The sequence below is a fragment of the Gopherus evgoodei genome, chromosome 9 (assembly GCF_007399415.2).
Source record: "Gopherus evgoodei ecotype Sinaloan lineage chromosome 9, rGopEvg1_v1.p, whole genome shotgun sequence".
Lineage (NCBI taxonomy): Eukaryota > Metazoa > Chordata > Testudines > Testudinidae > Gopherus > Gopherus evgoodei.
The window spans coordinates 85,711,275-85,855,453 of NC_044330.1; the positions used below are offsets into that span (position 1 = coordinate 85,711,275).

General features: G+C 45.0%; 2 protein-coding genes across 2 annotated transcripts in view; one reads left to right on the plus strand and one right to left on the minus strand.

Annotated features, from left to right (window-relative positions):
- The first annotated feature begins 42,874 nt into the window (after positions 1–42,874).
- Positions 42,875–110,047, plus strand: LOC115657943 (rho GTPase-activating protein 20-like). The gene is made up of 15 exons (XM_030576313.1): positions 42,875–43,201; positions 75,732–75,814; positions 81,359–81,529; positions 82,146–82,295; positions 84,236–84,277; positions 91,136–91,220; positions 92,605–92,682; positions 94,188–94,254; positions 99,852–100,040; positions 102,400–102,575; positions 102,934–103,095; positions 104,382–104,491; positions 105,488–105,677; positions 106,325–106,442; positions 107,443–110,047. The coding sequence occupies exons 1-15, from the start codon at positions 43,121–43,123 to the stop codon at positions 109,179–109,181; spliced, it is 3,441 nt and encodes a 1,146-aa protein (XP_030432173.1). The 5' UTR covers positions 42,875–43,120; the 3' UTR covers positions 109,182–110,047.
- Positions 110,048–130,986: 20,939 nt separating this feature from the next.
- LOC115657898 (adrenodoxin-like) overlaps positions 130,987–144,179 on the minus strand; it is a 14,678-nt gene continuing 1,485 nt past the window's right edge. Inside the window, exons 2-4 of the mRNA XM_030576243.1 lie at positions 132,933–133,057; positions 132,111–132,240; positions 130,987–131,791 (exon numbers count right to left, since the gene is read on the minus strand). Coding sequence (XP_030432103.1) covers positions 131,674–131,791; positions 132,111–132,240; positions 132,933–133,057 — 373 coding nt within the window. The 3' untranslated portion in view covers positions 130,987–131,673. The remainder of the gene's footprint in view (positions 131,792–132,110; positions 132,241–132,932; positions 133,058–144,179) is intronic.

Consider the following 144,179-nt stretch of genomic DNA (forward strand, 5'->3'; position numbering starts at 1 on the left):
TGCTCATTAAATGTTAAATATGCAAAGATCAAGTAACAGGATGGAATTACCATATGTCCATGCAAGAGACAAACCCAGCTGGATTTCTAAAGTTGGGGTGTTTAGCAGCCTTCAAATGGGATGCCTGGAGAGTGTCAGTGCCTGGCTAACTGGATGCCACTGGCTATCTGCTCTGGGAACAGCTGTCTGTATGCTATGGGCATCCCTGAAAACCTGCTCTGTGCATTGCTGCGTACTCACTTTGCGCACTAATGCCTGGGTCCATTGCCTGTCTTCTCGGGGTCTCACGGGGACCTTTATCTTCATTCCCAGAAGTGCTGCTTTTAGGGAAGTACTGTGAAGGCAAGTGTCACATCACCTTGTTTGTAGAACCCCAGAAATATTTATTGGAGCACATTAAATGGGCACCGTATATTTCAAATCCTTCTTTGGTTAGCATTGGCTCTCACAGCACTGTTCACTCAGAGCTATACAACGAACGATTCCAAACAGCACCTCCCCACTTCTTTTGTGGCCTTGCTACTATGCATGTTTTGCAGCCCTATCAGAAATCACAGCCCCTGTGGCCAGTGCACTTTTCATCCATTTCAACATATGCTTGCACCATACCATGGCTCCAGATGTTCTCCTCACTGACAAATTTCATAAAAGTGAAGCCAGCACTGGGCCTTTCCCATATGTGCAAAATCCACCTGCATCAAGCCTACAAAATACCACAGATGGCCTAAATATCTTCAGCAGAAAGAATCGGTCAGCTGTGCACCCCAGTGTCCCAGACACCAGAATAAATAACCTTCTAACTCCTCTTCCAAGACTGATGGTTATAGGAATACTTTGCCCTTCTATAGGTAGGTGAGTATAATTATCTCCGTTTTACAGCTGGGGAAACTGATGTATAGAGAGGTGATTTCCCCAAGATTAAACAACAAATCATAGGCAGAGTCAAGAATAGAGCCTGAGAGTCCTGGCTTGCAGTACTTCTGCTCTAATTACTAGGAATTCAATGGGATATGCACACTATGGTAAGCCCTTGGTGTCTTCACTACTTGATGACTTATTATAATATTGTCACACATAGATGTAACATCATTGTGCCCACAATAAACTGGGGAAACTGATACCTCCCACAGACTGGGCTTGAAAGCTGGACCTTTGAAAATCAAGCTTGTCCCACATATTTGATAGCTGCTTTCAACTACCTGAAAGGGGGGTCCAAAGAGGATGGCTCTAGACTGTTCTCAGTGGTACCTGATGGCAGAACAAGGAGTAATGGTCTCAAGTTGCAGTGGGGGAGGTTTAGGTTGGATATTAGGACAAACTTTTTCACTAGGAGGGTGGTGAAGCACTGGAATGGGTTACCTTGGGAGGTGGTGGAATCTCCTTCCTTAGAGGTTTTTAAAGTCAGGCTTGACAAAACCCTGGCTGGGATGATTTAGTGGGGATTGGTCCTGGTTTGAGCAGGGGGGTGGACTAGATGACCTCCTGAGGTGCCTTCCAGTCCTGATATTCTATACCTCAGCGGGTTTCAAAGAGACTCTCATTTCATCTCACTCCCCAAACAAGGGGTGAAATGCCATCTTATGTTAATGCTGCCAGTGAGGCTTGGATCAGCTTTGGTTGCCTATGAGAAGAGTTGAGCCCAGCTCTCACCCTCCAGCCTTTCCTTCCTGTTGTCAGAATTGGGGGGTGGGTCTACAGATGAGAAGCCCCAGACTGGGAGGTGCTGAGCACCTCCTGCAAAGTGCTGATGGGACCTCAATGACCTGGAAGAGTCAAGGGCACTCAGTGCCTCACAGGATTGGGCCTTTGATTTGCTTCTCTCTTCTCTCCCTTCCACCTTAATTCATCATTCTGTTGGTGGAGAGAGGCAGAGGGGAGCATGTCATGGGGGCTCCTAATTCAGTGCCCTGGGATCACAAACAGCTATTCATTTTCTCCAAATGAGTGGTAGGGTAATGTGTTACTCAACTATGAGTTGACACCACCTCCTTATGCTCTTAATGCCATACAATTACCAGTCTGATGGGAATACTATGTCCTTCACCCATATGAATACTGGAACATTGTCTCTATAGGATGATGTTTTTAATCTGCCCAACGAGTGTGTGTAAGATCCCAGCATGGAGTGATGCTTTTAACTGTTTGTAGGGGATGGTGTATCCCAACAAACTTGACCTGGTCAGGCTTTGCAGTCAGTGTGGAAAATGTTTCTGGAGATTGCTCCAGTATCCAAAGCTCTAGTAGTCGAGAACACAAATAATATGTGTGGGGGTAGCAGGGACAGATCTTTCGGTTCTTGTAATATATTTGTAAAAAGTGAAGTTAGAAGAGAGTTTGCAGATTGTTGGGAGAAGTTCAAGATTTTGTATAAACATTTATAGTTTATGTAAGGAAATTTTACTGCCCCAGTAAAAGATTTCCCCAGGGCAGTAATGGATCAAGGAAAGCATTCTGATTGCTTCTCAGACCATCCAGCCCTCATGAGGTTTGTAGGGGCTGTCAGCAGCCTTGCAGAATACCTCTGTCCTGTAAAAGCTGCTGTGACTGACTATCCTGCATGCAACTCACTTTCCCAGAAGTGGCAACCTGAGGCTGCAGGCATTGGCCAAACCTTTCAACATGAAAACTGAACAGGACTAAATGATGTCTTTAGTGTAACCAGGGTGAGTTAGTGCAGTGTGGGAGAAGGAAGGTTAATATCAATGTGATTGTGTGCCTAGGAATTCCAGTGTCACTTAGTAATTATTTGTAATAATTCAAAGTAACAGTTTCCATATGCAGAAACCCAAACACAAGATTTGCAAGTGGGAAGATGCCTTCTCAGACTTGTTAGATGAAAGCAGGATTACTATCTAAAACTAAATTTTGTCTATTTCTATCCTATCCTATTCCATTCCCCACTACTCCAGCAAAAGTAAAATAATTTGAAGACAGATATCAGGAGGAAGCTTTTTTTCTTACAGGCCACTAACCCTCTGAAGATGGTGGCCATATGTTAGAGACATAAAGGCCTTGACAGGTTCAGATTTTAACATCAGTTGAGTTAAGCAGCTAAATTATCTCCAAGCTACTTGTGTCTGTTAAATGAGGCTCAACAGTTTATGACAGCAGCCTCTTGATATCTTAGATTTTCCAGTCCTGGACAGAACCGAACAGGAAAGTTCAGGGGCAGAAGTGAAAATGAAAAATAGTCTTGAGGATAGTGATGGAGAGTAGAGGGGTGGGCTTCACCAACTATGATGTAGGAGTTGGTTCTTGTGATGGGGGTGTATAACCCCCACCCTGTCAGTGACAGGGTTAAGAGCAACTAGGGAGCCCAATTCTGTGGCACATGGAGGGAAGACAGGTAATTAAAAATTAGACCCAGCCAGGGATAACCCGCCTGGGTAGTTCTTATAAAGGAAGGTCTGTAGGGACAACAGAGGAGAACCAAGAGAGGAGAGGTGCAGCTTGGAATGTGTACCTTAGGACTGGCCCTGAAAGGAAAGGGCAGAGTGCCAAGGGCTTCCAGGCAGCTGCTGGGGAGGCTGGGTCGTGCCAAGAAGAGGCTCCTCAGCAACAGACTGGCAAGAACTGTGCAAGGAATCAGACTTCCCGACAGAGTAGGCTGGAGATATAGTCCGGGCAAAGGTACCCGTGGACAGGTGGAGGTGAGAAGCAGCCAAGGGAAGCAGAAAGGCTTTATCAGTAGCAGGTCTTAGCTGCTTAAATAGAGTGTCCCTGGGCTGGAACCTAGAGGAGAGGGTGACCTAGGTTCTGTGACCATGCCTAGGAAAAGGAGATAAAAAAGCCTCCCTGAGGAAGAGAGGACAAGCACGCTAGAGCCCAGGCTGGGACTGATGAGCCAATACTGATCAAGGGACTTTTGGCCAGTTGGACTCTTTATTACCTCAGAAGGCATGAGATTAAGAATGACCTGGCTGGAGGGCTAGCATTGTGAGAAGAGACAGAGTGTCTCAGCACCAATTAGTTGTCTGGTGGGAGGAAACAGGTGGAGCTGCTACAAGGCCATGAGGGGACACATTGGCCAGTAAGTTAGCTCGATTACAGTTCTTTCTAACCATCCCTAATGTTTGTCCCTTAAATCATTCCTTTGGCTGGCTGGCAAATGCCAGTATATCAAGGGTTAAAACAGACAAGATTGCTTAGCTGAATGCTATCATCTCCCCCCCCCCATCATTCTGAAGCGAGGATAAAAAAATTCCTTACACGATGGGACATGGGATGGGGTCTAGGCAGGAGCCCTGTGTGGCAGAGCCACCCTTCCTCCACCACAATCATCCCCCAGGCCACACCAAGCGTCAGGCCAGTGGGTGCAGAGAGACACACAAATACTCCTCTGTTCCTAAGCCCAGAGCATCATCTTGGCTGCATCGTGTACGAACCCCCTGACCCTGGGCCAGCTGTATTTTTTTCTCTGTCTCGCTCTGTGCCAAAGCAAATTGAGTTCTGACACCTTCCTTTATGTTTTCATCCTTTAAAGGGTGGAAGGCTGAAAGCTCAGCTTTGCAATATTCCCTGGCACACTTTCTTTCCCCGCCCCGACCGCTGAGCCAATACGGCAATTAGTTAGGCTCCCACAGTACATTGAGCTGCTCTGTTCAGCCAGAGTCATTTGGCTGCCAGCTTCCCCACCCAGCAATAAAATACGCTCTTCCAGACAGAATTAGGGGCATGGATTATTAGTTCTCCAGGGCTTGCAGGCAGAGAGGGTTGTATGATTGTATGTGTGTGTATGCATCCAGGCAAATATGCATGTATATGTTTGCTCACTTGTGGGGGTACTTGCAGTGTGGGCTGGAGGATAGGATACTGGACTAGGACTCAGGAGACCTGGAATCTATTCCTGACTCTGCCACCGGCCTGCTGAATGACCTTGGGCAAGTCATTTCACCACTCTGTGCCACAGTTTTCCTCATTTGTAAAATGGAACAAATGATACTGACTTTCTTTTTAAAGCACTTTGAGATCTACAGATAAAAAGTACTATATTAAAATGAGGTGTTATCAATTAGTTTCAATTGCTTATAATTTACTTTTCTGAGAGACTCCAATGCCCCCCAGGAGCACAAAGGACCTCTAAGGAGAATCCATTAATCACAGTGAACTGGCACAAGAATCAAATCAATCTTCCTCTTTGCTTTTAAGTAATTCTGATCACCCCCCACATGCTTCCTTCTTTGTTTATTCTTCTTAAATGTTGGGATGCTTGGATCTGTGGTTTGGGTTCAGGCACATCCTTGCAGCATTAATTCAGCCATTCTCCCAGTCAGGTCGGTAAGGGCTGCAGCATACAGCAACACTACACAACAATGTACTCCTGAAAGTGAAGAATTATTCTGAATTCAGTTGAAACTTCAGGGGAAATTTTAGGTAGTCCAACTGTATCTACCTGAGTTGGTGAGACCTCATTTCTTGCAAAAAGTTACACAAGATCTGTAATGACCACCTGGTCTTGGTTCCATACAGTCAAATGACAAGGGTTAGTGTGGTGTGCTGTAACAAATGCCTGCAGGCAGAGGGGCTTTTTGCCTTCATGCCGCTAGGACCTGTTAGAACTCTTTTCATGCACCAACTAATGACCGTTACAATATTGCTCCTTTGCATGCCAGCCCAGGTGCCATTTCACCCTTTCCTTTCACCCCACACTTCTCCTGTAATGTGATCTCGTACAATTCAAAGGTCTAAATGAATCCAAAGGATGCTTTTGATTCCTGCTGTAATTAGCCTCTGTTTCACCAGGGAAATTGTTTGGCACGTGTGAAATGATTTTCTGAGTGGCTCTCATTCCAAGAGCTCTCCAGTCACAGCTTGGAATTAAATTGCAGGCTGCTTAGTGTAAGAGGATCAGGAAGCCCAGCCCAGTTCCGAATCTAAAAAAAACCCAGCCACCATGTCACATACCTCGAATGTTGAGACATTTCCTGATGCCCCCCTGATATTTAACACATTGTCCCAGTGTTTCCTTTCCTGGAACATGAATCAGGGTGTAGGGAAGTTCATGCGCAAGGAGAAGGAATTTACAGAATCCCACCACTCACTGCCATATGCATCTCAAGTGAACTCTGACCTTACTTCAAATGAAAAAGGGAGTCATGCATTACCCACAGATTGTGTTTTCCAAATATTAGTGGAGCAGTATTTCCTGTCCCTCACTCAATACACAGATTTGTCACACACTTTAACTGCCATAGGAACCACTATGATAAGCATGCTCAGGCCAGACCACAGAAGTTCTCCCAGAAGCTGGATTAACATGTCTTTCAGAAAGATAGCTAATCTTGTTTTAAAAACTTCAAGCAAAGGGTGAGTCCACCACCAACCCTGCTTAACTGTTCCAATGGTAAATTACCCATTGCAGCTAGGAAATTGCACCTTATTTCAATGTTGAATTTGTCTAACTTTAACCTCCAGTCATTGGACCTTATGTCTTTGTCTGCAAGGTTGAAAAAACCCTTCTCTTCTCTCCCTGCCCCCCAACTCTCAGCTGTCTCTTCCATCTGTAAGTATCTACACACAGTGATCACATCACCTCTCAACCTTCTCTTTGACAAGCTGAATAGATTGAGCTCCTTAAGCCTCACATGACCTCCATTCCTGGATCATTTCTGTGGCCCTTCTTTGAGCTGTCGCCAGTATTTCTTCATCCTTTTTGAAGTGCAAACTCCAAAACTGGACACAGTGTTCTAGTAGTGGTCTTACTAGTGCTGTGTACAAAGGCAAGATCACTTCTCTACTTCTACTTGACATTCCCCTTTTTATGCATCCAAGGTTCACATCAGCCCTTTTAGTCATGGTATTTCACAGAGAGCTCATGCTGAGACAATTATCTATCTGCTTTCCAAGACAGTCTTCCATCCACTAGGTATAACCTGCTGTGATGGGAGGTCTGCCCCACACTGGCAGAGAAGGGTTTAATAGAGCTCTAGGGAGACTGTGCGAGAAGCAGCCAATAGGAGAGGGGCTGTGAGGAACAGCCAATCAGGGCCCCGCAGGCCCATATAAAAATGCTTCAGGGCAGAGTAGGGTCAGTTGCTCTTGAGAGCTCAAGGAGTGAAGATTGTACAGTATCTCTAGAAGGCTGAGAGACTTGTGGCACCTTAGACAGAGCTACTTCTGGCAGGGAGCAAGAGGAGCTCCTGGCTGGCTGCTGGGATTGAATAGTTGCATCCTGAGGATGGGCGAAGAAAGTGCCAGGGCTATGGGCAAGTGGGCTAGAGAGACATAGCAGCAGTGAGAGGAATTTGAGGTGCAGCAGGAGGCTGTGATCCACAGGGTCCCTGGGTGGGCTGGGACCCAGAGTAGTGAGCAGGCCCAGGTCCCCCCTCACTCTCCACTGAGGAAGTGGTAGGACAATTGACTGCAGTCACCACTAGGGAAGTGGCTGAACTATTGAGGAGCTATTCCTCCCCTGGAAAGGCGGGGGGGGGGGGCACAGACAGTGACATGGCTGAAGGATTGAGCCACAAAAAGGATGCTGCGATTCCTGATGCAGCGAGAGGTGCTGCAGCCGGCCTGTGGAGAAGCAGTGATGATGTGCAGACCAGGGATGGCAGCGTCAACCTTGAGCTAATTCCCAGAGAAACCTGGAGGAAGAGCCAATCTGGTGGTGGGGACATGCTCTGTGACACTTGCATTCTTTGTTCCCAAATGCGTAACCTTGGTCACACATTTTGTTGGGCTGTGATCATTTAAACAGGCAATTCAAATCAGTCTGTAACAGCAACCCATCTTTCTTAGTATTTATTGCCTCACCAACCTTTGTGTTATCTGTAAGTTTTGCTATCAAAGAGTTTACATCACAGTCTAATTATTGATAAAAATATTAAATAGCACTGGACTAAAAACCAACCCTGGGGAACTTGCTAGTAGCAGCTGCATTCATTGATATCTCACCATTAACAGCTGCATTTTGTGATCTCTCAGTGAGCCAGCTTTCAATCCATCTAATATGTACTCTGTTAATTCCATATAATGCAAACTTTAAATCATGTGGTCCTATGTTAATTGCCTTGGAGATATCCCAATATGTTGTATCAATCAGACCTGTAATTTTTTTTTTAAGTTTGCATGACAAGATCTACCTTGCATGAAACCATGTTGACCATCATTACTTATATTTTACCCTTTATTTCTTCTTTGATAGAGCCCTGCATTACCACGCCATTATTTTATCCTGGATTGATGCCAGGCTAACTGGGCTATAGTTTCTTGGGTCACCCCTTTCTAAATATTGAATTGTATTGGCAGGCCTCCAGGCCTTTGCCCAGTTTTCTAAGTCCTATTAAAAATGAACATTAGTGGTTCAGAGAGCACCCCAGCTTCTTCCTTTAAAACTCTTGGGTGTAAATCATTCTGGCCTGTTGATTTGAAAATACTTAATTTTAGCAGATGCTGCCACCTCACATCCTCCTCTGTTAACAATGATGAACTTTCCAATCCTTCTACATTGTCATATGGGATGGAGACATCCTCCTGCTTTGTTCCAAATGCAGAACAGAAATAGCTATTGAAGATTTCTGTCCACATTCTGAAGCAAAGGCTCAAAACCAGACTCCCCCTAGGTCTGAATGCCAGCTCCCCTGTGTAGGTATGGGGAAAGACTCCTGTGGCTCTACAGTCTGCAGGTAGGCATGCATGTGTCCAAGCCAGGGGAATGGGATCTGGGTCAGAACTCTGCCCAAGTTCAGGGATGTTCAAGTCCAAGCTTCCAGATTAGACCCATTAGGGAGATACTTTATAACCACAAACTTAAGAACGAGGGCCAAACATCCTCCCCAAGTGCAGGTTGTCTCAATCCAGGGTGCCATTTTCAGCCATCTCCATCTAAACTCAGCTATGAGCTCTTCAGAGCAGGGACTGCCTCTCCCTAGCTGTTTGTAGAGTGCCCAGCACAACAGGCACTGGTTATTACCAGTAGGAAAAAACATCATCCCTCTATTGTGAGTGTCTCTTGTTCCTCCCCAACTCCCTCAGTCACTTTTTATGCTTATCCAGATCAGGCTGAGTTCTGTGGCAACTCCAAGTACATGAACTTTCAATTTTAATTTCCCATTTTTATTCAATTACTTGATTTGGGGAATGAATAAATAAACCGGTTCCTTTTTTTTGCCAAGACTTAGAATGTGGTTTTTGTTTTTTTTTCTTTTTCCTCTCTTGAAAGCAAAATGCCCATATTCTGCTGCAACCATCTGGAGAAGGCACAGCGGCATCTGTCTGTTGCCCATGGTCACTCTAGTCACCGGAAATGATCAAGTCATTGTTTGGCTGTCTTGTTTCTGTTTGCTGGAAGCCCAGTTACCATTTCTGGCCTCATTGCCCTGTAGTGCAGCTGCAAGTTGCTGGGTGATATTGCTTGGTAAATGGAAATCAGAAGGCCAAGCACTGCAATACTGTGGGTCCTCAGCAACATACCTGGGTTAAAGGAGTCCTGAATGAGGGAAGGGAAAGAATAGAACTTGCAAAGATGTTGCATTCATGAACGGTGAAGTCATATCAGGATGCATCATTGCAATCTCATCTCATAGTGACATGGCACTGTGGGGTCCTGAGGCACTGAGATGCTGCCATACTGAACAATCTAATGGGAGCCTGCATGCCTCTGTACTTGAGGGCCCAATACTATAGCTGTTAAATTGGCTGCTCAGGGTGCAGAACTAACTAGATTATTTTGGATCCATTTGAAAGCTTTGAGCTATGGCTCACAGTCTCCAGCTGTGCTGCCTCCCGCTCCTAAGAACTGTCTGAGAATACCTGGGCCATGTACCAAAATGGAGATGGTAAGAGCTGGTATGGACAGGCTGGCAGCCCTGAGTTAAATGGTTCATTCTTTTCCTGCATACATGCTCTTGGAAGCCTGAGGAGCCTACATGGCTTGGAACAGAATTGCAGCCCTCAGTCCAGCAGCAGGCATCACTTTGATGATTACACAGTGATGGGAGCAAGCTTTGGGCAAGGCCCCACGTACCCCCATGGGAAGCTGGATATACAGTTTGCAGCCAGACCTTCTGAGTTCTCTGGCACTTCAGATTGAGTTCTGTGGCAGCTCCAAATAAATGAAGTAGTTTTTTCACTAAATTAGCAATAAACCTGAGTTATAGAATTAGTACTCTATTCCTTGTGACTGAATTTGAGACAAAACTCAATTTAGTTTATGCTGGACCAAAATTTTCAGTCTTTATTGGTGAAGTGGGGTATACCAACCCCACACTGAGCCAGCAAGGGCTAACGAGCTGTTGTGGGCCCACTCAGCCCCACCCTACTACACCTGCCCTCACTCTCAGGTAATGAGGGGAAGTTAAAAAGGGAAGAGGAGAACTACATAGCCAGGAAAGAGACTAGAGCTCTGGTTTTGTGAGAAATGAACTAGCCTAGAACCTCTGCAGACTACTAGAGCCCTCTGGAAGAAGGTAGGCCTGGTATGGGACTACTGAGTTTGTTTTCCTCATGGGACACTTCCTTTCTTTTATTCTAAAGAGACTACTGGGCAGGTTCTACCAGCTGGGAGAGGCCTGATGAGCCTAATAAGACTTGCAGGGGATCCTCTGCCCAGGGTATGTGGGGAACTGCCCCAATCAATGCTGTGAACTCTTGTATCCTACTTGAGTTTTCCCTGCTGTCTGTCTTGGACCATGCAGAGTGTGATACAATTGTATTCTAGATTTATGTATTCACATGATTAGCTACACTGTCAGAGTTCAGGGCAACTACACCTGTATTCCTTGTTGTTGGTCCCTCAAGGGCACCCACTCTAAGCTCCTGGCTCCTTGGTTGCCCTCTCATGTGGGGATAGGCCTCCATCTCTTTTTCTCTCTCTCTCTCTCTCTTCCCACCCCCCACCCCTTCTGATTGGGGTTTACCCAGGCTCCATAGTTCCTAGCCGATGCTGGGTTATTTCCAGCAAACCAGACTGCCTAAAAAAGCTAGTTCCTGCATGCTGCTTTCTCTTTGAGGTCTGTGAACAAGGCAACTGCCAACAATTAAGTTACCACACAGCCCATTATAAACAAGGATGCTTTTGCTTAAGATACAAGCATTACAGAGAAACTCAAAGTTATTATATGTATCCTAAACCCTTACCAGTCACCCATCCTTTTTATGGGGCCTTAATAGGCTGAAGTCCTTCCAACCGTCCCCAGGAAGGATTGGGTGCATGGGAGGCTTAACAAAAGGCCTCATCTCCTTGCTGGATAAGAAAGAAAACCTTGAGTCAATTTAAACTCCAGCTATTTATCCAAAAGTCCTTTCTTTGGCTGTTGGCCTATGAAGACTCCAGTTTGAACTAGTATATGAGAGCCCCCCCAGGTGGTGTTACAGCCTAATTACCCACACACACACTGTTCTTATCTCCTGGAGGAGCTGGGTTCACCTTCCTGTATGGACTTGTATACAATCCCTGGCCCACAATAATACGCACACCATTCCATTAATACAACGGACCCCAAACATACTTAAATGTAATTCAATAAGGTCTTCTAAGGATACTGGAGGAAACAGCCATATTGAACCATAAACAGAAGGTGTCTGGGGGAAGGTTTTGGCAAGTGGGTAGGGAAGTGGGGCTTTGAGGCCTTACGAAGGCATGGGAGGTTGCTGAGGCATTTGACAGTGGAGAGGGGAAACATCTTTATCTCTCCATAGGTCAGAGTGGCTTGAAACTTGCTGCAGACCTTGAACCCCTAGTCAATCTCCCCCTTGCAACTAACAACTGTACTACTGCTTACGTCAAAATCTACCACTGCATTCAGCAATGACAGATGAACACATTGGCTGGTTAAATAGTTAACAGTGCTGGCACTTATTCTGTCATCACTAGATTTCAGGTTTAACATGCATTTTAGGTGAAATGGGCACTTCATTTCTCTGTCAGAACCATTCTTCCATCTGCATCAAGAAAGATTCAAGGCAGCACTGCAGCAGCTGACTCTTTAAGTGCGAACTGAATGTATCTTTCCAGTCCCAGGAGATAGAAATGTAAGACCTGATTCTGATACACTTTGCTTAAAAGAGAACTTAAATTTTGCTGAACGGTAAAATCTGCAGCACATTCTACTGTCACAGAATCTCTGAATATACCGTGCACAGGTTTCTGGATTTGAGTTCAATGTAGCTCTCTGGCTGGGACTTGTCTACCCAAGACAACTGCATCTATATCACTAAAGGACTGAATTGAAACTGACTTAGTTACCAATGCAAACAGCTTTTGTGGACACTCCTGGGGCCCCAATCCTGCAACACTTACGCACATGTTTCAATTGTCTACCATGAGTAGCTCCATTGATTTCAATAGAGCAGCTCACAGCAGTGGAATTAATCACATATTTAAGTGTTTGAAGGATTTTGGCCTTATTTCATATTTAGAGTGGTTTATTTCAGGTTAGCCTTGGGAACAATTAGGCTACAGCCTTAATTATACTGAAATAACCCACTCCTATACTGAAACGTCCACACATCCTCTTGCACTGATCAAACTGTATCTGTTAAAAAGCCAGTTCAAGCTATACAGGTGCAACTTTCTCATGCAGCGATTTTAGAGGTGCTTCTGGCATTGAGTAGGCCATCATTCTGCTGTTTGCCCCCCTTCTTGAGGAGTTATGAAAAAAGCTTAAAAGAGAGTGCAAGAGTGTAACAGTTCAAAGCTTTCTTTTCTTGGGATGTGTTGAGCAACTGAAATGCAGATGTCTCTAGTATAGTAAACAGCAGTTTCAAACCTTGCCTTTCAGCCATAGCCACAACCAATAAATGACTCCTAAGATCTCTTCAAAAGGTCAAGGTAGGGATTGGGTTCTTCCCAATACCCACTATCTCGCTCCTGTGGAGAGTGCTGGATCAAAGCTCTATCCAGGAATGGACAACACATTCAAGGGCCATATTCTTCTCTGGTGTAACCAGCAAAGTTGTAATGAGCCCTCTGAGTGGTAAAGTCAACAGAGGGCACGTGGCAAATCTTCTCTGGATGAACCTGCTGCTTCTCTTTTTTCCACTGCAGGGAAATGATGGATGGTCAGTGGGGGCAGATTCTGTTGAAGTTGGAAGCCAGAGGGGGAACAGTGGGTCACACAGGCTGTGTTTGGGCTATGGGGACAGAGCAGTGTTTGAAGGCAGTTGGGGAATGCATATTGGGGGTCCCCCAAGGTGCTAGCAGCTGAAGCATTTACAGTGTTTGCCTCTGCCGTGGTGCACCTGCTTTGCCAGCAGAGATTATTCCTAGATGAGATTTGGTGTCCCAGTTCTCCTGAACCTCCTAGAAGACCTACAGTTATTGTGCTGTTGTCTCTACTAGGGAGGAATTTGGCCTATCACACCTACCTTTTGAAAACTGTCCAACAACATGCTGAGAAGTTTACTGGGTTCTGATGGAGCAGCTAAGCCAGCAACATGCTGCTTAGGAGAAATAAATAACACCTATTAAGTAACTGTCACTTAATACTAAACTTGTTTGGTTTCCAGGACAACTTGCTTGTAACAGTTTGACTAGCAAACAAGTGTTGTGAATCACTATGAGAAGGGGCCTTTGCCAAAACATTTAGACTTTCAACATCTCTAACCATTTTTTGACTGCCTTACGTGTGTGTGTGTGTGTGTGCGTGTGCACGTGTGTGTGTACACTCCTAACAATGTGATTTAGTATATAATGCAAAAACTCAGGGAAAAAGAGATTGAGTTAACTTGTAAACACGTGACAGGCATGGGCATGACCATTGATTTTAATGAGGTATAGAGTTGTTCCATGCTATACATTTCAAGTGATCTTCATCAACTGTATTCTTCTTGCGTATCCCCTGCTCTCTTTTAACCTTAGCCATGGCATCTGTCCTGTAAAGTGTTCTGCACCCTTTGGAACACTAAAACCCAATACGTACGTAACACAGCAAACATCCTTTCAACTTTGGGCATGCAGCTCGCTTGCATTTCTTGATTGCATGCAGATTTCAAACTACCTGAGTTGCCTGTAAAGGCCAGGGTGAACTCCACTGAAAATGTGGCCCTTATTTATTGTGGATGTAGAACTTGGCACTGTTTATCAAATTTTAACAAATCAGAAAAGTGACTTGCTATGTAAATTATGGTTTTAAAACTGTCCACTTCTGATGAAGCTGGTCTCCTGTGTCAGTACTGATCCTCTCATAGGAATTGTTATACTGGATGAAACCAAGGGCCTATCTAGCCTGATAGACCAGGGTAGACACTTGAGAGGGAAGTGTCTGGTTCTGTCAAACTTAGCCTGAGATGTAGTGTGGTGCTGCCACAGCATGAGTGCTGTTTTTCTAGCATCATTACCTTTTTTGACTGAAACTAGATGGGATAGTGTGTCTCTCCCAGGTTTCACCCTAGTGGGAGAAATGTCAGTTAGTCAGAGGACAGAAACTAGCAGTGGACAAGCCCACTCTGAGATACCTGGCAGTCATAGCCCAAGTGGTGGCTAAAAGGGATCTAATCCTCTTTCACCCTGGGCCTCAAATGTGTCTTGTCTTCATTAAAACAAAACCTATTTAAAAGGACATCTTAGTCATCTAAGACTTGACCTTACACTGACAAGCAAAAGTCGATGTAATGTAAATACAATTCCTCCTCTTGTTAATCCACTTTAATTGAAATCAACCCTTCTCTTCTTCGAATTGGTCAGCCAGACAAATATTGACTGGTACATTGTGGTTGTAAAAGAGCCTTAAGTTAGAGAATGGTCTTGCTCCTCAAAGCTCTCTTAAAACCCACTTCTCTCTACACTGATCCTCCTGCTGACTGTACTGCCATGCCACTTGTCATGGTCATTAAGGCTTTCTGACTCATTAAATACACTGAACTAAGCTAGCTTTATCTGTTCTCATGTGCATTATGCGTGTCTGAATTAGATGAAGTTTTGGGCAGGGGGATGGAGCTTTTATTTTTTTGCCCTGTAAAGTTCTGTGCCTTTTATTAACCATCATCATGGTGGGTCCCATCTTGCAGCCCTTCATGTGCATCATCCCACTGCTTTCAATGGAATTACTTGGGTGAGTATAGGCTGCAAGGTCTGGCCATAAGGCACCCAAGGAGACTTTTTCCCCCAGTGAATTCCAGGTCTGGGAGGAGCCTTTTAGCCTGGCCGTGCCTTGGCTAGCTTCAGCCTGAAGCTGGGAAAATTCATAAAAGATTGTGTGAGCTTTGATCATATGCGCAGCATTATATAAAAACATATATAAAACTGGAGTCAATATCACAAAAATTCTAGTGTTGCTCTTACATTCATCTTTTCAATAACATTGCTGTTAGGTGCACTGCTGCAGTCTATTTGGTTATGTCAATGCCCCCTCACTGAAGTCAGCACAACTCACATGAGTAAGAGTTGCAGTATAACACCATTGCTTACGTTCTCAGTCATGCAAAATATGTAGCACTTTAACTGGGTGGGAAGGGGAGAGGAATACCAGTACAGGGAGTATATGGCCTCAAAGCTCCCTGAGAACTTCTGCCAACAAATTCAGCCAACCTGTGTAGCGTCCAGAAGCAAGTTGACCCTCCCATCCATATTGGGCAGCAGTTAACAGACATATAACCCAATGCACTCTGAATCTAAATTAACAAATCTACTAGCTCTGTCAGCAGAGGACACTGATGTACATATGAGCAGGTCTAACATCTTCTGTCCAGGTGGATGGCAGAGGTGGAGCAGGTCTAACACCTTCTGTCCGGGTAGATGGCAGAGGTGCATAGATAGTCACTGTCACAAGTTGCGGGGGGCGGGGGGGGGGAGGGAAAGCCCCTCATAGGAGTCTGCTTTTTATTTGGTTCCTCATACAGCCATTCCTAGTACCCTAGTGGAACCTACTTCAATATTCCCATCCCCTACTAGCTCACATCCATGGAGAAAGAGGTCAAGCTTACATGCTGCATGCCTCTATGGCATGAACAGAACAAGCGCTTAACAGGTTCAGGGACTAGCTCGGTAAGGCAGAGTACCACACAATGTCAGGATTTGCCATCTAGTTTTGGAACTGGGGATCAAGCTGCTCACCAATAGACAAAGACCTCATTGTGGCCCTGGAATCTTATTCAAAACACACCTGAATTCAAACAAATGTGGAGAGGAATATTTTCCTTCCTAAAGACTTTTTTTTGGTGGTTCAAGAAGAAAATCAGTTGAACAATAAGACTCATGTGTCTGCTGCTGAAGGAAGTCTGGAGCCTAACATGCCAGAAAAATAACTTGAGGGCAGTTCATCATCCTTATGGTAAGATTGGTAGAGTCAGGGAATCAAACAAATGAACTTGATACTTCAAACTCATCCCATAAAAAATATCAAATCACTTTGCATGTATTAATTGAGCCTAAAAATATTCTCCAGTGAGATAAGGAAGGGTTACTAAAGTGATCATTTCTCCCACTGTAGTGGGATCCACAAGCTCTCAAGTAACAATATGTAAGAGTGGAGCATACTACTGTATCTACATGAAAAGGGAGTAGGGTTGTCAATTAATCACAGTTAACTCATGCGATGAACTCAAAAATTAGCTGCAAGGAAAAAAATTAATCAGTCTTAATCACACTGTTAAACAATAGAATACCAAGTGAAATGTATTAAATATTTGTGGATGTTTTTCTACATTTTTCAAATATGTTGATTTCTATTACAACACAATACAAAGTGTACAGTGCTCACTTTATTTTTATTACAAATATTTGCACTGTAAAAATTATAAACAAAAGAAATAGTATCTTTTAGTTCATCTCATACAAGTACTGTAGTGCAATCTCTTTATTGTGAAAGTGTAACTTGCAAATGTATGTATTTTTATGTAAAAGAATAAATGGACACAAATCGGACATCAGGGATGGTAACATACAAAAGCCAGAAGGTGAACACTTCAATCTCCCTGGATATTCTATAGCAGATTTAAAAGTAGCTATTCCTGAACAAAAAAAAACTTCAGAAACAGACTTCAAAGAGAAACAGCAGAACTAAAATTCATTTGCAAATTTAACACCATTAATTTGGGCTTGAATAGGGACTGGAAGTGGCTGGCTCATTACAAAAGCAGCTTTGCCTCTCCTGGAATTGACACCTCCTCATCTGTTATTGGGAGTGGATTACATCCACCCTGACTGAACTGGCCCTATCAATACTGGTTCTCCATTTGTGAGGTAACTCCCTTTTCTTCGTGTGTCATTATATAATGCCTGCATCTGTAACTTTCACTCTATGCATCTGAAGAAGTAAGGTTTTTTTCACTCACAAAAGCTTATGCCCAAATAAATCTGTTAGTCTTGAAGGTGCCACCGGACTCCTAAGAGATACTTCTGACTGCTTCTTATTTACAATGTCACCTGAAAGTGAGAACAGGCATTCACATGGCACTTTTGTAAACAGTGTTGCAGACAGGATGTTAGGAATCATTAAAAAGGGGATAGAGAATAAGACTGAGAATATATTATTGCCCTTATATAAATCCATGGTACGCCCACATCTCGAATACTGTGTACAGATGTGGTCTCCTCACAACAAAAAAGATATACTGGCACTAGAAAAGGTTCAGAAAAGGGCAACTAAAATGATTAGGAGTTTGGAGAGGGTCCCATATGAGGAAAGATTAAAGAGGCTAGGCCTCTTCAGCTTGGAAAAGAGGAGACTGAGGGGGGATATGATAGAGGTATATAAAATCATGAGTGATGTGGAGAAAGTGGATAAGGAAAAGTTATTTACTTATTCCCATAATACAAGAACTAGGGGTCATCAAATGAAATTAATGGGCAGCAGGTTTAAAACAAATAAAAGGAAGTTCTTCTTCAAGGAGCGCACAGTCAACTTGTGGAACTTACCTGAGGAGGTTGTGAAGGCTAGGACGATAACAGCGTTTAAAAGAGAACTGGATAAATTCATGGTGGTTAAGTCCATAAATGGCTATTAGCCAGGATGGGTAAGGAATGGTGTCCCTAGCCTCTGTTTGCCAGAGGATGGAGATGGATGGCAGGAGAGTGATCACTTGATCATTGCCTGTTAGGTTCACTCCCTGTGGGGCACCTGCCATTGGTCACTGTCAGTAGACAGATACTGGGCTAGATGGACCTTTGGTCTGACTCGGTACGGCCGTTCTTATGTTATGTATGTTCTTAAGGTATTTACGGGCCTGTCATAACTTTAGTCCCAGATTTGGACCTTAGTGTCCAAAATATGGGGGTTAGCATGAAAACCTCCAAGCTTAGTTACCAGCTTGGACCTGGTACTTGCTGCCACCACCCAAAAAATTAGAGTGTTTTGGGGCACTCTGGTCCCCCTGAAAAACCTTCCCTGGGGACCCCAAGACCCAAATCCCTTGAGTCTCACAACAAAGGGAAATAATCCTTTTTCCCTTCCCCCCTCCAGGTGCTCCTGGAGAGATACACAGACACAAGCTCTGTGAATCCAAACAGAGTGACTCCCCCTCTCCGTTTCCAGTCCTGGAAACAAAAGCACTTTCCTCTTCACCCAGAGGGAATGCAAAATCAGGCTAGCAAATCCAACACACACAGATCTCCCCCTGATTTCTTCCTCCCACCAATTCCCTGGTGAGTACAGACTCAATTTCCCTGAAATTTCCCAGAAAAGAAAACTCCAACAGGTCTCAAAAAGAAAGCTTTATATAAAAAGAACGAAAATACATACAAATGGTCTCTCTCTATTAAGGTGACAAAATACAGGGTCAATTGCTTAAAAGAATATTGAATAAACAGCCTTATTCAAAAAGAATACAAATCAAAGCACTCCAGCACTTATATTCATGCAAATACCAAAGAAAAGAAACCATATAACTTACTATCTGATCTCTTTGTCCTTACACTTAGAAACAGAAGAGTAGAAAGCAGAAACTACTTCTCCAAAGCTCAGAGAAAGCAGGCAGACAGAAAACAAAGACCTCAGACACAAAATTCCCTCCACTCAAAGTTGAAAATATCTGGTTTCCTTATTGGTCCTCTGGTCAGGTGCTTCAGGTGAAAGAGACATTAACCCTTAGCTATCTGTTTATGACAGGGCCAGATATGCTAAACATTTGTATGTCTCTTCATGCTTCAGCCACCACTCCAGAGGACATGCTTCCATGCTGAGGACGCTCATTTAAAAAAAATGCATTAATTAACTCTGACTGAACTTCTTGGGGGAGAATTGTATGTCTCCTGTTATATTTTACCCATGTTCTGCCATATATTTTTTGTTATAGCAATCATGGATGATGACCCAGCACATGTTCAATTTAAGAACACTTTCACAGCAGATTTGACAAAACACAAAGGATGTACCAACGTGAGATTTCCAAGGATAGATACAGCACTCGACCCAAGGTGTAGGAATCTGAGGTGCCATCCAAAATCTGAGAGGCACAAGGTGTGGAGCATGCTTTCAGATGTCTTGAAAGAGCAGTACTCTGATGCGGAAACTACAGAACCCGAACAACAAAAGAAAATCAACCTTCTACTAGTGGCATCTGATTCAGATGATGAAAATGAACATGCGTCGGTCTGCTTTGCTTTGGATAGTTATCGAGCAGAACCAGTCATCTGGGGCCCTATGCAGGCCCCCCTCAGGGGGAGGACTGTGGGGCCCCAGGCCTCCACGGGGGGGAGGCGGGCTGGCTTGGGGAGCAGGGGTGAACTGCCCCCCAGCACACACCGGTGGCACGGCTGAGGCCGGGTCCTTGCACTTCCCACAGCCAGTGACTGCAGTCCTGGCCCTGCTGCAGTCCTCAGGGGCAGGGCTGGGGTGGAGCAGGAGCGGGAAGAGGCAATGGGCCTGGGGAAGAGGTAGGGCAGGGGCTGGAGCAGCACAGTTTCCTGGTGCTCTATGCAGCTGTGTACTTTGTGTATGGGTAAGGACGGCCCTGGTCATCAGCATGGACGCATGTCTTCTGGAATGGTGGTTGAAGCATGAAGGGTATCTGAATCTTTAGCGCATCTGGCATGTAAATATCTTGCGATGCCGGCTACTACAGTGCCATGTGAACACCTGTTCTCACTTTCAGATAACATAGTAAACAAGACGTGGGCAGCATTATCGCCTGCAAATTACAACCAAACTTATTTGTCTGAGCAATTGGTTGAAGTAGGACTGACTGGACTTGTGGGTTCTAAAGTTTTACACTGTTTTATTTTTGAATGCAATTTTTTGTACATAATTCTACATTTGTAAGTTCAACTTTCATTATAAAGAGATTGCACTACAGTTCTTGTATTAGGTAAATTGAAATATACCATTTCTTTTGTTTTTTACAGTGCAAATATTTGTAATAAATATAAAGTGAGCACTGCACATTTCGTATTCTGTGTTGTAATTGAAATTAATATATTAATCCAAACATACAAAAATACTTAAATGGTATTCTATTTTTTAACAATGCCATTAATTGCAATTAATTGTTTTTAATCGCTTGACGGCCCTAAAAGGGAGTTTTTGATGCGCTGAATTAGGCTAAGTGGGAATTTTTTCAAGAGGACACTGGGGTTAACACCTGCCTATATTTGTGGAAAGTGCTACGCTGTCTTTAATTATAACAAATGTTTAATACCACAATTTTACACCTAATAAGAAAATGGCATCTCCAGCACCATAGTGCACAGTAGCACCACACTCGAACATTGCTATGACACTAACTCAGAGGAAATGAGCCAACTACAGAATTGCCAACTTTTCTTCTAAATGGTTCTTGGAAATCTCCCGTCCAAGTACCAACCTAGCTTAACTTGGATCCCAATCCAACAAATCAATGAAAGCACTTGTATGTGTAAGACTTGCTCATGTGAGTAAGGTTCCCCAGATTGAACCATTATTAAGCTTCTGAGATCACAAGGTGATTTGACTACGGGATGTAAAAAACAAGATATATTGGTGATGGACAGCAATGAGCTGAGAGGGGTGCGTATACTGTACATGTGCTATTTTGCTTACCTAGGATGGAGTGGAAGCATGAAGGATCTTAAATATTGAAAAAGTAAAACTGAATCTGAAACTGCAAACTCTGAACCTGAGGCAGAGTATCAGGTAAATCTGGAGTCAAAATCCTAGTTACTGTTTCCCAATTAGTGATCCTGGAGTCAAAGCTCAGCATTGTTGTCCTGTCCCTCAGCAGGTAAATGCATAAACATTTCATTCAGCCCTTTCCCAGCACGGGCTTCGCAGCAATAACAAACACAGGAAAAGGACTGCACCTGCTAAAATATTGTTCAAAGGTGACCGAATGAGAGGCCCCAAGCCGGAGGCAGAAAGGAACAGCATTCTTAGAAAACCTGATTGCTGCTGGGACATCTGCTTGCCCAAAGCACACCCTGTAAATGAATTTCTAGTTTGTTTATCTTTGTTGCCTCAGTCTATGCTCTACATTTTTTTTAATCAGTATTTTATCACTTTTTGCTGACTGAGTTATTCTCAAGGTAACCCGAGAAGCTATTTTTCAAGTGAAGTTTTTAAACTGCCTTGGGAAAGCCAGGAGCGAGAGAAACTCATGTGGTCACACAAATTGCACCCACACGTATACAATCCCAATGCGCAAACTTTCAAAAGGCTGGATATGGGGTTCAACTCTGATACTCTGATCAGAACTAGAGAGACACCCAAGGGGCAGGATTCTGGGTTGTGATCTGGATTCCAATGTTTCCACAGTTCAGCGAGGTTTGCTTCACACCCATCTCTAATCCAAACTTATTTGAAAGAATTGGAGTCTGAAGAACTGGGCTGAGAATCCTATGAGAAGCAGATCTGTCCTGAGAGTCCTGATATTTCCTTCTTCCTACAAGGCAGGAAATCCTGTGAGAATAACTCTTCATAGCATTTTCTCTGCACAAGGTCAGAACTTGGAGCTATATACACCTTTCTGAATAATTGAATTGGTCTGGAAAATTATCCTAATGTCACATTTCCAAGTGTGAGTGATGGGGACACATGGAAATTATATAATGCTAGCCCAGAAACTTTACTTCAAAACTGTTTTTGTATAGGAAAACTGGAAACACCCCAAAATTGGGGGTGGGGAGGTGATGACAGACTGACGCAAAAAAAGAAATTTTAAATTCTGTAATACTACTTCAGTGCTTCATAAGACTTGTAGTTCAGAGACCTCATGCCTCCATTTTCCTCTATATGTAAGGATTGTTATCTGGATGACATATCCTATGATGCAGCTTAGCAAGTACAGGGAGATGGTGCATCATGAGAATAGTAGTCCAGGCAAGAAGTCTGACCCATAGAGGACAATGAAGGTACAAGCTCCTGAACTACATCTCCCATGAGACACTATGGTGACATTTTCAAATCAAAAATTTCTGGCCCAAATGGGTTCTTGGATGAAATGTTGGGCATTTTTGGCTATTAAAAAATTGATCTTCAGTATTTTTCCCCCACTCTAGTTTTATAGATTACACAGGTTCATTTTATTATATTACTATTGAATTACCAAATGATCTGTTTAGATCTCTAGGTATGAACAGACTAGAGCAGGACCCCTTGTCCTGGGTCCCAAAACAAACTTTGCTGAATCTCTTTAGTGTGAATTTGGAGCAAAGGTTTAGCTTTATTTTCTGAACAGAGCTTCCCTAGGGCACAGCCACATGGGAAACAGAAAGAACCTTGTTTTCACTTTGTTTCCATCAACAATACTGAGCAAGACAGAGAACACAAGGAGCCCGATTCACAAAGCTATTTAGGCACCTAACTATGTAGATATGCACCTAGTGGGATTCATAATGTTCCAGAGTTCAGTGCTTCAATCCCATTAAATTTCATTTGAGTTTAGATGCCTAACCTGTTTAGTTACTCTTCTAAAGCCCGGCCTCTCTGCATCTTTAGGTACCTAAATACGTTTGTAAATGTAATCCTGGTTGTTTAAACAGTTAGACTAGAAGAACGTACGTACGTGTGTGTGTGTGTGTGTAGGTACGCTCGCGCTTTCTTGAAGACCCTGAGTCAAGCCTCTTGAAATCAGTGGGAAAACTTTCATTTGACAGCAATGGGCTCTGGCTCAGTCTCTAAGACAGTCAGACCAACACTCCTACATATTATTGCTTTGTGTATGTGTTTCTGCCCACATGAACAATCAAAGAGATCCCATCTAATGGCTAGGGAAATTAACGATTATCCCTGCAGTTATCCAAATGCTTCCTGTATGGTAGGTCTCTCTTTGTTGATGCACATGTGCTCCAGCAGGCAGCTAGCGATACAGATTAATATGTTCATTTCAGCCTTCAGGCCGCAGGCTGTCCTAAAGATGCCTGCAGGGTAATCTGGCACAACAATTTCTTATTCTGTTGCATGTGTTTGCACCCATTTCCCTCACCCCACTCCCCCAACACACACACTCATCTCAGTGCAGCTGCTCCAGCAGGCTCGCTTGTGAAAGACGTTTGTGAAGAAGTTTATTTAGTTCCTCCTGCCACAGAAGCTAATCCCAAATGTCTTCCATAGACTAGAATAGTCCAGGGTGTCCCAGGAATCAGAATCTGCACTACTTGGAGGCGTATGTTTGGCCCCAACAACACCTTTACCTGACAGATTGTGGTGAGCAATAGCTATCAAATGGATTGGAATTTCAATCTATTAAGTACAGGAGAGAGGACATTTCCCAGACAGAGAAATGTCCTGGCTGTGAGACATAGATCCCGTACTATAAGCAGCCAGTGGAGATTCTCCATCAGCTCCCAGGGGAGGAGCTTGTGATTTTAGAGCTGTAGGATGAGAGTCTTTTTCCTGCTGTTGCTGTCAAGTATTAAGAAGCCCCTGTGTGCAGCACAGTGACAGAAATGGAATTGATAAGTCATTGGAGCAGTGTCAACTGACACCAGCTAGGGATCTGGCCCAATGTGTTAGAACACAAATACTGTCCAAAAAGTGTCTCTGGCACAGACACAGTGTCCCCTCAAGGAATTTAATGTGTTCAGCATGTTCCTGTTTATCAAGCAGTGGGTGTATGGGTGGGTAGTTGTTTAGTTATTTGTATTTAGTGCCTAGGAACCCATCATAGACCAGAACCTGACTGTGCTAATCACTGTTCAAAAACAGTTCAATTCCCTCTTTTGGGGTAGGAATTTGGAAGTGCCCTGGCATGGCAGGATGTCAGCAGCTAGTGTATGGATGGATGTTGGGTTCATGAAAGATCTATGGGCTTTGTGGCTGTTTCTGCGTGCAGTGTTTAAGAAAAGCAGCGGTCTGCCATTTCCAGGGAATAGCTTCAAGAATCTCTGTGGCCTTCAACTCATTATAAAACATTCCTGCTTCCTTCTGCCCCCATCCCTGTTTCAGGACATAGACATCTCAAAGAGATGTTCATGTGCAGGAAGTGATGGTGATGCCAAGTTTGTCTATTAAAACTATTCCCGGGTGACAATCAGCTTTGCCATGTGCATTTTGTTTTCGCTGCTTTTGTATGGTTTCGGCCTGATTTTTATTCCATTTCTCCTGCCACTACTGCCACCTCAAAGTTCAGGAAGGAGCTGTAAACAATAGACTGAGGGAAGAGGATTTCATTTCTTCTTATCTCAGCTGGGCGTTGATCCCCTGCAGAATGTATCAAACAAAACAGATAAAGAGGAGAGGAGGGTGGCAAGGTAAAGACATGTCTCAGCCTTGAGATTCTGTTCCTTCTTCAACCATCTGCACTCCTCCACAGTATGCCTCAGGGGAGCAGGTATGGGACTGAGAGTCAGGAGAAGTGGGTCCTGTCACTGATCTGGTGCGTGATCTTGGGCAAACCACTCCACCTATGTGTGCTTCTCTTTCCCTCACCACCCTCCCTCTGCATTGCCAATCTAGTCTGTAAGGTCTTGGGGGCAGGCATAGTCTCTCACTATATGTTTGTACAGCACCTAGCACAATGGGGGCCCCATTCTTGGTTGGGGCCTGTAGGCATTGCTATCATCTACATAATGACTTCTTCTGACTTTGGCTGTCATTGGGACCTATACTGGGGGAGATCAAATAGAACTCGGAGAAAACTAGAAATAGTTCTGCTCTAGTTTCCAGGGAAGAACTGTTTTGACACCACTGTCCTAGAACTGTTCAGAGAAAGTTGTAGTAAACACTGCTACACTGCTTCCTAACAGTTTAGGAAAACAGTATGCACTGTGGAACTTTATTTTCAGAGAGGAAGGAGAATTTACTTAAGAAAATGTGTAGTCTCACAATGATTTGAGAGCATCGGAACGTAGAGATGGTGTGTCCCATCATGATGACCCGAGAGTGTTAGAACGTATGGGTGATATGTGCCCCATCATAATGATCTGAGAACAACTTTCTGCAGAGTGGCTTTCATCCCAAAGTATATGCTTTTTAAAAGGAGATTCTAGGTCATATCCTCAGTGGTGTAAATTGCTGTAGCTCTATTGACCTACATACACTGGCTGAGGATCCAGCCCTTGGTTGCCATTTGGTGGCCTACGTGAAATGAGTTGGTGGGCTTGGAGCAGTTTACAGTCACCACAGTCAGTGCTCACTGCCCCCCTTGGCCCTTTTGTTGAGAGTGACAAATGTTGTGTGCTCCACGGAGAGTGAACTCCTCACCCTCAAGCATGGTCCCTTTAGGTCACAGAGGAGGTCATTGTCAGGGAGTCATGGGTGACTGGGAGAAGCTTTTCTTGCTGCTGTCTGTGCTATACCTGCCTGGGGATAAAGAAAGACTTTCAATCTGCAGACCTCTGGCAAGGGAGAGACCCTACCAACACCTCAATCCCTCACTGTGCCCTTCTGAGCATGTTTCATTCTCTGGAGTGGTAGAGAAGTCCATGGTCCACAGTTTGGAAATCAGAAGACTTGTTCTGTAGGGCTATCAATGGGGTGCCCCTCAGCAGGACTACTCAACGTGTTGTTGTAACAAATAAACAGGAGATGGGTGGAGCTTACAATGATTGTATGGACAATCAAAGGAAATTCCTTTCTTTGCATATGCTCTAGAGAGAGGGAGGGGTACATATGTGTGAGAGTAGGGGATGGGCGTGTGTGTGTCTGTGTGAAAGGCAGGGTGTTGTGTGAGGGGGAGGCACGTATGTGTATTTGTGGAGGGGAGGATGGGAGAAGATCGTGGGGAAGGGTAAGAGAGGGAGGGGGTAGATGCCCCATGCTGACTAATGGGATACCCCACACTCACGTTGTGTCTTCTAGCTGAGAGCTTTTGGGTCACAATATTATTTACCAGTTAACTGTGCATATGAATTTGGCATCATCATCTGAAGCAGAAAAGTCATTTTGATCCAGGCGAGGGAGGGTGACAGAGTTCAGCCAGTACTGGCTTTCCTTTCAAACAAATAAACATTGCATCTTTGGAAAGCTCTCTGGAGGCAGCAGAGCTGTAGAGCTGCTGTTGTGCCTGGTGGTTTGAGGAGTGTTAAAAGAAAATAAAAATATAAATCTGCCAGCTGGTATCTCTCTCTTTAATGTAAAAGGTTTTATCAAATTCATTCAAAGTTTCCTGTTTATCATAGAGAAAACAATGTTTCCTGCATCATCATAACATGACACTGGCCATTCTTTTCCATATTACTTTAACCCTTTGTGGGTTTGTGCTTCTCTCCCTCTGATTTCAAAGAAGATGAGTTGAATCTGAAATGACCCCAAGGTACACAGCTTGGACTCGGATCCGCACTTCCTCAAAGCTTTCAAGGTGCTGAAATCTGGGCTTTTGGACTGGATCCATCTCTAAATCAGGTTCTTTCTCACCATGCTTCAAGTGTGGTATAAAAATGTTAGTAGATAGAATCCAATTAGAATGAAGAGAGAGAACCCTCAGGCCTGATGTGTTATTTGCATCCTGTAGAGGGAAAACCAGCTGCCTGGTGACTTGTTATACTCTGTCCGAATAAAGTATTCCACTGATTCCTCACCAGAATTTAGCTGGGCAGCAGTGTCTTCCATTAATTTCAGTGGGTGTTGAACCCTTCTCGAACTCACACTCTACTGATGACACTCCATCTCAGAAGCCCCTGAATGCGATTTGTGTGCCCAGCTGTTATAATCCAGGTTAGCAGAGGGTTTTTTCTTCCTTTGGTGGAGTCTAATTGGCCTGGAGCAGGATCAAATAAGAGACAAAATGTTAAAACATCATGTTCAAAGGTCTTGTACATTTTGCCTGAATGGTGATCTAATGGCAAAAGTGACATCAGAGGTGTGTTGGACTTGCTTCAAACTCACAGAGCTGCCTCCAGCCAAAGATATTTTGAGTGGGCCAAAAAATCTGAACATACTGTGATAGACCCAGTCCAGCTGGGAACAGCAAAGTAGTCGAAGGGAGATGTACTGACCACTGGACAAGCAGTTTTCTGTTCCCTGAGTGACCAGAGCAGGGACTGCTCCAGGCTAATGAGAACACCTGACTCCAATTAACCTGCTAAGAGTCAGGTGAGGCTGTTAAGCACCTGACTCTAATTAAGGCCCCTCTGATGCTATAAAAGGGCTCACTCCAGTCAGGCCAAAAGGAACCAGAGGAGAGGAAGTGCGTGTGAGGAACTGGGAGCAAGAGGCATACAAGAAGCTGAGAGTGAGAGGGTGTATTGCTGGAGAATTGAGAAGTACAAGCGTTATCAGACATCAGAAGGAAGGTGGTGAGGACAAAGAAGGTGCTGGGAGGAGGCTAAGGGGAAGTAGTCCAGGGAGTTATAGCTGTCGCTCAACTGTACCAGGAGGCACTCTAGACAGCTACAGTCCACAGGGCCCTGGGCTGGAACCTGGAGTAGAGGGCAGGCCTGGGTTCCTCCCAAACCTCCCAGCTCCTGATCAAACACAGGAGGAATAGACCTGGACTGTGGCTTCTACCAGAGCGGAAGGTCTCTGGGCTGTTTCCCGACCCATAGGGTGGATCTGTGAGGCAAGCAAACCCACCAATAAGTGCAGGACCCACCATGGTAGAGGAGGAACTTTGTCACAATACATAACACACCATGCATCACGAATGGGTGCACAAACAAACATCACACACACTCCCCTGATGAAGACTGTGTCCAAACATATATTTGAATATTTTAGTGTTTGGAGCCATTCATTACCCAGCTCAGGAATGCTGACAAGGTGTGGGTTATGAACAACTCATTCTCTATAAAATAATGTTAACTAGTTCACAAATTTTGGCCTGTCAGCCTATAACATGCTGTTCAATGCAGTTACCTTGTGGGTGGGTGTGACTCATGTGGCCAGATCTCCTACTGGAGTACAATAGCAGCAATAGTGTAGTTGAGGGTAAATGCAGATAAACAGAGTGTACCCACTTCTATGGGGACTATATAGGTTAGTTTATGTGCCTTTTTTTTTTTAACCACTAAACTGTTGATTGTTAGTTTCCACTTCTGTTACTCTAGGTCACATTCACCCTGCTGTAAGAAATCACAACTTCTCTAAACTCTGAAGAGTTGCATCTCAGCTCATGGCAGAGCTGAGTTTGTCCCATTTTATTCATTGGAGCTGCATCATTCCTTTTACACTAATTTTTCTCCATCTTTTATGTAGTAAATCAATACAATGACTTTGTTGCTTCAGGATCTTTGTAATAGGAGTAATTGCAGAGTTATACAGGAGGAGTTTGGGGCAGTTCATGGAAAGAAATCTAATTTTTCATCCCTTACTCTTACCATTAAAAAGAGACATGGGCATCCACAAATATCTTCCATGTGGAGTTGCTGAGTTCAGTCCTCCACTTTTATGAAAACTGGTACAAGTAACTCCATTGACCTAGTAGAATTATTCCTGCTTAAAGTGAGAGGAGAATCAGGACCTGAATTATTTCCTGTTATACCAGTTTATACTAATAACTCCTTCTGCTCCCTCTGTTTTCCAGAGCAACTCCATTTAAATCATATTATACTTGATTTACACTGGTTTCATCAAAAGCAGAACCTGGCCCCTAGTAACTCACATGACTTTAGTCTGCATCCTATAGCATTTACTATTACATGTGATTTTATTTTATAAAATAAAATCTGGTGTAAGAGGATAATGTGTAATCTCAAATAAGAATCCCAGTATGCCTGTTAAACCAGGTTTATGGATGCACTACATCACCAAAGTAGCTGAATCTGCCCCTATATCTGAATCAAACATGATTCACATTAAAAGCAGAGGCCCATGTGAAACAGACCTTCTGGTAAGGGTTGTTTATATACATGCTGGTCCAAATTCTGATCTCAGGTTACTCTATTACTGTCCCTCTGATTTCAAAGGAGTTGTACAGAAGTAAATGAGGCTAGGATTTGACTCCCTGATTATATATTTGTGCACAAAACACAGTTTGTTCCCTTATACCATTTCCACTAGCCAGATTCAATCAGGCCAGCTGAGAAGGTTTTTAGGTCCAAGAGCAGTCTCAGCAGAGGGCTATGAGAAACCTGGGCATGTGATTGTAGCTGGAACTTTGCATAATAATGAAGGATTTATCTCACTTTTCAGGGGCAATCCCAGCAAGACTTTAATCTTGGGATGTTTGTGATTCAAGTAGGTGTCCCCAGCAGAGGAATTATGGATCTGAAGCTCTTAGATTCAGGAGGGAGTCTGCTGAGGCTTCTAGGAAGCACTCTGCCTCTCTTGTCCTAGAAGAGGAAGTGAGCAGGCAGTCTAGTTAGTTATGTTAGGGCTTGTGTGCACTTGAGTTCTTTGTCCGTGTCAGTGCAGAGACTTATTGCAGCTCTGACCTCGATAACATGAAGGACAGCACATTTCTGCACTCACGCATGCATCCCCTCCTGCCTGCCCTGCCCTTAGCGCAACAATGAGACTTTCTTGGTTTGGGAAATAACTGTTTTTGTGCCAGCCAGTCCAGCTTGCAGATTGCCTTTCCCCGCTGGCAGTGGCTAATTCTGCCCACAGTTCCTGAAGCACTTACCAGGCTGGTCTTGCTATATGATAGTCAGTCAGCTGTTCACATAGGCAGGCAGACAGATTAGATTAGAGTGCGGTGGAAGATAGGGTAGATACTGACATGACAGATGAATAAAACAGAGGAAGAGAGAACATCCCAGCGAAGGTGACAATGCAAAAGACATCTAACAAAATGAATAATGCAAGAAAATCACAACTCCCCTAAAATGCAGGTGTGCTGGGAATGCAAACGTACTGCTTCCCAGCACAAAAGGTGTCACGAATCAGGGTTATGAATCATGTATTAATCACTCTTTCATGAGAAAACTGTCAAAACCCTCACAGCAGAGTCATGGAAGAAGGAAGTTCTCCTGTGTCACACAGGATCTAGGAAGCCATCACTGCCACCCATCCATTTCCCCAGCAAATAATTCCTCACCTTAAAAGGTTCACGTCATAAAAATCAGGAAAGTGACACAGAATAAACATGCAAAGGGCAACAGCAAGTATCCCACAGCAATGTTGTTATACTGCCACTGCAGCTCACTGTTAGAAAGCTTACCCCCCATTTCTCGCAGGCGAGGGGATGAAAGGATCAGAAAACCTGCTTGAATGCCCACAGGTCTATGGTGGGAGGGGCCCAGCTCTTAAGAAACATCATGGCCCCTCCCTGAAGCTCTAGGGAAGACCGTCTGCCTGGCTGGCCCATCAGGTTTTAGATTGGGGTGAACAAAAGCCAGCTGGGATTGGAAGGGCTCCAGCGAAAGCCCTGCTGCCACCAATTGAGTTGTCTGCCCTGCCTGTGTCAGTTGCTCTTGCATGCTAATGTCCTTTTAGGCAAGGCCATTCTGAGGCTGTCCACAGGGAAGGCCTGATATAGCAAGAGGAAGGGAAGTGTTATGCTATTTTCAGCTTGTTTCACAACTAGATAAATATTTCACATACAATTGCACTTTTGGGAGGAAGATGAGGTGGGTCCGGGGTCACAGACCATCAGTACAACTTGAGACACTAGTTCTACTTTGTCATGGCTTCTGCTGCTCTCCCATTCTGCTGCCATTTCATGCTTCTGTCTGAGCCACACTCCCTTTTCTTGGCCCACCCTTTGTGGCTCTTATGCTATGTTCCCAGTATTGCATTGTCCGCACAACGTAGGGAAGCCCACAATAAATTCCTGAAGCTAGACATTTGTGCCCTAAATGGTGACTGCTCTTGAGTTCTGCCCGCAGCCATGTTAGAGACAAATAGACCGTGAAATGAAATGGTTATTTTCTCCTTTAAGACGTCTCAGACAGAAATGGCCTTTCCTACTGATATTGTTGCTTAGTATTTATATTAGAGAGGTATCCACAGATCCCATTCAGGATGGGGACTCTATGTGCCCTGTTGACAGGGTGAGGGGTATACTGTCCCCTCAAGGATACCTGTGGAAGTTGTGGTCATAGAAGGTATGGTCCTTACCCTAAACCCCAGCTTACAAACATCCCCAAACTTTGGGAAGTTGAAATTCAATCTCACATCTTTATTTCACAGCCAACCCCACTCTCTGTAATGGCTGAACAAAATCCAAATACACACAAACTTTGAGGTTCAAAATCCAGTAGAGAGTGGATCCATCTCTAACTGAACATAAATAGGGGCAGCTGTAGGAAAGGGTGAATCTAGAAAGATTCAGTGCTCAGCAGAACCCAGCCTTGTGGATGATTAATGGAAACCTATTAAGCCTGCCAATTCAACCAGAAATATTGAGAGGCTATCATGGTATACTGTATTAGTTCTGGCCTATGCTGGCCAGAATCTGTAATTGCATGAAAATGACTAGCAAGGGGTTGGAGGATGTTCAGAGTCTCAGGAGACTTTGATCCTAGAAATGGACAAAGGTTTGAAGGGAGAAAGGAATTCATGATTTTTCTGACCCTTCGTTCCTCCCAGCCACCTGCTCTTCAGAGCTGGCTGCTCTGAGTCAGTCCCAGCAGGACCTACAAAGAAAGCAGGTCGATCCCAGAAGGAGCCTTCTAAGCCACACCTGCTTCACGTTTCTGGTGCACAATACATGAGCTAACTCATTTTCATGAACCTCCATCAATTACTCCCAGGGTACCCAAAGGATGCAGTTGTCACTTTTTTTTTTCTCATTATAAATGCTAAATTATGTTTAGGAGGCAGCGGTGGGGAACTGCCAATGGGGACAGCGCAGGGCGTATGGGCTGTGTCCTGGTGTAGTAAAAGTACTCTCAAAAGCACATACTTTCCCATTGATGGCCAGTCATTGAGACCTATCTGGAACCAATAAGGGCATGTGGGGAGCCCTCAGGAGGCAGCCGCATTGGCTGATGAGATGTTCAAACAGCCAGATAAAAATTGAGGTAAGTTTTTAGCTGCTGGCATGAGTTGGGGGGCACTCTAGAGGGGCACCTCATTAGCAGCTGGGGCTTGAGACACTCCAGCTGCCTTTGAAATGCCTCTAGTGACACTGGGGGGACAGACACCATGCAGCTGCTGCTGCCGCCCCCTTTGTTTCTGCCTGTGCCAGCCCTAGCAGTCAGACCAGTGTGCAAGGAAGTGGGGCTATGGATCCAACCCCAACCTGCTTCAGGAAGGTTAGAACAACGGGTGTCACTGTGATTCCTTCCCAGCCAGGCTGTGCATGCAGAAGGACCAGGATGGTTCCATGCGCTCTCTCCCTTCACATTGTGCATTTTTACAGGGCCAGACAGTGTCCACTCATTGTTTGTAAAAAACACCTTCATCTTACCCATGGTATGACACTCAGCAACGTGGATAACAAGTGCCCTGACATTACACATGGTCCGAGAACAAAGTCTGGAAGTAAGCACACTTCTGATTCACTCATGCTTAGAAAAGTATGTGCTTGCTCTGGGAAAACACAGCAGTCACACATCTGATTTCCCTCTAATCATTTTGTTTATTAATTTATACTAACGTTATACACACACAACCTTGGAGCAATTAACATGTGGCAGATAATGGTATAATGTATTATCAGGATATGCATATGATGTGAATATATTCTTCCTCTATTCCATTCACCTCTCAGATGTAGGACCTGATTCCCCAGTTCCTTGCATCCTCATTCGCACCTGTGCCAAGTGGGTTGTAAAAAACAAGTATTCTGATCTGATGGCATTTTTACACTCACTTGGCACAGATGTAAATGATGACATAAGCTGCAAGGAACTGGGGAATCAGTCATTTAAGCTTTGAAACCTGGTCCAAATCCTTCTCATTTAATAATAACTAGTTCTTGTGTAACATTTTTCATCAGTAGATCTCAAAGCACTTCACAAAGAAGATAAGTATCATTATCCCCATTTTACAGATGGGGAAACCATTTGCAAGGTTAGCGTCTGGAATACAATGAACAGGGGCTGGCACATGAGTAATGCCTTTGATTTCAGTGGGACAGGAACTACAGACATGCTTAAAGTTAAGCACGTGTTTAAATGCTTTGCTGAATTGGAGCCTAACCCAGCACTGACACTGCAGTTAGTCACAAAAAGGCTGGAAGTGCAAAAGTCAAAGTCCCAAAAGCCACACCAATTTGGCCACATAGTGCCCATGTAGTATTTTCTAATCCTGTTTGCCTGGTTAACAGTGTAGCTTACTATATTAGGGCTTGTCTACATGGGGATGTTAGTGCACAGTAAGCTATAATCTGAATTTAAAGCACACTAGCTCCTCCGCACACTTTGATTAGTACATTTCCAAAGCGCATTAAGCTACGGTTCACAAACGTGTTTTTAGTGTGGAATAAGGCCTGGTCTATACTGGGGGGGTGGGGGGTGGGAATCGATCTAAGATACGCAACTTCAGCTGCAAGAATAGTGTAACTGAAATCGATGCATCTTAGATCAACATAGAATCACTTAGGGTACGTCTACACTACCCGCCAAATCAGTGGGCAGCGATCAATCAATCGGGGAATTGATTTATCGCGTGTACTGTAGACGCGATAAATCAATCCCCGATCACTCTCCCGTCCACTGCTGAACTCCAGCTTGGTGAGAGGCGGAAGTAAAGTTGATGGGGGAGCGGAGGCCATCGATTCAGTGCCACGAGGATGCAAAGTAAGTGATTCTGAGTTGATCTAAGATACATCAACTTCAGCCACGCTATTCTCATAGCTGAAGTTGCCTATCTTAGATCGATCCCCCCACAGTGTAGACCAGGCCTTGCAGTACAGGATCGACAGCGACCACTCCCCTGTCGACTTTGCTTCTGCCTCTCGCCAAGCTGGAGTTCAGCAGTCAATGGGAGAGTGATTGAGGATCAATTTAATTACACTACACACAATAAATCCATCTCCGATAGATCGATCACTACCCACCGATCCGGCAAGTGTTCACTCGGGGAGTTAGTGCAGAAAAGCTAGTGCACACCAGCTACTGAGGCATTTTCCCAAATGTAGACAAGCCCTTACATTGAACAGCATGTGCAACTCAGACATAGTAAGATGGTTGTTTTTGTTTTGCAGTCTGATTTTTTTTGTCGTCATTGTTTTATATGTACAATTTGAACACCATAATCATTGCGGATAGGTTGTTTGTATGGGGAAGGGGATAGAAGGGTTGCATTTAATACAGAAAACATAGCTTCTCCCCCCCTGCCCCCACATGATGGCCATGGACTATATGTGTAACCCTCTATTATGTTCTTTGGTATGATGACCAGAGAAGCAGTGAGGGAGGCTATTGCTATTTGTGCTTTGATTCTTTTTGTGTTTATCAGCCTGTCTTCATCAAGTGCTGTGTGCATTTAGCATCCTTCCCATTGGCCTCTGCAAAGCAGATTGTGCAATACACTCACTTGTCAATCACAGTATTCCAGCCCTCCTAGCTTTATATTGTGCCCATACTGTACTTCAGAACCCCAGATGTATGCCCACTATCTACATTTGTTAGTTGGGTGTGCCAGGATATGTGTACATTTCAGATTGTTTGATAAAGTCTTGTGCTGCACTTTCTTCCTGGTCCCATCATAAAGAGTGAAGCCGCCTGACGGTCAGCCCAAGAACATGATTGCACATGTATGCTATCTCAGACACACACATACACATGCCCACACAGATACCCCCATACACATGGCAAAATGCATGCATAAATATATACCTTATGAGCTCACAGCAAACCTCTTCTATGGCAGCATGCTCATCTCTGTGACAATGTGGTTTGAGGTAACAGATCAAGACTAAGGCCTGGTCTACACTGGGGAGAGGATCGATCTAAGATACTCAACTTCAGCTATGAGAATAGCTTAGCTGAAGTCAACATATCTTAGATCGACTTAGAATCACTTACTTTGCGTCCTCACAGCGCGGGATCGATGGCCGCCGCTCCTCCGTCGACTTTGCTTCCACCTCTCACTGAGCTGGAGTTCAGCAGTCGACGGAAGAGCGATTGGGGATCGATTTATCATGTCTACACTACATGCGATAAATCGATCCCCAATAGATCGACAGCTACCCACCGATCTGGCGAGTAGTGTAAACATACCCTAAGAAAAATCAGTTACTGAAAACTGCATGGAAAATATGTAACTAGAATGTTGGTTCAGAGATTACAGACTGGCAAGAAAAACTGGCTCTTTGGAGTGAGGGAGGAAATCAAAGGGAATGTTTGCCATAGGGAAAGATACTGCCTTGTGATGACTTTAGTGACCTTAAGACATGTTAGACTCAGAGAAATCCCTATAGTCTTTGCCCTGAGTTCAGCTCTGCCTCAGAGAACAACCAGGCAAACAGGATGCTAGTGTGTTCTACTTGATTTATATCGTGTTTCCTCCAGCAGATTATACAACGCATATAGGATGTATTATTTCTGTAGCAGAAACTGACTGGACATTTAGCTAGAGAATCATATTTAGCCACAGTCACCAAGTCTCTATATTCTATAAGCAGCATTGACCAGGAAGGATGCAGCATTGTGAACCTCTAGGTATCAAAGATCAGATCCAGTGTATTGGATGAATTTAAGTCATAGGAAGATAGAGAAGTCTACCCCAGCTCAGGTCAGTAGTCTATCTAATCCAGTTTCCTGCCTCCAGGAGTAACCTATTACTTCAGGGTTCAGGAGCAGGCAAAAATCCCACATAGTGGAGTTAGCTAGTTGTGAAAGTGAAGCTAAGCTAGTAGTGAAGTGCCATAAATGGAGGGAAACATTGCTGTCTGACCCCTGTGTATGCTCACACCTGACTGGAACTTCTGGGCAGTGACAGCATAATACAAACAGTAAATAATGATAAGAGTTGTCTTCTAGCTTAGCCTGCAAAATGGAAAATGCAATTATTAGTCTTAAAGGCTTCCATAAAGGGACAGTAGGGATAGCTACAGTATTTGACTCCTTGGCACAGTAGGGACCTTATTGAAACTGGTCAAATTATCATTTACATTGGTAGAATCGATTGAAATACATTCTTCACGCAGGCAAATAATGACCACACAACTTAATTCATGAATAAAAATACATATACCTGCCAAGCAACCCTCCTTTGTTCAGCATTCATCAGTTTGCTATTGAGTCACTCGTATCAAATAGAGGACACAGCTACACTGCAAACACAACTGGGTCAAGAAGACCTGGTTACAGCAGTGTTGTCTCGATATCCAATTACAAAATTATTCTAATCTATAGAGTAAATGGGATCTCAATTGTGTTCCGTAATCAAGGTAAACGTCCAAAGTTTTACCCTGGCAACAGAATATGGTTCAGTCCAATCTAGGTGACAACTCGCAACAGTGCTGTAACCAGTAGAGAGGAGAACTGTATTGTAACTAGGTCCTTTGGCTGACTGTATTTGTAGTATAGCAAGGCCCAGAGGGTAGAAGCACATTAATATCAGCTGCCTTCAATCTGACACTACACGGTGTGTGTCTTTGGAATAGGCATTGTCAGACAATTTGTTTTAATGTCCTAATGAGACAGAACGTTAAACAATTTCCAAGTCATTTTTGCAGGACTCTGTAAAAACTTGTATGGAAAAAGACAATTTGAATGAGTTGGTTTTGAGCTTTCACGGACAGGCAGTTTCAACTGAGCACTGACATTTAATGTCCCTTTGAAAGACACCAAAGGCCTGGGGACCATAGATGCTGTCAGGTTTCCAAGACTGAAAATTCCTCCATGTAATATCCAGGCTTGAAGCCAATATGGCTGGCTTGAAGCACTCGTATCTTTAAAAAAATGTTTTTTAAGTGTTCATATTTCGGGTGAACACAGCATGAAAAAACATTGTGGAGTGATTCAGAAAGACAGGCAGATGATGGACTGCATCAACAAAGTCATGAGCAAAGACAATCCATGAAGAAATAACCTTCTTAAATTCCATGGCACCAGTTCTACTCTGAAGCAGTTGTGCCCCAGCCTTTGTACTCTAGCCCTTCACATGATTCATCTGTTTCCTTTCCTCATATTTGATTCTAAAAACAGCTGCTTTGACACTATAAAATAAACTTCTCTGAGAAAATGCTCTTCTATTTCTGAACCCTCTACCATGAGTATCGTCAGCCTGGACATGTAAAACCATAATTTGTGAGCTTTTCTAGGAGGCTTCTTTGGGTAGATGTTTATGAGAACAGGCAGTCAGGGAGCTGATACTCTTTCGTTAATCTGCAAGACAATGCTAAACCTGGTACCCCACCCCTCGTAAATTAATGTCAGGTAACATAGTAAAGAACTGAACTCTACAAGACTATTATTGGGGTTGTAGTAAATAAACGGTACCTACAGCTTTTGGGCCCAGATCCTCAAAGATATTTATGTGCTTAACTCCGGTTGATTTCAATGAGAGTTAGGTGCTTAAATACCTTTGAGGATCTGGGCCTTGATAATTAATGTAAAGGTTGTTGTCAAACTCTGATAGCTTGAAGAACTTAATGTTAGAAAAAGAGCATTCTCTGCCCATCAGGCTAGGAGAGAGGTAGCAGGAGATTTAAATTTTAACTGGAGAGTTCCTCAGGGAGTTGTAAAGTCACTTTATTCACAAAACTTATTCCTATTATTAATTATTAATATTGTAGTAGTGCTCAGAGGTTGGACTGGAACCCCCAGCGCAAGAGATGATGAGGTAGGCGAAAGATAACATAGAAATGTACAATAGAAACAGAAGTGAAAGCTGTCAAAGTGACATGGGCAGAAACTAAGACTGCAGCAGGGTATCGGCAAAGTTGGAAGACAATGGTGAAGTCCCTATATTTTATATGGAATAAAGAGGCATAAGAGAGAGAGAGAAGAGTGCCTGGAGGCCCCTAGCAGGATTGGGGATCTATTGCACCAGGCACTGCACAAACACACACAAAAACACAGGATGTCATCTACCTAGGTGTCATTAATCCATGTCATATCAATCAACTCTGTCATTGTCTTGGATCCTAAATACATCTGGCCTGTTTTTCCTGTTTGCCTTATTGCAAACACTGCCTAGAACTTAATATTCATAAATATTGTCCAACAATAAATAATAAAATTAGAGCTGTTTGAAATATGTTGATTGTATGTTTTTTATTTTTAATTTTCCATTTTGCCAGGGGGGGGAATGAGGTAGTTTTGCTTTGTCTGTCTTATGAAAAACTGAAACTAAAATCTGTGGAAAAAATTGTTTTTCTGTTTTCACAAAACATGTTTTTTAAGGGTTTGGAGGTTTTGCTGAAAAGATTTCAGGCAAAATGGAGATTTTTCCTTAAAGAAAAGGCTGATTTTTGTTTTAAAAAAAATGGTTTTGAATAAAACTTGCCACCTAGCTCTAATGAAAACATATCTTGCTATGAGACAGCCATTTTCATTCTACTACATGCAAATTCAGCAAAATAAGTAAAAGCCAGACCTGCAAACAGTTACTACTATGTGTAACTTAGCTCCCATGCAGGACTTAATGAGGCTACGTATTGCAATACAAATATTTATGATGACAACCAATGTTGCTAACTCTTGAGATTTTATTGCAAGTCTTATTATATTTGATATGCTTCTTAAGGCCTCAGTTCCTGGAGATAAATAGGGGAACTTGATAACAGTCTTCAAATATGATAAGGTCTGTTATAAAGAGGACTGTGATCAATTGTTCTCCATGTCCACTGAAGGTAGGACAAGAAGTAATGGGCTTAATCTGCAGCAAGGGAGATTTAGGTTAGATATTACGAAAAAACTTTATAAGGATAGTTAATGCTCTGGAATAGGCTTCCAAGGGAGGTTGTGGAATCCCCATAACTGGAGGTTTGTAAGAACAGGTTGGACAAACAGCTCTCAGAGAAGGTCTAGGTTTACATGGTCCTGCCTCAGTACAAGGGGCTGGACTAAATGACATCTGGCAGTCCCTTCCAGCCCTACATTTTTATGATACTATGTTTATGTGAGACTGTCAACTTCCATTTTAAAAGTAAATTTCTAATTCCCATGGTTTGGGAGAAAAGCTTGAAAACATAACTAGGATGTACCAGAAGGCAAATAAAAAGAACCCAAAATGTACTATTATTTTTTAAATCTCACGATTTGGGGGCAGGGGGGAGGAAGCTGACCCATGATTTTTGAATGCTTGAGATTGGCAAGGATTAAGCTTTTCATTTGGAAGATATCTGAGTATATTATAGTTCAGGTTCTAGTCTATTTTCAATCACAGTCTAGGTCTAGTAGATGTTTTATAGTATTGAAATCCATCTAAGTGATGGAAATGTGAAAGTATCCCAGCCTTGGTATTTGTTTTCTTTGGAAGATATTTTCTCAAGTGGCATCTTTAATGACTCAAAAAGGGACATCCACACACAGGTGAGGTTTCCCTGTAGTGCAAATTTCAAAAGGAAACTTCACATGAGATACAAACTTTTCAAAATAAATAAACTTGGATCCAATTAGTTCTCATGTCCTTTTCATAAGGAATTATTTGGGATAAATATTATAGCCAGTGCTGTACAGGAGGTCAGACTAGATGATCACAGTGGTCCCTTCTGGCCTTAGAATCTATGAAACTACTCTGCCCTGTCAGACAGCAACTTTGAACCTTAGAGACCATTGGTAAAAGAGGTATGCAAGCAGTTTGGGCCAGTCTCAGATGGAACTGACATAATACCTTACACCCCCATGTTCATCCTTATAAAATGATTGTGTGGTATCCAATGCAAAGTTTGTCATGTCGGGAGTCTTCAGAAGGTTCATGATGCACTAAGCATTGTTGTTATAGTGATGTTATAGTAATTGTTGTTATAGTAATATTATAGATTGTAATTTCATGTATATAGTTATGAGGCTGAAAATGTGTCCTCATGGCTTAAAACAAGCCCAAGCAAAAACTCTCCAAGAGCAGAGGGGCAGTTCACACCTCATCAGGGCATCTATGGGATCACTGGTCCAGATAACACTAGGGGAACGTCACACATATCCCTTAGCTACATATATGGGGCAAGAAACTGTTTTGATGGGGGGTACATTAGAAAACCAGGCTGGTATTTTAAAGTAGTGCCTGAGGATTTTAGCCTGCCACTGACTTTCAATGGGATTTGTGCACCTATCTCCCTTAGGGTCTTTTGAAAACCCCAGCCTCCTATATTTTGATAGTACTAATAAATAATCACTTCATGACAATGCCCACAAACACAATTGACATTAACTGGCTTCCTTGTTGGCAGGCTCCAAAAGAGGCCAAGGGCTGAACAGACCAAGGAGACTGACTGACTCTCTCACATACAGAGATGGTTCCTCCACTCCAGGGCTCAGTCTCCAAGGGTGTCTAGCTGGCACCTTCCACCAGTGCAGAGTTCACTGTTTTTTGGTTTTTTTGGTTTTTTTGGTTTTAAAGAAAGGAGGAAAAAAGTGGTGAGTTACTCAAGTGACACAATGTTCCTGTCAAATATCCAATTGTAGAAAAGAGTAGATACCCAGAGAGAACAATACTGGCCTCACCAGTATGTCTTGGCATCCAAACAGGCTGGAAAGACATTGGCCTGGCAAAGACCAGTGCCGAGCCACAGCTTCCCAAAAATGTTTGCCTAATAAAAACAAGGAGCAAAGCAATAGACACCCATAGAGATCTTTTCAAAAGCAAGGATCTGCATTTTAAATGCACTCACTTTCCCATTAATCTGCTCTTTATGATCCACTGTGTTTATCATTCGTCAATTCTCTCACACAGTGTTACTAACAAGACACATACCTATGTTTAGCCTCAAGGAGAGGGTCAGTGGATTGTAAATTCTCCATGAAAGGAACAGAAAAGTGGAAAATTGGGTGTCTCCCATGGCAGGTTGTTTCAGATCCATGCAGTGTGCTGTAATTATGACTTTTATTGACATGGGGGAAGGAATTATGGAAATAGTCCCAGGGAAGAATGTCTGTCATCACTGCATGGATTTATGCTCTCAAAAGAATTTCTGTAGCGCTCTCACCATAGTGTTTTAAGGAATGAATGTGTGGCCAGCACGTGCATCCATGCATATCTATCTATTTATTTGCATAGTATTGTGGTAGAACTTAGAAGTTGCAGTCAGGATTGAGGTTACATTGTGCTAGGTGCTGCACAAATTTAGAGGAAGATATGGTATCTTCTCTCAAATTAGATAGCAAACTCTTTTTGGAGAAGACTCAACAAACACATGTGACAAGGTAAAGTGAACCTAGAGTTGGTAGTGAAGGGTACCAGGATAACAGCCTCAGAGACTGTAGTCTTCTATTCCAGAATGGGAACAGCATGGGCAGTAGCAGGGCAATGCCACCATGATTCACCCCTGACATGGAGGGGCCTCTTCTCAGAGTGGGGGCATTGTTCATTATCTCTGGCCCATTCAGTCCCTGGCCTCACAGTTGAGTCTGCTCAGAAAAGGTACCTGTTAGCACCAACTCTGGGATGATGCAGATGCAGATAGCTGTCCACTGGCTGCTAGACCAAGTCACGAATGGTACCAATTCTGGGTTTGTGAATTTTTATTCTGCAAAAACTGAGATTCTGCACTATGGGGCAAGAATTTGGTCAATGCGACTAATGCTTTAAAATGTGTGGTGGATTTTTTGTTTTATTTGGTTTTGTTTGGTTGTTTTTGTCAAAGAAAGATATGTGCAGCTTCTACTCTGGAACAAATGGCAGATTTTACCCTGTGTGGAAATGTCCATATTCGACAGATAGTCTGCTTTTTCCCCAGTAAACTACCTTCCTTTTTATTATTATTTTTTATTTAGTTTTTTGCCACATGGAGAAAAATGTGAGGTGAAAACATGAAGGTTTGTTTGTCTCACACACTCAACCCTGAAACATGACATTCCTCCTGGTTTCATCAGTGGTGTGAATTTTTCCACTCTGCTTTCACATCTTGAGTTTATCTGGAAAGAATACAGAATGGGAAATGCCTGGCTGATTTGCTAGGGGAAGGGCTTGCTGTTCTAATAAAGACCAGGTTGTTTCCTAATATCTGGAATGTGCAGAAGGATTCAGCAGGCGAAAAAGAGGTACTGCTAGAGCCTTCCCATACCTCCTCAACTTTTGAGGGGTTTGCAAAACTTTCTGAGTTCATACAAGCCTGATCCAAAGCCCACTGAAGCCAGGAGGAGTTTTTTTCCATTTTCTTTGGTGGGCTTTGGATTAGACTCTAAATAAAATGGAGGATATAATTCAAATCATTGCTTTTCAAAGAAGGTGGAATAACGAACATGTATTTTTAAGTCACTGGAAGCCTGTGCTGTGTAAACAAGAAAACTTTCTGTTTGAAAGTCATTCTTACCCAGCCTTGGCAGCAATCAAGGCAGTGCAGTGTTCCTTTTTTTAAAAAAAGCAGGAAGCAGCCCAGAGCTATGTTTTGTCAGAACCAGAACCTCAGGAGTGTCGTATTCTGTTCTGAATCGATATTATTCAGTCCTCAAGGGGTTCTGCATTTGGCAAAGCAAGGACTCCTGCCCCTTATTTCAAGAATGAAGGATCTCCTTGTGATCTCAGACTCCGAGTTCAGGTTCCTTTTCTATGCTCACTTTGTGCAGCATTTTAGTTAAAGAGCAAGATTGCTGTTAGCACTAAGTGCTTTCAGAAAGGAGCACCGTGTAGCCAACTGTGAGTCAGTGTCCTTATTTAGGCAGTGCAAGTAGGAGGAACTTAGCTGGATTCCCTCTCAGCTGATCAGAAAAAGCAAGCAGGCAATGTTACTTGCTCTAGTCACTCGCTCCTGTGCTCTGGAGCTGGCAGAACCTAACGGAATCCAAGGATTATCTGATTGATACTTCAACAATTGGGACTTGTAAAATAGACCCAGTAACAACTCCCCCCTCTTGGGATTTTTCCCTCTCCCCTCTAACTGTGGCAATAGACAAACATGTGAGGTTGGGAATAAATCATGTACTCAGAAGGACCAACACCCAGCCAGGAGGATGACTCCTCAACAGAAGGCTAATCTGCCCAAGGGAGAGAGCGAAGAAGACCCAAGAGTGTGGATGCAGGAGTGGGGGAAGGCAAGTACAAAGCTGGCATGTTAAAGGGGAGATGAAAGCACAGCTGAGTTGTGTTTGGGGCTCCCGTATGTGCTTTAATTTGTCTGCAGAAACTGTGTGTTTCCATGCTAGGAACCAGTAAGCAAATCCCTTGGTCTTTTTCACATTCCTTCTACCCACTTCATTGTTTTCTTTATTTGCTTAACTTTCCACCACTTCTGTTTACTAAGCCCATGTTTATTCCCACTTAGAATCCGTCTGAAAACTGTTGTCTTTTTTCCCGGGTGTCCACAAGTTGCAGTGCCTCCATCTAAGTTGTTAGGTATTATTTTGTCTCCCATGGTAGGTTTAACTTCTCAAGCCATTCAGCTGGCCTGTATCCTGCCTGTCATTCTCTCCATTAGAAAGCTGTAATAGGAGGTCATACAAATATCTCCCTACTCCATCTCACTGTGCACTAATATTCAACAATGAATCTCCATCAGCCCTTGGGCTATTTTATGGCTAAAAATAAAAGATGTGAGTTATCCCTAAAATCTGGAAAGGAGCAGATGCAGTTTCTGTTGGTGTCACACTGATCTTAATAGTTTATTTCTATACAAATGATGGCATGATATAATTTAATCAGTACTATGTAATATAAACAATCCGGTATTTGGCGTCAAAGGGAGAAGTGTAGATGCCACTAGATTCAGAGTAACATCAACAGTCTTTGAAATGCTTAACTCACCACTCTATGCTTTTCACTTGGGATTTTTGGTAAAGATATTAGCCCGGGTCTCCGGATAACCAAAATTCTGCCTTGGATTATTACAAACCCAAATCCCCCCTGCAGGTTCACTTGGCTACAAATTTCTTCTTCCTTTCTGAAACTGTTCTGTGGTGTACCTGTTTATTGTGAAACAACTGATGTGTTCCACTCCAGAGGTGGTTGCATTTCAGTGGTAGGGGAAGTGTTTCCTATGTTAAGTATTGTTTGGGATCCTTTGGGATGTAAAGTACTAGATAAATATCACATGACAATGTTTCAAATGCTGGTTGATTCAGTTCTCCATCCATAAATAGCAGGTTAAGCTTCACATCTATTGTGCTAGCAGGACAGCTGCAGTGGGCCAATGGGAGCTCTTTATGCTAGCAGCTGGGGGTGGACGGTACTATGTTCTCTGCCATATCTCTTAACATTGAAAAATAACAAACTATTTTTTTTGGCAGGGGGAGAGGGGGAATTTCAACGCAAAAAAATGGCTACCCTAATCTAAACCTATTATGAACTCTGAGCTAAGAGAGGTATGTCAGAGCTCTGCAGCTTCCTGTTTGCAATGCAATCCTAGTGATAGCTATGTTTTCAATGGCCTGATTATCGGTTTTGCCCCATGTATCTGGGATCTCAAAATCAAGGCACTGAGACTCTACAGCTTTGCAGAACTAAAAATGTTATTAATTATTGCTGCCCTGCCTGTATATCCACACAGCACTAATGATACCTCCCTAGTCCTGTTTCACTATGCACTAGGCGCAGTGGGTTCTCTGGGGCCAGTCTCTTCTATAGTTGTTACAAAGTGCTGGAGGGGATATCATCAGAACTGAAGTTCAACTTCTGGTCTCCGTTTCTCTGTGTCCAGGCCAGAACTGATCTTTTCTCCTACCCTTTCATATTGGGGCATCACTACCTTTTCATCCTCCATAGCAGCACCTTTCCTCTATCATTCTGACAGCAAATCCAGCCAGCAAAGGCAAGTAGGAGGGAATATTAATATGTGTATCTCCTTGCCCCTGGAATTTCAGGATTAGGGATGGGCAAATTGATTCAAACAAAATAACCTTCCAGAACTTTTGTTCAAAACTTGAACATTTTCTAAAATTGAAAGAAAAGCTGGGTTAATTTTGTAATGTCTTTATTAGTTTTAAAATAATACATCATCATTGTCTGGAATGTGACAAGAAAAATAATTAAACTGTAAAAAAAAAAAAATCAGAGGCCTGATCTGATATGCCACCTCACTTCACAACACTGTGTCATGTAATGTTGGCCTCACATAATGTTTTTGTTGGCTTGACTGGGTATATATTGCAGGCAGTGGCCCTGCAGATAATAAAGAATTCACTTGAGAGACACAATAAAACAGCAAGGAGCTTCACTAGTAATATGCACAGCTTCTCAAAAGAACTATATCCTAACTAACAAAACACATTTCTCCAAGATCTAATTGTCCATACAGTCAGTCAAATGGATCTTGAAAGAAAATTTGTAATAGCATATTTTAGTGACTCCCAGTAATTTACACGTGCCTTATAGAAGAGAAGAGAAAATCTATCACGTTTACTCTTAAAAAAAACTTTTAATTTGCTGAAATCAACTTTTTCAGGGTATTACTATTTAGCTTTGAGTCATGTTATTCAAATATGAATTACATAGCAAACATTTAGAAATGAAATCTCTTGGTTGTTTTTAGAACATGGCCAGCATGGGAGATATAGTGACTGGCAGTGTCTTCTGGCTCCTCTGTGTTCTAGCAACTAAATACAAAGGGTTGTCAAAGGCTTTGTAAAGTTCTGCTGGTGAACAAAATTGTATATGGCTTATCTTTTTCTTCAAGTTATTTTTGAGCATCTCTGTATCTGAGTTCCAACTGGGACCAGAACCAAAATAAGTATAGAAAATATCAGGTTCTCCTGAAATTTCCAATTGCATGAAGCTGAGGTCAATGTTTGAATGTGGAGTGCTTCTCCAATCTGCCCCTCTTCATTGAGCCTTAGCTGCACAGATCTTGGAAAGGAGAAAGTCCTGGGACTACCCCCGCACTGCACACAAATCTCCTATGTGGTAACGTGTTACACTGCTACCGGGACTTCAATGGATGTGAGCCAAGAGCTTCTATTCTAAACAAACACTAGTCAGACTGCATCTTCTGATTACATATATCAGATGATGAACACATCAGTGTTTATTAAAAAAATTTTTAGCCACCAGTCTGAAGACCTAGTGGACATTCACTCTAATTAGCCAAGAGATGCTAAGTCCCCTTATTCATAATCTATGTAGGATTCTGACTTATTTTTTAAAATATGTGCATTTTTAAAAAAAAAATCCATAGTAGCAAACTAGCCCTTTTCCACCCCAGGATCCTTAGGGGAAGCATTGGGTCTAACCGCTGATTGTTGTGCTGCGTGTAGAATTGTTTAGTTCTATACAAATTGCATCTTGGTATGAGAAATAAGGAAGGAAACTGCTTAGCTGATTTGCTGTTCTCAGACAACTATGCATGTTACAGCCGCTCACACCTAGACACAGCCACAAGAGTATCTGATATCAGCACACCTATATGACAACTGCCTCCATAGCCTCCTTGATTTCATCTGTACTGTCATCTTCAGACATCAACATGACACCAATTCACATGTACACTCATAAACACCTACATTACATCTGCACACATTCCTACATTACACCAGTGCACTTACTCAGACCAATTACACACTCCTTCACGGATACCTATGCTACCATTCCAGAAACCCACATGCTGATATTACACTACTAAATCTACATACACATTCAAATCTGTACTCTTCTGTAGTACAGTCAGAAACATCCACTTCTATTTACACTCACATTGTACTAGTACACACTTACACGCATTCACACAGCCCCCAATCTTACACTCATTCACTCACTCCCATGCTACCCTCACTTGCAGTCATCACACCCACTGTGCTCCAGTACTTTATTCCAGAACTACCATCTCTAAATAGAAATAGAATTTTGTAGGTGTGGTCTTTCAGAGATGGTCCCTAAAGAATGGCCTGATCTGCACATCATTCATTGCCCATGGATGAAAATTGGAGATTTGCAAGTCGGCAAATACCCCTCCTTCTGTAGGTGCCCCTGGTTAGAGCTTTAATGTATATATAGTCTCAGGGGTACCCTCATCACCGTGGTACAAGAGGGTATCATCAACCCCATTACACAGGCGCTGGCCTGCCATGTGTGTTTTAGCAGGAATATATATCACTGCCAGGGGCCCAGATTTACCAGTAAATGTTTCAGTCACTGGGATCAGAAAATGATGCTGTTTCCTATTTCCCCTCTCACTGAGGTTGTCAGAGACTACACATGAAAGTGCTGGGGGAGGGGGAGCCATTCTCTCTCACCCCATTCTCTTCCCCTTCTACACCTCTCATCCTCCACCCCATAGTGAACAAACAGGCTGTTCAGATAAGAATTGGAAAAGTGACTGAGAAAGTTTCCAAAACCCAGTGCCCATAATCAGTCTCTCTGAAAACAGGCAGGGTGGGGTGTAGCCTATAGTGAGAGAGAGAGAGAGAATCTGAAGGAAAACAGGATGTTTTTGTGATAACTTATTTTTCATAATTCTTATTGAAATGTTTGCTTTGTTCTGTTTTTGGAGTTGCCTGCAGCCTTTATTGGAGATGTGACAAGTCAAAGAACTTTGTGGATTTGTGTGTGGGGGGTGTATGTTGTGGGGAAATACTGCCAGGACTGGTAGATAGCAGATAGGAGTAATTTAATGACTACTAGCATATCACAGAGCATAGTCCCTCTCTATATGTCTGGTACAAATGCAACTAGGATGTTGTATTGAGGTTCTCAGTACTGAATACCAGACAGATTTTGACAAGTTGCAAAGAATTCAGAGAAATGCAACAAAAACACTCAAGACACTGGAGGGATTGATAAAGCGTAGAGCTGTGTGGAAATCTGGGGGTAGTCAGTACACTTCTTTAGGGTTTGTTCCCATCATTCCTGGGTCTTCTGCACCTGGTAATGTACCATGGCACTGTTCCCAATTTCACCTGACTCTGTTTTCACAAGAATGCCCCCAGTGATCAAACAAAACTAAACAAAACAAACAGATAAAGCAGAAGACAGAAAATAATATATGAAAAATTGCAGAATCATCTTGAAATAAAACATTTCTCAATGTTTCCCATTGCCCATTGACAGTTCTTTAATGCTGCACTAGAAATAGAGACATAAGAATTGATATATCAAAACAGCCCGATGGCCTGCAATCTATCATCTCAAGCTGCTAACCTGAGTTGCCGAGTCTTCAATGCTATTTTAACTTGATTTAGCTAACCTTAGTTAAGAACACACCTTTTGTTGTAGTGTAGACACAGTTAGAGAGTGACCAGTTGTGGGTGCTCTAGAAGAAAGTGTTACCTCCCCATTCACAATGCCACTCTTTTATACAAGTTCATCCTATGGAAAAAAATGTCTTCCTGAGATAAGCCTATTGAGAATTAGCAGTACTATATACTCTCAGATCTCTTTGTCTCTCTCTAATCTCTCCTTCACCACCTCCGTGGGCAACTCCTCCTTCACCTCATTAAGTTAGCTTCTCCCATTATCTGTTCTCAGCCCTCTCACTGCTCTTTTACTCCATGTTCCTTGCACAAATTCAAATAATACCTTTATGCTGATCACTCCCAAACCTCTGTCTCCACCCTAGTCTTTCACCACCTGTTCAGTGATATGTCTCCAACTGCCTCTCTTACAATTCCACCCATGTCTTGCTGCCCTCTCAAAAACTAGCAAAAATAAAAGGCACTTATTTGGCCAAATCCTCTCTCCATTTACAATGGTTGTGTAAAATCCAGAGTTACTCCCCTGAGGATTATGAAGTTTAGATCCAGGTTTTGATTCTGGAATGTTGCTTTCCAAAGTTTGGGGTTGCTTGAATCTTTCGTAAGCATATCTCAAGTTTTAAGCAGGCATTGGAAGGTGGATTCTACTTGGAAGTATTCATGCTGTCCCCATTCCAGTTGGCAGGTGGTGAGTGATGCAAGCAGGGGACTTCTTTTCATGCTGTGTACTTTGTAAGGGTCACTGCTGATTAGCCTGTTTTTTCCACCAGCCAGTTCTGAGAATGCCATTTAGTAAATCCAAAATTGTATAACACTAACGTGGTGCTTATAAGGCATAAAGAGATTAATGTTCAACTCTAATGAAATCCAGATGTGCACAGATGCCTCTTTTCAAGCTCTCTTCCATTGCCAAGTTGCAAATGAAATGATTTAATTAATGTAAATACATGGGACGCATCAGACTCAGAATAGCGATAATATCTACTACATACTTAAACCCACAAGGTACCAAGGCCATTGGGTTTCTGTTGACAGCTCATGCAGTAGGGAAGACTTAGTTATCCACAAACCAACTCCATTTGCAAATAATTCATTCGTGAGATAAACCTCATGACCTTCTGCAAAGGGCTCTGATGCAATAGAGCTGGGGAAACCTAGCAGAGGAATAAAGTTGCTTTTATGAATCAAAGAAAGCAAATGTCTGTGTAATGAACTGGTCGGTCTCATCCCAGTTCCGAATGGATAGGTGTCCACATCACTGAAACCACCAGCGCAAATAGCAATAGATGGCCTTTTTGATGGTAATCTCATCCGAGGGTACGTCTACACTGCAATTAAAAACTCATGGCTGGCCTGTGCCAGCTGACTCATGCTCGCAGAGCTCAGGCTAAGGCACAGCTTAATTGCAGTGTAGCCATTCAGGCTTGGGCTGGACCCTAGGTTCTAGGACCCTGCAAAATATAAGAAGCCCAGGACTCAGACTGCAGCCCAAGCGCGACCATCTACACTGCAGTTAAACATCCCCTTAGCCTCAGTGAGCCCAAGTCAGCTGACAAGGGCCAGTCACGGGTGACTAACTGCAGTGTAGACATACCGTAAGAGACTAAAAATTCAATGGCTCATGCAAAGAGAACTTCCTTCTCACCCCTAGGGGCTGAGCAAGGGAAGGTTGGTGCTGCAGCATTCTACCCCAGAGGTGGTTGTATTTCAGTGGATGGGAATGAGATATCTGAAACCTTTGGGAAATGGGGATGGAGCTGGGGTATCATATCATGTTCCCAATGGACCTGAAGTATTACTGCCTCACATAGTGTTTATTGTTAGCCTTTTCTCTCCCTTGCATGGTTATATTTTCCTTTTTCTCACCCCTCTCATGGTGTACTGTAGAGTCTCAGCCCCTGCCCACCAGAAGAGAAAGGAACAAGCCTGACTCTCAAATTCAGGTCATAGAATCATAGAAAATTAGGGTTGCAAGAGACCTCAGGAGGTCATCTAGTTCAACCCCCTGCTCAAAGCAACATCAACCCCAACTAAATCATCCCAGTCAGGGCTTTGTCAAGCCAGGCCTTAAAAACCTCTAAGGATGAAGATTCCATCAACTCCCTAGGTAACCCATTCTAGTGCTTCACCACCCTCCTAGTGAAATAGTTTTTCCTAATATCCAACCTAAACCTCCCCCACTGCAACTTGGGACCGTTGCTCCTTGTTCTGTCATCTGCTACCACTGAGAACAGCTGAGCTCCATCCTCTTTGGAACTCCCATTCAGGTTGTTGAAGGCTGCTATCAAATCCCCCCTCACTCTTCTCTTTTGCAGATTAAATAAGATCCGTTCCCTCAGCCTCTCCTCAAAAGTCATGTGCCCCAGTCCCCTAATCATATTTGTTGCCCTCTACTGGACTCTCTCCAATTTGTCCACATCCTTTCTGTAGTGAAGGGCCCAAAACTGGACGCAATACTCCACATGTGGCCTCACCAGTGTCTAATAGAGGGAAATAATCACTTTCCTCAATCTGCTGGCAATGCTCCTACTAATGCAGCCAAATATGCTGTTAGCCTTCTTGGCAACAAGGGCACACTGTTGACTCATATCCAGCTTCTCTTCCACTGTAATCCCCAGTCTTTTTGTGCAGAACTGCCGCTTAGCCAGTCAGTCATAGCCTGTAGCTGTGCCTGGGACTCTTCTGTCCTAAGTGGAGGACTCTGCACTTGTCCTTGTTGAACCTCATCTGTTTTCTTTTGGCCCAATTCTCCAATTTGTCTATGTCACTCTGGACCCTATCCCTACCCTCCAGCATATCTATCTCTTCCCCCCATCTTAGAGTCATCCACAAACTTGCTGAGGGTGCAACTCATGCCATCATCCAGATCATTAATGAAGATGTTGAACAAAACTCCCTGAGGCACTCTGCTTGATACCAACTGCCAACTAGACATCGGACCATTGATCACTACCCATTGAGCCGGATACTCTAGCCAGCTTTCTATCCACCTTATAGCCTATTCATCCAATTGATATTTCTTTAACTTGCTGGCAAGAATACCATGGGAGACCATACCAAAAGCTTTGCTAAAATCAAGGTGTATCACATCCACCACTTTCCCTATATCCACTGAGCCAGTTATCTCATCACAGAAGGCAATCAGGTTGGTCAGGCATGACTTGCCCTTGGTGAATCCATGTTGACTGTTCCTGATCACCTTCCTTTCCTCCAAGTGCTTCAAAATGGATTCCTTTGAGGACCTGCTCCATGATTTTTCCAGGGATTGAGGTGAGGCTGACCAGTCTGTAGTTCCCCAGATTCTCCTTCTTGCCTTTTTTAAAGATGGGCACTATATTTGCCTTTTTCCAATCACCTGGGACATCCCTCGATTGCCATGAGTTTTCAAAGATAACGGCCAATGGATCTGCAGTCACATCAGCCAACTCCTTCAGCACCCTCGGATGCACTGCATCCAGCCCCATGGACTTGTGCTCGTCCAGCTTTTCTAAACAGTCCTTAACCTGTTCTTTCACCACTGGGGGCTGCTCACCTCCTCCCCACACTGTGCTTCCCATTGAAGCAGTCTGGGAGCTGACCTTGCCAGTGAAGACCAAGGCAAAAATAAAACTGAGTACTTCAGCTTTTTCCACATTAATTGTCACTAGGTTGCCTTCCCTATTCAGTAAGGGTCCCTGTGGCCATGGCTACACTTACAACTGTACAGCGCTGGGAGTTAAAGCTGTCTTCGTACAGCTGTGTAGGGAAAGCGCTGCAGTGTGGCCACACTGACAGCTACCAGCGCTGCAGTGTGGCCACATCTGCAGCATTTGCAGCGCTGTTGGGAGTGGTGCATTGTGGGCAGCTATCCCAGCGTTCAAGTGGCTACAACGTGCTTTTCAAAAGAGGGGGGTGGGGTGGAGTGTGACAGGGAGCATGGGGGAGACAGAGAGAGTGGATTTTTGGAGCTGACACTGTGTCAGATCCCTGCCTTGCAAGTTCTAAGGACTGGAAGATACACAGCACCTACCTTCAATCATTTTAAAAGTTTCGACCCCTTCCCCCACCCCTCTCTTATTCACTAAATGTAAATTATGCACTCCTAAATAGCCTTCAGACCACATAAGCAGCTGCTCCAACACGGATTCCTCCCGCCCCCTCTGCCGTGTGGCTTCTCTACTCAAGCAAACAGCTGTGAACATTCCAAAGCAATTCCCTTGCCTGCCTCTTCTTGAGCAAAGAGGAGCTGTGCTTGTTTTTTAGATAAGCAGCTCCAGGGAGCCCGGAGTTCAGCCACTCTTCCGGTTTGTTGTGAACAGGCATTCTGGGATACCTCCTAATACCCTGGAGGCCAATTACAGCGCTTTCGGTGGCCACACTTGCGGAGCAGCGCTGCATCACCAGCGCTGCAATCCTTATACCTGAGGCAGAGCAGGAGTACAACCAGCGCTGTAGCCAGGGAGATGCAGCGCTGTATGTGCCCTGCAAGTGTGGACGGTGAGTAAGTTGCAGCGTTGGTGGTGGGTTTACAGCTCTGCAACTCTCCAGTGGGTTTACAGTGCTGCAACTCTCCTCACTTTCCCTGACCACCTTTTTGTTGCTAACATACCTGTAGAAACCCTTCTGTTTACCCTTTACATTCCTTGCTAGCTGCAACTCCAATTGTGCTATGGCCTTCCTCATCACACCCGTGCATGCTCAAGCAATATTTTTATACTCCTCCCTAGTCATCTATCCAAGTTTCCACTTCTTGTAAGCTTCCTTTTGTGTTTAAGCTCACCAAAGATTTCTCTGTTAAGCCAAGCTGGTTGCCTTACCATATTTGCTATTCTTTATGCATATTGGGATGGTTTGTTCCTGCAACCTCAATAAGGCTTCTTTAAAATACAGCCAGCTCTCCTGAATTCCTTTCCCTCATCATATTAGCCTCACATCAGTTCCCTGAGGGGGTCAAAGTCTGCTTTTCTGAAGTCCAGGGTCCATATTCTGCTGCTCTCCTTTCTTCCTTTTGTCAGGGTTCTGAACTCAACCATCTCATGGTCACTGCTGCCCAGGTTGCCACTCACTTCTACTTCCCCTAACAATTTTTCCCTGTTTGTGAGCAGCAGGTCAAGGGTGCATGGCCTCTAGCTGGCTCCTCCAGCATTTGCACCAGAAAGTTGTCCCCAATTCTCCAAAAACTTCCTGAATTGTCTGTGTACTGTATTGCTGTATTGCTCTCCTAGCAGATGCCAGGGTGATTGAACTCCCCCATGAGAACCAGAGCCTGTGATCTGGAAACTTCTGTTAGTTGTCCAAAGAAAGCCTCATCTACCTCATCCTCCTGGTCTGGTGGTTTATAGCAGACGCCCACCATGACATCACCCTTGTTGCTCTCGCCTCTAAACTTAATCCAAAGACTCTCAACAGTCTTGTTTCCAGTTTCATACTGGAGCTTTGAGCAATCATACTGCTCTTTGATTCCCTATGTAGAGCAGCATGAAATAATTCCACTTGCCCACCCAACTGTCCATACATTTGTATTTTCAATATGGAAGCAGTGGAGAGAATTGTGCTAGATGAAAAAACAGTGTGTGTGGTTCTTTTTAAAGGCACAAAGGCATGTGTTACATTCTTCCATTCCTTGGGTTTGGCGGCTACGCAACTTTTTCATTTGGCTAAATCTTGGTTCAGTGAAGAATTTATTTGCACTTTAGAAAAAAAACTCTGTTCATAATTTACATTGGATTCATTGATAAATTTTTATATCTAGAAATTCAATAAGTTCCCTCCCATTATATATACATCCAACTTCACAGTAGGGGCTTCTATTCCAAAGTCCTGGCCTTCATTAAAGGTTTAAAAGGCATTTTTTAAGTCTGTCTGCATTGATTTCCCATGCAGGGCTTCTTGGTTGTTTCTTTGGAATTGTTTAAGGGCATATTCATTACTGGAAATCATCCAAGCCTAATGGTAAAAATAATAAATATGTAAAAAAATGAAAGATACTCTTTCACAACTGGAGAAGCAAGAAACAGTTCCCTAAGAAAGAACATTCCCAAGTAACTGACAGATGCCTCCAACCCTGAGGGAGGCAGTAAGAAGATGAGAGTAGAGACACTGCACTGTCAAGTATCAGAGGGGTAGCTGTGTTAGTCTGGATCTGTAAAAGCAGCAAAGAGTCCTGTGGCACCTTATAGACTAACAGACATATTGGAGCATGAGATTTCGTGAGTGAATACCCACTTGACATGCATCCAACAAAGTGAGTATTCACCCACAAAAGCCCATGCTCCAATACGTCTGTTAGTCTATAAGGCGCCACAGGACTCTTTGCTGCTCTTGCACTGTCAAGAGAGTCTGTCTTGGTCTTTCTTGGGAAGACAAGAGACAAGGGAAGGTAATATTTAAAAAAAAAAAATAGACTTCCTGGAATCTTTGAAAAAAACATCTCCATGTGAGGCACTCAGATACCACAGTGATAGGTATGGTAGTAGAACCTCAGAAGAATAGAACCTTCCTTTGTAGAGGGAATGTAGCAAATATTTCAAATATTAATACCTATAGATCAGAGATGAGTCTCAGTTTGGATAGACTAAGAACTGCTCAAGGCTTGAACTAAAGCCTATGGGCTCTTTATGCATGTTAAATATTTAGCTAAGTTTACAAACTAATGTTTCATTTTTTCTGCTTCTTGTGGCCCTCTTAACTTGGATTTGAGGAGAAACCAATGAACTCCCATTCCAGAGGCTTCTTTTGCTGTATAATGACCTAGCCAAAAACAGGAAGAACTGGGCTCTTCTAAGATGTCTTTACTTATTGATTTCTTTAGTGCCTGTCAACTTCTGATTTAGTTGCTTTGATGCAAAGTGGAAAGATGTGAAAAGCTTGGTCTTGTGAGACTCTCAGCCAAATTACTCAGGCAGATAGGGATGAGAAAAGCTTCTGAATTTCTGAGTGCCTCTTTGAACTGAAACTCAAATGTTCAGGACCTGATCCTGTTGAAATCAATGGTAAGACCTTGCGGGAACAGAAGCAAACACTTAGTGGGTCATCTGCCACCAATATAAATATCCTAGAATGTAAGCCACTGAATAAATTACACATACAAGAAAAAAACAAAAATAATGACTGAGTTCAAGCTGCCTCTTCTTAGGAAGAGGGCACCTTACCTTGTACTTATACAATGCTCTGATTCTAACTGGGCACTCTAGGTTTTATCACAATCCACATAATAACAATGCAGAGTGCACAGCAATACAATGCCCTGAGGACTGCAAGGAAACTTTACATCCAGCTGCACCATAAATTAGTTGGTTCATTAGGGGTAAACACATAGAACAGAATGAAATATCCTAGTTATTTAGAAACAAGGCTCTAAAACCAGGATCTAAAACCTTTAAAGCTTAGGAATAAGGCTGCACTTGGCTACTTGTTAAAGAAAATAAACAATTCTAAAACATCACTTTATCTGTTAAGAGTCACCATGTCTATAATTGGCCATTGTATCTTCCAGTCTGATCTTTTATTTTCTGTACAGGATGGTATTTTATTCTGATAGGATGTCCCCAGAAATACAGATAGACACACCCAATTGCTGAACCTCTAGAGTTATGGAGAAAAGAGAAGGCTTGGATGTTTGCAGCAGTAGAGGCGCTCATAAATTATCACAGATTCTGTCCTCACCACAGTGTCAATGGGCTGAAGCCTGAAAACATCAGGAGTTTTGCTTCCTTAGTATGTCAGTTCTCTATTGCAGCAGGAATCATCTTTTTGTCTGTGATGCCAGATAATGAAGTGACTGCTATCTAGCACCATGGAGTCCTGGACCGTGACAGGGACTTCTAAGCACTACAGCAATATAAATAATAATAATAATACCTGTCCTTACTCTTCTGCTCAGAACTATGGGATTCCTTTCTAAAGAACTTCAGCTTATTTAGGTTTAGGTGGTGTGGCCAGTCACCAAGTTTGTGGGTCATTTACACTTCTCATAGAACTATCCCGCAGCCTGCAGGGCAATTAAGACTCCTGAATTTGTTTTTAGGGTTCTAATATCAGTGCAATTCTGCAGCCTCATGATACAAACAGCAGTAAATACTGATACACAGTGAGGATGCTTGTATAGCATTGCTGCATTGGGAACAACTCGCCTTGCAACACCGAGTCTGCTGGGAGAAACCCTAGGTGTTTCTTAAGGCATCCAAAGCTTTCATACAATCAAGCTGTGTTTAGTAGCCACTGGCCCAGAACCAAACTTAGCCAAGTTTGAGGCAGTTCCTAACCATGATGTTTGGATCGGGATCTGACCCTTCCCAAAGTTGCCCTCGGCAGAGTTCTCTCCAGCGGAAGGTCTGTTTGCTTGAGCTTTGCTTACATCAGCAACAGCTTTTGTCCTTTTGAGGACATCATTTTTACCATCCATTTTTATGTTGTTCCAGGGATCCTGAACATAACCCTGCAGGTATAAACAATTCATGGGAGCTGAAGAGATGAAATGGAACAGAATAGTATGGGTCAAACTATTCCCCAGTCCTGGAAAACCCACTTGGCTGTTGGCAGATAAATTCTGCCCCTCCCTGACCCGCTGATATGGAACATTTTTAAATAAATTGGTCGGGTTCCATTTCTTGGAAGGAAATGAAGCTATTTTCAAAGCACGTCCTTCAGATGTGATTTAGCACCGTCGGGCTTTGCATATTTTAAGAAATGTTTGGATTTGGATTTTTCTTTTGGAGAAATAAAAAAGTAAAGAAAAGCGATTAGTAAAATGCCAAGTGAAAATGAGCTTGTGTAAAACAGCTCAGATAAATATATGCAACCAATCTTCTTAGCTCTCAGTTCACCCTCAGCTGGCTCTCTGATGGGGCTTTCGTCCCCAGATAACACGCTGTTGCCACCCAGATTATTTATGCTTCCTTCTTTGACTAATTGTGGCTCCAAGAAGAGGCTGGAGGGTTAAAGAAGACTGACTATTGTTCGTAGGGAAAAGTTAATGCTTTACCATATGCTTCTGCTGGCAAAATCCATCCCAAGAACTAATAAAACGGCTGCTTTCCACTGGCATCTCCCTTCTGAGTACAGAATAGTTTTCCCTTTCAAAGTGAAATAACATGAAATACTAAAATGTCCTTACCTGACATGAAGCAATATGGCACAGCTAGGCTAGTCCATTTTTAACGTGTGATGTTAGACAGTAAAGCACTGAAAATGTGATGATGATGTGATTGGAAGATTTTTAGAACAACAATATGGGCAACAGTTACAGGATAGTCATATGAATTGGCTAGTATGTATGTGAGCCACAGCCTTCTACTGGATGATTCAGAACTCTTAACTCCATGTCATATGCCCTATACTGTTTGTTGTTAATGTAGATTCTCCTTCAGCTCAAGTAGCAAGGGTCTGTACTTTTGAAGCAGGATAATCTGAGTTCCATCCTCCCTGATGCCAGGAATTTCTGAGTGGCCAAAGATTAGTTACAATATTGTATAAGATTAATCTTCTCTGACTGTCTGCTCCTACCCTCCCATACACTCCTTACATTATTAGTGTGGTGTCTGTCTGGATTAGAATGTAAAGTCCTTGGGCAGGGGCTTGGTCTCACTTGTGGTTGTTTACAATTAATAAATTGTAATAATAATTGTGGGGGAATGTTTCTAGTGATTAGAGGAGGGGACTAGAGTAAGGAGACCTGGGTTCTCTTTCTAACTCTGCTACTGCTTCTTTGTGCTATCTTGTGTTAGTTACTTAAGCCTTTTTGAGCCTCAGTTTCACCATGTTTAAAGTGGGCACTCTAATGCCTATCTAATGTATGTAACAAGGATGCTGTGAGACTTAATTGATTCATATTTGTAAAGTGCTTTAAGATCCTCAGATGGAAGACTCTATAGAAAAGCAAAGTATTAGTGTATGTCTAGAGAAGATATAAAAAAACCAATGGCACCTTTGCTGAGACTGGGCAGCATCCCACTTCTTGCAATGGTGGAAACGCGATCATGATCATCTAGAGTTGTGCCAGTTTGGATGCTGGCCCACAAGCAGGTAATGTACTAAAAGGGAACTCTTAAAAACAAGTCATCCTTTTTCCAAGAAGGGGTTTGCTTGTCTGTTATAAAGCTATCCTGTCCCTACTTACATACACACATGCCACTGGAACAGAGGTTATAGCCTTGTGTAATACAAACACCCCAATGTGGCATTCATTCCTGGGGCTGGAGTAGCTGAAGAAAGAAGAGAATCATAGTTCAATGCAAGTAGCGACTCCTCCAGCCCGTAAAATGTTGTTATCCCTGAAATGAAAACCTGGCAGATTAACACCACAAGTTTAGCCCGTTTCATTTTCTCCTGGGTATTCTGAATATTGGGAAGAGGCCCACCACTGCTGTGGGATGGAATATCTGACACAGGGGTGATGTTTGTTGGCAAAGTCCAGCACTGCACAGAGGCAGAGAGAGCAGAATAGCAGAGGTTGCAGATAATAGAAGCAGAGCCAGAATTCTGGGCACCCAAAGAGGAAGAAGGAATTTTCCCGGGCTTATCCGTGAACCCAGGATCAAAACGAGATTCACGACATTTAATGACCTGGGCCTCAGAGACTCCTATGAGGCAGGGAAGTACATTATTAACCCCAGATGGGGAAAGTGAGGTGAAGTATGTTGTCCATAGTCAGTAAGGGTAGATTGTGCCATATAGGCAGAGCCCTGCATTGGGGACAGAGAGAAATGGCAATGCCCCAGAGGAAGTATCAGAGATGTGGTGCCTGCACAGGGCAGAGTACTTTCCAGTGTGCTCCTGAGTGCAGGGGAGCACACAGATTCTACACTTCTTTGAAGGCTGCAGCATACCCTACCCCACCAATGCATTGGGGGAAGAGGGTGACCAGACAGCAGGTGTGAAAAATCAGGACAAAGAGTTGGGGGGTAATAGAAGCCTATATAAGAAAAAGCCCCAAATATTGGGACTGTCCATATAAAATTGGGACATCTGGTCATCCTAGGGGGGGAGGGTGCTGCCTACTTCACAAGCTTTCAGAAAGCTGTGCTCCCAGTGAGAACATTGCACTTCCCTGAGAGCGGGGGCTACAGTTTTGGCCAGGTCTGGATTAACCTTTTGTGGGCCCTCATGGAGACAGTGGAGCATGGTGCAGGGAGGTCAGTCCCCAGAGCAAGCGGCCAGCCAGAGGCAATGGGGCCTTGCATGGCAGGGGTGGCCTCACTCTGCCCAGTGCAAGGACACTATTTACAAACCGTCAGTTGCCAGATGCACAGTGGCCTGTCCAGCCCTGTGCTGCCAGCATGTCCCTTCCCCTCAGGGGCAGGCTCATGCTGTGCCACATAGCCCCCCGCTCCCCCCAACACCCCCTGACTCTCTATGGCCAGAGGCCCTCAGGGCCCACTCACAAATGCACAGTGCCCTGCACACCACCACCCCTGCCCTGCACCCCCTGCCCCCAGCCCCACCACAACTGCCCAGCACCACCCACAAAACACCCACTGCCTAGTGCCCCAACACATATAGCTCTTCCCCGCCCCTTCACAGCCCAGCACCCCACCCCCAGACGCCCCACAGACCCATCCCCCCCATGCTCTGCCTCCCATCCGCACTCACCGGCCCTGCTGGGAGGTGACTGTGTCTTCTGGGCTGAGCCAGTATCGCAGCCAGGGCTGGTCCCAGAGCCAGGAATCACTCCATCCCCTCAGGAGTGGTGCGATCAGCCAGGCCAGGCCTGCCCCGGCCAGGGTCCCTCAAGACGCACTTGCCTGGAGGGGCCAAACCAAGCCCTCCACACTGTTCCACACACACACATCTGGCTGAGACTGGCCAAGCTTCTGCACCAGTCCCAGGTCGCTCAGCTCCAGGGAGATAGGTGGGGCCCCACAGGTGGTGGGAAGCAGAGACTGCCCAGAGCCAGAGGTGCACTGGGGTCAGGCCAGGGGGCTGAGAGGAGCAGGGAGTGGGGCCAGGGGTGTAGAGGAGCCCTCAGCCAGCCAGCAGGCAGGCCAAGAGGAGCAATTGGTGGGAGGGGGGAGACAGCAGCGTCTCGGGGCGCAGTGTAAGCAGAGCAGGCCAGGACCCCTTCTCAGCATGGACCCGGCTCCATGGAGCTACTGGAGCCATTGTAAACCCGGCACTGGTTTTGTCTGATCCTGCCACTGGCTGCACAAGGAAAGGAGCCTCTTTTCCCTTCCCCATCACTTGGCAGCCACATAAAGTCTGGGCCGCATCTAGGCCAAAGTGGGAAGTAGAACTCGGGATCCTGATTTCCCATCCCTTGCCCTATCAGCCAGAGGAGTCTGCCCCTGAATGCAGGATGGCCAAGGGGCAGACAGCACCAGGGATGCTGTGCATGGGAATGTAACACTCAGATATATAAAGCATCCCCAGTTCCTTTCCTTTAGCACATGGAGGCCCATATTGCACAACTCTTACTCGTCTTCACTTCATGTGAGCCAGCACTCCCCAACCTATGATTCTCCTGAGCATTACTGCTCAGGTACGTGAAGAAATTTCCCTGAGCTATTCACTGGCCTTATGAGGGTTTATTTTTGGTCATAATAATGATTTCTAGCTGCACAAACACCAAGTAATCACACCATCAAGCAGCAAAATCTGTCTGAAAAATAGAGGCAGAGGCATGGACTGGCAAAAGAATAGAGCTGAGCCACTCAAGTGAGACAATGGGAAGCATTGTGCTTCTCAGAGAGACGGTGCCTTCTGAAGGACCTCATTGAGCAGGGGGCTCACCTCCTGCCTCTCAACTCAGGAAGAGGTAGTGTGTGCTCCCTGTCCCTGTCTGTGCAGCAGGTGGGATGAGGTCGGAGTTACACTTGCTCTTTGTCTCTTTAATCCTTTTGGGGGGTGCTAGTTGTGGCAGTTCCCCGGGGCGGGGAAGGGCAGAGGCTTGCAAGAACAATAAGTTGTTGAAATGTCTAAATTCTAGGGGCCTGACTGTCCCCTGCCTTGCACCTTGTTCTGTCACCTCCATCTTTTCAGAGAGGAGGCAGAGCTGCATGTTGGCATTTTGCAAGCACTTCAGATGTGCAAATGAAAGTTCAAGGTTCAAGATGGGAGAATCGGGCTCTGTTGATCTGCACCTACAAGTGATTGTTGTCCCCAAAATGCACTCTCAGATATGTTCAGGAGCAATTGTGGAGGCTTTTTTACCACTATAACCTATGCTGCCTATACAAGCCAGGCACTGAAATGTCCTGGCAAAAGGGGCAACAACTATTGGCCATTGCTTGTTACTGAAGATCAACTTCACTTTCCTATCTGAGCATAAATATCCCAGTGCTGGTACTGGGATAACGCAGGAACTGCCAAAGCAGCAGTGTAATTCCAAACCCCTCTCTCCAAAGCTCTCTCTCTCTCTTTTATTGTCTTTACTTATCCTTACAAACCAGAAGAAGAATGTTCTGAGCTGTGGGGAAATTAAAGTTTTGCCTGAGAATCCACTGATTTCAGGTTGGCTCCTCAGCGGATGTGAACTGGCTGATGGCGATTGACTTCAATGGCGCTATATACCAATTGACCCAGCTCAGGATCTGGTCCCTTGTCCTTTGTTTTGTGGAGTAGACCAGCCTGGGATTTAACTTGGAGGTGTTTGTTGAAATTTGTCACCTTCACCTCCACCTTGACTCCCACTCAACTGTCACTCCCTCACTTGAGAGCAGATATCAAAAGTTGGGGGGGGGTTCAGCCGCTCCACTTTGAGCCAGCATCTCCCCGCCCTGGCTACTGGGACCTCAGTGCAGCCTTCTCCATGATCAGTGGCATTTAGTGAGAGAATCCTGGAAGAATGTGAGCTGCATGCTAGCAGGCTGGTACAGGAAGCAGATGTTGGTGTCAGGAACTGGTTCATACAAAACACATTTTCCCACACAGGCTATTTCATTAAAATCTGCTCCTGGCCAGGCTCTGTCACCATACAGGTTACGTTGACCTATTTGTTGCTGACAAATGCAAGGAAATCAACTAACAATGCATCATAATGATCATCATCATCATGGTTGTACTGAATATAGCTTCTTTCACCAGATAGACATAGGGGAAAGGTTTTGGAGAAAACAGACACTCCTTTGTCCTGCTCCAGGCCCAAACTCACAACAAATCTATTTGAAGAATCACATTTGGATGAGAATTTGGGGGTCTTTTCTTCTTCTAATAGCAGCTCACTAAGGAGAGCAAGACTGTGAAAACACTCCTCTTATACCACCAGAGGGGATCCTGCTGTGACAGGAGTGAGGCATGTGGCAGTGTGTGTAGATTGTGCTGCACTGATGAAGCAGCTTTTCATCTGAATATCTGAGGGCTTGGAAAGGTGCGGGAACTGCTATCCCCATTTTACAGATAGGTCAGATGACTTCCCAAAGGTCATGCAGTGAACCATAGCAGTCAGGACTAGAACCAAGATTTCCTTGCACCCATTCCCCCATGCTAACTATTACTCCATATGCCCTATACTCCACACTGCAAGTAAATAGCAGGACTTCATTCTCCATGGTATTTAAGTCAGCACTTTTCCCCAGCCCTAAAGCCACTTTAAAAGGAAACTGAGTAGACATACGTCATCATAAAAATGACCAGTCACTGTTTTCAAGGTGATCCAATTCCAGATTCCCATTCACACAAAGCCTTCATCTCTTTCACTCCCTCGGTCTCTTGATTCTCTAAATAAAAGGCAAATAGAACATCTAAAAGCACATTGCGAGACTGTCCTTTGTTCACATAAACAGAAGAGAAAACATCATGGAGCAGATGGCAGAAGAGTCTCACGTCAAGACACTTTTGTTTGAATGCTGCTGGTAACACAAAGTCATTATTAACTGGAAGGGAAGCAGCAACTGATTTCATAAGGATGGCTCTGAAACCAAGTTTTTGGTTTATTGTTCATCTACTTTTACTTGATTCTTAAATAAAGCCCCTTCAGAAATTTCCTAAAAGCCGAATAATGATGTTATATCTGCACCATGACTTTACAGTGTATAAATTAATCACAGAATCCATCAATGCGATACAGCCACCTCTGGGGTGACAGTCATTAGTTAATTAACATTATTCCGCAATTCTGCACAGAAAACACTCTCCAAGTGAAACTGCAGGGAACAGTTTGGTAGGCAGAAAGCACTTAACAAAAAGTCACTTGTGATACTAACATCATCCCTACTCTAGTCCAAAGTGCTTTGTAATGTAATGTAATGATGCAGAACCAGCAGGACCTTGGTTTTGTGTTTCATTTGAAAGACAGCACCTCTGGCAGCAGGGTGCCTCTTAACAGGAGGGGGTGTAATATTAGTAATAGAATGCAAAACTACTCAGAGTTCACATTCCTTCGCAAACTTACAAATCAAAATACCTTGCTTTAGTACATGAATTCTTTTGAGCAAAGTGGACCTATTTTTCCATTGAAAAATAGACCAATTGTTCAAACTGGCTTTGGCTTTGCTTCAAAGACATGGAGGGAGGAAAGGAGGAAATGAGCTTTATCAGGTTTTCTTTGTAGACTGATTCATATCACCTAAAATTTGGGGAAAAGTGAAATTTGGGGAGGAGGGGTGATATTCATGTGAAATATAAATTATGAATTTGCACACCTCCACTGCTACCATCTTGCTGTGACACTAGTTTTCTCTCTCTCCTAGATATTTTATATATCTAGCTATATACAATATAGCCTCTCCTCTACAGGATATTTGAGAACTACTCTAAGCCCTGGTCTACACTAGGGGGGGACTGATCTAAGTTACGGAACTTCAGCTACATGAATAATGTAGCTGAAGTTGATGTACTTAGATCGACTTACCATGGTGTCTTCACCACAGTAAGTCAACTGCTGCCCCTCCCCTGTTGACTCTGCTTGCGCCTCTCAGGGCGCTGGAGTACAGGAGTCGACGGGAGAGCACTCAGGTCGATTTATCGCATCTAGACTAGATGTGATAAATCGATCCCCGCTGGATCGATCGCTACCCGCCGATCTGGTGGGTAGTGAAGAAATACCCAGAGAAAAGAGTGCCCCCTTCTCTAAAACCATTCATTGATTAACCAACACTGCTTCCTATAGCACCTGGATTCACAAATAGTGCCGTGGGCTGACTCTCCTTGGCTTGTTAGGCCTGGTTAGATCTCTTTGCAGTGAAGATGTGCAGGAAACTCCCAGATCCAAACATCCATGAACTCTAGAGAAGCTCAGGTCTGGAATCACATCTGAACTCTGAATTTTGTATCGTCTCTAGAAATTGAGTAATGTCAGCACACAGTGCTTCTTTCCTGAAAGGCAGATGGAGAAAGTTCATGACCCATGCATTAATAAAGGCACAGACACATCGAGTATGTCTTGCTTGACGTCTGTTTTGTCCGTACAATGTCAGAAGGAAAATCGACCCTGTACTCATCAGGTGTATTTTTCTTCTGCTCCATCCCAAGTTAAAGGTCTGGATAATAACACTTGAGCACAGGGGTCAATAGGGCGGGGGTAAAAAAAACACCCAGTTTGCACTGGCAGGTCGACTTGATATTGTAGGCCATACATGGGTTTGGAATGAGGGATATTAGACTCACAACTCTTGCCAGTGCCAAGAAATACACAGCTAAAATTGGCAGCTCTGGGATGAGTAATGTACAAACACAGCCTGGAGCGTTGCAAGTGTTCAAGCACTTTGGAAGTATGTTAAGTAAACGTGAATCTGTTGCTATGGCAACAAAACAGAGGAGAGATCATACTGCCTCTCTGTGACAGCTTTCAGATTCAAGTGCCTGGTTAATTTGAAGTGTGCTCACTTCAGTCTAGAACAGCTGCTCAACATAATGCCAGATGATGCAGGAGAGAGTTTCCCTCCACCTCTTCAAATAACGATTGTGGAACAGAGCCAGACATCTCACTGGGCCAGTTGGAACTGAGTGGTGACAGTGGAGGTAGAACTCAGATCCTCCAGCTTCAGAAGCATAAGCCTCTGCCAGCTGAGGTAAAGGAGAATGGCTGTTAGTTGTTAGCAGCATGGGGTCTGTGACATACAGTTTACCATTGCTGGTTCTATCCAGTAGAAGGCAATAATACACATGCACTTTAGCTAGTTCAGAACTGGTACTTCTGTTGTCATAGGAGTGCACTGTATGTGAGAGGTCAGGAGATATGCAAATATTTAATAGACAAGGTGCCAGTGGATGGCACTGAAGAATATACAGCTTTGTTGCTGGCTTTTGTAGAACCAATAAATATTCTTATTGTTATGCACTGCAGATGGCTTCTTGAGCCCAGCTCTTAACATCCATAACACATCACCCAAGAAACTCAAAGAACACATTTAACTAATGAATCCTCATCACATCTGTGTGAGGTCCCCATCTGTTACTAGAGAAGGAAAGGTCGCTCAGTGTCAAAACCAGGACAAGAGTCCAGCAGTTCAGCCTCATAGCCCTGTACTCTGCTGGGCCACAATGAAATAGCATACATGAGAACTAACCTCTGGAGAGCCAGTTGTGATAAAATAACTAACCTGTGCCTTCACCCAAATGGTTTCTGGTGTGATAAAAGTGAGATTAACTTGTTTTGACTGGGCTATATTTTAATGTATATGCTGCCACTCCACTCTTCGTTTCAACAGAAAGGCAGCAGCTGCGGGGTACTATGGGAGAGACTGTTCTGTGGCATTTCCAGCCTTGATGAAGGCAGAGAATACTCGGAACTTGCCTTGTATTCATCCAGAGATTCAAAAAAGCCTGGGATTATTCCTGGAGTTTCTTGTGAACTAGACACAAGTCTGAAGCAAGATACTGGAGCTTTGACTGTTTACTTAAATTTTAATTTAATATGGAACATAGTGAAGGAAGGGTAACTTTCCAGTCCATGTGCTGTGTGAGGACTATGGAACAACCAAAGAGTAGACAGCCTCCTAAAGAGTCCAGCTCAGGTTTTTTGTGACACCCAGTACATACAGGTACAGGCCACTGTAGGAGTGTTTAGTCAGTTCTCTATAGCAGTGCTGTAGTCAAGTTGCATGCATTGAATAAAGCTGCTTGTTCAACACCTTATTACTAAAGCTTAGCATGCTTACGAGTTAGAACATGACAGCCTTCACGTGTGCTGTATAATATCCTTGTTCTATAAGTAACACAAGTTATATAATAGCATTCTTGGGAAATAAAATGTTCACAGGAAAACGGCACTGCTCAGAGATCTGGGACTTGCTATTTTAAATCCTGAACCATTGCCAAAATATCACTCCTGGTCTGAGTGAGCAATGAGTGCTTAATGATCCATGTCTGTACCACAAAAGGACTAAAATGAATGTTAGACACTACAACTAATTGGAAAATAGCAAGTATTTTTCAGATTTTTTTTCAAGTTTTTCAATGAAAAAGCAATGATCAAACATTTTTCACAGATACAACTGTAAAATAAAAAAAAGTTTTTAAACCTCAAAATTTTATTGAAAATCAATTTTTTTAGGTTTTTTTCATAATAAAAGGAAAATTTCATAAGAAATTAAAATTTTCATTTACAACAATAATATGAATTTTCATTGAGAAAAAGTTTCAACTGAAAATTTTTGACCAGTTCTACTGAACACTATAGGAAAGATCCCAGCAGCTCCCTGCAGCAGGGAAATTTGCTGGCACAGAGGAGGCAATGGGGGAGTCCTTTTGGGGTTTTGGGGCCTGGCAGTGGGTCAAGTCTCTGACACTTGGAACGCTGGTCTCTGTAGGCCTAGAATTGCTGCCTGACCCATGCACTAGATCCCACAGTATTTCAAAGCTTCATTTAACCTTTGTGGGGAAGGGAGTTCATCAGAGATTCCCTGTGCTGTCCTGCTTGCCTCAGTCTTCGTCTTCACTACTAGTTTAGGTCAAATTTAGCAGTGTTAGATCAATTTAACCCTGCACCCATCCAAATAACGAAGCTGTTTTTGTCAACTTAAAGGGTTCTTAAAATTGATTTCTGTACTCCTCCCCCGATGAGGGGATTAGCACTGAAATCAACATTGCGGGTCTAATTTGGAGTAGTGTGGACCCAATTCAATGGTATTGGCCTCCAGGAGCTATCCCAGAGTGTTCCATTGTGACCGCTCTGGACAGCACTTTGAACTCAGGTGGACTAGCCAGGTACACAGAAAAAGGCCTGGGAACTTTTGAATCTCATTTCCTGCTTGGCCAGTGTGGCAAACTCAGCAGCACTCAGCAGCACAGGTGACCTTGCAGTCCCCCTGGAATGTTTCTACGCTCCCCCTATCATCTTCATCCCTGGGGTTATCATAGATTAGAGGCGAAAAAAATGCACTCACGATGACATGTTTTCCGAGCTCATGCAGTCTTCCTGCACTGACAGGGCACAGCGTAATGCATGGAGGCATTCAGTGACAGAGGCCAGGAAAGAATTGCTGTTTTTGCTTAATGGCAAAAGTATCATGCCTCACTAGGGATCCTGCCCGATCCAGGTTGCTGTGTCACATGCACTCCTGTCATAAACAGATAGCTAAGGGTTAATGTCTCTTTCACCTGAAGCACCTGACCAGAGGACCAATCAGGAAACAGGACTTTTTTTCAACTCTGGGTGGAGGGAAGTTTGTGTCTGAGTCTTTGTCTGTCTGCCTGCTATTCTCTCAGCTTTGAGAAGTGATTTCTGTTTTCTAATCTTCTGTTTCCAAGTTGTAAGAACAAAGAGATCAAATAGTGAGTTATATGGTTTCTTTTCTTTGGTATTTACATGTCTATAGTTGCTGCAGTGCTTTGATATGTATTCTTTTTGAATAAGGCTGTTTATTCAATATTCTTTTAAGCAATTGACCCTGTATTCGTCACCTTAATACAGAGAGACCATTTTTATGTATTTTTCTTTCTTTTTATATAAAGCTTTCTTTTTAAGACCTGTTGGAGTTTTTCTTTACTGGGAAACTTCAGGGAAATTGAGTCTGTACTCACCAGGGAATTGGTGGGAGGAAGAAGTCAGAGGGAGATCTGTGTGTGTTAGATTTATTCGCCTGACTTTGCATACCCTCTGGGTGAGGGGGGAAAGAGAGATTAACTCTCAGTAATTCTGTTCTCCAGGACTGGAAAACGGGGAGGGGGGAGTCCCTCTGTTTAGATTCACAGAGCTTGTGTCTGTGTATCTCTCCAGGAGCACCTGGAGGGGGAAAGGGAAAAAGAATTATATCCCTTTGTTGTGAGACTCAAGGGATTTGGGTCTTGGGGTCCCCAGGGAAGGTTTTTCAGGGGGACCAGAGTGCCCCAAAACACTCTAATTTTTTGGGTGGTGGCAGCCGTACCAGGTCCAAGCTGGTAACTAAGCTTAGAGGTTTTCATGCTAACCCCCATATTTTGGACGCTAAGGTCCAAATCTGGGACTAGGTTATGACATGGTGGCAGCGGTGAGATAGAATCCAGAAGCCAGTAGGAATATTTTATTTTTCTTTTCTCTGCTAGGGGCTTTTTAGCAGAGAGAAAGAGTTTGGTTTTAAAAAGGGAACCAGAAAGAATTTTTTTTCTGCTCTCTCTGGCAGTTGTGGCTTGCATATTAAGCAAGAAACCATTAAGCTGTGACAAAGGGTCTTTTGTCACAGAATAGCACTCCCATTAGGAGGCAAATACCAGCACTATATACATGCAAATAAAGTGGTTTTTCTGGTTTACTTAACGTTGAAAAAATTAGCTAAAAGAAAAAAAAGGAAAAGGCACTGTTGCTAGGCAGACCCCAGGAGGCAACAGAGCCTGCAGTTCAGAAGATAAACACCGGAGGGCACCCCAACACAAAAAAACAAGATGTCACGAAAACCAGAGGCAGTACAGCTCAAAGCCATGGAAAAACAGATAGAACTGCTCAAAACACAGATGGCCAGAGATGAGGCAACTCACAAACAAGAGATGGAAAGGCTACAAAAACAAGAAGAAGCCAACAATGCAGCCCACCAACAAGAGTTGGAAAAACAGAGGGAGACCCACCGACAGGCCATGGAATTAGAAAAGGCTAAGCAACCTGCTCCAGCCAACCCTAACAACCCTTCGCCAATTATTGTTCCACAGCACAGGAAATTTCCCACCTACAAGGCAGGTGATGACACCGAGGCCTTCTTGGAAAATTTTAAAAGAGCCTGTCTTGGGTACAACATCCCTGAAGACCAGTACATGGTAGAATTGAGGCCACAGCTCAGTGGACCTTTAGCAGAGGTGGCAGCTGAAATGCCTAAGGGGAACATGAACGACTATAAACTTTTTCAAACCAAGGCCAAATACAGAATGGGGATAACCCCGGATCATGCCCGTCGGCGTTTCAGAACCCAAAAGTGGAAACCAGATGTGTCATTTCCCAAACACGCCTACTACGTTGGGAAAAATTATGAGGCCTGGATATCAGGACACAATGTTAAAACCTTGGAAGAACTGCACCTCCTCATACAAATGGAGCAGTTCTTGTATGGTGTTCCTGAAGACATCACATGGTACATACAAGATGGAAAACCCAAAGATCTTGCTGAGGCGGGGGAAATTGGAGCCAGATGGATGGAAGTGGCAGAAAGCAAGAAAGCTACGGTCAAGGGGAACGAATACCCCAGGGGGCACACCGACCATAAACCCTACAACCGAGGGCAGCCAAAAACCCCACCTACAACCCAAGTAAAGCCACAGACACAGTATTCTTCCACCTCACCAGTCTCCAGTAACTTACCTCGGCCCAGTGACCCATCAGATGGAAGATGCTTTAGGTGTAATGAACTGGGACATATCAAGGCCAACTGTCCAAAGAACACCATGCGAGTGCAATTCATTACACCACCATCACCCCAAAAATCCCCAGGCCCGGATGCCTCTCAAATACCCTTGGAGCAAAGGGAAAATTTAAGAGTGGGCGAAAAAAAGGTTACTGCGTGGAGAGACACGGCGGCACAAGTGTCAGCTATCCACCAATCCTTCGTAGACCCCAAATTCATCAACCCAAAGGCCCAAGTGACAATTTACCCCTTCATGTCACAAGCTGTAGACTTGCCTACAGCTGAACTGCCTGTCCAGTACAAAGGCTGGTCAGGAATGTGGACTTTTGCAGACTATGACAATTATCCTATCCCCATGCTACTGGGGGAAGACTTGGCCAACCAGGTGAAGCGGGCCAAAAGAGTGGGAATGGTTACATGTAGCCAAACCAGGCAAGCTTCCAGACCCATTCCTGTTCCTGAGCCGTCCACAGAGGCCCCGTCTGTGTTACCAGAGACCCAGACAGAAGTAGTGGACCTGGATTCCATGCCTACCACTGAAACAGCCACAGCACCTCCAGTCCCAGGCCCGGAACTGGAACAGCAACCAGCACCAGCAATTGCAACCACAGCTTCAAACTCAATGCCAGAGGGCGCCAGCAAGCCAGAACTGGCAGAAGCAACATACAGCCATACCCAAAAGGCTCAGCCAGAGCCTAAAATACCCTCACGTGCACTAGCGGAGAGCGGTTCACCAGCAACGGAAACAACCCCATCACCTACATTGCTTCCAGAGGGACCAAGCCCAAGTCCACAGTCTGAGGAAGAACTGGTGACCCCAGCCTCAAGGGAACAGTTCCAGACTGAGCAGGAAGCAGATGACAGCCTTCAAAAAGCTTGGGCAGCGGCACGGAGCACCCCACCGCCTCTCAGCTCTTCTAATCGATCTCCACACTGTGTGAGTCTTGGGCAGGGGCATGACCACTTTATGAGCAGGAAGGCCATAGATATAGACATTGTGTTAGGTAGCTTCTGTAGCTAGAGAAAACATTCCTGTGCATTCAGCAAAGTCTGTGGCAAAAAAAAGAGAAACCCTGTAGTGTAGTGGTTATCACGTTCACCTAACATGCAAAAGCCCTGTAGTGTGGTGGTGATCATGTTCACCTAACACTCAAAATGTCCCCAATTCAAAACCAGGCAGAAACAGGTAAATGTTCCTTTGTCTGACTCCCCTCCTGCATTTTTAGTCTTAGAACAGACTGCGCTGTGAAAATTTACTTTGAATTGATAAATTAACATTTTTGTTAGCGGTGGGGGAAAATTTTCATGAACCTTTTATAGGGACTAAATGCTATCTAGGACTCTGAAATAATCTTAACGTGGCCCATAGAGTGCAATCCATCATTCTGGATTTGTCATTCCACAAGTTGAACTGCTCCTTACTACTGTCCAGGCTTCATGAGCCATGGGAACAAGGGGCAGGCTGGGGTAGCTGCGACTGCGCGGTAATGGGATGCACAGCCCGATGCTCTCTGGAAGGAGAGGAAAAGCTGAACAGTTGTAGGTTTATAGTATATTGCTACTGAACAGTAATTTCTTTCCATCTAGCAAGGAAGATAAGAGCCAAAGCATAAATATTTCTAAAGTTATGCCAATTAGGTCCACCTCCTATGCCCCTGTCAGATTGCCCATGGTACCACCTTACTGCGGTGTTTGGGTAATGCTATCAGAAGCAGAACAGGTGATTGGCTAGGGCAGCAAAATAATTTGTGACTCTGGTACAGGGTTGGGAAAGAGATTTTTCTAGTTTGCCAAGAGCCAGCATTGTATCTCAAATGGATATCCAATCCAGGCTACCCTTTCTTTATTGAATTAGAGCCTGACCCAAATAAAACAGCCTCAATACAGCAAAAGGATTTTGTCTGAAGTCAGTGAGTGAGAGACATATCCTCCTGTAGCCATAACACCTCAGATTAAGCCTGGTCACTACATGGATATGAGACCTCCACAAGTAACCTACTTGATGCTGGGAGTGATGTCGATGAATTGGTCAGTTATGCTCTTCCTGCTAAGTCATAATGGATCCAATGCTTCTGACACTGCTGTGCTGCTGGAGCTGCCTGTGTTTAGATAAGATATAAAACCATGTATGGTTATCCAAAAACCCACAATGCCATTCCCAAGGATTCTGGCCACACTCCACTTTGGGTAATTACATTCAGACTGCCTGAACTTTAATTGATGTAAGACATCCTTCCACACTGTCTATCCTATGTGGTGTTGATATGCACTACTAAACAGCTGCCACTAGGATGACCATACAGCAAATGTGAAAAATCAGGACGGGGGTGAGGGGTAATAGGAACTTATATAAGAAAAAGACCCAAAAATCAGTACTGTCCCTATAAAATCGGGACATCTGGTCACCCTAGCTGCCACATTATGCCACAGATGAGACTGCACTTCAGTGGAAGATGATTCCTTTACATACCAGTGGTTTGTAATGTGCTTTGAGATTTTGGGGGGCTGAAAGGAACCAGGTTCATTTAATATTATTAAAACAGTTTTAGGTGATACATTATTTTCCGTGCCCCAAAGTGTTGGCTATATACATCAACTCTTCACAGATCCTCTACTGCAGGAGTGGCCAACCTGTGGCTCTGGAGCCACATGCGGCTCTTCAGAAGTTAATAAGCAGCTCCTTGTATAGGCGCCGACTCCCAGGCTGGAGCTAAAGGCGCCAACTTTGCAATGGGCCAGGAGGGAGCGTGAGGCCTGCAGTGCCCTCACTCCTTCCCCTTCCCCAGAGCCTCCTGCACACCATGAAACAGCTGATCAGGAGATGTGGGAAGGGAGAGGGAGGCGCTGATCAGCGGGGCTGCTTGTGGGTGGGCAGCGCTGAGAGCTGGGGTGGGAGCTGATGAGGGGGCTGCTGATATATTACCATGGCAATGTACATTGGTAAATTCTGGCTCCTTCGCAGGCTCAGGTTGGCCACCCCTGCTCTACTGCATTAACTCTAGTCACATCTCTATCTGAAGACTGCTGGAGCCCACCCCCAACCGTGGTCTCCCCTCCCTAAGATGTTGCATTACTGCTGCTTTACTGTATCATGTTTTGTAAGAACATTTTATCCCACTAGGGTACCTCTGAAAGCCAGATGTTCCCTCTCAGCATGACCTCTTCTTTTTTTAAACAAACATTTTTGAGCTGATGTTATTTTTATTCAGTTCCCTCTGTGAAACTTCTTAGGACAGAAGTGGCTCTTGGCTTAGCAGAGTCACATCAGGGGAAAGAGGGAGGTACACATATATATATTTTCAAGTGTTTGACTTTGCAACCTTAATAATGATATATATATATACATATACACACACTTGAAAGTTAGGAAATACCTGACTTAAGTTTGTCTGGGCAACCTTAATTCAGCCCCCTTGTGCATATGCATTATGATCCAGTCTTTAGTTACATGATCACACGCTATTTTTTCCACAGGACTCCTGCTTTATTTAGTGCACAGGATGGATCTGCTCTAGGGGGTGAATCGGGGTTGTGAAGTAAAGGAGACTTTCATCTGCAGGACTCCCCACCTCATTTGTTGTAGATGATGAAAAGCGTGTGGTGAATGAGGCAGGGATTACAGGAAGAGAAAAGGAGTTCAGTTACCATGGTGATGAGCATAGTTTAGGCAATAGACAGATAATAAAAGGTGCCTTCTTGAGGAAGATCGTGCAGTGTATTCACATTGTATTTAAAGTGCTACCTCTTTGGGGGCAGGAACCTTGCCATCCTACGTGACTGCAAAACAGCTAACAAGCTTTTGGCTTTATACAAAGAAATATGCTTTTTCATTGTTATTATTATTTATTTTATTATTTTATTATATAAAACAAGGAGGGTAGAAACTTACTTTCCCCTGCATGCTCAAAAAAAATGTTATCAAGAAAAGTGTTTTCATTGAGCTTAGAGGTGTCTTTCCCTGATAACCAGTTTATCCCTGGCTGACCTCATGGATGGTGGGGACATTAGTGGTCCTTCTGGTGGAATGTTCCCTTAGGCCATGTCTACATCTACAATTTTGCAGCGCTGGTTGTTACAGCTGTATTAGTACAGCTGTATAGGGCCAGCGCTGCAGAGTGGCCACACTTACAGCAACCAGCGCTGCAAGTGGTGTTAGATGTGGCCACACTGCAGCGCTGTTGGGCGGCTTCAAGGGGGGTTCCGGGAACGCGAGAGCAAACCGGGAAAGGACACCAGCTTCGCCGCGGTTTGCTCTCGCGTTCCCGGAGCCGCCCTGCAAACCGCAGGGAAGGAGACCTGCTTGCTCGGGGTTCCGGGAACGAGAGAGCAAACCGGGAAAGGAGACCAGCTTCGCCGCGGTTTGCTCTCGCGTTCCCGGAGCCACCCTGCAAACCGCAGGGAAGGAGAACCGCTTGCTCAGCGGTTCGGGGAACGAGAGAGCAAACCGGGAAAGGAGACCAGCTTCGCCGCGGTTTGCTCTCGTGTTCCCGGAGCCACCCTGCAAACCGCAGGGAAGGAGACCTGCTTGTTCGGCGGTTCGGGGAACGAGAGAGCAAACCGGGAAAGGAGACCAGCTTGATTACCAGAGGCTTCCTCCTTCCACGGAGGTCAAGAAAAGCGCTGGTAAATGTCTACATTGGATTACCAGCGCTGGATCACCAGCGCTGGATCCTCTACACCCGAGACAAAACGGGAGTACGGCCAGCGCTGCAAACAGGGAGTTGCAGCGCTGATGATGCCCTGCAGATGTGTACACCTTCAAAGTTGCAGCGCTGTAACTCCCTCACCAGCGCTGCAACTTTCTGATGTAGACAAGCCCTTAGAGAAGGAATATTGCCTCTCTAATCGAGCATCCCCCCCCATGTCGATGTCCCGTGATTTATAATTCTGAACAAACTCTCTACTACTGGGTTCTTAAAGCTGGAAATAGAGGTGCTGAGCTGTTAAAGGTAACTTTTTCTGCCACCCTTATTCTCAGTTAGTAGTGCTTTACTCCACAAGTAGTATTAATGACACCAGGATTTGTCACCAGGCTGGAAATCTGGCATCTTTCCCCAGCACAAAATTTATTGAAAAAATAAAAGACCTGTCCCCAACACACACATATTCACTGGAGGCCTTACCCTTCAAACTGACAAGGATCAATAGTCACTTCACGTGGCAGATAAGATTTCTCTGGTTCAGACAATTAAAAATGATGAGTGTTCCAAAGAAAGGCACACTCTTAGGGGTGTTAATAACAGGCTGTATGCTGAATCCATGGATCATCAAAATTAGAAATAGAGGAGACCTATTAGGTAATCTCATCCAACCCTCCAGCCAATAGATGATTGCTCCCTATATAGTCTCCATGGCTTTGTCCAGTCCAGTTTCAAATGGGGTTTCCATTATTTCTCTTACCAGACTGTTCCACTGTCTACTAGACATGAATGTTAGGTAGTTTTTTCTGATATGCAGCCTAAATTCTCCTCTGATCTATTTCAGCCCATTACTGTTACTCACTTTGATTTTTGGCTGTGAAAACTAGATATATTTCCAGTTAGGAAAATCTTGAATCTCTTGAGTAAATGTGAAAACTGATGACCATTTGAATAGCAAGGAAAGGAAGTGAAACTTCAGTGGAAGCACAATTCGTGTTGCTTTCTATGTCTAAGGTCAGTGAGTGGTAACTAGAGAAAAAGAATCTGCATATAAAAAAACAGAAGGCAGTAAACAGAGCTGCAGTGGTAAACTGAGTGCAGAACGGGTGCTGGTTACACTAACTGGAATATATCTTTCTCCCACAGAAGATGAAGCCCATAGTCCAAAGGAGACGCTCCACCTCTTCTGCCATTAGCAAAGCTCTCAGCAAGTCCAAATCCTATTCCAGGTAAGGAATCATCTCCCCAATATCCCCACCAGTCCTTTAGCCCCCTTTTTACAAATAAAAAAATCAAATCAAATAGATTTGCTAATCCATGTTTTAATTCAGCTGCCAATACCAGGGGCCATTAGTGTCAGGACAGACCTCCCATCTGGAGGGGTTCCAGTTTCCTTTTTGGAACATGCTTTAAAAATGTGATGCTGAAAACATGTAGTGCCAGACTGTGATCTTACCTACATAGATGTAAATCCAGCATAACTCAGTTGCCCTCAGTGGAGTCACTCGGGGCTTACACTGGTGTAAGTCAAGTCAGGATCTAGCCTTTACTGCATGGAAAAGCAGCCAACATTAAGGTGAAGTTTGTATGTCAGTAGCCAAACCACACGTATGATAAATATTTGGTTAGTTATAGCAGCCTGACTTTAATCTCTCTGGAAGCCAAGCAACAGATGGCCAGTGAGTCCCTTAAAAGAAATCAGGAATTTTTACTTTTAAAAAAAGTCAAAAACCAACAAAGAACAAAAATTCCAGTCATCCGTTTCACTTTCTTGCCCTGCTCTAAATGAGTTAAACCCTCTCTCAGCTTCTCTGTGTAATTCCAACTGGGAAGTCAATGAATGTTTGCCTGATGGATTCATTGCTGTTTAGTCTGCCATCTAACCAGCAACAGGCAAGAGTATGAGAAGCCGAAACAGAGATGTCCTAAGAAACTAAGTTACTGATGTAATGGAAAAGTAGACAGAAGCAAACTTTGGAAATACAAGCTGCCAGAGCAGACCTTCACTTGAAGGACTCCTCTGTCCTTGGTTATTGGTGCCAGTGATGTGCAGCCATCGGTGAAAAACAGCATTGGCAAGTGTCAAAACAGAGTCTCTTGATACAGAGAAGCCCTTAGGGGGTGGGCTTGCTCCTGCTGAAGTCAATTGCCAACCTGCTTAGGAGAGATAAGGCCCAGGTCAGGGCCCACATGGGACTTTCTCTACAATCACAGGCAATGGTTTGAGTCTGGAAACTCTTAATTAAATCTAGAAAATGAGAAGAATCAAAATGGCACCCAGATGAGAGGAACACACAGAGACAATTATTCAGTCTCCCAGCAAGAGGGGTAGGGATGTGCAGTGATACCAAAGGCATAAGCTTTGGAAGTGAATGCAGGTGCTGTGAGAGAGGGTGGGTTGGCAGCCCTGGTTAGTTACCCTCCGAGCCATCGGCACTGACTTCTGCTCCAGTGGTGAGTGCTCGACCCCCAATTTTCCCCTGGCCCTGCCCCCACTCCACCCTTTCCCCCAAGTCCCCAACCCCACTCTGCCTCTTCCTACCCCTGCAGCACCTCAACTCCATCACCATTCCACCTCCTTCCCCTAGTCCCTGCCCCAGCCCCGCCTCTTCCCCGCCTCCTCCCTTGAGTGCACGGTGTCCCTGCTTCTTTCCCTCCCTCCTGGAGAACCGCCAAACAGCTCTTTGGTGGCTGGCGGAAGTGCTGGGAGAGAGGGGGAGAGCAGGAACGCGGCATGCTCAAGGGAGGAGTGGGGGAAGAGGCGGGGGAGCTTGGCTGCCAGTGGGTGTGGAGCACCCGCTAATTTTTCCCAGTGGCTGCTCCAGCCCCGGAGCATGCAAGCAATCAGCACCTATGCTCAGAGCAGGTGCAGTGAGCTCTCTGTACCATTCCACCAATGTGCTTCCATGCCCAGCCATTCCATGGGACAGATGGGAATCCAGTGTTTGTGACCCATTCTGTCCTCACCTTCTCTGCTGAAACTGTCAATACAATGGTTGGTTTTGAGCTAAGGGCACATTTCCGCTAGGAACTGGACAGGCTCTTCTAGACTCATTTCATACAAGTCGCTTTTCAGATTGTAACAGCTTTCATTTGCTACCAACCTGGGCTATGTATTACCTGGTGACCTCATGTGAAAAGCTCCCTTTCCCACTTACATGGTCTGGAACCACCCAGTGCCCCCACTGACTTTAGTTTCTTCAGATATAAAGCACCCAGACTTCCAGTGTTTATAGTCAAGTATGAACACACTGACCTTCCAACTCCTGTGCTGAAATATCAAGTGTTGTACAGTAGTCAAGCCTCACAGCCCTTTGATGAGAGAATAACCATCTTAGAGCTCAGGCAGTTTCTCCCCACCCTGCACAGTGTAACAATTAGACAACAGATAAAGGAATGTCATGCTCTTTCTCTGTTTGGTTCTGATAACACCCTCATAAATAACATTGCTGCAGTGATTTGTTTAGTTAAAATAAATATTTGTTTAAAAGATAAAAACTTAAGTGATTTAAATTTTGCACCAGGCAATTCTTTCCAAGAGCAGCAATTTCCTTTCACCCTGTATTTAACTGCTTGGGAGTAAGTCCTGCTTTTGTGAAATGTTCAGACAGAAGCCAATGTTTTAGGGTGGTTTAAAATAAATGGCAGAAATACCATCATCTACATCTCTTGCCCAAGTAATGTGATCTCAGAAATGCTTTTGTTTCCCTCCCTCAACCATCCCCACCATCCCCCCATATCACACTGACTCAAAAAAGAGAAACAAATTCTTGACTTTATTTGGCTGAAGAACATCTTTGCAAGAGGAGGGAAGCGCTAAACATTTCTCATGATGTATTGCCTCAGAGGGAGCTGGTACAATGCCATCTTTACTTGGGCCACCAGAGCACTGGTGAATTATTTATTTATTTATTTATTTATTTTGTTGTTGCTACTCTACTGTTGTATTTACCAAACCTTGTAACTTCTCCAGCATTAAGAAGTCACTGCTGAGATCGTTTGGTGTTCCTGTCTCCACTGCTCCACTGTCACACATGGGAAGCTTTCATAGGCATGTTTTAAAGTGAACTGATCTTTTCACTTGTAGAGGCACCAGGCTTATGTGCTTGTCTGTGAGCATAAGCATGCCAGGCTGGGACAAGCCAGAGACTCCGGTTTGCAAGAATGCAGGTGTTTGGGGACTCTGCAGGTGGGGTTTTCAAAAGCAGTTTGTGTTGGCTTAGCCCTGCTCCCATTAAAGCCAGTGAGCGGCTTTGCTCTTGAGTATTGGCAGCAGAGTTAGGCTGTTGAAAATATCACCCTATAAATACAAAAGTTTGTTCAGTATTGTTTATTTTAATGGGACCACTCATGCTAAAGTACTACTCAACAGGAGTAAAGGTGGCAGAGTCTGGCCTGTTGTGCATTTACAGCCATTTCTATGAGACTAATAAATCCAAAGAGGACTTATTGTGTACTCACACCACCAAGGGTGCTTCGACCTTGCAGACAGTCTGGGCAGAGCGCTTGTGCATATTCAGCAGAGGCAATCCCACATACTACAGCTAGGGTAGCAGCAGAGAGTGAAGCTCTGTCCCACCTCTCTCATTACTGATGATTCTTCACAACGTGTCATTGCTGCATTTATTACTAAATCAATAGAGTAGGAGAGAGCATACGCAATTCATACTTGAGAATTTTGAGATGGGAAGGGAAAAGAATAGTAAGATGGTGGCATTACTACATTTTGCTCATTTGCATGAGTAAGGAATCGAGTTTAATTCCAGCAACTGCTTGCTGAGTGCAATAGAGATATAGCAGCCATTGTTTTTTTGGCAAAATATTGCACCCAAATTAGCCTAAGGTAGCAACAAAAAATAGTTGGATTACAATAACAATAATACCTAACTCTTCTATAATGCTTTTAATCAGTAGACTTCAAAGTGTTTTTATAAAATTATAGCTAGATCTCTGAATCAGGTGCATGGAACTAAACTAGTATACATAGTAAATATTCATCCTGCTACAGCCCAGGCATGGACAAGCAATTTGGTGTGGATGGAACTAGCATTGATAAAAATGGAACTGATCAACTACACTGCAAATTTGCCTGCACTCCCTGCTAATGAGTGACCTCATGCATGGATCTCAGCCCCTTTTCTACTTATAGGATCACAATCTGAGATCTTTACTCAGATAACAGTCCTCTTGCCCAGTGATAAGCTGCCAAAATCTTAACAACTGGTTCCCTGTAAAAAGTTCTGATTTAAGGGATGTGCCACAGTATGTATTTTTTGTACCAGTAGGGTTACCATATGTCCATATTTTCCTGGGAGGAATTTTTTTTTAAATTTTTTTTTAAAAATTCCTCCCAGACAGCAATTTAAGAACCAAAAGCCTGACATGTCCGGGAAAATATGGATGTATGTTATCGCCACCTAAAGTTATTTTTTAAAAAGATGAGCCTGAACTAGAAATGAGGTCCATTGGGTCCTAGCTGCTTCCTTCCCTCCTCACTGAAGCAGACGTGCAGGATTACTGCCCTGGGAACTGCAGGGCACCAGTGGACGTGGAGCCAGCTGCAGACAGGGCATGGGACAGGGCTAGCTGGACGCAGGGCAGGCAGGACTGGCTGTGGGCCGGGCAGGGGTGCGGAGCTGACTGGAGACAGGAGGGTGCGGGGTTGGCTGGAGGCAAGGGAATGCGGGGTTGGCTGGAGACTTGGGTGTGGGGCTGACTGGAGGCAGGGCAGGGGCTAACTGGAGGAAGGGACTGGCTGCAGGCAGGGCAGGGGGGTGCAGGGCTGGCTGGCGACAGGGGGGTGTGGGGCTAGCCAGCTTCAGGCAGGGCCTCAGGGGGGTACGATGGGGGTTGGCTGGAGACAGAGGAGTGCGGGGCTGGCTGGCTTTGGGTAGGGGGTGTGTGGCGGGGTTGACTAGAGAAAGGGCAGAGGGGGCGGCAGGGGCTGGCTGCGGGCAGGGGGTGCGGGGCTGGTGCGGGCAGGGCAGGAGGTGCGGCATGGGCTGGCTGGGGGCAGGGGGTGGAGGGCTGGCTGCAGACAGGGCAGGGAGTATGGGGCTGGTGAGGGCAGGGCAGGGGATGCAGGACTGGTGCAGGCAGGGCAGGGGGTGTGGCAGGGACTGGCTGCAGGCAGGGCAGGGGGTGCGGAGCTGGTGCAAGCAGGGCAGGGGGTGCAGCAGGGGCTGGCTGGAGACAGGGACTCGCTGTGGGCAGGGTGGCAGGTCCTCACAGGGAAAGTGGCTCAGAGCAGTCCAAGCAGCAGGACGCAGCCCAGGCACTGCAGAGCACCCAGGGACCCACCAGGCTGCAGCGGGAGCCCCAGGGCCAAGGGTTGGGGGAGCAGCAGCAGCAGCAACAGGGCCAGTGCCCAGGGCCAGGCGGCAGCCCACATGGCTCCCACAGCACAGCGCCCCTAGTGCCCGCAGGAGGAATTACATCACTTCCTGGCCAGAGCCCATCAAAGCCACAGAGCCCCCTTGCAGGGAAGCGGGTTAAAGACTGGTTCTAAAACTGCTTCAAAATTTAATAAACGGTTTGTGCAAACCGGTGTGAACCGGCTCCAGCTCACCACTGCTCTTGCCTGAATAAAATGAAAACTGAGTAAGGACCTCAGGATTTCCTCCATATTCAGTATAAAATATATAGCCAGCTTTCATTAAGCTGAGTCTGAGCCTATGTGAGAAGAAATGAAATAGCCATCAGTCTATTGGGTTATTAACGAAATCTATAGGAGTTGCAATAATTGCACAATTCATGTAATGATTTTTTTCCAGGGAAATTACTCTGTCCTCATCTCATCCAGACAATGGACTACCAGCCGGGGCTTTCAGTAGCCCAAATTCTGTTTTCATCTTGGATGAGAGGGTACAACTTACCATGGGACTGCAGACCCAGGAGAGACATTTGATCCTCTTCAGTGACATGCTGGTCATTGCCAAGTCCAAGTAAGAGAATGTGGGCAAGCTACACAAGAGTTATATCTATACACCTAGTAGCCAGTGTCAGCCAAGATCAAGGGCATTTGTGGATGAGGATACCAGGACAGCCTCATTTTTAAAGGGGCTTCTAAAAGTTTGCAACTTCCCCATTCCACCCCCAGAAATGTATTGGCCCCTGCTGGGAATGTCTACCCTTAATTTATCATTGCATTTTCATAAAGCAACATGAGCTGAACTAAGTTTGTTTGCCCTTTGCTTCATGTGACTCCTTGAAGTGACATGGCATTCTTACTAGTGCTGAGGAAATCGAGTGAAAGGGGCTCCATGCAGAAGACAGAAAATTAACTCACCTTTTGGCTAGTTCTCTTCAGTTCCTACTTAGCTGATAGGTAAATAGCTTAGCTGATCTCAACAATGCTTATTTGTTTGTGGTAATAATTTGTCTGAATCACAAAACCACCATGGTATGGCACATGGTTTGGTAAGACTGAGGCCCAGCACCGGGACACTTTAGATATCAGTTCAGATGCATCAATGGAGATGGAGAAGGAGGTCTGTACGTGTGCTATGCCTCTCTCTAGCCAGTCGCATTAGCCTAAGCAAACTCTGGTTTGAATTCCAGGTCCTCCTCCAGCTTGAAGCTGAAGAAGCAGGTGCGCTTGAGTGAAGTATGGATTGGTTCTTGTCTCAACGAAGTGTCCGAGAAAAAGATGAGCCCTGAGAATTCATTTGTCATTGGCTGGCCTACCACCAACTCTGTTGTCTCCTTCAGGTATATGGCACAGTAACAAACCCACTGCATTGCAGTCTCGCAGCTATCACTATTCTGCATGTTTGTAACTAAATGATGACAGAGAGTCTAGAACTCTGAGCCCCTGTTCCGAAAATACAGATCCTCATTAAGTGAGCTAAAGAAGAATTTCTGTTAACTATTAGCAACACAGTGAAAAGTGAAGAAGGATCATTCAGGGGTGATGTGCAAGACCTACCTTCAGGTCCTGGTTCTACCACAACCTTCCTCTGTGATCTTAAGGAAGTTACTTAGGGTTTGTGTACACAGCCCATAGCAATGAGCCTCCCAGCCTGGGTCAACAGATTTAGGTTAGTGCCCTAAAATAGCTGTGTAGACAGTGCTTTGAAGTTGTGTCTCAGGCTGGAGCTCAGGCTCTGAAGCTTAGGAGTGGGAGGCTGGGTTCCGAGCCTGAGCTTCAGCCCCACTGCAGCTTCAAAGCCCTGTCTACACAACTATTTTCAGAGCGCTAGCACAGGCCTCACTAACCCAAGTCTGTCATCTCGGGAGCTCGCTGGGAGCTTGCTGCTGCTGGCTATGTAGACACATCTCTAGATTCTTCTGGGCCTCAGTTCCTCCTAATAGTACATCTGTACCTCACAAGGACATTGTGAGGATAAATGCACTAAAGACTGTGAGCTGCTCAGATACAATGGTAATGGTGGCTGTGTAAGTACCTTAGATGGACTGAGGTTATGGCACAAAACTGAGAGGCTCTGATTCCACTCAGAATAGGCCTCTGGTGCATATGCACACTAGCCAATTCAGTGCAGTTCTCTGGAGCCTAAAGAGTGCAATGAATTCTTCCCCCGTCCATCCTTATCTCTGCTTCCCCATGAGAAGGAGTTCTTTCAACTGACACTTGTTTTCCTGGTCCATTAAAAACATCCAATCCATTTTAAAATAAAACATTTGCAGGGTAAATACAGGGTAAATATTCACATATTAAGATCATCTTGACTAACCTGACAGCAAACGAGAACAGGGCACATATGGCACTTTCTGAAAAGAACTCCAGGCTGTTCAGTGAGAATGGCTTTTTTGTCTTTGGGTATGCCCCTTCCGGCCGTTTTTCTGCCCACATTTTATTATTAGGGAGAGGTGAATTATGCGGGTGAAAGATGCCAGAATGACAGCCCTGGAGAGCCACACACCTGGTACAGTGTGGGAAGCTACACTGCAAGCTTCCTTCACACACTTTTGTCCACCAGTGTGTCCCAGTCATGCAGGGATAAGAGAGTATTTTGGTCTCCATGGACCATTCAATCCTGGCCCTTCTGGCTGATAGCCAGCAAGGAGTGCTAGTCAGTGCTAAGGTACTGCAGATGTTTGTGCTTTGAACAACCGGCTCGGTAGCAAAGGAATTGGGATCCACCAATTCATTTCACACTTGTTCCATCCTCTCTGAACAGTGGGGATGCTGCTTTTCACTTTATTATGCCATGTGCACTCAATTCCTGCACTGGAGGCCTCAGGCATCTGTCACCTAGATAGACCTTTTTTTTATCCAAACCATAGCAGTGGAGATATTAGTGATCAATACTGCCAGCGAAGGCTTCTAGGAATCATAAGCATAGGAAAGGAAATGACAGTAGAAACAAAATATCAATTAAAGGTCATTACAATAAAATAAAGACACACTTGACTTGCTAACTCCATCATAGAAAGATATTTGTTCCTTATCTGAACACCCCTTCGGCTGGCCAGGAAATCTAGTTCAGCTCAGCTGCTCTTGGGGTTTTATTATTATTATTTCTTTTTGTTAAAATAGAACAGAACCAGGAAAGACTGCACTTTTGTTCTAGGACTTCCAGGAAGGAACTGAGACTTACGGCTAAATATAAGCAAAGCCTGGTAGAGTCTCCAAACGCCATTAGTCATTTAGCCATTATTCAATATTTTGCCTCTCTTTTTCTTCTCAGCTCACCCGAAGAGAAGGCGCGTTGGCTCTCAACATTACTGTGGTAAGAGTCGCATCCTTCTCCTCTTGCTATGCTGTCCCTTGATAATCCTTTATAAACAGCTAGGGGGAGAGTTTAGATGCTAGATACCCCATTCCCCTTGCCCTTCAGTGGGTTCCTAATGGCCTTTTATGCATTTGAGAATCCCTTGTCAGCAGCCTCTGTCTTCATGTGAGCTGTGAAGGGAGAAGGGGGCCAGTAAGAGAATCTGGGTTACAGTGTGAGCCTTTAGCTGTTACATGAAACTCAAAGGGGCAGGTGAGACTCAAAGGGGCAGGTGACAAAAGCCTACAGTAAGCCCACAAGTAAGCATAGAAAAAGGCAATCTTAACAGAACCAGGAAAGACAATAAGAAGGGGTTATTTAAATGCATTAGGAGCAAGAAAAAGACAAAGGAAAAGGTAGTTCCTCTATTTAGTTAGGAAGAAGAGCTAATAACTGATGACATCAAGAGGGCAGAGGTGTTTAATGCCTATTTTGCTTCAGACTTCACTAAAAAAAATGTAATAGTGACCATATACTCAACATAATTAATATTATCAATAAGGGAGAAGAAAGCAAGCCAAAATCGGGAAAGAACATGTTAAGAATATTTAGATATGTTAGATGTATTCCAGTTGGCAGAACAGGATGAAATTCATCCTACAGTTCTTGAGGAACTAGCTGAAGCAACCTTGGAACTGTTAACCATTATCTTCCCATGGAAGATAGGTGAGGTCCCAGACAAATGGGGAGGGGAGACATGGGAGGGGGAGGAGCAAAAGGTCACCTGCCCCTCCCCAATCATATGGGGGAGGGGCGGGGGGCAAGGGCCCAGCAGCATCCAGGAGTCAGAGCTTGAGTGCGGAATGTGATGAGTTCTGTGCTGTTAACATCTTCTGCCCTTGGAGCAGGGAGTTTGTTTACAAAAGAGGCAGGGTGATTAAGATAACAAAAAGCTTGTCATTATGTTTAATTAAGGATTGTTAGATGATCCTGAAAACATTCCCAGTTAAAAGACAAGAAACAAAGGGTAGAAATAAATGGTCCATTTTCAGAATGAAGAGAGGTAAATAGAGATGTCCCCCGGGGTCTGTACTGGTCTGGGATCAGTGCTGTTCAACATATTCATAAATGATCTGCAAAAATGGGTAAACAGTGAAGTGGCAAAGTTTGCAGATGATACAGAATTACTCAAGATAGTTAAGTCTAAAACAGACTTCAAAGAGTTACAAAGGGATCACACAAAATTGGGTGATTTGGCAACAAAATGGCAGATGAAATTCAATGTTAAATGCAAAGTAATGTATGTGGCAAAATATAATCCCAATAATACATAAAAAATGATGGTATCTAAATTAGCTGTTACCCATCAAGAAAGAGATCTTGGAATCATTTGCAGTACCCTGGAAGCATTATGTTTATAGAGTACCACAAATGTCCTTCTTACTGTTCCTGTATCATCCTGAACTCATTTTCCAGCATCAGAAGACTTAAAAATTATCTCCAGTCATCAGTGGGACAGATACAACAGAATATTATAGCTGTCCTTAATGTGCAGGTCACATGGGAGGTTGTGTGCCCCCCTTTAGATGGTGTCCCCCTATGTGTCCCTCCAACGTGTCACCTAGAAAACTTAACTTTGATATTAGAAGATATTGGAACAAATTAAACAATCAATTTGTAAGCATCTAAGGGACAATAGGATTATAAGGAATAGCCAGCAAGGATTAGTCAAGAACAAATAATGCCAAAACAACCTAATTTCCTTCTTTGACAGGGTTATTGACCTAGCGGATAGTGGAAAAGAAATAGACATGCTATATCTTGATTTTACTAAGGCTTTGACACAGTCTTACATGCCATTCTTATAAACCAACTAGGGAAATATGATCTAGATGAAAGTATTATAAGGTGCATGCACAACTGGTTGAAAGACCAGACTCAAAGAGTTGTTGTCAAACTGGGAGGGTGTATCAAGTGGGGTACCACAGAGATCAGTCCTGGTATTAGTCAATATTTTCATTAATGACCTGGGTAATGCAGTGGAGAGTATGCTTATAAAATTTGCAGATGACATCAATCTAGGAGGGGTTGCAAATGCTTTGGAGGGCAGGTTTAGCATTAAAAACAACCTTGACAAATTAGAGAATTGGTCTGAAATCAACAAGGTGATATTCAGGAAAGACAAGTGAAAAGTACTTCACTTAGGAAGGAAAAATCAAATGAAAAACTTCAAAATAGGGTGTAACTGGCTAGATTATAGTACTGTTGAAGAGGATCTGGGGGTGATAGTGGATCACACTGAATAGGGGTCAACAATGTGATGCAACTGTGAAAAAGGCCAATATCATTCTGGGGTATATTACAGTAATGTTGTATATAAGACACAAGATAACTGTCCCACTCTAGTTGGCAGTGCTGAGGCCTCAGCTGGAGTACTGTGTTCAGTTCTGGGCACCACACTTTAGCAAAGATGTGGACAAATTGGAGCGAGTCCAGAGGAGAGCAACAAAAATAATAAAGAGTTTAGAAAACCTGACCTATGAGGAAAGAACATAAAAACATAAGAACTGCTGTACCGGGTCAGACCGAAGGTCCATCTAGCCCAGTATCTGTCTACTGACAGTGGCCAATGCCAGGTGCCCAGAGGGAATAAAGCTAACAGGCAATGATCAAGTGATCTCTCTCCTGCCATCTATCTCCATTCTCTAATGAACAGAGGCTAGGGACACCATTCTTTACCCTTCCTGGCTAATAGCCATTTATGAACTTAGTCACCATGAATTTATCCAGTTCCCTTTTAAACATTGTTATAGTCCCAGCCTTCACAACCTCCTCAGGTAAGGAGTTCCACAAGTTGACTGTGCGCGGTCTGAAGAAGAACTTCCTTTTATTTGTTTTAAACCTGCTACCTATTAATTTCATTTGGCGACCCCTAGTTCTTGTATTGTGGGAATAAGTAAATAACTTTTCCTTATCCACTTTCTCCACATCACTCATGCTTTTATATACCTCTAGCATGTCCCCCCTCAGTCTCCTCTTTTCCAAGCTGAAGAGGCCTAGCCTCTTTAATCTTTCCTTGTATGGGACCCTCTCCAAACCCCTAATCGTTTTAGTTGCCCTTTTCTGAACCTTTTCTAGTGCTAGAATATCTTTTTTGAGGTGAGGAGACCACATCTGTACACAGTATTCGAGATGTGGGCGTACCATTGATTTATATAAGGGCAATAATATATTCTCAGTCTTATTCTCTATCCTCTTTTTAATGATTCCTAACATCCTGTTTGCTTTTTTGACCGCCTCTGTGCACTGCGTGGACATCTTCAGAGAACTATCCATAATGACGCCAAGATCTTTTTCCTGACTCGTTGTAGCTAAATTAGCCCCCATCATATTGTATGTATAGTTGGGGTTATTTTTTCCAATGTGCATTACTTTACATTTATCCACATTAAATTTCAATTGCCATTTTGTTGCCCAATCACTTAGTTTTGTGAGATCTTTTTTAAGTTCTTCACAATCTGCTTTGGTCTTAACTATCTTGAGTAGTTTAGTATCATCTGAAAACTTTGCCACCTCACTGTTTACCCCTTTCTCCAAATCATTTATGAATAAATTGAATAGGATTGGTCCTAGGACTGACCCTTGGGGAACACCACTAGTTACCCCGCTCCATTCTGAGAATTTACCATCAATTCCTACCCTTTGTTCCCTGTCTTTTAACCAGTTCTCAGTCCATGAAAGGACCTTCCCTTTTATCCCATGACAGCTTAATTTACGTAAGAGCCTTTGGTGAGGGACTTTGTCAAAGGTTTTCTTGAAATCTAAGTACACTATGTCCACTGGATCCCCCTTGTCCACGTTTACTGACCCCTTCAATGAACTCTAATAGATTAGTAAGACACGATTTCCCTTTACAGAAACCATGTTGACTATTGCTCAACAGTTTATGTTTTTCTATATGTCTGACCATTTTATTCTTAACTATTGTTTTGACTAATTTGCCCGGTACCGACGTCAGACTTACTGGTCTGTAATAGCCGGGATCACCTCTAGAGCCCTTTTTAAATATTGGTATTATATTAGCTAACTTCCAGTCATTAGGTACCGAAGCCGATTTAAAGGACAGGTTACAAACCTTAGTTAATAGTTCCGCAACTTCACGTTTGAGATCTTTCAGAACTCTTGGTGAATGCCATCTGGTCCTGGTGACTTGTTAATGTTGAGTTTATAAATTAATTCCAAAACCTCCTCTAGTGACACTTCAGTTTGGGACAGTTCCTCAGATTTGTCACCTACAAAAGCTGGCTCAGGTTTGGGAATCTCCCTAACATCCTCAGTCGTGAAGACTGAAGCAAAGAATCCATTTAGTTTCTCCGCAATGACTTTATCGTCTTCAAGCGCTCCTTTTGTATTTCGATCGTCAAGGGGCCCCACTGGTTGTTTAGCAGGCTTCCTGCTTCTGATGTACTTAAAAAACATTTTGTTATTACCTGTGGAGTTTTTGGCTAGCCGTTCTTCAAACTCCTCTTTGACTTTTCTTATTACGCTCTTGCACTTAAGCTGGCAGTGTTTGTGCTCCTTTCTGTTTGCCTCACTAGGATTTGACTTCCACTTTTTAAAGGAAGTCTTTTTATCTCTCACTGCTTCTTTTACATGGTTGTTAAGCCCCGGTGGCTCTTTTTTAGTTCTTTTACTGTGTTTCTTAATTTGGGGTATGCATTGAAGTTGGGCCTCTATTATGGTGTCTTTAAAAAGGGCCCATGCAACTTGCAGGGATTTCACTTTAGTCACTGTACCTTTTAACTTTTGTTTAACTAACCCCCTCATTTTTGTATAGTTCCCTCTTTTGAAATTAAATGCCACAGTGTTGGGCTGTTGAGGTGTTCTTTCCTCCACAGGGATGTTGAATGCTATTGTATTATGGTCACTATTTCCAAGCGGTCCTGCTATAGTTACCTCTTGGACCAGCTCCTGAGCTCCACTCAGGATTAAATCTAGAGTTGCCTCTCCCCTTGTGGGTTCCCGTACCAGCTGCTCCATGAAGCAGTCATTTAAAGTTTCGAGAAATTTTATCTCTGCAAATCATCCTGAAGTGAAATGTTCCCAGTCAATATGGGGATAATTGAAATCCCCCACTATTATTGGGTTCTTAATTTTGATAACATCTCTAATTTCCCTTAGCATTTCATCATCACTATTACTGTCCTGGTCAGGTGGTCGATAATAGATTCCTTATGTTTTATTTTTATTAGAGTATGACATTTCTATCCATAGCGATTCTATGGAACATGTGGATTCGCTTAAGATTTTTACTTCCTTTGAATCTACATTTTCTTTCACATATAGTGCCACTCCTCCCCCTGCACGACCTGTTCTGTTCTTCCGATATATTTTGTACCCCGGAATGATTGTGTCCCATTGATTGCTCTCAGTCCACCAGGTTTCTGTGATGCCTATTATGTCAATATCCTCCTTTATCACAAGGCACTCTAGTTCACCCATCTTATTATTTAGACTTCTGGCATTTGTGTACAAGCACTTTAAAAACTTGTCCCTGTTTATTTGTCTGCCCTTTTCTGATGTGCCAGATTCTTTTTTATGTGACTGTTTATCATCTGATCCGGCCTTTACATTATCCTGACTATAACCTGGAGATTCTCTATCATCAGACTCTCCCCTAAGAGAAGTCTATGTCTGATCCACATGCTCCTCTGCAGCAGTCGGCTTTCCCTCATCTCTTAGTTTAAAAACTGCTCTACAACCTTTTTAATGTTTAGTGCCAGTAGTCTTGTTCCACTTTGGTTTAGGTGGAGCCCATCTCTCCTGTATAGGCTCCCCCCATCCCAAAAGTTTCCCCAGTTTCTAATGAATGTAAACCCCTCCTCTCTACACCATCATCTCATCCAAGCATTGAGACTCTGAATCTCTGTCTGTCTACCTGGCCCTGCGCATGGAACTGGGAGCATTTCTGAGAGGTTAAGTTTAGTTTTGAAAAAAAAGACTGTGTGGGGGGCCTGATAACAGTCTTCAAATATGTTAATGGCTGTTATCAAGAAGACAGAAATCAATTGTTTTCCTTGTCCACTGAATGTAGAACAAGAAGTAGTGGGCTTAATTTGCAGCATGGAGATTCAGGTTAGATATTAGGGAAAACTTTCAAACTATAAGGGTACTTTAGCTCTGGAATAGGCTTCCAAGGGAGGTTGTGAAATCCCTATCACTGGAGGTTTTTAAGAACAGGTTGGACAAACACAGGTCAAGGGTGGTCTAGGTTTACTTGGTCCTACCTCAGCACAGGGGGCTGGAGTTGTTGACTTCTCGAGATCCCTTTCAGCCCATCACTTCTATGAATCCATGACTATATTGAAAAAGCCCCTTTGAACACAGATGGACAAGTGGATGGGTGGATATAATGAGTCTTCTAGGATTGAACAAATCTTCTAAACCAATTTGCCTCAACACAACAGGCCTTGTTTCCTCTCAATTCCTTGCTCATAGGCACTAACTTCCCAAGCAGGAGGCTGGGATCTCCTCTCCAGTAGCATAGTCACTTATGCTCCTTCTGTTGAGAGCAGAGTTTGGCCCAGATAGTCCAAACAATCTCCCAAGCTATCCTAGAGGCAGTTGAAACTCTTAGGTCACCTCTATTCTCCAAATAATCCACAATACATTCTGATTTTTGTCATATCCAATCCGTTCTCTGTGAGGTTAGCATCCATCTGGATCTCCTGTTGTGGGACTAACCAACACCCTCAACTTGAAGAGGTCACTTTTTGATAGTTGCCTTATTGGGTGTTAAGATGCATTTGCTGTAGTTATTTTCTCAAACTCTGTTATGATGTGTTTGTTTCTGTTTTTTCCACCCCTGATTTTCAGGCAAATCAATGAAATGAAACAGAATGAATATCCAAAGAACCTAACAGTCCAAATCCTCCTTCTGGATGCTGACAACTGTACTTCTGTGAGTAAAACTCAGAACCTACTCATCAGACCAACACTGCATAGAGATCTAGATTGGTTATGGGGAGGCTGTTATGCTGATAATGTATCCAGCATCCTTGCTAAAGTAGCTAGACCAGGGGTGGCCAACCTGAGCTTGAGAAGGAGCCAGAATTTATCAATGTACTTTGCCAAAGAGCCACAGTAATACATCAGCAACCCCCTATCACCCCCCCATGCCCTCCGGCAGCCCCACCAATCAGCACCTCCCCCTTCCTCCCCACACCTCCTGATCAGCTGTTTTGTGGCCTGCAGGAGGCTCTGGGGTGGAGGGGGGATGAGCAAGGGCACTGCAGGCTCAGGGGAGGGGGCAGGGAGGGATGGAGTGGGGACAGGACCTGTGGCAGAGCCAGGAGTTGAGCAGTGAGCATCCCCTGGCACATTGGAAAGTTGGTGCCTGTAGCTCCAGCCCCAGAATCCGTGCCTATACAAGCAGCCGCACATTAACTTCTGAAGAGCTGCATGTGACTCCAGAGCCACAGGCTGACCACTCGGCCCTACTTGAGAGGGTGTTGAAAGAGGACTCACAATCTATCCTCTGGATTCTTCCATTGGGAGCCCCTTTCAGAGACAGGTCAATTCAGGAAATTAGGAAGTGTTGGCTCAGGCATAATTAGCGTCACCAAAAAAGCTAGTTCTGGAGGTTATTTTTGGCCACCTGCTTTAATTTCTTTGCCTTGTGTTACCCCTCATCTTTAGTGGCTACAACCAGAGCAGTGCCTAATAACTCTCATTTCTGGTGCAATAGATGGAATACTTTGTTCCTGGTAGATTCATTGGCAGGGTCACCTCGGTTTATCTGCTGGAGCATTTTCTTGCCTTTTTCATATTCCTGTCACTAAGTTCTACAAAATCCCATTGCATTGCTAGAGTTCTGCACTGTCTTTCACTCCTGTGCTAACAGTGGAGCTGCCAGTTTGGGTTTCATCTCTAGCAGCATGACGTTTAAGTCCCACTGGGATTCTGTGGTTTGCATTTCCATTGTGTTATTTTTGTGTACCATGTTAAAAAAGTGATAGAAAGAAGGTGGTGAGCATTGTTGTTCCATTGTAATATAATTGTGCTTAGGAATGATCCTACTGTATTCCCAGCTTGGTCCAAACCTTCCATGTCCAGTAAAAATACCAGTGTATTATCAAGCTAATAAATTAGTGGTAAAACCTTAACCTTCATGGTGTTATCGTTGCTTCATGTTTGGCAATGTCAGACACTACTCTGCCTAAACAGGTTACAAGAAAGTAGCATCTTGCCTTGATTTTCAAGCCATCTGACAATGTTACCAAACCTCAACCCTCGCCATTTCCAGCCCATTAGCTTTCTAAGTACTCTTTGTCTTCCTTGCCTAGACCGTTACAATAAACGTGTCCAACACAGAAACGGCAGACAATGTGATCAAGAGGACAGCTAATCAGCTTGGACTTCCTGTAAGTAGCCACTGCACATCTTGCCAGATATTCTGTTGGAAAGTTGGTAACATCTGTTTTACAGTACGGTACAGATATGATGAAGTCTGGTAAAAATGGACAATGACTGGCTCTAGTTAGCCATTAGAACACTAGTATTCTTCAGACTACAGATAATATGTTTGTGCAGATATAAAGCTTTATAAAAACACACCTCCATGTAAGGGACCAAATTTGTGTAAGTAGATGCAACTCCATTGAATTCCAGAGATTTATACCCACTTCTACCAGAGCTGATCTTGGCCAGGAATCTCCAAACAGTTATGAATAAAGCTGTGAAATTACTGAACAAATCATTATTAGTATCAGCTGAGCCTTTGCTAACAGTAGTGGTCCATCACAATATTGAAGAGAGGCAAAACAATATCCCAACAGATTAATGCCAAGGGTAGCTGTGCAACACTTTGACTATACATATATGTGAAGCCTCAATTCTTATTAATTATTTAAAAAAATCATTTATATGGTGTCATAAATTGACATGCAACTTTACATACCCATAGCTCAGGGGTCGGCAACCTTTCAGAAGTGCTGTGCCGAGTCTTCATTTATTCACTGTAATTTAAGGTTTTGCGTGCCAGTAATATATTCTAATGTTTTTAGAAGGTCTCTTTCTAGAAGTCTATAATATATAACTAAACTATTGTTGTAGGTAAAGTTAATAAGGTTTCAAAATGTTTAAGAAGCTTCATTTAAAATTAAATTAAAATGCAGAGCCCCCTAGACTGGTAGCCAGGACCCAGGCAGTGTGAGTGCCACTGAAAATCAGCTCGCGTGCTGCCTTCGGCACCTGTGCCATAGGTTGCCTACCCCTGCCATAGCTAGTCATGTTCCTTGCCTCAGAGAGCTTGCAGTCTAAGGCAGAAATGAATATTTCATCTCTTTCTTCAACTTGCATAATGAGTGAACACAAAATACTATGCAAGCCTGCTTGCACTTCATTATGCAAGCTGACGGGGGTTAGGAAATACTTGTGTCTGTGTGAATTTGAATAGCAATATTTGTAACCTGACATGTCAGTCAAGGCAAAACATAGAAACCTTCTGAACTTGAAGCTCCTATTGAGTGTTGCACTTGCCCTTTTGTAGCCAGTAAATGCCACCGTTCCTGAGAGGTCTTGGAATTGAGTGATGATGTCTGATCAATATGTCAAGAGACATCCTGAATCTGAGCCTTCTATGTGGATGTTGGGGAAACCTTAGTTTGTTTTCATCCTTCTGAGTACCTTTCTCTCCCTCTCCCGAACCTTTAACCTTCCTCTGCATGTCAGACAAACAGATTCTGAGAGCTTGTCACTTTTAACCAGGTTGTTTCCCCAGATGTTTACAGCTATTCATTTCCTGACTCTTGGCCTGTTCCACTGTTACCTCTTCCAGTTGTTTTGTGTGCTGTGTCCAGCTGCTCTGGTCCTTCTTTTCAGTCCTTGGTCCCTTTTATATTTTTCCCTTCTCTTCCTCAATCCACAGGGTAGATCAAGTGACTACCACCTCTGGGTAATATCAGGAAAGGATGACCTTGCTTATCCCCTTATTGGTAAGAGCACTTCCATTTTTCATTTAAGTATGCCAGCATGTAGGTGCTGATGTAGCAGGTCAGTGATGATGATGATGATGATCAATGAATAAGGGAAGTATCTCTGTCTCTTTGCAAAATCCATCTCAACCTGCATACTGACTCTTTAAAGATCTAGTGTTGCACTCACAATCCATTGTTAAGAAATGCTGTGCACCCCTGGGTGTAAGCTCTTGGCATCTGTCTATCACTTTCAGTTGGTTGCTCCACACACACACAAAGGACTTGCCAGACTGGACTCTATCAATCTGGGCTGAGCATCTCCCACTAGGTCCAGAGTGCCTTCAGCTATTATTGACTTCTTGGGGGAGCAAATCACACCCTAACACCTAAAGCATAACAAGGACTGCATTTAGCATGTTGTGTTAAATGGTAGCAATGGCTTTCAATCTTGCAGGGGAAGCAGGTCTTGGCAGGTAGGTAAGTGAAGGAAGAAGTGTTTTAAAATGTATTTGTTGGTGATGTTTAAGCCTGCTATCAAGAGCCCAAAGTATTAATGTTTCTTGTTTGGTATTTATTTTTTGAAGCAGTCCAACTCAGATTTAAAGAAATTGTTTTTCAGGCAAGAGGTCATAGCCCATTAAGTAGACGGTTCATTTCACAAGGCTTTTTGTGTTGCTTTAGTCTGAATACCCACTCTAATCTCACAAGGAGACACAGGGCATTTGGGGAATTGTCCTTTGCAAATTGTTTACTTGAAAAGTTCCTTTTTTTAAAAAAAAAATTTCTGTTTAGATTATAAAAACTTTGGGAGGTTGGAAGGAAAATAAATGTTCATATTGGGGTTTCAGAGCCAGGGCACTATCAGGGCTTTACGTGAGATGATTTCAGAAATATATCACAACCAAACAAAATAAAACACAGTTTTTTGTCTTATTAATTCCAGGCATTAATCTTAGAAAGTACCGAAGCTGAAGTTTGCAAAAATATATTTTTTTCATATTTGCATCATTGGCAAAAACAAGACAGTGAAGTAAGATTAAATGTACAATTAAAATTAGACAGGGTATTTACTTTGGCAAAGTGTATGAAACAAGTCTCTCCAATCTTTCCCATAGCAATTCATAACAAATTCTATTATTATGTATGACGCTGTGATAGAATCATATTTAGGGAAGGGCCATTTGGATAAAATAAGAATCAAACCCAACCTGAACTTTTTCTGAAGTTCAAAAAACTTTGGTTATTTGTTTTAGGTTTTATTTTAATATATGTTCAGATCTTTGCGGTTCCTATCAGAGATCAGAATCCCCAAAATACCAGAAGGTACACTGTCCTCCTGATACTTTTAACATGACCAGAGCTATGAAGTACTGATCCTTTTGAAAGAGACAGGCTGCCCTTGTGCTACTCTCGTAAACACAGTTGGAATTCTATATGTGATCTAGCAGTGGGGAGGGAACAAAGAATCACTCTGTGTTATTGCATGTTACAATGTCCAGATCAAAGTTGCTCTAAAGCATCTAAACCAGTGCTTCTCAAAGTCGGGTCACTGCTTGTTCAGGGAAACCCACTGGTCAGCCAGGCTGGTTTGTTTACCTGCTGCATCTGCAGGTTCGGCTGATCACGGCTCCCACGGGCCGCGGTTCGCCGCTCAAGGCCAATGGGGCCTGCGGGAAGGGCGGCCAGGACATCCCTTGGCCCATGCCACTTCCCGCAGCCCCTACTAGCCTGAACCGGTGACCATGGCCAGTGGGAGCCGCGATCAGCCGAACCTGCGGATGCAGCAGGTAAACAAACTGTCCCGGCCTGCCAGGGGCTTTCCCTGAACAAGCTGCGGCCCAACTTTGAGAAGCACTGATCTAAACTGCGGGTTGCATATCTGAACAGAACTTTTTAAGGTCCAAGCATCACATCCAATATTTTGACCAATACCCTGAGGGCTAAATTGGTGATTAGCTACCTAGGTTAAATCTTTTGAGGTTCAACCATAACATGTAATGGCTTCAGTGATACCCCAATGGATAAATTTTGCACTTGGATACAGTCAGCTTCCAGTGATGCCTGTCAAAATGTATTTCATATGCAGCATAGTTGCAGAAGTATTGGCCCCAGGACATTAGAGAGACAAGGTGGGTGAGTTAATACTGTTTATTGGACCAACTTCTGCTGGTGAGAGAGACAAACTTTCAAGCTAATCTGGGCTCTTCTTCATTTCCCAGACCTGAAGAAGAGCTTTATGTAGCTTGACAGCTCGTCTCTCTCACCAACAAAAGCTGGTCCAATAAAATATATTACCTCACCCACCTTCTCTCTCTAATGAGTATTTCATCATTTTAAAAAGTAGTTACTTTCCCACTGTTACTGAAATTGAGATGTGGTTTCCTTTCTGGATTCATTCTCCTCTAGGGCTTGAACGCACTGGTTTGTTATTGCAGGCTTGCTCTTAAGAGCTTGTTATCATCATAAGATTGTATTGTAGGGTTGTTTATGAGTACTTAGCAGCACACATTGGTTTGTGATTGTTGGTTTTTCTCGCAAGTGCTGTCTGAGCATGCTTACTTGTTATGGTCATTAGTGAAGGGAAGCACCTGCTGGATTTTTATTGTAGAGTAGCGTGTGAACACAGGGTAGTGTACGTTAGTATAGGATATGTACCCCCATAAAAACTCAGATGTGTGCCCAACAGTAGCTTGATGCATGTCCCTTTGGCGTCTGTTTAAAGTAAACAGTGTGTGAGCACAGGATAATGAACGTTAGTATAGGCTATGTACACCAGTTGGTTGACTGTAGAATACCTCGTGAACACAAGAATTCACACACTGGATTGCTGTAGTAGGGTAGCTTGTGAGTAGAGGGCAGGGCCGGCTTTAGGAAGTGCGGGGCCCAGTTCAAACAGTTTCAACAGGCCCCTAGCAGGGATGACTAAAAAAAAAAATGTTTCAGAGTAGCAGCCGTGTTAGTCTGTATCTGCGAAAAGAACAGGAATACTTGTGGCACCTTAGAGACTAACAAATTTATTTCAGCATACTTCAGCATATTTCAGCCCACGAAAGCCTATGCTGAAATAAATTTGTTAGTCTCTAAGGTGCCACAAGTACTCCTGTTCTTTTTTTAAAAAAAAAAACATGTTAAAAAACATGAGGGGCTGTATTCACTGGACAGTGCTCCGAGTCTTTGTCGGCACTTCGGCGACAGGTCCTTCACTCGCTCCAGGTCCTTGGCGGCACTGAAGGACCCGCCACCAAAGACCCAGAGCAAGTGAAGGACCCACTGCCAAAGTGCCACCGAAGACCCAGAACAAGCGAAGGACCCACCACTGAAGTGCCGCCAAAGACCCAGAGCGAGCGAAGAACCTGCCACCAAAGTGCCACCGAAGACCCAGAGCGCCGCCAGGTGAGTAAAAATTAAAAAGGTGCCTCTAGCCAGGGAAGAGATTCTCACTGGGCACAGGGCCCTCTTAGGTGCGGGGCCCAATTGGGGGAATTGGTGGAATAGGCCTAAAGCCAGCCCTGGTAGAGGGACACACATTCTGGTTTGTTACATAGAGGGGTGCACATAGAGTGTTATCTAGGGTGACTAATGAACATTGGGCTGGTGGATTTTGACTGATTGATTGATTTTAAAAACAGTCCTGACATATTTGGGGGGGGGGATGTAAATAGTGACACCCCCATAAAAACACAAATGTGTGCCCAAAGGTAGATGGATCAAGCTTGATGCATGTCCCTTTGGTGTCTGTTTAAAGTAAATAAAATTATATTGTCTTTCCAAATGAGATTGTATTCACATCTGATAATGTGAAACCATTAAGAAAACAATTCTCCCCATCCTTCAGTGCATACATACACACGTGCTCACACACTCAGCAAGAGTCAGCCTCCATCCTTCAGGAACCTTTTTCATATCTCCAACGGCCAATATTACAATGGGTTACCAAACCCAGGAAGGTCTTAAAGTAAACATTCCACTTTCCACTGCCACTACAAATAAACAAGCTCAGAATGTGTGCCTCAGGGAGGGGTGTGTGGTTAGTAGATAGTGCACTGGACTGAGAGTCAGGAGAGAAGGGGGATCTATTCCCAGCTCTGCCACTGGCCAGCTGTGTGACCTTGGACAAGTCACTTTGCCTTTCTGTTTTCCCTCCCACCCTTGTCCGTCCTATCTGTTCATGTAACTCAAACCTGGGGCCTCTGGAGATAAATGCATGAGCCTCAAGCCATATGGCACTTGGCTAGGGCTGTAGAGTAGACTCATTAATCTCTCTCTAAGTGGTCTCAGTGTCACTTGAGGGGACAGAACACCACACCCAGGAGGTGTGTGGGTTATATTTAAACTGTAAACTCTTCACAATGGGGTTCATTTCTCACTATGCATTTTATGCAGGCCTAGCACAGCAGGGCCCAATCCTAGTTGGTGCCTCTAAGCACTACTGTAATTCAAATCTTAATAATGATGTGTTCCTCTGTATTCAGATTTGGGAAGGCTGAGGCATGAATGCCTAGTGAGGCCATCCAGCATATCATTTTAAATCTAAGAGTTGCTGCATTGATCTTTACACTCCTATCTGTGTTCTTCAAGGCAACTTCTCACATCTGAAAAAGCAACTGAACCTTCACTTTTATCCTTCTCCATTTTTCGTTAGATTTCTTTTCCCCTACTGAATGTCGTTCTCGTCTAATGTCCCTCTAAGCTGCGTGGCCATGCAGCAGCCTATTAAGCCCCACGCAGGCACTCGGCTGCGGTAAAGAGAGATACCTCTCCTCCAGCCCTGGACCTACCACAGCAGGGAGAGGTTCTCCTCCCCCAGCCCCAACCAACCCAGCTCCGCCCCAGAGCTGCTGCAGCCAGGGGAGAGGTGCCTATCCCACGGCACCAGCCCTGGAGCTACTGTGGCAGGGAGAGGCACCTATCTGCCCCAGCTCAGGTGCTGCTGCGGGGACAGAGAGCTGGGGGGAGTCCTCTCTTCCCCCCTGTAGCCCCGGTGCAGCCTGAACCCCAAACCCTTCATCCCCAGCCCCACCCCAGAGCCTTCACCCACAGCCAAAGTCCTCATGCCCTCTCTTCCCCTGCATCTCAATCCTCTGCCACAGGCCTAAGCCACCTATCACACTCCAAACCCCTCAGCCACACCCCCACCACATGAATTTTGTTATGTGCACCAATAAGGAGGTGATTTGTCACACATGACCTCCATATTGGTGCACATAACAAAATTCATTCCGCACATTAGTGGGAAAAATTAGAGAGAACACTGGCGCTCGTGCAAGTTTCTAGGCTGAAACCCTGTTCAGCCAAACTTTTCTCTTTACCCCAGAGCATGTGCAGCATTGGCACAGCAGATCCAATTGGCTTCCCCAAATCCTTGCCACTCAGCAGTGCACCTCACCTCTGACCTAGAGGAAAGCACATCAAGGAGTAATAGCAGGGCTCAGTCTCCATGGCCCATTCAGTCCTTGGACTCTGATGAGATTGCCACCAACTCACTGCTGTGGAAGTTGAGAGATGTGGATGTCTGACAACTATAAACCAAACTGGGTCCCCTAATTGCTTTCACAGCATAAAATTCATGAGTTCTGCATCCTCACCTGGTCTTTCTGTGGCTCTTGTCGCAACAGGTCATGAGCATCCTTTCAGCATCATACTGAGCTGCCTCCGAGATTCTGTTGACCAACACCAAGGAACCAACAACAACACACTCCTAGCTGATGGGACAGAGGCTGCCATCTTGGATCAGCTTCCCAAGGACAGGCAGTGTCAGTTCATCCTGAAACCCAGGCCCCAAGCTCCAAGGCAGCTGAGGAGAGGTGAGAGCCCAGATGATACTATGTGTCCCTTCAAAGGACTTGGGAGCTCTCCCTGTGGCAGTTGCTGACTTTCTGTTGCATTATGTTTTTATTTTAGAGAGACACTCTCAGCTTGACTATATCTGCAGTGAAAGGAGGGTTGATTTTGTCACTTCATAAATCAGAGCCTGTTCCTGGTCCCTCTGAACATACGTTGACTTCAGTGGTAGCAGGACTTCCCCCTTAACCATTACTTTGGCTCTCATTACCAAATTTTAGGTACTTGGTTAGCATTCAAAAGAAAGTTACGATCCCCTTGGATGAATTGCTATGCTCCACACACAGTGTCACCAAAGAGACCATATACAGCTCTCTGACCAGGTCTTCCCAAGAAGCATAGGAGACATGTTGTCTCTGAGGTCTTTGTTTATTGACTGGCTAATGGTTTACCGATGCCTTGAACTCAGCATGTAATAACAGCCATGTTAGAGCCATTCAAATGATACAAGAATTATCCATGACAAATTTATTTGCCAATTGACAAAAAATGCGCCAGTAGTTTCTTAGATGAATATTATTTGACCCTCTGTAGAGCTGCACACGTAATAAAAAAGATGATTCACAGATAACATATTCATCAACCAGGGCCGGCTCCAGGCCACAGCACGCCAAGCGCGTACTTGGGGCAGCATGCCGCAGGGGGCGCTCCGCCGGTTGCTGGGAGGGCAGCAGGCAACTCTGGTGGAGCTGCCGCAGGCGTGGCTGCGGACGGTCCGCCGGTCCCGCGGCTCCGGTGGACCTCCCGCAGACACGCCTGTGGAGCTGCACCAGAGCCGCAGGACCAGCTGACCGTCCACAGAAACGCCTACGGGAGGTCCACTGGAGCCGCAGGACTGGCGAGCGGCAGAGTGCCCCCCGCGGCATGCCGCCATGCTTGGGGCGGCGAAATTGCTAGAGCCGGCCCTGTCACCAACAGATAGAAGAAGTTAATCACTCAGGGCTGAATGCACAAAAGAAGTTAGGTGCTGAAGTCCGTGTTTTAGACGCCTAAGTTCCAATTTCGGGTTCACTGTGATGAACAAAACTCCTGCTGAACCTTGAAAGTGCCTAAACTCATCTACCACCTAAGTTTTTGCACTAAAGTTCCCTAGGTGCCTATATTTCTCACTCTGGGCATATGCATGGTTGCCTGCCTGTGGGCATTCAGGGGCCTGTCTCCCAACTAAGTCCTGGAGCGATTCCCAAAACAGGGGAAGAGAGGCACTTGCCAGCCTAACTCACCTGATCTGATAGGTGTGCTCAGGGGCTGCCTACCAGGTCCACCCCCCTTAGGTGAGCTTACATGATGCAGTAGCCTCTCTCCCCAATAACATTATTAACCCACAGTGCAACAGCTTCTACTTGGGAGACTGAAGGACTCCCTGTATATGTAAAATATCCCACAGCCCAGTGGGTAGGGCACTCACTTGAGAGGTGGCAGATCCCTCTTCAAAGAGGGGAACTTGAACTGTTGATCTCCCGCATCCCAGGAGAGTACCCTGACCACTGGGCTCCTCCTCTCCTCCATCTCCCACCTGCGTGTTGCTAAGATGGTACAGGCTCCTTAAATCAAAAGGAGGTTCCCAGCTAAGAATCAGGAACAGAGTTAGGCATCTCCCTGCAGCTTGGACTTAGGCACCTATCTCTTAGAAAGAGGTGGAGATTAGTACCAAGCCCCCCCCCGCCACTGGCTCCCCACCCAACCTGCTGGCTTTTGTGACTTGCATTCTAAGGTGGCTAGCTCTCCCCCGTCACTGTATAGGAGCCTAGGCACCTAACTTGGGCGTTGTGAATAGCAGTGATTTCCCCAAGCCCCTAAAAGTGACGCATCGTGGCACACTGCATCACAGCGGCTAACTCCTTTGGAACATTCAGCCCTCAAAGTGCTAGGGAATATGCCCAGCCCCAAGCTACTCGCTGCACTGCAGTAAGGAGACATGTGACTGAATGGCGTCCCCAGCATTAAGGCGGCGCAGTCCTTCTTCGCTGCAGATAAATGACTGTTGTTATCATTACTAACGTTTATTATGGTAGTGCCAAAGGGCCAGCCAAGAATGGGCCCTATCGTGCTAGATGCTGTCTATGCGATGGCATGTTTGTAAACTACTTGCCCTGTGGGTTTTCATTGGGTGACTGACCTTACTCTGCCCACTGGATTTAAGAGACTTCTCCCAGTCAAGACTCCCATATAGTTCCAGTCCATGGCATAGAAACTTTGACATTACATGTCCCTGTAATAGATATAAACCCATCTGCATGACTCTAACCCCCACCCCGTGGCTAATGCACAGTCCTTGCACAATGAGCACACTGTAACGCAAGGGGCTCTTGGCTATTTCAGAATCCTTGCAGAAGCACACCAAGAGGAAGAAATCTTTGATTGACTGGGCTTTGCGCCGGACCACCACCACCCCCACAGGCAGCCCAGCATCACATTCTCCCCCCACTCCACGGAAACTCTTCGGCCTGTCTTTGTCCTCTGTGTGTCCCGATGGAATCCTCCCCAAGCCTATTATGGTAAGAGGGTGGTTATGTCATGAATCCCAGCATGAGTTTGACTATATCATCTATCAACCCACCTCTGTCTCAGTCATATGTGGTATCTCTGAGGCTCCCATCACCCAGGTGTGTATGGGGGGAGGAGGAGTAGTCCTCTGCTGTGCGATAACATTGATTCAGTACTCATTCAAAATCATGAACAAAAGCATCCCCTACAGAGTCACCCATAGCACTTCCTGTACCATCTAGGTTTCCTTGAGGATCTCCTATCTAATGCTAACCAGCCTTAGCCCTGCTTAGTTTGTGAGGTCTGACACAATATGGGTTCAGATGATAAACCCTTTTAAATCTATCTTGGGGCTGGGCTTTCTCCTAGGACATGCTGCTTCTGCTGTACCATGAAGGTCCCTCCACAAGGGGCATTTTCAGGCGCTCCGCCAATGCCAAGATCTGCAAGGAACTGAAAGAGAAATTGAACTCTGGAGATGATGTCCAGGTGGATGGCGAGTCAGTCTTTGTGGCTGCAGCAGTCATCACTGTAAGTTACTCCAAGCAATACTGCCCTCTGGGCTAAAACCATACCCTAGCACAGCACTTTGCATTCAGTGAGGGAAGTAACATGATCCTGCCAGCCAGGGGAAAGCATTTTTAATTGGGCACATTCTGCATACGCCGCCCCCATCTCATGGCTGGGTACATGTAAGAAAGGAGATGTACCCCTGCATGAATGGAGATTTGCTGCCTTAATGGTCTTTAACATGCAGAAAGGAATATTGCCCTCAGGCCAGTATCCCTTTTTGTACCTTCTAATGCAGTGCTTCTCAAACTTTTGTACTGGTGACCCCTTTCACATAGCAAGCCTCTGAGTGCGACCCCACCCCCCTTATAACTTAAAAACACTTTTTATATATTTAAGACCATTATAAATGCTGGAGGCAAAGCGGGATTGGGGATGGAAGTTGATAGCTCACAACCCCCCATGTAACAACCTCTTGACCCCCTGAGGGGTCCCGATCCCCAGTTTGAGAATCCTTGTTCTAATGCAAAACTACAGCAGAACCTCAGACAGCAAGGGGTTAAATGGATCAGGGCTATGTCTGCACTGCAGAGTTAACTTGAATTACCTACATTCAAGTTATTCCTGTCAAGTTAACCTAGCTCAAATGCAAGCAGCCAGACTGCAGTACAACATTTGAGCTGCTGTGTCCACACGGCACTGCTTTCATTGGTGTATGTCGCTAGGACTTTGGGGAGTTCTTTGTGCTACAGCAAGCGGAGCTGCTCTGTGAATTATTTCCCAGTGAATTGTGGAAGAACTTGTGGGAAGGCACTAGAGGACTGAGGTGTAAATGAGATGAGAATAGTTCAGGCCTGCACTTGAAATATGTTCCCAGTTCTCCACTTGTTGGCCAGCCTACAGGGTAGAAATCTCCCCAGGTCACTGTTTGCTTGAGGAGGGCATTCAGACTGATTCCAATTCAAGCCATATATTAGGCTGTGGAATAGTATCCCAAGGGAAGTGGTAGAAACCCCATTGTTTGGACATTTAAATATGGACTAGACAAACCTGTGGCAAATGTACAGTACTATGAAGAATAATCCAGCTCTGGCCAATGGATGGATTAGATGGTCCTTTTCCTTCTACGATACACAGACCAGGTCTGTTTGCAGTGCTGCATGCATGGGGAGCAGGGAGGCCTTGTGGGAATTGATTTGTGTCACATTTCATTTTATCTTATGTTTAATAAAAATGAACGTTTATGCATCATGAAACAAACGATTCAAAACTGACCAGACTACTCTGCGTATATATATTTAATTCAGGATTTTCTACGAAATATACCTGATAGTGTTCTATCCTCAGACATGCACGGGCTGTGGATGGAAGCCGTGGACACAGTAAATCGAGGGCATAAGATTGAAGCCATCAAAAGGTATGTAAATGTCCCACTGTGTCTCTCTTGAGGAGGCATGTATCATTTCCACCCATACAGCATAGTTACCATGTTCTAAGAGACTCCTCATATTGCTCTAGTCCAGCTCACTCCTCTTGATCCACTGGCTGCTGATGCCTATGAATGCCAGTTGCTAGCAGAGTTGGTCAGAACATTTTCGTCAAAACAATTTTTTAGTGAAAGATGTTGACATTTTTGACAAAATTGTTCATGAGATTTTTTTCTTTACCAAACCTCTGCCCTGCCCCCTACCAAAAAAAAATTTTTTTCTGATGATCAGCCATAATTACTAGAATTCAAGCAAAGAAAAGACAGTGATTTGGATCTCAGTGGTACCATTGGGTATAAATGGAATTAGATGCTTAACTGTGGTGGTTCTTTCTTGCATGCACAAAGTTAAAATGATAGCCACATCAGTGTGATAGTCAGGAAGGAGTAGCCTGCTAGACATAGTATCAGGACCTGATGAGTTTATTTACCTGCCTCAGACAGGCACATTGAGCAGTAATTGTCCATTAGCATCACATGGGCATAACCTATATATCAAATCTCTTCCTATACCTGGTTGAGCACAGGGGAAGGGGTTTAAACGGTAAGTTTGGCTGGTCCTCCTTCCCCTCAGATCTCTGTACCATAAGTCCTAGCAAAATGCATCACTGTTTGTGCTGCTGGCATTAGTCTGTATGTATGTCCTCCAGCATCTGCAGAGGTCCTATGGACTGAAGTCCAAATTTTCCCAGAATGCATTAGACAGCATGGTAGGTGTGAATGCACAAACATGATAGTGACATAACTGTATGGTGAATGTAACTCAATCCTATTTGTTGTAGAGGGGTCAGCTGAGTGTGTCATAAACAGGTTACAAAAATGCCATTGTACCTGTAGTATAGGCAGGGCTTTTGAAAGTCAATTGTCATTTTTGGGGACCAGGTTTTACAAGCTCCTTGTTTTGCTTTGTTTCTTTTCCCTGGACAGTTTGGTGAAGCAGCTCCCAGAAGCCAACCTCATTTTACTCAGACACCTGTTCGGAGTCCTGCATCAGATTGAGCAGAATTCAGGGGAGAATCAGATGAATGCATTTAACCTGGCTCTTTGCATAGCTCCCAACATGCTATGGCTTCCTAGCCCCACTGGGCCTGAAGAGGAAAGCAGGTCTACAAAAAAGGTAACTCTTGGTGGGATTCAGCCCATGATTTTCTTCCCGTCTCCTATGACATATTCCTCTGCAGCCTACAAAGGAACTATAGGGTTAAACTACTTTAGATAAGTAGTAATTTACCCCCCTTTAGCCTCACCACCCTGTGCAGATTGTTGTGGGGTGACTTGACCACCAAGGTTCTCCAGGGATGGAGGCACCAAAAGAAGTTATGATCTGCTCTAACAAATGGACTTCCCTGCTGGACGTCTTGTGCTGGGAGTGGCTAGGAGGGCACTTAGCATCTCGAACTGTGTCCCCATCTAGAATATCTAATAATGGTGGCACTATCCTGCAGAGAGGAACAAATCTAACATCATGACACATATTGCCTGTGAGATGATGACAATAATAATTAGGACCACAGGATTTGCTGTATCAGCTCACCCTTCTTTAGTCCAGCTTCTTGCCTCTGGCTATGACTAATACACAAGCATCCAAGCTAGAAGAGATGCTTCCTAGCTTTCTGAGCCAAAAAGAAGCTTCTGGATTAAGTGTTGCATTTGTGCAGAGAAAGGCATCATCATATTTTCTCCCTGGGCTAATTTGTCTTGGAGGATAATAGAGGTGGATATATTTTCTCCGAACTAACCCTAGTGTTTCCTCTCCTTTGGCAGGTGGCCATGTTAGTGCAGTTCCTGATTGAAAACTCAGCAGAAATTTTTGGAGGTGACATCACTTCACTGTTTCAAAGACCAGACAAAGAAAAGTCAAAAAGCTCTGAGGATTTCCTGGGTAAGGCTGTGGCACTTCCCCAGAGATGTCTGGTCAGTCACAACCACTGTCAAATGCCTCTTACAAAGAAGGCTACAATTCCCACACTCCTTGTCCAGTGAAAACTAAAAGAGCGGACTCCTTCTCAGCCAGTCCTTTCCCCCTACTTCCTACCTATGTTTTGATGAGGGCATTGGAGGATGCAGGCACAGCACCTCGGATATGCATCCCTATTTGGCTGGCTTCCCCCTTCTCCATTACCCTGCTGCTGTTTCCAGCTCCTCCAGGTTTGACAGACAATTTGCCTCAGAATTCATGGAGCAAGCACCATTTCCCAACAGCTTTTTTTTTTTTAAGTGAAACAGTTTAAACCGATTTTCTAAAATTAGAGTTGGTAGGTCAGAATTTAAAGGGATCCATTTGCCTCTACTGAATACACACAGACTGTGGTCTAATGATGAGAACTTGAGTCTTGTGAGCCAGGATTCTGGGGTTCCATTTCCACTTCTGCCACAGACTTGCCGGGTAGCCTTGAGAAAATCATTTCCCCAATCCAGGCCTCAGTTTCCCCAACTGTAAAACATGGTGGATAATTCTCTTTCTGCCTCACGGAAGTCTTGTGAGAATTAATTAATTAATTAACATTCATAAAGCACTTGAAGATCTGCAAAGAACAGGTACTGGGTTGTTTCAGTTGTAGTAGTAAATGCAGTAGAGTATGGCTGCAGTTTGAGCTGGGGGGGTGAGAATCTGCGATGCTGGACACACACTCAGGACAGCTGGCCTTTCCTGTCGCTCACACCACCACAGCTACCCTCTATTTTTAGCGCACTAGCTGAATCAGAGCTAGCATGGGTTTGTCTCCTCAAGCTGGATATCGCCTCCAGCTCTAAGTGCAGACATACCCTTTGGTACCTAGCTGATAGGCACTTTGGCAGGTAGATAGGAACACAGATAATTATGTGCATTTCTGTAGAATTGCAAAGAGTTAATTTGCATTCTCTCTGCATGTCTTCCCCAGGTATTGGCGTGGCTCAGCACACTGATTCCTCTGATGAGATGGAGTTTGCTGCCTGTGACCAGGAAAGACCAAACCATCATTGCGTGCCGGAAGCCGTCTCCATGTTTGACCCATCCAGTGGTTTGTTACTTGAAGAGGAGCAGGAAGACTGGGATCTGTTTAGTGAGATCACTGCCTGCTACCAAAGCAAAACCAGGAAGAATGCCAGTGCAGACAGCTATGACCTCCTCGAGGAAGAGGGCTCCTTCTGCTCCATTGACTCGATACGTTCACTGAGTCCTGCGAGGGATCGGTGCTCTTCTGAGCCCAGTGTCTGCCTCAGCTCTCAGCTCCCCACCCAGTGCCATGAGCCGGTGGCTCGCCAGTCCAGCTGTGATGCCACCATCATGCATAGTCACAATGATTACATCCAGAGGCTCAAGCAGCTGCAGCTGGAGAGTCAGAAGCTGATTGATGAGGGCCTGAGCCCTGGGCTGAATAAGACCAGGCAGAATTTCTGTCAATCACCTCAGACCAGCTCTAGGGTGAAGAAGCTCAGCCTTCAGAAAACCAGCCTGTCCAACAGGTCCAGCTTCTCCAGCCTTTCCTCGACAACCACTTCCCCTTCAGCATCCTCACTAAGCTCCTTAGACAGTGCTTTCTCCTACTGCTCTGAGTCCTCAGCCTTCAGCCCCACAGATGTCTCCTCCCTGCCTTTCATGTTTGGCACTTCCACCCGACTCCACGCCTTGTCTCCAAAGACAGCACAGAGGTCCCTGAAAGAATGGAAAAAGCCCTTGATATCTCCTTTGCCCTTGAACCCTTGTGACTTGGACTCATGGAGCAAGTCTGAGCAGAGGGACATGGGGAGCAGTCATACCATTGGGGAAGTGAAGGGCTTTGTGCCCATCAATGGGGCAGCCATGGGAAGCCTGTTAAATGAGAGTGACTGGGAGGAAGAGGAAAGACAAGTGAAATGTGCCAGGGGCTCTGGACAAGCTCTCAGAAACCAATGTTATTTCAAGGAGTCTGAATGTAAAATAGACCCCCCCACTCATATCCCAACCAATGAGAGCTCATCAGCGATTGGCCAGCAAGGGCCCAGGGAGAAATCAGTTAAGCACATTGAGATAAAAGGCCCGGAGGTTTCCCCTCCCAGGCAGGAAAGCCTGAAGCGCACCAAGATAACCTTTTACATGGCCCCAAATAAAGGAAGCCCACAGGGGTCTCCAATGGAACAGGAGGATGAGGGTTTCTCAGTGAGCGTCCATAGCACCAAATCAAACAGCAGCAGTGACCAAAACAAGTCCAAGAGTCAACAAACAGTAAGAGTCCATATACCCCAGACAGTGTTTTATGGGCAGAACACCCCTTTGGTGCTGCAGTCTGTCTCCAGGAGATACCATCATGAAGCAACGAGCCAGCGGCTGCAGGTGGAGTGCAAAGAGACTCCCCAAAGCATTCCCCCTGCAGAGGGGCTGATGGACGATGCTCAGCAAGTGGCATCTGCCAAAAGCCACAGGAAAAGCGTCAACGCCTTCAGCCACACTATCCGCATCATCCTCCCAGCCTCCATCCGCAACACCGTCAGGGAATACTTCAAGCACGATGAGGCTAAGAACTGCCATGCAGCGGATGCAGAAGCTGTGGAGAGCGAACTCATCCGGGGCAGAGTGGAGTGGCTCAAAAGCCAACCACACACGGATGTATCTCCAGAAGAGTGTGAGAAAGTGGCATTTGCAGAAGAGACATTTGTCTAGGAGAGGAGAGAGTGGGAACTGTGATTGTTTTTTGTACAGCATGTTGGGAAAATGTTCTGTAAAATACAATCAAGGTGTGAAGAATCTAACAGACTGTGTGGGTCAGTAAGTGTGAAGTGATGCTAATGTGTAATTAATGTTTGGGTTTGGGTTTTTTTTATTCTTTGCTACCTTTTTTCTACAAAAGGTACTTAACTGACCAGTGCCCAGTGGGCTGAATCCTCCCCTAGAGTTTTAAATTAACTGAATTGTACAGAGACCTTCATCTGAATTTCAAGCTCTCCTGATAGTTTTGTCTCAAGTCATAAGCATGTGTGGGTGAGTGGAGGGCTTGAACAGCAAACTTATCTTACATTTCATTAAAAAAAAAATCACGATGGATCCTTGACAGTGGAGCAAAGCTTTGAGTCACCCTGCAAATTTTTTAAGTTTGTACAAAACTCCACAATGTTGTTAATTTTTTGTCACCAATTTTTATTGAAATCCAAAGTATGATGCTTCACCCCAACTCAAAATGCACAGCTAGTTCTTCTTTCTCTAACCTCCTTGTCCCCCGCATAGTTTGGCTTAAAATTGAACAGTTTTCTTTGTTGATTGAGGCTGGGATTTCCAAGGCACCTAAGGGAATCACTAGCCCAATTTCCATTGAGTTAAAGGATTAGGCACCTTGAAAATTGCAATATTAATCTGTTATTGTGCATCCACTTTCTCTTCTCCTGGCTTTTCCCAGCAAGTATTTGGTTCAGATCCTAAGCTTGTGTAAACGGTTATGGCTCCACTGTCTTCGATGGAACTACAGTAGAACCTCAGAGTTACGAACATCTGGGGAATGGAGATTGTTCATAACTCTGAAATGTTTGTAACTCTGAACAAAACGTTATGGTTGTTCTTTCAAAAACTTGCAACTGAACATTGACTTAATACAGCTTTGAAACTTTACTATGCAGAAGAAAAATGTTGCTTTTAACCCTCTTAATTTAAATGAAACAAGCACAGAAACTGTTTCCTGACCTTCTCAAATCTTTTTAAACTTTCCCTTTATTTTTTTAGTAGTTTATATTTAATACAGTACAGTACTGTACTGTATTTGCCTTTTTTTTCTTTGCTGCTGCCTGATTGCATACTTTTGGTTCCAAATGAGATGTGTGGTTGACTGGTCAATTTGTAACCCTGATGTTCATAATTCTGAGGTTCTACTCTATGACAATTTACACTAGCTGAGGGTCTGCTCCTTGGTTCTTCTCAGCGAGTGGCTGGTCCTATATAAGTGTCCTGGATGAAATAATTATTTCCTGGGGACTTTAACTGATGGTGAAATTTCAAAAACTCCCTTCTTAGATATAGAGGCAGTGAATGTAGGGATCCTAATTAAATCCTTAACCATTCTTATGAGGAGTTGAGTGTGATTTGGTTTTGGCATGATGTCCAAGGAGTTGTGGAAGTAGTTGAGAAGTGTTGCCGAGTGGATACTGAAGTAAAATCCTCTCTGGCCAGAAAGCTGCCATGCAGTCCGAGTACTGGACTGCATACAGCTGAGAAAACAGCAGCTGTTAGACAGTTACAGCTTCCCCGAGTAGTGATTAATTCCCACTCAGTGAAGTGCATGCACCAATGTGTCGACTGACTGCAGCAGGCCTGGATCTGGGGATAAGTACAAATGATGTGAGTTTTAGAGAGGATTTAATAATGAAGCTGCCAGTGATTCATCAGGAGAGGAAACGTGAAAACATAGCCTCAGAGCATCTGAACCACTGCGTTCATTGAGCCGTCCTGAAATCCTCAGCTAGGTCAGATCCGTTCAAACTTGTTTAGAAGGTAAGGATGCTGCAGCTCACTTCCAAAGAGGCTGCCATCTTAGTTTGATGGAGGTTAGGAATCACAAGTTTCTATAGATGGGAGAAGTCACAAAGGTTAAAGGTTTGTGGGTGTTTGGCTTGAATGTTTTGCAGGAGTTTCCAAAGCTGGTCCCCACACTGCCACACCCATCATGTTAAAGTAAAAGTAGGGAGGACAGAGAAGAGAAAAGCAGAGCCCAAGGAATTTGTGCATCTCTGTTCACTGCTTTAGGGCCTGATCCTTCACAGTGCTAAGTGGTTCCTACAAGTGACTGAGCACTTCCCTTTCCCACTGCTGGAGCTGCTCAGCACCTCACAGGATTGGACCCTAATGCAGAGGGAGGTAATGTCTAATCAGTTGAAATCACCATCACTGCTCTGATCAATGCCCCTGGAAATCACCAGGGAAGAAGCTTGTCCCATGCTCTTTGGCTGTTCCTGGTAAATTGCATGTCATCAGAGGAGAAGGTGAGCACAATAGCCCATTTTCCAAGGTGTACGGAGCTCAGTTGGGTACATGTAGCTTTTGACACAATCTGTGGCTCCTCTTATTCCTGGCTAACCTTGATGGCCTTTGCCTGACGAAAGATGTATATAATTGTACTACAAAACGCCCACGATCGTTTCCCTCACACATGCTCACTGAAGAGATGTTCACCTTCTTTTCCCAAGCTATGGTTGTAATTATTTCAATAAAAGAAACACAGCTTTGTTTGTCAGTTAATGCCTGGCACCCCTCTAGTGTTTCCTTGTCTTTAGTTCTACAGTAGTTAGTAGCTGAGTAGAGGCGCTGGATTGACAGCCCTGGGATTGATGTCTTCTCTTGCTCCACAGTCCATATATGGTCTGGGCAGCAGCAATACAAACTTCACAGACACACAAACGCTGAGCCCAGCCCAGTGAGCTGGAAGGCCCCTCCTCCAGGAGTAATGTTGCATCCCCGTGCCCATTCTAGCTACCTAGCTACTTCTGTAGCCTTTAGCACTATACTACCTGAATTCCAACTGAGGAATGGACAGACTAGAAAAAGGGCCAAGCATCATGCCAACTCTTCAGTAGGAGCCTACACTTGTCTATGTGACATCTGTTTGTGCCCTGGCTCCTCACAGCTCTGCCTATCTAGCCAAGAGAGGCAAAATGCTGTGATGTCATTGTTGGATATGACAGACAGTCATACAATCTGAGCCCTTTCCCATAGTTAATGCATTTATCCTCACACTATACCTTGGACATAGGGAGACTCAATAAGCTCCCTTTACAGATGGACAATAAAGAGTAAGTGACTTGCCCAAGGTCAATGACCCTCCTTCCTTCCTTCCAGCCCTTGGCCTCTCTGTTGAGAAAGGTGCCAGTTGTGTGTTTGTGCTGTGGATGTTTGGTCACTGAGCTCTGGACTAAGACCAATCATTTCATTTCAAAGCACTCACTGAATCTCTGTGAGACAATTGCAACTTTAGGTCACTTCGGCTCTAGCGTAGATTTCAGTCAGGCCGCTAAACATTAAGTGAGCTCTGTAGCCCAGTTGTCTGAGCCATCCAGTATGCTTCAGTTTTATTTTTTAACTGTCACAGTTGGGCCAGATTAATCCCTGACAACAAGGCTGTTGCACCAGGGAAGAATTTGGCCATTTCAATTGTTGTGAGGCTGTCATGACCTCTCTCACAAATTACTTTTCACTGACTTATGAAAGCAGTCAGAACTATTCAGCTTATCTGACTTTAGCACTTGACTTTAATCAGCATAGACAATCTGTTTGTTATTCTTTGTGAAGGCTGCACTTTAAGCCCAAGAGCTATTGATGTTTGTGTAGTATGGCACCAGTTTGGTAGCAGTGGTTCATTTCCACTGCTGATGATTGAGGAAAACAGTTCCTGTTGGCACGTACCCTGGGAGGTGTAGGGAATCACTAGCTTGCTGAAAAAAAGTTTAGCAGAACAAGTGTATTATTGCAATGCAATGAAAGTATTGCTATAAGACGAACTGCATTTCTGTGGTGGCTATTGAGAAACCTGCAGAGGCTACAGTGAAATGAGTCAGCCCTTGTCGAAGTGTCCTAGGTTCCTCTTTCCTGGCAGATGAAAAAGTCATAAAAATTGAGACCGGAGTTCATCTGTACTTGGCGGACCAGAAGTTAAGCTGTACTCCAAACAGTTTAATGAATAGTAAATGGGTCTAGTGGCTGAGCTGTTCGCAGTCCAAACAAGGAGTTTTGGCAGAACCTCTCAATCCAGAGCCTTGGCCAAATGCAGAGCAAAAGCTTTCAAGTCTGTGTCACATAAAGACACTAAGAATAATTCTGCTGACACTTCAGCAAGTTTAAAGAGCTAGCATTAAGCTTAGGAGGCTCAAACTAGGTCCTTTGCTCTCTTGACCCAGGAATGTCAGGTCTGGGTGGTTCTCCCTGTATCTTTTTCCAAACAAAGACTGGTGGGGGGGCAGGGGAATAGGAGGAAAACTTTCAATAGCTCAGTCCTGTGAAGCAAACCTATAATAACAAGCCATGATGCAGCAACCCAGTGTGCTACCAGAGACCAGTACAAGCAGGCCTATGTTGTGAACAACTCTCTATGCTGCCCCGCTTCTGTAAGAACTGTATAATGCCAACCCTGCATGTGCAGTCCCAGCATCCATAAGCAACCCTACAATAACAAGGCCGTGTATGCTCTTCACATTAGTTGATACTTGTGGTTGCAGTGAGAGAGGCATTCAGTATAATGGGCGGGGACTAACCGTGGGAGATGATTTGCCTCATTATCTCTGGTGTCTTAACCCTGAAGTTTTTAATATATTCTCCTTCAGAGTAGTGGAGCACACCGCTGTTTTGTGTTCTGGGGCCCCAACTGCCCCTGAACTATGGCCAGGACATGTTGGGGGGCGGGGGGAGGAGTGGGAGTATGTGGCATGGGCCACGTAGCCTTTATTCTCCTGAGCCATGGATTAACCAACATGGCTGTGGAGTCTGATGCCACCACTTTCCCAAACCTGATCCCTTTATAACTGTGACTTTTGAAAGCGTGACTTGCTCGCTATTTTGAGGCCCCTCGGTTCTCCTCACTGAGCTGCCCTCCAGAAAACACACTCTCCTAGTGTAATAAACCCCTGAGGGCCTACAGCCTTTTCCTTTGCCAGCCTACATAAACAATTCTGTATTTGCTGTTTACCCAGAAAGTTAAGGCAACCCATTCCGCTCCCCTTCCCTCCCCCCTTCCACACATTAGCCTCTGCCGGTTTCACAAGGTTCAACAAAGTCGGATGCAGCTCAGAGGTCAAGTGTCACCAAAGCTCCCTTTTAGGCTAGATCACACAACTCCCAGCTTATCCTGTATTAGAGTTTTAGTGGATTTTACTCTTGCTGAGGGAAAAACAGTTTATGGTCAACCCAAAGCTTCTGAGCGGCACACTTGAAAGGCGGGAACACACTGCCCCACAGCGATGACTCATAGTTGTATTAACGCTGTCCTCAGTTAACACAAACAGGGTGATATCATCAGCCCCCTCCACACCTACCCTTCCTCCACTAGTCAGCAGCATGCATTTGTGGACACATTGCAACGCTCCTATTTTGACATGCCACAGCAGACCAACAGATATAATGGCCGTGCCTGCAACAGTTGCACTTCTTTTAGGGTTGTCAGGTGTCTGGTCAAAAAGGGACCCCCCCCACCCCCCGTGCGCTGACCCCCACCTGCAGGCACCATCCCAAGCAGGCAGCACAGTGCCCATTGCCCAGGGCACAAATCTGGGGCACCATGGCCACTGCGGGTTGTGGAGCTGGCACTCCTCTGCCTAGGAGCCAGACATTCTGCTGCTTTCTCTGTCCCCAGGAAATGCCAGGCAGTGCTGGTGTGACTGCTATTTAAGGGGCCTCCTGAGGTCAGCACCTCCTGAAGCCCCCATGAACTGCATCAGCCAGAGCCATCCAGATCCCACAACCCCTGCCCCAGCCCTGCACACGGCACATGCCGAACCCCATGGGCCCCAGCCCAGAGCCCCCTCCTGAACCCCAAACCCCTCATCTCCAACCCCTGTAGCCCAAAGCCCTCACCCCATCCCACACTCCCACCCCATTCCCCAGGCCAGAGCCCCCACCCACATGCCAAAATTCTCAGCCCCCCCTCCCCATCCTGGATCCCTCTCCTGCACCCCAACCCCTTTTTCCCTGGCCCTACCTCAGAGCCTACACGCTCCCCCTGCACCCCAATCCCCAGCCCAGAACCCCTTCCTGCACTCTGACCTTCTCCCACACCCCCAGCCCCAACCATCCTCCTGTTCTTCCTTGCAGCCGACCCAGATAGGTGGCCCTGCTCCACACAAGCTGCCAGCAGTTGCTTGGGGAAGAGGGGGTCAGGAAGAGATGCTCCGAATTTGCGACTCCCTTCCCTAGTAGTCCCTACCCAGAAGTCTCCACTTCAGCCTCCTCAGCTCTCTGGGGTATGTCTACACTTCAATTAAATGCCCTGCTGGGCTGGCTCAGAGGACTGGGGCTGTAACATTTCTGTGAAGACATTTGGGCTCTCTGAGTCCCTCCCCCCACCACGGGGGGGGGGTGTCTCAGACCTTGGGGTTCAGATAACCCAGCCCCAGCCCCACAACGAGCCCCGGACAGGGGGAAGCCAACTTTACTTGCTGTGTAGACACTATTAGGTCCTTCTAAGCTGCGCAGCCTCAGCCCAGCCCCAAATCTGCCATGGCTGGGGGAGAGGCACCTGTCCCCCCCCCCCGCCCCAGACCAGGTGCTGCTGTGGGAGGAGAGCCCTGGGGGAGAGTCCTCTCTCCCTGCTGTAGCCCTGGGGCAGCCTGCACTCCAAATCCCTCATCCCTGGCCCCAGCCCAGAGCCTTCACCCCCAGTCAGAGCCCTCATTCCCCTCCCCAGCACCTCAACCCTTTGCCCCACCCTTGAGCCCCTCATCCTTAGCTACACCCCCAGCCAGAGTCCTCACTCCCCTGCACCTTAACCCTTTGCCCCAGTCCTGAGCCCACTCCCACATGCCGAACCCCTTGGTCCCACCCCCGCCACATGAATTTCGTTATGTGCACCAAATGAAGGTGATGTGTCACATAACAAAATTCATTCTGCACCTGTGTAGGAAAAATGAGAGGGAACACACAAACCCTCCCAGCAAGTGGGACACAGCGGCTGCTAGCCTAGGTGGCTGTGCAGGCCAGTCCCACCCTGCAGGAGGTGCATGTAGGTTCGGGGCATGTCTCTGTCAGTGCATCCAGAGGTGGTGCTGGGCCAGCCTCCACCACTGGGGTGGCCACTGCAACCTGCCCAGTCAGCAGGGCACATCAGAAGCCACCCCAGCAGCCAGACAGCCCACTGGTGGGTGCCAGCTGGAGTCAGCAGAAAGTAAGGGCACCATTAGAACACATGAGCCAAACACCACAGGCAGCACAAAAGAGGCCTGGCAATAGGGAATGCAGAGCTTCACTAGGTCTGATGTTTCTGAAACCACTGAGCTAGTCCCTGGCTACAGTCATCGCTCTCATGCCCATATACAAACCCATTATGTTTCAAATAAAGGACAACTTGGAAATTATAGGAAAAAGTTTATTTTTAAGGGCATCCCCCCAATGTTTTATTTGTGACACACACTCGTATACAAATAACACATTATATTACGGTGCTGAAGCTTTTGCATGATTATTGGTGTATACAAGACAGTATTTATTGATTTGAAGTGTAATGTAGAGCATTGGGTACCGAATGAAGCACAGGTGGTCACGCTGTGTGTGACATTCCATATTTCCTCTCAACCTGCTTTGGGACAAATCTAGGCCACACTACAGGTGGGGGAGAAAAAAAATAACACTAGACAATCTATTGGTTAGCCAGATGGTAAAATAGCGAAGGGTCAATTTCTGCAGCATGACTTACATTTTATGCAACCTCAGCTTCTTAAAATAGAAGAGCGCTAATGAATTCATAAAATAACATCACTGCAATATTAAGCTTATATATTTAAACCGAAGTGTCAGGAAATGTTAACATTAAGACTCCCATAACATTAATTTGTCCACATTGCATATACTATCTACCTATCAAAGCATATATTTAAACAATTAAACTAATCATTAAGCATGGAACAGCATCACTTTTCCCCCACTATTCAGTGTCAGGTGCAGAAGGAGTCAGTCAGTGGCTGCAGCACTACTGGATCTCCTACCAGGACAGTTGTAGGAGGCTCTGAGACTCACGGCTGCAAGAAAAATCAAGCTCCTACAATAGCCTCTTTAGTCTCTCTCATTACGAGTGAGTGAGGCGCTTTTGGGGGGCAATTAATTTTACAATAGTGTTTAAAATCTCCCTGGTGAGGTAAAGGGTATTTCAATCACACATTCCATCTCCCACATTCAAACTGTTGCAGCTCCAAGTCGGCTCCTGGTGCCTGCCTGGGCCTTGCACTGAAAATGAGCAAATAAGCAAGGGTGCAGGAGAGCGAGTGATGGAGGGAGGGAGGATGGAGTGAGTGAGGGTGGAGCCTCAGGGAAGGGGCAGGGCAGGGGCAGGGTCTTGGAGAAAAGGCAGGGGAGGAGGCAGGGCAAGAGTGTTTGGTTTTCTGCAGTTAGAAAGTTGGCAACTGTACCTTCTTTCCATCAGCTATCTAATGTGCCAGAGATGGGGGCACGGGGCTCTCTGTAACTGCTAATGACATCTCGTGCTTGCACTCCCTCAGTCCAAGGGTATGTCTACACTGAAGAAAAAAAAAATCCTGCAGCCGTGAGTCTCAGAGCCTGCATCACTTGACGGGCTTACAGACTGTGTGCTACCAGGGCTGAAAATAGTAGTGTAAATGTTCTCGCTCGGGCTGGAGCCTGGGCTCTGAAACCCAGTGACAGGGAAGTAGCTCAGAGCTCAGGCACTAGCCGGAGTGGGAACAGCCACCCTGCTATTTTTTAGCCCGAATGCACAAGCCCCCTGAGCCCAGTTGACCCAGGCTCTGAGACTCGCTGCCATTGAGTCTCTATTTTATTTTGCAGTGTAAACATACAGCCCTGAGCACCGCCAGAGCCCTAGCGTCTTTTGTATTTGAGCCTTTCCAACATCAAAGAGCAATTGGGGGGTGCAATTAATTTTACAGTAGTGTTTAAAATCTCAGCACCAAAGTTGTTCAGGGAGCATGGGCACCAAAGGCTTCTGATTAAACTGAAGCAAATTCATTCATGAGACAATTCAGGGTTCCCTGGGACCACAGGCCAGAAAATGGAGACTGGTGTCCCGCCCCTCATTCGCCCTCTTTGGCAATAGCCTCCATCTCTTCACCCTACGTCCTAGGTGAGTCAGGATCCTGGCTGAGCATAATACTAAATAGCAAGACCCTATGCAAAAACCACAAGTTCATCTTCAGCTGCCTTCTGCAAAGCTCCACTTGTGGGCTAAAGGCACCTGCACCTCACCCTCCCCTCATGGAGACGTCTGAGGGTATGAAAAGGGGAGTGGCCTCCACATCATCATTCTAACCACCACAGGTGCAGCGAGCTCTGATTGCATGCAGCATGTTCCCTGCCTTCCGCCTCAGTTTTTCTTTTTCTGCCCCTTCGGGGGTTACTTTTGTTTGTAGTTATTAAAATTGTCAGTGAATTAGATGCAGATTTCCATGAATCGCACAAATGCTGGTTATTTGCCCCCAAATTCACACTGATGTCATGGGAGCATTGTACGCAACCCCACCATTTATTAATTTATTTATTTAAACTGAGCCCTTAGCTATTATAGAATCATAGAACTAGAAGGGACCTCGAGAGGGCCCCTAGTCCATCCCCCCACTCATGGCAGGACTATGATTTAGAGATATTCCCACCCCTCCTTCAGCCAAAACAGCTTTCATCACCAGGGAGAACCAAATGCAATTGTCAGAAACTGCTTTCTGGTCTGATGGGAAGTGGAAAACACACCACAAGGTGAATCCAGCAAATCACGTGTGTTGGGGGATGAGGTAACAGTCAATGTCACTGCACGGGGAGAGTTTCTTCACAGCGGTCTAGCGGCAGATGTTCACATGAGGCCAAATCCAAAGCCCATGGAAGTTAGTGGTAGTCTTTCCTTTGCCTCGAGTGGGAGCTGGATCAGGCCTATTAGCAAATTTGTAATTTTTGTAGGTGACTATGTGGTAAAGACACCAACATGTACTGGCCTCCCTACTACCACTGGGCTGATACTCCAAAACTGCCACTTCTAATCTCAGGCATTTTGAGACAGCAGAAAGGAACTGACAGTTGAAGGGACCAAAATATTATTTCTAATTTAATTATTGTGAGACCAATTCTCATCTGTCAGTCCCTGATAAGGCTGAATTAGGCAGTAGGCTACCATGCCATCCAGTGCCTTGATTCAGCCAGCATGCCACGCTATTCACATGTTAGAGATAGTATTAGCTCCTATTGATGCAAGAATAGTGGATGGGGTGGGGTGGGGGGACGGAATTGCATGGCAGCTGACAAATCGAGATTAGGATAAAGGAAAGGCTTGCTGGAGCCAAATTTTCAGGCTGAATCATAATATTATTATAACCTACATTTTTGTCTGGGAGAATGACTTCCTCACTGAAGATTTAGTAAGTATGTTGTCTGGGGTAATTGACCCAGCTATGATATCTTCCAGCAGAGATAAATTTAATAAATCATCACTTATAGAGGGCTTTTCATCTTCAAAGTCCTTTACAGACATTAACTAATTAACCCTTGAGGAGAGTATCACCATATTTACAGCTGGGGAAACCAAGGCAGCGAGGTGAAATGAGTTGCTCAAGGCCACAGAAGAAGCAATTGTCAGAGTTGAGATTAGAACTCAGGAGCTCCAGGCAACCAGGATTATGCTCAGCTCATTAGAGTAAACCATGTAGAATAGTTCCTGTAGGCTCAGCAAGAGAAAGGTCCCTCTTTTACTCTCATATTAAAGCGGAGCAATATGTTCATCTGTTCAATCTAGGCCGCTGTGGCTGTATGCACACAGTGAGTCGAGCCCCATGACTTTAAACTGGCACAGCTGGACAGTCCAGAGGCAGATAGAATACTACCCACAGCCATTACTGTCATTGTCTAGCTAGCTCTAGCTCTAGCGATGCTAGGACTGGCTGTTTTTCTCTGCTATCATGTGCTAATAGGGACCATGGGTTATTTTTTACTACATACACATCAAAGGAAACAGACTTCTCACCCTAAGACCCTTTTCCAGGAAAGGCAACCATATTCTGAATGGGAATGTGACAGTCCCTCGATCTTGTCAGCCAGCAGCTAATCACTCAGTTTGACACCTGCTGGGTACGTGGCCTCAAGCCTGGACTCAGGGAAGGGGTGCTGACAGCTTTCAGCAGCAGCTTGTGGCCCAGCTTTGAAGTATAAGTAGGAGAGCACTGAGGGTGAAGCTGCAATGAGCCAGACCTGTTGGCTCTCGCATGGGAAAGTCATAGTGTGGAGGGAAAGTTGGGTGGGGCAGGGGGGTTATGGTGGAAATAACTGGAGCACTGATGTGACCCAGGTGGTGTTGATTATTTTATTTACCCCTTCTGAGGTATGGCACTATGGCAAAAAGCATAGACCAACTCCCCTAATGCACTCAAAGGACTCCTGGGGCAGGAGGGCAATTTCAGAGTAATGCTAGAGACTTCTTCCCACAGCACCTGCAGCTTCAAGAGCAGGAAGCCAAGACCAGGAATCAAACATGAATCACTTCCAAAAGACAGCATAAAATAGAGGCTAATGCTGGATTGTATTTGCCATGTGGGACTGAAGCCTTGTTCTAGTGTCAGGACCCACTTCTGCAACTATGAGGTAGGAATACTCAGTGCTGCTCCATTTAGCACTAGATTTCATAGTCACCAGCCGCTGTTCAGGTTGCTTGGATCCAGGCCCTTCTCTAGTGCTGAAGTATTTCACCACACTAAGCCCCGCTCTGCACTACAGGGTTAGGTCGAATTTAGCCATGCTAGGTTGATTATATAATGAATGCGTCTACACAACCAACCTCATTCCGTCGACCTAAAGGGCTCTTAAAATTGACTTCTGCACTCCTCCCCGGCCAGGGGAGTAGCACTAAAACCAACCTTGCTGGATCAAATTTGGGATAGTGCGGACGCAAATCAATGTTATTGGCCTCCGGGAGCTATCCCAGAGTGCTCCAGTGTGACCACTCTGGACGGCACTTTCAACTCTGATGCACTAGCCAGGTACACAGGAAAAGCCCCAGAAACTTTTGAATTTCATTTCCTGTTTGGTCACTGTGGTGAGCTCAGCAGCACAGGTGACCATGCAGTCCCCCCAGAATTGCAAACAAGCTCCAGCATGGAGAGAACAGGAGACACTGGGTCTGATTCTTCTTCCCCTACAGCAAACTGTGCAGGCAGAACTCCGATCAAAAAGAAGAAATGCTAATATATGCCAAAATCGCACAGGACATGATGGACAGAGGCTACAACAGGGACACACAGCAGTGCCACGTGAAAGTCAAGGAGCTCAGGCAAGCCTACCAAAAGACAAAGGAGGCAAATGGTCCCTCTGGGTCAGAGCCTCATACATGTCGCTTCTACGATCAACTGCATCACAGTCGGGGCGGGGGGCCATACCACTACCCCACCACTGTCCATGGACACCTGTAAGTGGGGAGTCTCACACAACACGGAGGAGGATTTTGTAGAGGAGGAAGAGGGGAATGTGCAGCAGGCAAGCAGTGAATCCGTTCTCCCTGGCAGCTACGACTTTTTCATCACCCTGGAGCCAATATCATCCCAAGGTGGGATCCCTGGTGAGTGCACATTTGTAACTACAGTACAGGGTTTAAAAGCAATAATGTTTGATTTACTCTTAAGACTTAGGATGCATTTGCGACCAGTACAGCTACTGAAAAAGTCTGTTAACGTGGCTGGGGATGGAGCGGGAATCCTCCAGGGACATCTCCATGAAGCTTTCCTGGAGGTACTCTGAAAGCCATTGTGGAAGGTTTCTGTGGAGGGCTGTCTTATTTCATCCTCCACGGTAAGAAACTTTACCATGTCAAGCCAGTAGCAAGTAGTCTAGAATCTTTGCAGCACAAAGCATGGCAATGAATAGTCCTGGGTTTTGGTCGCATTCAAGCAACATTCAGTCTATATCTTTCTGTGTCAGCCTCAGGAGAGTGATATCATTCATGGTCACCTGGGTGAAATAGGGGAATTTTTGTAAGGGAACAGTAAAAAGACCCCATTCATGCTGAGCTGTTTGCACTTGGCTAAAAGGGATCATCCCAAATAGCCATGCAGAGGGGTGTGGGGAAGTGTGTGCTGCACATCCACCCAAAACCTGCAGCCCCTCCTTTTAAATGGCAAACTCAACCGCAGGGGCAGCTCCAGGCCCCAGCACACCAAGTGCGTGCTTGGGGCGGCATGCCGTGAGGGGCGCTCTGCAGGTCTCTGGGAAGGCAGCAGGCAGGGTGCCTTCGGCGGCGTGCCTGCGGAGGGTCCACTGGTCCTGCAGCTCCACCAAAGCAGCGGGACCAGTGGACTCTCCGCAGTTACACCTGAGGTAGGTCCACCGGAGCCGTGGGACCGGAAAGCTGCAGAGTGCCCCCCACAGCATGACTCTGTGCTTGGAGCGGCAAAATGTCTAGAGCTGCCCTTGCTCAACCAATATTGTTTGCTATGGGAAAGGAGGGTGCTGCAGTTTGAAACCATTCCCACATGTTATGAAGGCAGAAGAAGCCAACTCCACATACCCTTTGGCTTACCATGGCTGCCTAGAAACCGAATTCTGTTGCCTAGCCATGTGTGATGTGTCACCATACCAGCAGGTGCTCAATATAAAAGGCAAAATGCGACCTTGTACCTAAAGCACATGTGCTGTCTGCTGTGAATGGCTTGATTCACTGTGAAAAAGTCTCCTTTTGTTCTCAGAAATGTATCATCTTAAATTTTACTCTCCCTTTTTATCCCCTTGCAGGTGCAAATGTTTCTATGCTCCCCCATCATCTCTGTCCCTGAGGTTATTGCAGATTAGAAGGGGAAAAAACCACACTTGCAATTACATGTTGTCCAAGCTCGTGCAGTCCTCCCATACTGATAGGGCACAGCTAAATGCATGGAGGCATTCAGTGGCAGAGTTCAGGAAAGCAATAAGTGAGCACGATGAGCAGAGGCAGGATGCAATGCTGAGGCTAATGGGGGAGCAAACAGACATGCTCAGGCATCTGGTGGAGCTGCAGGAAAGCCAACAAGAGCACAGACCGCTGCTGCATCCACTGTAAAACTGCCTCCCCTCCTCCCCAAGTTCCATATTCTCCTCACCCAGATGCCCAAGAACGTGGGGGGGGAGGATCCGGGCACCCAGCCACTGCACTCCACAGGATGGCCCAAGCAACAGAAGGCTGTCATTCAAACAGTCTTGATTTGTAGTGTGGCTACAATAAGCAATGTGGCCTTGTCCTTCCCTCCTCCCCCACCCCACCAGGGGTACCTTATCAGTTATCTCCCTTTTTTTAAATTAATTAAGAAAGAATGCATGGTTTCAAAACAATAGTGACTATTTCCTTTGCCAGCTGTGATCAAAGGGGGAGGGTAGTTGGCTCACAGAGTTAAAAATCAACAAAGGAGACACACACAACTGTCACACCGTAGCCTGGCCAGTCATGAAACTGGTTTTCAATGCCTCTCTGGTGCACAGCGCGCCCTGCTGTGCTCTTCTAACTGCTTAGGTGTCTGGCTGTTCAAAATTGCCTAAACCTCCCGTCCCACCATAAATATCTCCCCCTTACTCTCTCAGATATTATGGAGCACACAGAAAGCAGTAATAACAATAGGAATATTGGTTGTGCTGAGGTCTAACCTAGTCAGCAAACAGCACCAGCAAGCTTTTAAACATTCAAATGCACATTCTACCAGCATTCTGTACTTGCCCAGCCTAAAGTTGAACAGCTCCTGACTACTGTCCAGGCTGCCTGTGTATGACTTCATGAGCCATGGGAGCAAGGGGTAGGCTGGCTCTCCAAGGATAACTATTGGCATTTCAACATCCCCAACAGTAATTTTCTGGTCTGGGAAGTAAGTCTCTTCTTACAGCTGCTCAGACAGCCCGGATTTCCTAAAGATGCAAGTGTCATGCGCCTTTCCTGGCCAACCCACGTTGATGTCACTGAAACATCCCTTGTGATCCACGAGAGCTTGCAGAACCATTGAGAAGTACCCCTTGCAGTTTACGTACTGGTTGGCAAGGTAGGGATATGCGTGCCGTCTATCACCCCACCACAGTTAGGGAACCCCAGTGCAGCAAAGCCATCCACTATGACCTGCACATTTCTCATAGTCACTACCCTTAATAGCAGAACATCAGTGATTGCGATGGCTACTTGAATCACAGCAGTCTCAACAGTAGATTTGCCCACTCTAAATTGAGTCCTGACTGACCGGTAGCTGTCAGGCATTGAAAGCTTCCACACGGCTATCGCCACTCACTTTTCAACAGTCAGGACCGCTCTCATCTTGGTATTCCTGCACTTCAGGGCTGGGGAAAGCAACTCACAGCATTCCAGGAAAGTGGCCTTATGAATCATCCCGTACCTGCAACACTATGCGGTCCCACCAGTCTGTGCTTGTTTGCTGGGCTCATAATCGGTGTTCCACTGTATCAACCTGCCCCACTGCCACCATGATGTCCCAATTGCCACATCCGGTGCTTTCAGGAATATCTGTGGCCATGTCCTCATCACAATTGTCCTCGTGCTGGCGTCTCTTAGCCAGATGCTGCACATAATGCAGTATAATGCGTGGGGTGTTTACAATGCTCGCAACAGCAGCGTTGAGCTGAGCGGGCTTCATGCTTGCCATGCTATGGCATCTGCACAGATAACCCGGGCAAAAAGGCATGAAATGATTGTCTTCAGTTGCATTCATGGAGAAAGGGGAGAGTGACAACGTACCCAAAACCACCTGCGACAATGTTTTTTCCCCTTCAGGTACTGGGAGCTTAACTCATAATTTCAGTGGGCAGCAGACACTGCGGGAAATGTGAGATAGCTTCCCACAGTGCACCACTCCTTGAGTCAATGCTAGCCATGGTATTGAGGATGCACTCCGCTGACTTAATGCGCTTAGTGGTGACGTACACAATCGACTGTATAAAATCAATTCCTAAAAAGCGACTTCTATAAAATCAACATCCCTGCTCTGTAGTGACCCAGCCCTCTAACAGTGATCTATGCTATACATACACCACTACCCACTGCCAGGAGAAAGGAGCAGGAGTCAGGACTAAGGACCGAAGATGATCAGGGCAAGGTCGTGTCTCTCTTTCATTTTCGGGAGGGTCCTGTCAAGAACTGTACTAATAAAATGCCTTCCACTGCTTTGTCCTTTGCCCATTTCTGTCTGCCTCAGTGAAGCAATGAAACAAACAACAACAACTGGGAAAAGGTTGTCATATAGGACACTAAGGGGCTGTACCACATAGGGGGCTAAATCTGCAGTGGCAAACTGGACACTCATCATAGTGACTCTGAAGCCCTGATGCTGCATCATGCTCTTGTAATCCTGAAATAAACTTGGGAACCTCTAATTGTCCTGCTGGGAAATTGAATCTAACCTACTGGTGGTGGGATGAGTAGGTAGGAAAGCCCTGTTCAGGGCAATGTCTCCATAAATCCATCAAACCCTAGTCTCTGCTAGCTGTACTTTTTCAGTGATGTTGTTCTAAGGGAAAAGCAGCAGAAATCAAAAGCCTATAGTGGATATTTGCAAGGTGTCAATCTTTTATCCTCTGTTACACATTACCTAAAGGCCCCGGGGCGATCTTCCAGCAACCAAAGAGGGCTAGGTAGGATTCACTTCAGCACTCCTCTAGGCCCAGCCAAAGGCTTTGCTGCTCTGGGAAGGTCTTCAAGTTCTGACATGGGTAGATGTTTTGAGTCATGGGATGTGAATTCAGTGCCCAAACTGGAGAGATAATAAGAAGGGAAGGAAGATCAAGGGTGCAGAGTGGGGAGGGTGTCCTAAAAGAAACTGAGGTTGCATTCCCTGCCTTGTTGTTTTATTATTTTCACTGAAGGATCTGGTGATGCTGCTGTACAGAGAGTGCCACCTTGTGTCCAGTTGAAACCTACAAGAATGACTCCTCAAACTGTAGACATCAGCCTAAATCTCTCTCTTCAAGTAACCGCATGGAGCTGTTTTTAGCAATGCTGTTCTAGCAAGTCAAGCCTTATGTTTAATGACCCTGACTAAAGGTCTGATCAAGGGGGTAATTTAGCTCTGGTTTTACTAAACTTCATCAGTAAGGGCTTGGTGCAGCAAAGCAAAACACAAAACCAAGGCTGGAAATGCAGATTCCCACTCTAGCCAAAACTCATTTTGAAGGTTCAAATAAATAATTTCGTTTGGACTCATCTTAATTTGATCATGTGGAACCAGTTTTTAAACTATCTATTCTACCTTAAACTCCTTACACTTGAATAGTTAAAGTTCTGGTGTTCTAATTAATCTACTCCATGTGTCTTTCTATTGTTCTAAGTATCATCATTAAAAATATTAATACTGTGCACCTGGAGGGGATGTGATTGGTAGGAACATGCATTAAAAATATGGAATACTGTAAAGGTCAGCATTCTGGAATGTTAGGCCTGGTCTACACTACAGGGTTAGGTCAAATTTAGCCGCATTAGGTCAATTTAAAAATGAATGCATCCACACAACCAACCTTGCTCTGTCAACCTAAAGGGCTCTTAAAATCGACTTATGTACACCTCCCCAGCGAGGAGAGTAGTGCTAAAATCAACCTTGCTGGGTCGAATTTGGAGTAAGGAGGACGCAAATCGACGGTATTGGCCTCCAGGAGCTATCCCAGAGTGCTTCATTGTGACTGCTCTGGACAGCAGTTTGAACTCCGATGCACTAGCCAGGGTACACAGGAAAAGCTCCAGAAACTTTTGAATTTCATTTCCTGTTTGGTCAGAGTGGTGAGCTCAGCAGCACAGGTGACCATGCAGTCCCCCCAGAATCGTAGAGCGTAGAATGTTTCTACATTCCCCCAACATTTGTCCCTGAAGTTATCGCAGATTAGAAGGCAAAAAAAATGCACTCGCAATGACATGTTTTCCGAGCTCATGCAGTCCTCCGACACTGATAGGGCACAGCTTAATGCATGGAGGCTTTCAGTGGCAGAGGCCAGGAAAGGACATGATGAAGCTTCTGTTAGGGGAGCAAATGGACATGATGATGAAATATCTGTTGGAGCTGCAGGAAAGCCAACAAGAGCACAGACCCCCCACTGCATCCACTGTATAACCGCCTACTCTCCTCCCCATGTTCCATAGCCTCCTCACCCAGACACCCAAGAACACGGAGGGGAGGTTCTGGGCACTCAGCCACTACACTGCAGAGGATGGCCAAAGCAACAAAAGGCTGTCATTCAGACAATTTGATTTTTAGTGTGGCTACAATAAGCAATGTGGCCTTGTCCTTCCCTCCTCCCCCACCCCACCCGGGCTACCTTGTCCGTTCTCATTTTTTTAATTAATAAAGAAAGAATGCATGGTTTCAAAACAATAGTTACTTTATTTCAAAGGGAGGAGGGTAGTTGGCTTACAGGGAATTAAAATCACAAAGGGTTTGGGTTTGCATCAAGGAGAAATACACACAATTGTCACACCAAAGCCTAGCCAGTAATGAAACAGGTTTTCAAAGCCTCTCTAATGCACAGCGCACCTTGCTGTGATCTTCTAATCGCTCTGGTGTCTGGCACAAAACAACTGTCTGTCGTTGCTTTCACAGAGGGAGAGGCAACTGACTAAATGTACTCCAAACCACAATGTTCTTTGTCCTATCAGGCATTGGGAGCTTAACCCAGAATTCCAATGGGCAGTGGAGACTGTGGGAACTGTGGGATAGCTACCACAGTGCACTGCTCCGTAAGTCGATGCTAGGCATGGTAGTGAGGACGCACTCTGCCGACTTAATGCGCTTAGTGTGGATATGCAATCGACTGTATAAAATCAATTTCTAAAATCGACTTCTATAAAATCGACCTAATTTCATAGTGTAGACATACCCTTAGTCACCAGGGTTCTAGAACGATAAACATCTTATTCCCATTACACTAAGGGTCTGACATAAAATGCATGATAAACTCAAGACAATTCAACCGACAAGCAGAAATTCCCTCCTTAACTCACCCTACTGCATTTACTGTAGCATATCATACAATAGTATTGATGTACCAACTCACTTTCAGAGACCCCTGCAAATGAATTATATCTACTTGGCTCAGGTTAGGGCTGTATATGTGCAGTGTGTCATGCTGCTTGACTTTTCATGATGGTTTGGTGATATAGAAGATATGCAGATTCATTTTTCTGAGGGGTGTTTTGTAAGGGAAGGAAAGACTTTTGTTATTATTAAATCTTTATTAGTAATGCATTAGTGTCAACAACCAAAAGAATCCACTGAAGCTAAAGAACATAGTGCAGAAGCTGAAAAAAATGGGCCCATAACATGCAAGTACCTGAACATGTCTCTGGTTAATGCATGTTGGGAAATAAGGAACTGGACCCCAGCAGTCTCTGCTGTTCCTGCTATCACTCCCCAGCTCCTCAATAGTGGTGACACAATCCAAAGGTGTGGTTTCTTCAGTCAAATACCGGAAGAATAAAGTGCAGAGGGAGGGGCCAGTCTCTTGCTTCTCAGTAGGCCCCCATTCTGCACAGTCCCAAGACTGCTGCTAGAACACAGCCTAGCTGCTTTCACCCACCAGGTCATTCCCACTCTGGTCTGAGCGGTTCCTCAGAGCAGCTAGCTTTCGGATTGTTAGCTCACTAGCAGCCATTCCCTTTTACTTGCTTGGTTTTGGGGGACTATCCAGGGTGGAGTTTTTCAAAACCAAGTAGACTGTGAATGACAGGGTTATAATCCCACCTGGACTGTGGTGACCACATTAGGCACTAGGCCCAGGAGACGCGTAATGAGATGGCACTAACTACCCTTGCCTCATTCTTGAGACATCACCAGAAGCCCCAGCAGCTTTGAAAATCAATCTGCTTCTATTTAGGTGCCTAACCCTAGGGCCCAAGCAAAGGATTAGTGGTTTTGGGTGCCCGACCCGATTTTCAGAGAGTGCTGAGCACCCATTCTCTGAAAATGAGGGCACCTTAGCGGCTCTCTAATTGGGTATTCAGAAACCCAAAATGGACTAGTCACTGCTGAAAACCTGGCCCAAGCCAGAAAAATGTGTCTTTAAAAAGAAAAACAAAACAAAAAACCCTTCTGTGTGCTTCAGGTTCTGCTTCTGTATAATAGTGATAACAACGCTTCCCTACCACACTGGGGAGTATATTGTGAAGGAAGGGACATTGAGCAAGCTGGATGGAGCCTACTGTTATAAGTGGGGTTTAACTTGCTTCAGAGTCTAAAGACGTCATGAGCATGATAGTCATTCTGGTGAAGTGAGTTGTGCTGTTATTACCCGTACACATTCATGCTACAGCCCGGTGCAGTATTTACACCTCTTTGTGTATCACCTCAGTATCAAAGCAGCATCTCAAAACACCCTGCAGGCCACCCAGGCAATGCAGGGCAGAGCATATTTCTAAGAATAATGGAATCTGTATAGAAATAACAGAAGGAGCATAAAAAACAAAATGCCATGAGATGCAGGTGACAATGACACTGGGTTATTTACCATTGACAGTACGGTTGGCAACATCAAGTCAACTACAATAAGATCTGTTTAGAATCTTTGCTGTTTGAAAGAGTTTGGCTAACTTTTTTGTTCCATTTTCTCATGTAAGTGCTGCTGGTTTCCAGCCTGGGCTGTGCCAAATCACTGTGAGAAAGGCTTTTTTCATTTTACTGCCAGCTTATTCAGGAGCAGGAGGCACTGGAAATCTCACCAAAGAGCCTGTTTTCACATGCTTCCCAGTTTAAAATGGTTCACATCAGCATCTAGCAATTTGCATGCTTATCCCAGCCAAAACAGGCTAGGTGGTTGAAATCAGATGTGTGGGATTGGACTGCACATGAAGAAGCAGATTTATGGCAGATGTCAGGCACCAGACAATCTGAAGGAAGAAAACCCCACAGTAAGTAGATGTGGAAAAATCTGCCCCTGAAGGTCTCATCCTAATCTCTAAAAGATTAGCTTAAAGTAACCCTGAAACATGACATTTTATCTCCCTTGCAGTACTCTTTTGTTAGCATCAGCTATTATAACTCTGGACATTCTTGCTATTCACATAAATGTCCAGCCCCTCTTTAAATCTTGCTAAATTCTTGGCCTCAATGATATCTTGTGGCAATTAATTCCACTGTCTAATAATGCATTGTGTGAAAAAGTATTCCCTTTTATCACTAAAACATATTGCAAGCTGATAGACAGTTTCCCATTAGGGCATTGTTTTTTGATTGCCTGATAAATGCATTATGAATTTGCAACCAAATCCTTACTTCTGAGAGAAAGATTTCTGAATGGAAAACCTGAATACACACTTCAAATGTCCATGTGGCTTCAGTGGCAAGTTTAGAAATTTCACTCAAACGTATAGGGTACATCTACACTGTAGTCAGACAGGTGACTACAGCATGTGTCTAAATACCAGAGCAAGCTTTGGTCTAGCTAGCTGGAATGCAAATATCAGTGAAGCCAAAGCAGCGGGCATGTCTACACTGGGTCTGGGAGTGAGCCTCTCAGCCCAGGTCTACAGACTTGTGCTAGTGCATTAAAAAGAGCCGAGTAGATGCCACAGCTTGGCCTTTCAAGTCTAAGGGAACGTGAAGTGAGCAGGTAGGGTTACGCAGCCTATGCTGCTGTGGCTTCACTGCTATTGTCATTTGAGACAGATCAAAGCAATCTTGGATAGGACTACACAGGCTGCAGTCACACCTCTGACTGCAGCTTAGACATGCCCATCAGGAAAGAATCCAGGAGGTAAAATACATCTTTTAAAACAGCAACTGCATGTTCATGCCCCAAATCTCCATTTCATTCATTGTACTATCAACCACATCAGGAAAACAAAAAGTTAATTGGTCTAGAAACCCAGTGATTAGCCTTTTATTTTTGAGCTGGAATGGGATACAATAGTGGGGAAAGGAGCAAATATTTGGAGAAATTAGCACAGTTGGTGCACATTGGCACAAAAAGTTCATATTTATGGAAAAAGAATTCCATTTCTGTATAAAATAGCAGAATCCTGTTATCAATCCATTGCTATTTATCAAACTAACCTAGCCTATTTAATCAAGCTGATGCATGCAATTATGATTTTATAGCACTAGCATCCCCCCAGTTATGTCAAAAAGGGAAGTCTCTCTACAGTTAAGTAGCCAGATCCAGCAAAATTCCCAACAGTTACTGTGAATGGCATGTCCTTAACTTCAAGGAAGGGAGAGAATCACCTATGTTTGCTATGGCCCCAATTCAGCAGAGCATTTAAGCAAAACACTGAGGTGTTTTGCTGAACATCAGCAGACTTAAGCACGTTTTTAACTCTAAGCATATGCTTAAGTCCTTCAAGTTTAGCACATGTGTAAGGAAGAGTTTTGCTGAATAGGGATGGATTCTGAATCAGGAGCTATGTGACCTAATGCAAACTGGTCACAAGGCTCAATGGAAACAACAAAATATAACATACTTAAAAAAAACACGCCTAAATCCAAGGGAAGGCTTTGTGCAGGTGCCAATGACAGTTACTAATATTATTTGTACATTATTTGCTTTGCTTTCCCACTTCCAGCTCTCTCCTCATGTCAGCAACCTCCGCTGGGACCTGGACAGTCAAACCATCCATCGCCTTCTTCACACACACCTGGCAGCCTAGGCGTGATCTGAAAAGCAGACAACAGAATGAGCCTCATACATTTTTATGGCAAAGGAAAGAATCCACTAGCTCCCACCACCAATGCCCACACCATTCTGGTTTGTCCCCAGATTCATACAACAGCCCAGCTATCACAGGAAGGAGGTAGCACTACCCTCCCAGAGGAAGGAGATTCTTATGATACGTTCATAATAGAAAATAAATCACATTCTCTCAATAACTGGTGCCTTATAAACACTGGGAGACTGGATTACGAGGAGCGAGACAGAACGTTCCCAGTCCAGAAAGTGGTGGGTTTCTGTAGGCCAACAGGCAGAAATGCTTACGTATCAGTGAGTCCATAGGCCAAATCCAGCATGTCCAGCTCCTCGTCTGTAATGGCATCCAACTTTTGAAAGACGTCCTCCTCGAAGATGAGGTGACACGTGGAGCAGGCCAATGTCCCTTCACAGGCACCTGCAGGAAGAGGGAGGGGTCAGCACAGTGCATCAGAGAACAGCAAGGAGGTAGGGGAGACACTCTTAAGGAACTGGGAGAAGAGGCAGCCCTGCCTATACCCAAGCTGAAAGTGCATCAGGAGAGGTTCCAGAGGGAAATCAAGGAGCCATTCTTGCTACTAACATTTACTGATAGCCCCATGCTTCTGATCCAGAAGGCTCCCAAAGCCAAATTAATACATAGTTGAAATATGAACATATTTATCTGGATGTATCAAATAACCACATTAATACAGTCCATGGGATGCCAGCTAGGAAGGGGAGCACAGATATTGATGTTCTGGCCCTTTAAATGAGACAGGGATGTGAAACCCCTACTCCCCGGACACATACATACTCATTAAGGACTGTGTGGCAGAGAGAGAAGCTGGCCCCCAGTTCAGCGACATGAGTTTGACCCAACCGCAGAACTGATGATAACCAGAACAATGAGTGACATTGACAGTCAGGTATCAGAGGGGTAGCCGTGTTAGTCTGGATCTGTAAAAGCAGCAAAGAATCCTGTGGCACCTTATAGACTAACAGACATTTTGGAGCATGAGCTTTCGTGGGTGAATACCCACTTCGTCAGACAGTCAGCAGTCTCACAATTCCCCACATCGCTTATTTCACATGTGTTTGACCCCGGGGAGGCTTTATTATTGCACCTACCGAAGCCATCAATGCTCAGGTTTTGATTAACTACCACTTCCAGCAAACTCTCCCCTTCTTTGGCTGTGGCCGTGAGTCTCTCTCCATCCCGGTTTATAAAATGCACAGTCACTCTGTCCGCAGAGCTGTCAAACAAGTTACAGGAAGTCAGTGCAAGCTGGGCCACTGCCACCTATGAAACAACTGCCAGTTAAGCAGGAGAATGAAGCAGTGATCACATGAGGAATTTACATAAGCACTCAGTTTCTTGAAGGGCTACAAAGCAGTTGCATGCAAGTCCCTACACTATGTATCTTCATGTGTCTGTCCTTGTCGTTCCCTGCACAAGGAAGGGCAAACTAGAGCCATTCAAATCTCAACAGACTCAAACTTTACTCCTTCAGCAAACATTTCTAAGAATAGAAATTTGATTAAGGGTGAACGAGCGTACCCGTACTGCACCTGCAGCCTGTGTATGGGCAAGCAGTGGGAGACTGTTGATTTAAACCCAAAGAGCTTGCTAGAATATGCTATTGCTGGGAGAGGGGGGCCTCTCTGGGCTAATCCTGTATGGAGTGAAGGGAGGAAACTGCACAGTAAAGCTGCTCAGGATCAGATTTAAATTGCGCAAACAGGGCTTGCTCTCCCCCCTCCCCCCGAGGATTATTTGCTAAATGCTCCATTTCTACTTTTTGTTAGTTCAACCCCTGAAAGGGTCACTGGGAGCCTTGATAATACACTAAGAGCTAAATTCATCCTTATCATAAGAGGGAGACAGCTTTCAGTGTCACAACCGTTTTCACTAGGGCTAGATTTGGCCCTAAAACTCTATATGAAGGTTAAGGTCCAGGAACTTTGCTGAAAATGCCCATTCTGGCTGGAAGTCTGCATAAAACTCCCGACCCGTTTCTGCAGGGATGCCTACAACATATCAACCTAGATACGTTGCCTGTAATAATTAACTACTGCATTATAGCAACAACAATAGATCAGACCCAGCAAGCACTGTATAAAACCTGAGATGGGTTCTTTCTGCCTCTACTTAGGTTATTCTGAAGTACTGCTCAAAAGATAGAGAGGGATTTTCTCTGGATGTTAAATCACTCATCCCCTATGCCTTTCTTTGCATGAATGCAACCTAATTGGATTCCTGTCGGCTGGAGAAAAGAGACTGGGAAATATGGAGAATATAGTATAGACAAGGGAATCACAACAGAGGGCTACCAATTAAACACATCTAGCTCTGAGCCTGCTGTAAAACATACACTTGTGACTTTACTTGGGTTCCCCAGGGTATGCCACGGCAGGAAATATTCACAGGTCTTCGTGATCTATAAACTGCAGGCACACAAGCTTCATCATATGGAGCTCCTAAAAGTCATATGGGTCCAATTAGCATTTCTGTGGCTAGTGTACTTCTGTTACATCTCCTATGCAAGAACAGAGGCAGGATTTTGGTAACTCAACTGTGCTTCCCACACAGTGCTACCTCCACAATACCTAAGGGGTGGCCAAACAATTCAGATAAAAGACTTTTTTGCCCCAGACTTAAACAGAACATAGCTAACAATTGCATTATTGCTGATTTTCACAGCTGCTTGTGCTGCTCTGGGTTCGTCCTGGAAGCAAAGTTGTCAAAATACCCCAAGAGGAGCTGTCTGCATGCTGGTTCTGGAAATCTCATGAAACAACCTATTCTGGCCCAGTTTGGCAGATCAATTACATCCGAATTACAGATGGTGAAGTTCAGCATCTGCTGAATGCTTTGAGGTTCAACCATCCCTACAGTAAAGTGCCAGAAACCTCATACCCCAAGGTTACAAAATCAGGACCGGTGAGGGACTCTAAAAACAACTTCCAAGAGAGAAGTGGAAATCTCAGATGAGGTGAAATCATTCTTGCTGAAGGGAATTTGCAATTTAAATTGACAGCCCTAGAGACCTATGGAACAGGCCTGCCAGCACTGACCTAGAAGAACCATCTCTAGGGAGGAGAGGAAAAGATCAGCCTCTGTATCTCACTCAGTCCTTAAGAACATAAGGACGGCCATTCTGGGTCAGACCCAGGGTCCATATAGCCCAGTACCCTAACTGTTAACAGTGCCCAGTGCCAGATGCTTCAGAGGGAATGAACAGAACAGAGTAATTAGTGAGAGATCCATCCCCGTCATCCAGTCCCAGCTTCAGGCAATAAGAGGTTTAGAGACACCCAGAGCACGGGGTTGTGTCCCTGACCATCTTGGCTAATAGCTATTGATGGACCTACCCTCCACGAAGTTAGCTAATTCTTTTTGAACTCAGTTACACTTTTGGCCTTCATAACATCCCCTGGCAACAAATTCCACAGGTTGACTGTGCATTGTGTTCCTTATGTTTGTTTTAAACCTGCTACCTATTAATTTCATTGGGTGACCCCGGGTTATAGTGTTATGTTAAAGGATACATAACACTTCCTTATTCACTTTTTCTATACCATTCATGATTTTATAGACTTCTATTATATTCCCCCCCCCCTTAGTCGTCTCTTTTCTAAGCTTTTGCCCTCAATGCCAACTTTGACAAGAAGATGGCCAATTCATGTCACCCATGTGGAGACATCTGTCCCATAGGATCTAGACTGAGACCCTCCCCCAACTCATTTCCCATCAACCACTAAACAACCAAATAGTAAACAATATTGGCCTAGTCAAGAGGTGCACTGGTGGCCTAGAAGCATATCACAACACCAGCTCTCTCAGTGTTTAGAACTCGATGGGCTGACAGAGTGGCACACTGAATACAATGGCATCATTCTGCATAGCACCTATGAACAGGGACCTACCCATATGCCTGTGAATTCACAAAGCAAGAATGGTCTCCAAAGTCAACAGAACTTCACAGCAGCTCGTGCACCCCACTCTCCCAGGTTGACTTTGCAGATTGCTCTCTCAGCTCTCTAGAAAGGGATGTCACCCATCTAGCAGCTTCTGATACATTCCTGAGCAACAGAAGTGTTGCTGCAGCCAGGTGGCCTTGCTTTTGTCATTGCTGGCATCGGAAGAAAGTTTTGCAGCCTTGAGAATGATGTGTTTGTTTAGTAGAGAGAATTGGCCAAGCCTGCAATCCTCTGGTTTGCCCCTTATACAAGGCTGAATGAAACAGCACCCAGTTTCTCGCAGTCAGAATAAGACTTAAAGTGAGCAAAACTCAGCAAGGCCACATTCCTGGAAGCCCAAAGGACAAAGACACATGCAGTGACGCTCAGATGTTTTGGGAAATTATGACACAGTCTACCTATTTCTTAGCAATATGCCCAGAGTGCAAGCACACAAAATCAAATGGCCTAAGTATATACCAAAGGCTCTGAAGTTTCCAGTGTAGTTTCCCAGAAGGATGTGCTACATTGTATTTAGGCTCAGTTGCCTCAGGCATGCTCTTGGAAAGCCTGAGAAGTAAGCAGAGGGAAAACTTGTTATTAGGGATATCCTGGAGACAGCTGAAGCAACAGCTGGGAGTGCTTATGCAATGTGTTCACCCCTAGCTGTGCTGTGCAGCAGGCAGAAATCAATTATTTCTGGCATAGAGAGTCCTCCACTGATTTCTTTCTATCAGTGAGTGCAGAAACAGATGAGAAGGACCTAGGCATAGGTGCCGACTCCGTGGGTGCTCCAGGGCTGAAGCACCCACATGGAAAAAATGCTGGATGCTGAGCTCACACCGGCAGCCACCCTATCAGCGCCTCCCCACCCCACCCCAGCACTTCCCACCCCCTAGTGGGCCCAATGCTTCAATGCCTCCCCCTCCCTTCCTGCGCCTCCTGCCTGCCATAAACAACTGTTTTGCAGCATGCAGGAGGCTTGGAGGGAAGGGGAAGGAGCGAGGATGTGGTGCACTCAAGGGAAGGGGGTGGAACTGGGTGGGAAGAAGTGGGATAGGGTGGAAGAGGTGGGGCAGGGGTGAAGCAGGGGCAGGAAGAGGTGGGGCAATGGTGGGGCCTTGGGGGAGTGATAGAGTGGGGGCGGAGCCTGGGCCAGAGCCAGGGGTCGAACACCCCCCGGGCCCTTTGGAAAGTCGGCGCCTGTGGACCTAGTTCAGACAGTTTTCCTTCCCCTCGCTTGTCTACATCAGAAAGTTGCAGCGCTGGTGAGGGAGTTACAGCGCTGCAACTTTGAAGGTGTACACATCTGCAGGGCACCACCAGCGCTGCAACTCCCTGTTTGCAGCGCTGGCCGTACTCCCGTTTTGTCTCGGGTGTAGAGGATCCAGCGCTGGTAATCCAATGTAGACAGTTACCAGCGCTTTTCTTGACCTCCGTGGAAGGAGGAAGCCTCTGGTAATCAAGCTGGTTTCCTTTCCCGGTTTGCTCTCTCGGTCCCGGAGCCACCCAGCAAACCGCAGGGAAGGAGACCTGCTTGCTCGGGGTTCCGGGACCGAGAGAGCAAACCGGGAAAGGAGACCAGCTTCGCCGCGGTTTGCTCTCGCGTTCCCGGAGCCACCCAGCAAACCGCAGGGAAGGAGACCTGCTTGCTCGGGGTTCCGGGACCGAGAGAGCAAACCGGGAAAGGAAACCAGCTTCGCCGCGGTTTGCTCTCTCGGTCCCGGAACCCCGAGCAAGCAGGTCTCCTTCCCTGCGGTTTGCTGGGTGGCTCCGGGAACGCGAGAGCAAACCGCGGCGTTCCCGGTTTGCTCTCTCAGGCCATGTCTACATCTAAAATTTTGCAGCGCTGGTTGTTACAGCTGTATTAGTACAGCTGTATAGGGCCAGCGCTGCAGAGTGGCCACACTTACAGCAACCAGCGCTGCAAGTGGTGTTAGATGTGGCCACACTGCAGCGCTGTTGGGCGGCTTCAAGGGGGGTTCCGGGACGAGAGAGCAAACCGGGAAAGGAAACCAGCTTCGCCGCGGTTTGCTCTCTCAGTCCCGGAGCCAGCCAGCAAACCGCAGGGAAGGAGACCTGCTTGCTCGGGGTTCCGGGACCGAGAGAGCAAACCGGGAACGCCACGGTTTGCTCTCTCGGTCCCGGAGCCAGCCAGCAAACCGCAGGGAAGGAGACCTGCTTGCTCGGGGTTCCGGGACCGAGAGAGCAAACCGGGAACGCCGCGGTTTGCTCTCTCGGTCCCGGAGCCAGCCAGCAAACCGCAGGGAAGGAGACCTGCTTGCTCGGGGTTCCGGGACCGAGAGAGCAAACCGCGGCGAAGCTTGTTTCCTTTCCCGGTTTGCTCTCTCGGTCCCGGAACCCCGAGCAAGCAGGTCTCCTTCCCTGCGGTTTGCTGGGTGGCTCCGGGACCGAGAGAGCAAACCGCGGCGTTCCCGGTTTGCTCTCTCGGTCCTGGAACCCCGAGCAAGCAGGTCTCCTTCCCTGCGGTTTGCTGGCTGGCTCCGGGACCGAGAGAGCAAACCGGGAAAGGAAACCAGCTTGATTACCAGAGGCTTCCTCCTTCCACGGAGGTCAAGAAAAGCGCTGGTAACTGTCTACATTGGATTACCAGCGCTGGATCACCAGCGCTGGATCCTCTACACCCGAGACAAAACGGGAGTACGGCCAGCGCTGCAAACAGGGAGTTGCAGCGCTGGTGGTGCCCTGCAGATGTGTACACCTTCAAAGTTGCAGCGCTGTAACTCCCTCACCAGCGCTGCAACTTTCTGATGTAGACAAGCCCTCAGTCCCGGAACCCCGAGCAAGCAGGTCTCCTTCCCTGCGGTTTGCTGGGTGGCTCCGGGACCGAGAGAGCAAACCGCGGCGTTCCCGGTTTGCTCTCTCGGTCCCGGAACCTCGAGCAAGCAGGTCTCCTTCCCTGCGGTTTGCTGGGTGGCTCCGGGACCTAGAGAGCAAACCGCGGCGTTCCCGGTTTGCTCTCTCGGTCCCGGAACCCCGAGCAAGCAGGTCTCCTTCCCTGCGGTTTGCTGGCTGGCTCCGGGACCTAGAGAGCAAACCGCGGCGTTCCCGGTTTGCTCTCTCAGTCCCGGAACCCCGAGCAAGCAGGTCTCCTTCCCTGCGGTTTGCTGGGTGGCTCCGGGACCGAGAGAGCAAACCGCGGCGAAGCTGGTTTCCTTTCCCGGTTTGCTCTCTCGGTCCCGGAACCCCCCTTGAAGCAGCCCAACAGCGCTGCAGTGTGGCCACATCTAACACCACTTGCAGCGCTGGTTGCTGTAAGTGTGGCCACTCTGCAGCGCTGGCCCTATACAGCTGTACTAATACAGCTGTAACAACCAGCGCTGCAAAATTTTAGATGTAGACATGGCCTGGACATTCCCAAATGCATTGGATAGAACATGTAGCATATACCTACCTCATTGTAATGAATGGTCTCTGATCCATCCTTCAGAAGCAGGTGAAAAAATTTACCTATGAAAACTCCACTGTGGGGAAGGGAGTGGAAATTCCTTCCCTCTACCATGCTTACTGATCAGATTAACTCTGCATCAGTGATCCAGAATCGCCATGATTGTGTCTAGCGCCATCTATACTCTTAGATAATAGTTGATCACAAGCATTGTCACAATTATGCCCTTGTTACAGTATCTCTCTAATTAATGCTCTCTTGAATACTAGTAAAATGGATTCCACCAGTAGCCTCCAGTGGTAGAAAATTTGAAACACTGATGATTATCTCTTGAAAAAGCCTCTGCCTAGATTTAATCTAAACTGGCAGAAGAAGGGAGCAGAAGGGTTGTCTTATTTCCTTGTCATTTTCAGGCACCCCTATGTGTTTTCCCATTGCTACATAATTCAGATAGGCAAAATATAATTCAGAGAATCATGTACCATAAAATTACAAGGTCTGCCTATTGCTTTTCAGGAGAGTTTCAATCACAAAGCAATACTCGGAACATTTTTCAGGGCAGGACCCCCTGGAGATGAAAACAGTAAGGCCAGGTCCACACTACAGCGTTAAATCGATTTAAACAGCGTTAAATTGATTTAACGCTGTAACCGTCCACACTACAAGGCACTTAAAATCGATTTTAAGGGGTCTTAAAATCAATTTCTGTACTCCAGCTAAACGAAAGGAGTAACCCTAAAATCGATATTACTAAATCGATTTAGGGTTAGTGTGGATGGATATCGAAGTTATTGGTCCTATTCTTTTACTGAGCTACCCAGAGTGCACCGCTCTGGAAATCGATGGTACCCTGGGACCATGGACACACACCACCGAAGTAATGTGCCCTAGTGTGGACGCGTAAAATCGATTTTATAAAACCTGTTTTATAAAATTGATTTTACTAATATCGATTTAAAGCTGTAGTGTGGACGTAGGCTAAGAGAAGTCAGGCGGGAGACCTATACCACTGTAGGAATGGTTTCTTATACACACTCATGTCACATGAGTAACAAAATGGCCCATTGCAGCCAGAGGCGGAGAAAAATCTTCAAAGCCATTTCAACACTCCTCCCCCCCAGTGAGGGTACGTCTATACTATTTGATGTATCAGGGATCGATTTATTGCATCTCGTCTAGACGCGATAAATCGATCCCCAAATTGATGCCTGTACTCCACCTCAGCAGGAGGAGTAAGAGGAGTCAATGAGGGAGCCGCAGCGGTCGACTCGCTGCTGTGAGGATAGCCAGGTAAGTTGAACTAAGATACTTTGACTTCAGCTACGCAAAGGCCTGGGGTGGGGGTCAAACTAAGATACGCAACTTCAGCTACACTATTCATGTAGCTCAAGTCAAAGTATCTGAGTTCAACTTACCTGGCCGTCCTCACGGCAGCGAGTTGACCACCATGGTTCCCCCGTCAACTCCGCTTACTCCTCCTGCCGAGGTGGAGTACAGGCGTCAATTTGGAGATCGATTTATCACGTCTAGACAAGATGCGATAAATCGATCCCCAATACATCGAACACTATCTGCCGATGCAGCGGGTAGTATAGAAGTACCCTCGGTCAACAAAGCAAGCCATTTAACAGTCTGTGGAACTCCTTCTCAGATATCTGAAGCCGGTGTCTCCCAGAATCTTTCCTATTTGTCCTAGAAACTGAATAAAAGGATTGGCTCCTTCAAAATAGGGAAAGGCAAAGTGGTAGGATTTCACTTAGCAGTGGGCAAAATGTTTTGGAAGAAGGAAAAGCAAACTCCAACCTTCACCTACCTTCTGAACCAAGCCTTTAGAGCTTCAGCCATCACTAAGACACCAGTGTTACAACCACCCAGGCATGGAACTTTCATTGATTTTAAAGGGAATTCAGCATAAGAAATTCATGTGGGCTCATGCCCCAAGTCATATTCTTGACTAAGTGAGAGCTGTGGCAGCTAAGTGACAGCATGGTGCAGCAGACAGAGCACTGGACTGAGAATAAGGCACCCCAAGTCCTGTTGTCACTGACTCCGTGTATGAGTTCAGGAAAGTTACACAGCCCCACTGTGCCTCAGTTTACCTCTCTGTATGGTGCAATGATGATAACCCGCTTTTTAAGGCACTTTTAGATCAACAACTGCCAAACCCATTATCACTGCTAGGTATTTATCAATCTTTTATTTTTAAAAATCATTACACCTTACCATCACTGCCTTAGATTAGTAAAACTGAATGAATAATTTAGGCTGTTTACTTTGATAATCTCATACATCCTGCAGTGGGAATCTCACTGTTTAGAGGACTGAAATGACTTAGAAGATTTTCTCTGGCTTGACAACTGGCTTGTCAAACAGGACTCCACAGCTTGCCTCCGTATGGTTACAACATGCTGTCCTTATTATGCATATGGTATGGTGGATGTGTGCATGGATGTAAGCAACCATTCAATTCTGTGGCACAAATCTCCTGCCTTACTAGACTAGTTAGTTTCACTCTCCTGTCTTCACAGACTATTATTCCAACCCTGCAGGGTAATATTTAAACATAAGATGCAAACCTGTTGATTGCCATTTTTACATCATGACAGAATTCCTATTTCTATTACATTTTGCAAAACTCTTGGTGTTCCTTAACAAAATCTTGGACCAAGATTTTCAAGACAGTAGTGATTTGGGGTGTCCAATTTGAGACACTTTAAATGTGTCTAATTTTCAGAAGCAGGTGCTCAGCATTTTCTGAAGATTTCTGCAAGATGTTTCAATTTGGGCAGCTCAAAAACTGAAGCACCCACAGTCACTAGTCTTCTCAGGCTCTACATGATACAGAAAACTAGTAGAGGAGTGGCCTTTTAAATGTTTCTTTTTTAAAAGATATTTTATAAGACCGTATGAAAAAGCATGGTGCCAAAAAGTACTGTTGGAAAGAATTTAGTAAGCAACAAACTAATTAAAAAGGAAAACAGTTGATAGTGGCTGTTCATAAGCCCCATTTAACAGGCTTATCACAACAACGCCTTTCTCCAAAGTCCGATAACAAAGTGGCCTATTGTGTTTTCCATTTTGCTGGCTGGGCTCTTTTTCTAGATGGGTCTTAATCTTTGCTAGCAGATTAAAGCCTGACTCGGATCACATTTGTTTGGAAGAGCTACAAGTTCCCTTTCTTTTCCCCAGGGAAATGGGTTTTCCTTCCACACTACCCTTAACACAAATGGAGCTCTTTGAGGACTAGCTAGAGAAGATACCATCAGAACTGGTGAGAGCCTTGAGGTAAAACTCAGATCCACCCAGAAACTCTGTTTGATTCTGCATTCCTTACTCTCACAGAATAACACTGTTTACCTCACTAGCCTCCCTTGTCAACCTTCCCCCACACCCACCCTGCTTTGCCAATATTTCCCAGCCTTGTTCTCCCATTGGTCAGCTTCTCACACAACGTCCTCTATAGCTATTCCTGTGCACTCCTGTACATATGGCATGACCTCCTTGAGCAAATCTGCAAGGCTCCTAACCTGCCCACACTTAAGTCCTTAAAAACGCCACTACTGTTGTGCAGCTTAGAATGAGTCAAGTTGCCTTGTATCTAAATTGCCTGTTGTTGGTCCCCTTTCCCTCACTAGTTGCCATGAGATGGTGAGCTCCTTAGAGCAGGGACCATCCTTCTCAAGTATTTGGAAAGTGCCTGCACATCATGGAAAATACTGGTAATAACAAACCACACTAAATTAGTAGCTTGCAGCTCTATGCTTTTGAAAGCAGAATGTCAGTTAAAACCACCCAAGGATTTGGTGCCGGTGAAATACTCCTTCCCTAATCAAGCCCATGTACTGTTTGGTTTTGGATCAAATATAAATGCTTTGATCTGACTGTAAGGGGTTGGCCTGTTGATTGTTTGGGCCCAATGAGGCATACTCTGATCCCTGGGGGCCTTTCTTTTAAAGGTGCAGAAAGCAGCTTTAAGGCACTACACCTGACCTGCCAGATGCTGCAGGGTTGTTTATGTCTGATTTAAGACATATTTTTAATAGCTAATCCAAAGATGGATTTGCTGACCCCTGCAACCTCCAAACTGCTTCTGGGGTCTGGCCCTGGGCTGGGATTCTGCAAAAGAAAAGAAAATTTTAACTTGTGAATTTAAGAGGAGCAGGATTGATAGGAATGGGTCTTCTCCCAGCCCTTATTCCTGAATACTCTCCCCCATCCTTTAGCTGACAAACTCATCATTAAAAGACAGTCCTATCAAAGAACAGGAGCCTCTCTAGAATGTGCCATCCTGATGGGATCTTAAAGTCCTTCTGCACAAAGAGCTCACGTGCTCAAGAACTGACATTGGTTACTGTTCTGTGTAGTGCCATGATGGGGAGGTGGGTTTGCGGCTTGGTCTCTGCCCTACAGTGCATTCCTGAGTGGAAAGTGAGGAGTCCGTGTTGCTCAACAGTGCCCCCTGTGGCCCATTAAATAGAAGCTCTGATTGGGATCCATCCACTGGGAAGGCAGATGGCTTCAGCATGCTTGCCCAAGAACTGTGGAGGGATGTAAAGATTGGGAGATCCTTAGGGGAAAATGTAAATAAATGGTGGGATCCATCTGAGAGACTACAGGGAGAATTTGGAAAAAAAAACAAAAAAACTTGTGTTCCTGTTTGTATGTTAATAGTGTAACAACCCCTATAGTAAATGTGGAGTCAGCTCTATTGCCCCCAAGGAGGTGTTCCTGAGAACCTTCTTCTCCCAGCTGTGAGGGTGATAGTCAGTGCAGTGCAATGTGAGGTGCTGGCTTCCGCCCAGGAAATGCGTGCACTGCTGCCTGCGCAGTGCTGCCAGCCTTATGAGTTGGGGAGTGAAGGACAAGGTCAGAATCTGAACTCACGTGGCTGTAGCTAGAAGCCTTGGCCAGCCCTTGGCCATGTGTTGAATATATCCTTCAAAAAAAAAAAAAAAAAAAAAAAAAAAAAACCACCACATTACACTAATAAAACCCTGAGAATATAT

Bases quoted from the DNA above. Each gene is read 5' to 3' on its own strand.
- LOC115657943 (XM_030576313.1), top strand. From the start codon at position 43,121: ATGACTCCTCAACAGAAGGCTAATCTGCCCAAGGGAGAGAGCGAAGAA. The intron at 91,221-92,604 runs GTGAGTAAAACT...TTCCTTGCCTAG, and splicing joins ATGCTGACAACTGTACTTCT to ACCGTTACAATAAACGTGTC. The intron at 105,678-106,324 runs GTAACTCTTGGT...CTCCTTTGGCAG, and splicing joins AAAGCAGGTCTACAAAAAAG to GTGGCCATGTTAGTGCAGTT.